We start from the raw sequence: 144,179 nt of genomic DNA on the forward strand, positions 1-144,179 counted from the left end.
TAGTGCTATACTGGGGCTGTCAACTAAGCCATACAGATGGGGGACCCAACTGAGATTTATTATTTTATCCATAGCAGGTACCAAGTGAAGCTTTCCTAGTACATAAAGACCTTCTACTTAGATAATGTGCACCAGAGCTGGAGATTGAAATTGGGCCGCTATATATCACTCACAATATATTATGATTAAATACAAGGTAGCAGTTGGATTTTTCTAGGGGGAAGGGCTAGTGTGAAGGGGGACATCCTTGTCGTCTATTATTTATTCCATTGCTCAAAACCTATCATGTTACTTTACACAGTACATATCCAAAAGGGAACATAGATGCCATACTGCCTATTAACATAGACATATGTAGAGAGAAGGTAAGGCTCCGAAGAGTGAATCAGTTTGATGAATTATTTGGAAAAACCAGTATTATCTTATCATTGGCAAAAAATGGGAGATCTTAGCTAGAGCTACTGTCATCAGGAGAAAGTTAACCAGGACAATCCACAAGGAACTGGCTAGGAGAAATGGTAATGGAATTGTATTGGGGGGAGGGAAGGAACTGATAGATACAATCTTTTTTTTTTCCTCATTGCTTTATTGTGCTACTGGTCTAGCTCTCTTTGTGTATCCATTCAATGAACTGTCCAGATGAAATGAAGTAGTAACTTAGCAATTAGCACATTCGGACAGATAGTTTTACTGTTGCAATCACATTTTATAGTCATTAGGTAGACTTGAGCTGGGCACAGGCCGATTACGCCATTGCAAGCTGAGCTCAAATATTTCTGCTGAAACAATTTCCTTCTCTTGTCAGAATCAAGCATCTCTATCCCTGATGATACTCTGGATGCACCATCTTCCTTCTGGCTCAGATCTCTTTTGTTAGCTGATTAAAAACCAATTACAGCTTAGAATGCTGTAATTCCAAAACGTATTTTCAGGTTTTTCAAGAAGCGTCTTCACTACTTGACATGTGACGCCTTTTATTTTGTTATGTTTTATTTTTACTCTGATGCTACTTGCCATTGCTATCATTTTCAAGAAATAGCCTGAATGTTTATCTTGTATTTATGTGCAGTTATTAATGACGGGAGCTTTGAAAACAGGTTGCTACGAGAGCAGGACGGGGCAACTCAGACAGGTTTGCACATTACAGCACACAAGAGACCATAACATGTTTACTCCTCAGCCTTAGTTTTAATTAAAAAAATATAGGGAAAAAAAAAATAATCACACGATGCAATGACAACTTCATTAAGAAACTAGAATGACAAGCATTCATACACTGTTATCAGTTTTGAGAATAAACCAGAAACAATACACTTTGACTAATGTCTTTACTGAAAAAAAGTGACTCACGCAGCAAGGCAGTTCCAGCACATGGGCAACCCTTGACCATCATGAATCACACAGGACATCAGAAGTCATATTTGTCTTCATTACATTTATTAAACTCAGAGATACAGTGCAAAAAAGCAGCCCAGGGCAGGACACTTAAGACAGTTGACTTTAGGATCAGTTTCAGTTGTAACCAAACTGGTTAGATTGCAGCTGAAATTAAGTTTAACTCTAATTGGCCAACGCATAACCAGCTAGATTTAAAATAGCTGCACCTAGATTTGGCCAGCTAAATTATCTGGCTAGCACTGAAAATCTGAGCTAGCCAGCTAACTTCTTTCCCTTGAACCAGTCCCATCCCCAAGACTGACCTTTTTTTTTTTAGCGGTTATATTTAGCTACTCTGCGGGGGGAAATTTCCACCCAGTAGGATCCAGCCCCCTAACTCTATGGTTTGGTGGCTGGACGGCCCCCTTTCAATTCTGACCCCAAAGAGCGTAGGGCATTGCATGTTATCATTGTGACTACTGTACTAGAGACCGGCACCTTCACCATAAACATGTGCTTTATTTCCAAGAAGATTTTAATGAAGAGGAAATGTCCAGGATGATTTGTGGAGGTCAAACATTGTCCATGTGTTGCTAATGTTCAATGGTACAGAGTCCCTTTTTTTTTTTTTTATTCACGTGGACACTGATGCAAGGTAAATCACCAGAAATGCAGGGATGCAGCCATCACACTGGCATTGAAGGATGCATGGTATTAAGATTCTGATTAATATTACATTTTTAACACAATGACACAGGGTAACTGACAATTTTCTAGAATGCTCTGCACAGCATTCTGACCCATCACAGCAATCGGAGTTAAAAGCCAGTCTGTGAGATTGAGCTCTCTAGGCTTCTCGCATGGATTGATCTACTACAGCATGATCATTTTGTTCTTTTTACTGGATAGAAAACCACCTTTCTTGCCTGTGCAGTTGCTACCCCAGGAAGCAACTTAGAGGGTTTGCTTCAGGAACTGGCATCCTAAGGCCTGCTGATGTGGTCTCATAAAATCAGTCAGCCTGAGACTGGCAGCCATTCAATCATAGACACCTTACTGCACTAGAAGGCCACATTAAAGGAAAGTCATTCTTTCCGAGTAGTCATGGAGGACAATGGGATAATTTTCAAAGCCATTTACATGCAAACTCAGTTTCATATGTAAATAGCTAAAACAGCCCGGGGCTCCGTGTCCATAAAAGTATGCGTGTATCCCTATTATGTGTGTACTTTTACACAAATTGCAGCTAGGCGTTCTGGAGTGGGGGGAGAAAAGAGTTGGGGGTGGAGTTGAGACTCGCATGCACACTCTTTGATTTTCAAAAGTATGCATGCAAGTTAACCCGCATAAATTATGCCGTCCAAAGAGGAAATGCAACTTAATGTGAGTTAATCTGTATGCAGACTCGGGCACTGGAGCAAATTTTGAAAACAAATATATGTGCATTTGTTTGCTTAGAAAGTCTGCACATAAAAGGGTCTGCATAGACTTTACTCCACCATGCACAGTTATAAAATTACCCTCCTTGTGACAAATTTTCACTTAGTGTGTGTCACTGTACGTATAGAGCTAGTAGATTTATGGTCATTTCAGTTTTGCAGAAGGCTTGGTGACCTTGTCAAAAAATTAATAAAAAATGAACCTATAGAACTTAGCAAATTTTAAATTTTATGGTGTTCATTGCCACCATAATTATCAATAACATCACCACCTAAGGTACAAGAAGACAGAGTTTCCCATAGAATGACAAGCTGAAGGACAAGGACTCATTATATAAAATAGAAGGGACCGAGGCACAGAAGGAATGTGAGTCACCTGGGTGTCCACTGAGAGGATGACAGACACCCGGAGAAGGCCTTGAGCAGTGTGGCAGGAGCTTAAGCTGTGACAGTAGTCAAGCAAGTGAAAGACTACTCAACACACAGAGAGAGGGAGAGTGGCAGGGGTCAGTGGTGGTCAAGTAGGAGCTATGGCAGCGCAGTAGATAGGTAAACATAGATGGACCACTTGGTCCACCCAGTCTATTTCTTTCTGACACTGTGTCTGTTTCTATCTTGTTCCAACAAAGCATTCCAATTTGTGAAAAAAAAACACAGGTAATTGGGAAAGCTTGTAAGAGCAATAGTTGCATGATCATCTTGACTCTCAAGTGTATTGCTGTGTTTGGTTATGTCAATCTTTACTGGCTAATGTTCATGCACTTCACTTGTCTGCAGAATCACCCACATTTTCTACTTTTGTGGAATTTTCGGAGGCTGTTGTCTGTAGGGAGGACTCTGGATGGTTGGAGTTAGTCTTCTCTTCACCTGAAGATACAAGGAAAAAATCCCAAAAGAACAGAAAGAGAAAACAGTTAATAGAAGAAAGAGGTAAGAATACGCTTGGATTAACATTCTGGAAAGACAAAAACCTCCAGAAAATTTCAAGAAGGTGCCATGCAACATGATATAGATAGCATATATGTGGCTAACAATGTTTATTAACTGCTTTCCCAATCCACATCAGATTGCCGAAAGTAGTATACATGACTGAACCAGCGGCATATTAAACATGCATAGACCATAACACCATGTTATTCTGCCTACCAGTGGCATCTCTAGACAGAAATAATTGGGGAGGGGGATGGGCATCAGGGAGGCAAGCAAGGTATGGAGGTTGGCAAGCCATCACACCCAGCCCTACACACAGCCCCTGCCTTTAAACTGGCAATAAAAGACACTACAAAAAAAAAAATCTTAAGAGCCTTCAGTGCAATAAAGAAAGTTCAGTCAGTTTCAATTACCAAATAAAACTACCTGTAGAGAACTCTAGGGGAGCCTACACATACAGATGTGTAGGGGAAAAATTTTTGTTTTCGTTATTTGATTCGTTTTTCGGTTTGTGGATTGCTTGATTTATTTCATTCATGTGAAAAAAATGAATCAAGAGATTAAAAAACAAACAAACTCAAAATGGCCAAAAAACGAAAGCGAAGCCTTCCTCCCACCCTCCCAGAAAAATGCTGGGGCCAGGATCCCCCCACAGCCCCCTCTTACCCAGTCCAATGGGGATTTGCTGGCAAGAACAAGGCAGAAGCCTTGGATTTGCGTAGGCTGAGGCCGCGGAGGTCACCGCGGCCTCGGCTTACTTAATGCTGATGCCGAGGCCTAGGCTTGAGCCCAGTCCCAGGCCAAATGCCGTGACCTAACCTGAAGGCTAGATCCTGATGCTGGGGTCTCAGCCCAGACCCAGGCCCAATGCCACGACCCTCCCTGGAGGACAGGTCCCAACGCCTAGGCCTCGGTCTAGACCAGAGCTTGAGCCCAGGCCCAATGCTGTGACCCAACCCGGAAGTTGGGTCCTGATGCTGAGTCCTAGGCCCATACCCTGGCCCGATGCTGGAGATCTTTCAGAAGGCGAGGTCCCAATGCCTTGGCCTCAGCCTAGGGCTAGGCCCAGAGCTCAAGCCTAGGAGCTTCTCTTCTGGTTCTCTTCTTTCTTCAGCTCTTTAATTCCAAATGATGGCATCCACTGGAATCACGCCAGAGTTATTTAACTCTGGCACATTCGCCCCAATAGATGGCGCCATTTTGATGAACTGCAATGTACAGGTCATGAAGCCCCGGCACCAGGACCTGGCCTTCAGGTTGGGCCTGGGCTCAGGCTCCAGCCTAGGCCGAGGCCCTGGCATTGGGACCCGGCATTCGGATCAGGTCATGGCATTGAGCCTGGGACCAAGGCAAGGCCTCTTCATTGGGACACGACCTTCATTAGATACCCGACGGATCAGGTAAGATTTTTTTTCTATTTTCGAGGATTTTGGCCGAGGCCTTGGCATTAGCCCATGCCTTTGCTGAGACCCTGGCATCACCTTTAGGCCTAGGCCATGGCCCCTGCTTTGGGCCTCAACCTATGTCCTAGGCTCGGCCCCAGCTTCGAACCTAGGTCTAGGCCAGATACATTAGTTTAAAACATAACAAACAAGGTTTATTTCATTTGGGGGGGCCCTAATTCAGTTCAGGACCCCCAATTGAAACAAATTAGCCTTATTCTTCGTCTTTTGCACTTTCATTTTAAACGAATGCACATCCCTATTGTCCCATTTCAACCAGGGGGAACAGAAGTGTTGGGTTTACAGCAGATCTCTCAAGTGGGAGACTGAAATGGTAGGGTTTATAGCAGGGGTCAGGAACCTTTTTGGCTGAGAGAGCCATAAACGCCACATATTTTAAAATGTAATTCCATGAGAGCCATACAATATGTTTAAAACTAAATACAAGTAAATGTGTGCATTTTATGTAAGATCACACTTTTAAAGTACAATAAGTCTCTGAAAATATTACACCAGGCCTTAAGACACCAATACATCTCCTATTAGGAAAACGGACCAAGCCAGGCTGCTATAGAGTCCTACACAGAAACTACACGCCAGCAGAAAACCTCACCTGAATCACGTGCTGTCCCTCACCTAACATAGAATAAAGAGACCAAAACGCATAACAAGAAGCATGCAGAAAAAACTGAATTGGAAACTGCAACAAGCCAGAGTCTCTGTATGCAGTGCAACAAAGGAAAAAAGAAACATCACCCATCCTTATTAAACAAATCAAGAAATATAAAATCATCAGCAGTAAAACTGTACTAACAAAAAGAACATATTTCGAAACAGCTGATGAGTGGAATATCCACTAATTAAAAACTCATAAAAAACATTTCCAGATACCAACAAAATATTTCAAAATAGACACAAAGACCCAGTAATGAAAAATAATAAGGATACAAAATTTTTTTTGCTCTGCATACCTGGGAACGTTTGATATCCAGGTGTCCTGAGATTGTTCTGAATTAGCAGGAGGCGGGGTGGTTTGCTTGGAACTTTCTCCTCTCTCAGTCACATACCAGCGCTCTCTCTCACACTGGCTCTCAATGACACACCTATACACACATGCTCTCAGTACTCACATATACACATGTTTTTCTCTCTCATTTATATAGGCTCTTAATTACACATTTACACACATGCTGTCTATCTTTTCACGCTTACACACACACACAGGCTTTCAATCACATAAATACATGCTGTCTTTTTCTCTCACACACAGACTCTCATTCACATGCTTACAAACATGTCCTCTCTTTCTCTCATTTACACACAGGCTCTCAATCACATACTCACATGCTCCCTCACCTAAATCAGCTCTCAATCACACACAGACACACATGATCTCTCTCTTACTTATACACACAGGCTCTTAATCATACATACACATGATTTCTCTCACACACAAAGGATCTCAATCATACACACATACTCTTTCACCCAAACAGGTTTGCAATCTCAAACTTACACATACAGGTTCCCATGCTCTCTCTCTCTCTCACAGGCAGGCTCTGAATCACAGACATACTCTCTTTCACATGTACAGGCTCTCAATCATTCACATACATGCAATCTCACACACACACACGCACACACACGCCCCCCCCCCCGCGGCCCGGAAGAGGAAGTGGAGAGTATCGGGTGCGTGCGCGGCAAGAAGAGGCCACGCTAGTGCGCTCGGCATCGGCCCGAAGAAAAGAAGACTGCAGCGCGACTTGGAGGAAAATGAAGAGCTTCAACCGCGGCCGATGGGACTCCGCCTCCGCGAGGGCTGAAAATGAAGAGGTTAGCGTTGGGAGAAGGCTGCTGCTGCTGCCGCGAGTTCCCGAGGTGGGGGTGGGGGAGAGAGAGAGTGAATGAGCGAGCAAGCATGTGTGTTTGCTCGCTCATTCACTCTCTCTCTCCCCCACCCCGGGAACTCGTGGCAGCAGCAGCAGCTTTCTCCCAACGCTAACCTCTTCATTTTCAGCCCTCGCGGAGGCGGAGTCCCATCGGCCGCGGTTGAAGCTCTTCATTTTCCTCCGAGTCGCGCTGCAGTCTTCTTTTCTTCGGGCCGATGCCGAGCGCACTAGCGTGGCCTCTTCTTGCCGCGCACGCACCCGATACTCTCCACTTCCTCTTCCGGGCCGCGGGGGGGGGGGGGGGGGGGCGGAAGAAGAGAGCACGCCAGTGCCGCTGACTCCAGCTGTCCTGCCGCGTTCCGCCCGGGCTGACAGCATTTTAAGCCCGGGCGGAGGAGGACCGGGGAGCAGCTGGGTCAGCGGGAAAGTGTGGTGACACTTGTCTGCGAGCCAGATGCAGCCCTCAAAAGAGCCATATCTGGCTCGCGAGCCATGGGTTCCCGACCCCTGGTTTATAGAGTATAAAACCCAGTGCCACCATTTTAGGGTATGAATTATGAGTTAGTCCTTTCAGGACACAGGATATATCTATGCCTGCTTCTGTTTTTTGTTGTTTTCCTGGACTCTTGGGTTGCAGCCTGGGTATGAACAAGAGGAAAGGGTGCCTTTTTCCCTGTTTGAAGAATGTCAATTTTATTCATTTGCATTTGGGGGAAGGAAATTTGTCTACCCTTCCTTCCACCATCTTGGGTTTTCCTGTTTTTCTAAGACTTTTAGTTTTGGAATCTGAGTCCCTTAGGATCCAGGGACTCAGTATGGTAACATCCCGAGAAGTTAGGAGTCTCTCACAGAGAGAGATTCAGTGGACTGTTGGAAGTCCTGCAGGGGACTGAGTCTTCATTCATTCCTGGGGGAGGACAAATGAGAAGAACAGAGGGGACTTTTGGCACCCATTTGGTGTTAACCACGATCACATCATAAGGATACTGATGAAAGGGGTGTGGAGGTACCCTCCAGGTACCAACAGAGGAGTAAGGAGAAGGAGCAATAACCTGGTTCTGAATAACTGGACTAAATGTATGAGATTTTACTTTATGATAACTAACTTGGGAGTAATCATCCTATCCATCAAATTCTGGGAGGAAGCTTTAAAACTACCCCATTAATTGGAAAGGATCAGGAACCAAAGAATGAATTGACATCAGTAACATCATATATTAACTGGAACCTTAAAGTCACAGCTTTATTAGAAACACTAGAGCTGTAAATGGACTGTAGAAAAACAAGAACTTGTTACTGGATATTTTCATTGAATTTCCACCATTAATTAGTAAAAGTTAAATTGGAAACCATCAATTGCTTCTAACTTGACTATTAATGCTGTATACAAGAGATTTTGACTGTGGAATTAACTGCTGAACAATGCTCAGGGTTTAGGAGATATTCTGCCCCCAATAGGGAATCTTGGATTTCAGAGAGGCTTAACATCCGTTAACAACTTAAGCCCATAACTTGGCGTGTGGTCTTTGGGGTCCTGCAAGGGGACATTGGCCTAGGGGGTCACATACCAATAAAATTATTTGATAGAATCACGTGACCCATTCTTCTGGAATCTATACAGAATGGAGTAAAATCTCAATAGAAACCCTGAACCTCCAGTTCTTTAAGACAAATTTGCATCCACAGAAATTTCCCCAGCAATGGTTGCAAAGCGGAGCTGGGACATTTCCCCCTACAACTCACTATGCAAAAAAATATAGTCTAATTCTATTGTGACATCAGTAACAGCAACCCTACATCCCTCCACTGCCAGATACCTTGCAAAGTAAACATAAACCCTGCAAAAGAAAGAGACACTTAGAAGCCAGCCATATGGCAAACCTGCCATACATTAACAGCACTAACTCCCAAACAGCAACAAGCCTGCCTATAGAAAGGCAAAACTGCAAACATTACACCACTCCTTCTATCGGAAAAACAAGTCAGACTACTCTAGATTCCTACACAGAAACGGCATGCAGCACCATCCCTCTCCTCTGACACAGACCAGCCTTTACCTAATACAGAAAAAGGGATCACAAATTAGTAACAAAAACTGAAAAGGAAACCCTGCACGCAGCGTGACACCAGAGAAAGAGAAACGGAAATGCATCTCCTCCTATACTGATCAAAAGACTAAAATACAAGAAATGCACATTCCCGGACTTGACATAGTCCAGTCACTAGAGACTGAACGTTAATTCTTTTTCGTACCCTTGAGCTTTTCATTTTTGTAATTGGGGTGGTCCCAGGCTCCCTTTATCTATTTCTTGTTTTTGGTCTTCTCCTAAGCCCTTTTAAGTTCCTTCCTATATCTCTTCTCATCTCCTGTCTTTTTCCTTTCTTTTCCTATATCCATCTCTTATATTGATCTTTCACGTTCATATGTTTTCCACATTTCTGTCTGACCTGCTTCTCTGTCCTCTTGTAGCTAAATGTCACCTTTTTCCCCCCCTTTTTCCATTTTTGTAGTCCTCAGTCGCCTTCTTTTCACCTCTGGCCTACCATCACTGTCACCCGTGCCCTATCCTTCCATTCCACCTTCTCTCCCCTTGCCTTCCATTGTCCCTAAGCTCCCTATTTCCTCCATCTGTTCTCACCTCTCCCCAGCCCTCATCTACCTTCCTCGGCCTCTCATCTCCTCACCAGTTCCAGCTCCTTCTGCTCTTAACCCTAGCCCAGCCTCTCATTCTCCCTTTACCTCCTCCCCAGGGCCCCCATCTCTGACCCACTTTACAGACCTGGCCCTCTCAATAGAAGCAGTGCCCTGTTAGGTCAGATCAATGGTTCATCGAGCCCAACACCTTATCTCTGACAGTGGACAAACTGAGGGGCCGCTGCAATAAATTTTGCAGAAAACGGGCGCCATGCAAGGGGGGGGCGCCATGCACTATGCAAATTAAGGGGTCGCACTAGCAAGGAGGTGCTAGGGTCACCTGTGCGACCTTAGCGACCCAGCGGCGGCTGCCGGTTACGAAGATCGACGCCGGTAAACTCGGCATCGGTTTTCATAACTGGCCGTCTGCCAGTAATGAAAACGGATGCTGATAAACTCAGTTTTTTCTGCTTTTCTGTACTTCTTCTACGTGCGCTTAGCTGGTAACGCCTGCTCCAGGCAAGCGTTAATATCTGAGTGATAAATGTGCGTCTGAGACGCACATTTATTTTTTTGAATGCGGAGTGAATGAGTAATAGCCTCATTCACGTGCATTTGCATGTGATGAGCGCTAACTCATTCACTCCGCATTGGACGTGCATTAAATAGGCACTAATTCCCCTATTGCATTAGGGGGTGGATTAGCGCCTATTTAATCCGCATCTGACTGCAGGTTATACAGTGCGCTCGTGTGAGCACACTGTATTACAATGGCCCCTGGGTCACTTGGAAAGGCCAGAAAAATCACTTCCCTCTTGCTCATTCACAGATTCCCTTTGTATCTCATTCCCTTCACAGGCCCCTCAAATCCTTCCCCCCTACTCCAGGTCTTTCACATCATCTCTCCTCCTCTCCTCACCATTCTTAACCCTGTCTCAGAGCCCTAGCCCATCTAACACACCCCTACTCATACCTCCCACCAAATCACCCGGTCCCTGCTTTGCATTCCTCAGTACTTCATCCAATCCTTGAGTCCCCACTCTCCTAATTCCCGAGTCTTTGTTTTTATGCTTTCTCACCCAATCCCTTTTTAATTTAGTTTATTAAATTTGATTATATTGCCTTTCATACAATATGTCAAAGTGATTTACAATTAAAATTTAAAACATTGGTGGGGTAGGGTTTGTGTGTGTGAGTGAGTGTGAGTGAGTGTGTGTGTGTGTGCATGTGTGTGTGTGAGTGTGTGTGTGTCTATGGGGCATATTCTATCCTCTTTGCACTCTCCCCTCCCACATTTTCTCCCCTCTCTCACCCGTTCTCCGTTTTCTCCTCTTCCCCTTTCCTTCCATCCTTCCCTTCCCTCCCACTTTCTTTCTTCTCCCTCTCTCCTCTGCCCTTCTTTCCTTCTTCCCTCGGCTACTAGCATCTCTTCCTTCTCTTCGGCTGGTGGGACCCCTCCAGCCCTGTCGCTCAGTTTCTCTGGCACTAAGATCTTCTCGACTGATGGGGCCTGGGGTTCTTGCCAGCCCCATTGCTCACTTTCCCCAGTGCCATGCCCTCTTTGGCTAACGGGTCACACACTAGGGGTGTGTCTGGCAGATTTTTGTTATTTCATTTATGTTTTTTCATTTATTTGCTTTGTTATGATTTTTTTTTTTTTAAAAGAATGAAACAAACAAAATAAAAAAAAATGGTGTAGGGTCCGGGATTTTGTTTTCTTCCCCTACTAACAAAAAATATAATATTAAAAAAAAGAGCTTCTCTCCTCCCACCAGTCTGTCTTGCAGCAGGGCAGGAACAACTCTGGATCACTCCCTAGTGTCCTAAATTATCTGTTGGCTCCAAACAGGTTGGGAGTGATCCCGAATTGCTCCTGCCCTGCTGCAAGCTTTCAAAATGGCGTTGGTGATCCGAGGCCAGCGCCATTTTTCTGTCCGATGGGTGTACATTGAAATGGCACCAGCCTTGAGTCGCCGGCACCATTTTGGAAAACAGCAGCAGTGTGAATCTCTCCTGTCTCATTTGGAGCCCATGGATGGGGTCAGATCCTTGGGATGGGAGTCCCGAGTAGTGGTAGAGAGATGGCAGGGATATAATTTTTTTTTACGAAATGAAAAGAACATAATTTAGTTTACTTTTCTTTCCTTTCATTTTCAAAATGAAAGAAAACAAAACGGGACATTTAACCGAGATCGGTTTCAATTCCAGCGAAAGCCCATCCCTACTAGCAGTCAGCATTGCTGCTCAGTTCTACTCTGGCTCCCGCGCTTACGTTTCTGTTCTGCCTGCCTGCCCCGCTGGTCCCACTGTCAGTCTCGCAGATGCAGGGGCGCACAGACAGAAAAAGAAAACATAAGAGTATTATTACATTTGCCAAACCAACGACCCCTAATTTCATCAAATAAGCCCACTATCGTATTGTTCCGTTAAAAGTATAAAAGAAAGCCAAGGGTACTTTACTTGAAATGTGCACATTATCATTGTCCTCTTGAACAGAATTTAAGGGAATATTTGCATCCTCGGAGGATTTGTGGTACAGGTCAAAGGAATATCTCTGCAATGGAAACACAGATGAGTTAATAATGAAGATCAGGTTCTTTACAGCGCTTTTCAGCATATATTAAACGCGCTTAGGGTCTGGTTTAATCTGGCTGTGTCTGTCTGGAGGCATGATTACTTTCAATAACCTGCACCAATCAGGTTCAGACTTGGGCGGGACAGAAGGGGATGGTCCGCCATGGTTCTACACAATACCCTATTGAATAGGACCAGAAACTGACAAAGTTCAGGTCATTTTTAATAGGGTCACACTGGAAGCAAGAACATTTCTGCGGATGTGTGATTTTATCTTTCTTCTTTGGCTTTTCTTTGTTTTATTCAGTTTAGAATCTTGTGGCAATATGCAAACAATGTTGGAAATCACCAAGAGCGCAACGTATCCCCTGAATGCATTACATCAGTGGTGGGCAACCCCAGTCCTCAAGGATTTTCAGGAGAGCCCTAATGAATATGCATGGCATCGATTTGCATACAATTGAGGCAGTGTACTTGCAGACCTATCTCATGCATATTTATTAGGGATCCCCTGAAAACCCGACCGGTAAGGGGCCCTTGAGGACTGGCGTTGCACACCTCTGCATTACTTTAGGTCTCCAACGTGGTCTTCGTTCTTTGTTAACCCTAAATTGCCTGACAATATCAGTTCTAATGTCATGTCTGTCTCTGTGGCATGCCATCGGTACCTCAACCTATGGTAACTTAGAATATAGGACTTATATTTTTTCCTGTGTTTTCCAAATTACAGTGCAGAAGGTAGAGAAAGTAAATGATGGATCAGACCATGGAGCATCTCATGGCTCATGTTTGACTTGAACTGCCTGCAAACGTACCTTTCTATTTGCTGTCTTATAGAAGACAGATGGAGTTAGAAATATGTCAATAAATTGTCAGTGAAAGTGAATCCCGTTAAAAATGTAAGCTTTTCACCTTGGAGTGACATTTGCATAGAAAGTCTGCTTCAGCAAATTTTTCCACCCTAAATTTGATGCTACATTTTGGACAGAAAAGGGAAACCTTTTAAACCACAAACTGGGCACAGAGTATGGCCGGTTGGTTGCAGACTGCTACAAGTCTGACGCGTTTCACAGTGGTTTGCACTTCATGTCAATTTTTAATTCAGAAATCGCTGAGCTTTGCAGACTGTTTGCAAGGGTGTTCTTGAGCTGAAAATTTTAGGCCTTAAACAAACTGACCGAGCTATTACAAGGGTGCATCTCATTGTGGAGGTACAGAACCCCTGTAGAAGAAAATTCAGTTCTTTTGGTCTTGGTCGTAGAAGCAGTCTTGGGCAAACTTTAGGGAAAAAGCACAGGACAGCTTCTACTGCCAAATCCAAAAGCAAAGCAAGTTCAAGCAGCACTGTCTGAATGATCAAGAAGGCTGCTCACCCTGTAAAAAAGGTTGGTAGCAGCAACTTTGTTATGGGTTTAACAGTTGCTTAGTTTTGATTGCAAATGTTATTACTCTCAACATAAGGCTTGGGGGTAACCAGCACGGAGCAGCAGTTACTGAACGTAACAGAACCATGGGGGTAACCTGCAGGGAACAGCAGTCACTACCATAAGGAACTTGCTGGGCAGATTGAATGGACTATTTGGTCTTTTTCTGCCATCATTACTACATTACTTAGCTTTCTACTGAAGCGGAAGGATACAGTAGGCGCTTCCTCCTGTGAGAGGGAAGGGCAGGAATCTGCTGTTTCTCAAGTGGAGGAAAAACGGAGCTTGCGGCTCTCTCTTGGACTGTGATAGAGCCTTACCCGGTTATAATCTTTTCAGGAGGGACACAGTAGGCAGAAAAGGGAGAGAAGTGGCACTTTATATACAAATGCTATTAAAGCAACAGAAATTCAAAGGATATAGGGAAAGGAGGAGGTGCTGTGGGTTGCCTTGGAAAGGAGTGATGGCAATTCCATCTATCATAGGAGTGACCTGCGTACATCCAGCACAAGCAGAAGACCTGGATAGCAATCTAGTCAAAGACATACAATACCTACGATTGCAATGCAGGGCTGGTGTTTCCATTAGGCAAACTAGGCAGTTGCTTAGCACGCCAACATTTTGGGGGTGGCAAAATCCAGCCAGTATGAGGCCCAGAGGGTGCTGGGTCAGCGCCAATATTGCCAAAAAAGGGAGCTCTGTGCTGGAGCCACTCTTGCCGGTAGAAAAGAGTGCTACGCTGGAGCTGCCACCTATAGGTAAGTTGGGAGAACAGGGTGCATGAACGAAGGTTCGCCTAGGGTGCCAAATATTCTTGCAGTGGCCCTTTTGTAATGAAGAGGTTGCTACTGCTGGTGAGATAATTTAATCTGCCAGATGTGCACTGGAGAATCGTATCTGTGAAATCAGTTAGAAGAAAAGAAATCCTGAACTCCCCTCAAGAGGCTTTCGTCACACCCATGGTAATGGAACCCATGATGGAAAGAGGCAATACTTGACCTGATGCTTGTAAACAAGGAAAATGTTTCTAATCTTCATAGAAAAGTCAAAGTTATGGACTTCAAAAGCACCAACTTTGTTACAATAGAAGAGTACCTTAAAGAAGCGCTGGCAGAGTGGAAGGTTCATTGTGAAAAAGGTCAATAGTGGACTGAATGAAAAGCAGCTATAGCAAGTGCAACTAATCTTTATGATACTACGGTAAATAAAAGTAAGAGAAAAAAAAGAGATTGGTTTGGTATGTCAAAGAGGTGGCTGAAAACGTAAGGGCAAAAAGAACAATGTTTCAGAAAAACAAGCGAACTCAAACTAGAGCAGCACAGAAGAGAACATCTGGTAAAGCTGAAAGAAGAAGCGAAGATAGGTTGGCAAAGGCGTGAATGAAAGAAAAGATAGTTTAAGCAGTTATGCAAGATGAAAAGACTTTTTCAGGTATGTCAATAAGGGGAGGATGTAAAGTGGTGGGATTTAGGATTGCCAACTGGCTCCAGATTTTCAAGACAAGCTGATCCAGTCCTGGTTTTACCCCAGTTGGCAACCCTGGTGGGATTATAAAACTGAGATGAGAAAAGAAATGTGTGGAGGGTGTGGTGAGGTAACACCGACCTCCCTGCCCCCTCCCCTCCATTAAAAGGGAGAGTACACCAAGACAGAAGAACCTCAGAGCAATCCAAATAGAGCCAAGGACTACCTTTCCGGGTTCCTTGAGGAAAAGTGCAAACCAATGGGGCTCTGAGACAGGAGTCCCTGAGTGCAGGGAGGGCATGGAATTCTGATCTCCGTAGCAACCCAGGTGCACTAGAACCTGCAGTCTAGACAGGAGCCCCGCCCAGGACTCGAAGTATGGGAGCCAGAGGTGGAGGAGACGCAAGTCAAAGTTCCTTCCCTCGAGGAACAGGACATGACGATGGAGGTGGACTGAAACAGCAAGTGGAAAAGTCTTTTCTGTTTTTTGCTGCAAACAGTGGAATTTAAAAGAAAGGTTCAATATTTTCCCGTTTTGTTTCTCTGCGCTCCCGATGACTTTAAGAGTTTGGGACTAGGGCAGGGAGAGAGCAAAATTCAGTGGGGAGAAAGGGCGTGAATTCTGTCTGCCCAGTTTCCTTGGTTGGGATTGCTAATACTGGAGAAACTGTATTCTTTTAGTTGATTTTTTTCTGATTGATAAGTGTACCTTGGACCATTGGCTTATTTTTCTCTCTCTCCTGATTTAGAAGGAGAACTGTATTATCATATGACCTGTAGTTTTTTTCCCTGAGTGAGACCCTACCTCTGCACAAACTGAATTATTGTTTTTTTTTCTTTCTCCCTTGGGATGTTTTGAAAATAAATTTATATTGCTGCATAAAGTTTATTGGGATTTTAAAAGGTTTTTTTTTTTTAAACTGGGGTCACCTGTCGGGGCACTGGCTAGGTGGCCAGAGTAGCAGCACACCTGACGTATTTTATTTCAAAACCTGATTTTAGGTTGGTTGGGCAAGCAATGCTGTTACCTGTAATTGATTACAGTAATTCTTTATATTTGGCTGCTCCTAAATCTCTTTACCAAACATTACATGAATGCAGTCATTAGGTTAATTAAAAGTACTAATGGTTGGGATAATAATATATCTCCCAAACTAATGGAACTTGATTGGCTGGCAGTGCAGCAATGCATTTTATTTAAGGTGTAGGCACTGATTCAGATCTTTCACTTGCTTGGTTAATTTGATTAGGTTTTATGTACTTACAGAAAAACAGCTCTCAGCTGGTGGTTCCCTTTGATATGGTATGTAAGATGACAGAAAATGCTTTCCAGATCATGCTCAGTCGCTGCCCTGTTTTTATGGAATTCTCTCCCTGTGAACTTTCGGGTTGAGCCTTATTATTTGGCTTTTGAAAATTGATAAAGACAGTGCTATTTAGGCAGGCATTCTTTTAGATGTTTGTTTATTTATTTATTTATTTATTTATTTATTTATAACTTTTATATACCAACATTCAAATGAATATCACATCGGTTCACATACAACTGGGAAACAAAAAAACTAGTAGTGAGAAAGGAAGGATAAAGTTACAATTAACAGGGGATCATAAGGAACGGGGAGAGAATGCGGAACGGTTTAAGGGACCCAGTGAGAGTAATAGCAGGAAGGATACAGCAAACTTACAACTTTGTTGAGATAGCAACTATATTACATAATATATTTACAAAAACTGTATGACGGTCAAAAGGCCTAGTGGTTGCAGCAAATTGTTATGACAATGTATAATGTTTGGGTTTACCAGAGAATAGCTATAGGAATGTTAGGAGGATAAAGGTTAAATGGATGGAGAAATGGAAAATAGTAGGGGTGCAGAGACTGGGATGGGATTAAGTGAATGCTTGGTTGAATAACCAGGTTTTTAACTAGGGATCCTAGTTGCCTCTTACTTTTAATTGTTGGATTGCTGCTTTCAATTGTTTTGCTTGCCAATGTACGTGATTATTTACAGCTGTAATATTGTAATCTGCATTGGACATTTGTTTAGGGTTTTGCAGAATATAAGTATGCTAAATAAACTAAATAAATTGCATAGGGAGAAAAAATAGAAGTTATAATGCTTTCGGACATGGAATATTGTCTGCGGTTCTGAATGATGCACCTCCAAAAGTATATAGCCAGGCTAAAGATAGTCCAGAGTCAACACTAAAAGCCATATGAGATGAGACTTGAGAATCTAACTATGTATCCCACAGAGCAGGGGAACGATGGAACTATGTGATACAGACATTCAAAGACCTCCAAGCTATAAATGACACACAAGAGGAAAGGATGAAGCCATGGTATGATACTCCAAGGAGGTAAGCTCAGAAGAAACATCAGAAAATAGTTTCTTCACAGAGTTGTGAATGCTTTCCAGTGCAGGTGGTGGAGACAAACATACGGGCCGATACAGTAAAAATCGCAGGAGAGCAGGTGAGCGCCCTCTCTCCCAGTGCGTGCACAGGCCACTCTCCTGTGCGCGCGATTCAGTAAGTTAATTTATTTAAATTAGGGCCCGCGGTAAAAAGAGGTGCTAGGGACACTAGCGCGTCCCTAGAGCTTCTTTTTGGACAGGAGCGGCGGCTGTCAGCGAGTTTGACAGCTAACGCTCAATTTTGCCGGCGTTGGTTCTCAAACCCGCTGATAGCCACGGGCTCGGAAACTGGACGCCGGCAAAATTGAGCGTCCGGTTTTCAACCCGCAAGCCGCGGGCCCATTTTAAATTTAACATTTTTTTATTTTTAACTTTTCTTAACTTTTGGGACCTCTGACTTAATATCACCATGATATTAAGTCGGAGGGTGCACAAGTACACTTTCCCGGCACCGGCAGAAATTAACGCCTACCTTTGGGTAGGCGCTAATTTCTTAAAGTAAAATGTGAGGCTTGGCTGCACATTTTACTTACTGTATCATGCAGGAATACCTAATAGGGCCATCAACATGCATTTACATGTTGCGGGCGCTATTCGTCTCGGGGAGGTTGGACACACGTTTTCGACACGCTATTGCCTCTTACTGAATAAGGGGTAAGGGGTAAGTGCATTTGCACACGTAAAACACAATTTTAAGCATGTAAATGTTTTTGAAACTTCGACGGCAGAGAAACACTATAAGGCCCGTCTAGTCTGCCTGATTTTATTTCTGGTGCAATGCACAGGAGAGTGGCTTTTTTCTCTCACTTCTTCACAACTAGGGATCCTCTATACTTATCCCATGCTTTCTTGAATTCTGTTACTGACACTATCAGGTCGATACAGTACAGACATTTGGACACGGGTTTTCGACGCGCTATAAGGGGTAAAGCTAGCACCAATTGGCTAGCGCATCGAAAATGCCGGTTAACTGTAATGTATCGGCCTGATAGTGTCAGTAACAGAATTCAAGAAAGCATGGGATAAGTACAGAGGATCCCTAGTTGTGAAGAAGTGAGAGCAAGAAGCCAGAGATAAACTGAAGTCTGTGCATTGCACCAGAAATAAAATCAGGCAGACTAGATGGGCCTTATGGTGTTTCTCTGCCGTCGAAGTTTCAAAAACATTTACCTGCTTAAAATTGTGTTTTACATGTGTAAATGTACTTTACCTGCATTTAGTGGCTGTTGAAAATTGCAACAATCTATGCCAGAGTTTCTCAAGCTGGTCCTCGGGGCACACCTAGCCAGTCAGGTTTTCAGGGTATCCACAATGATTATGCATGAGACATCCTGAAAACCTGATTGGCTAGATGTGCCTTGAGGACTGGGTTGAGAAGCACTGCTATATGCTATTGAATTGTCCATAGGTTTTACCCATGTTTAAGTGCACTGAAGACATGTAAATGACTTTTGAATATTGCTATGATAGTGTATTATATTTATATGTCTAACTCCTTTAAAAGTTCACCTGTATGTTTCTATGAGTATCTGGTATTCCACATACTAACTCGCTGAACGTAGACTCTCTAAGCAGATACATGGGAAACATGTTCTATAGTAGTTGGCAGGTGCATTCTGACAGGGTTTATTAAAAAAAAAGATTGATCATAGTTAGAGACCTTCATTTTCAGTTTTTATTTTTTTAATTTTTCCTGGGAATTTATCAGGGTTTATGACAAAAAAAATGAAAAATAGGAGAAAATCAGTGGGAAAATGTGACTCATTATTTTACTGGGTATATATCAGGGTGTTTATTTTGGTGGTCAGAAGCCAGGACAATGAGACAATATTAAGCAGATTTTCCCACTCATCCACTCACCAGAATCCCTATCTCTACTCCAATCCCCTAGCATGTCCCTCACTCTCTCACATCCCTGAGAAACTCTGTCTTCCTCCCCCAATTCTAACAGCATTCCTGCTTCCTAGTGGTGGCTCTAAGTTTATCCTCTATCCTTGGCAGCTTGCTTACTGAGGCTCCCATGCTCTGCGGCGCTGCACTTCTGCTTTTGTGCGGGGCCTGCTGGGAAGTGCTTCTGGTAGGCATGGGCCTGTTTCAAACGCTGCATTGGCAGCACTCTGGCTTGGAGGGCGGGGGGAGGCAGACTCTCACTCTCCAGTGCCACGTCAGCGACACTAGAGAACTAGCGCTTTCATTCGTGGGGGGCGCGGTTGCTGGAGGCCTTGAGGCTCTGCCTTCTGTAGCTCTGGAGCTGCTCTTTATTCAGTCCAAAATTAGGGTGACAATTGGTTTAAACAGATTATCACTTTTGGAAAAATCCAGGAATTTATGGGTGAAAATCAGTTTGAACTGAAAATGAAGGACCCTAATCATAGTGTTATGCTTTAGTGACTTTCTTTATAATCTCATTGAACTGCTGCCCTTATTAAGTTAGCAATGCTGGAGAACTTAGAAAGGGCAGATTTATTTTACACAATGAAAAACAAACCAAGATATAGGTTTGCTCCCGAAATATAACATTTTACGCTTACTTTTGACTTTTTGCGCAGGCACCAATAGAGCAAGACGATGACAAGAATGGCCAAGAGAAAGGCGAAAACAATGGTTACTGTAAGTGCTGTGGGAGAGAAAACAACAGAGCAGTTGGTGTGCAGTTGATGACGAAATACTTCAGAAATAATAAGAACATTAATTCAATACAAATAACATTTCTTTCCGTCCCCTTTACCCTTTTGATTACCCTTCTCTGCATGTTTTCAAGTTCTGCTATATCTTCTTTGCAATGGGACGACCAAAATTGCACACATTACTTAAGGTGCGGTTACACCATGGATTGATACAGAGGCATTATGATAGCTTCTGTTTATTTTCCATTCCTTTCCTTATAATTCTTAACAATCTATTTGCTTTTTTGACCACCGCTGCTCCTGGGTGGTGACATCTAAGTCATTTAACAGAGAACCCAGCATCATGTAATTATAGTTTTGATTATTCTTTCCTATATTATTCTTCACTATAGAAACATAGAAATGACGGCAGAAGAAGACCAAATGGCCCATCCAGTCTGCCCAGGAAGCTATGCACTTTTTTTTTCCCTCTTACTTGTTACGCTTGGCTCTTAATACCTTTTAGTTCTATTTCCCTTCCACCCCACCATTAATGTAGCGAGCAGTGTTGGAACTGTATCTAATTGAATATGTAGCTTAGTTAGGGGTAGTAACCGCCTCAATAAGCAAGCTACACCCATGCTTTTGTTTACTCGACTATGTAATTCAGTCCTTGTTGGTTGTTGTCTATATTTTATTATTTATTTATTTAAAATTTTTATATACCGGCATTCATGTTGCAAACACATCATGCCGGTTTACATATAACAGGGGTGTACAGTAAACAATTCAATAACCTATTTGTGTAGAAGGAAGCAGTTACAAATAACAAGGTAATAGAACTGGGAGGAGAGAAGAAAAGAAAGAGAATAACATTAGGTATAGGTATTTACATTAGTAATAACATTTTTACATGTGGAAGTGGTAGAATCTGGCTGAATAGAATTAATCGGTGTCCGGGAAAGCTTTTTTAAACAGCCAGGTCTTAAGTCTCTTCCTGAAGGTTGGGAGGCTGGGCTCCTGTCTAAGGTCCGGTGGGATGGAGTTCCATAGAAGGGGGCCGGCTGTTGAAAAGGCCCGATCTCTCAAGGTAATGTGTTTGGTAGTTTTGGCTGGGGGCACTTGAAGAGATCCTCTGAGTGTGTCTCTTGTTGGTCTGGAGGAGTTATAAATTTGGAATGGGACTTGTAAGTCGAGTGGGGTGTGTTGATGGATGGTTTTGTATATTATGGAAAGAGATTTGTAGAGGATTCTAAAGTGAACAGGCAACCAGTGGAGATCTTTTAGGATTGGAGATATATGGTCCCTCCTCCTGGAGTTTGTCAGTAATCTTGCCGCAGCGTTTTGTAACATCTGGAGGGGTCTAGTATAGGAGGAAGGTAGGCCCAGAAGGATAGAGTTACAGTAATCGATCTTAGAAAAAATGATAGCTTGTAGAATGGTTCTGAAGTCCTGAGTGTGGAAGAGTGGTCTAATTCTTTTCAGAACTTGGAGTTTGTGGAAACAGTCCTTGGTGGTTCTGTTGATGTAAGCTTTAAGGTTCATCCGGTTATCAATTAATACTCCTAGATCTCTCACCTGTGTAGTAGTTGGGATAGTTGGAGGATTAGAGATGGCATTATTATCTGGGGAGATGAGAAGCAGTTCTGTTTTAGAGGAGTTTAAAACTAGGTTTAGGTTAGCCAGGAGATGTTTAATTTCGAAGAGACAGTTTTCCCAGTGAACCAATGTTTTTGAGTAAGATTCTTTAATGGGTATCACGATCTGGATGTCGTCGGCGTAGAGGAAATGTTTGAGGTTAAGGTTGGAGAGGAGTTGGCAGATAGGTAAAAGATAAATGTTAAAGAGTGTAGGTGACAGTGAGGAGCCCTGGGGGACACCTATGGATGCGTCCATTCGTGAAGATTCTTTGTTCTGTATCTTAACCTTGAAGCCTCTGTTGGAGAGAAAAGATTTAAACCATGAGAGAGCTGTGCCTGAGATACCTATAGAAGCCAGAATGGAAGTGAGAATGGAATGATTGACCGTATCAAAGGCGGCTGATAGGTCCAGTAGAATTAAGAGGAAGGATTGGCCTTTGTCAAGGCCTTTGTCAAGGCCCATTAATCAAGGCCTTGATTAATGATAAAAAAGATCCTCTTTTCTACATTGCCCCTGCCATTGAAGCAGAGAACTATGCTGGCTATGCATTGAAAGGTGAAGTATCAGACTTTCTCCCCTGCCGTTGAAGCAGAGAGCTATGCTGGCTAAGCGTTGGAAATGAAGTATCAGACTTTCTCCCCTGCCGTTGAAGCAGAGAGCTATGCTAGATATGCATTGAAAGTAAAGTATCAGGCTTATTTGGTTTGGGGGTAGTAACTGCCGTAACAAGCAAGCTACACCCCACTTTTTTGTGAATGCAAATCCTTTTTTTTTCCACATTTCCTCTTACCGTTGAAGCTTAGAGCAATGTTGGAGTCGCATTAACCATGTGTATGTATATTGAATAAGGGTATTATCTCCAGGTAGTAGCCTTCATTCCCGTGAGCCACCCCCTCTTCATTCACCTCCTCTAGACTTGATGGATCCACAGTGTTTATCCCACGCCCCTTTGAAGTCCTTCACAGTTCTGGTCTTCACCACTTCCTCCGGAAGGGCATTCCAGGCATCCACCACCCTCTCCGTGAAGAAATACTTCCTGACATTGGTTCTGAGTCTTCCTCCCTGGAGCTTCAGCTCGTGACCCCTGGTTCTGCTGATTTTTTTCTGACGGAAAAGGTTTGTCATTGTCTTTGGATCGTTAAAACCTTTCAAGTATCTGAAAGTTTGAATCATATCACCCCTGCTCCTCCTTTCTTCCAGGCTGTACATATTTAGATTCTTCAATCTCTCCTCATAAGTCATTCGATGAAGACCCTCCACCTTTCTGGTCGTCCTTCTCTGTACCGCTTCCATCTTGTCTCTGTCTCCTTGTAGATACGGTCTCCAGAATTGAACACAGTACTCCAGGTGAGGCCTCACCAAGGACCTGTACAAGGGGATACTCACTTCCCTTTTCTTACTCGATATTCCTCTCTCTATGCAGCCCAGCATTCTTCTGGCTTTTGCTATCGCCTTGACACATTGTTTCTCAGACTTCAGACCATTAGGCACTATCACCCCAAGGTCTCTCTCCTGCTCCGTGCACATCAGCCTTTCCCCCCCCCCCATCGAATACAGTTCATTTGGATTTCCACTCCCCATATGCATGACTTTGCACTTCTTGGCATTGAATCTCAGCTGCCATATTTTCAACCACTCTTCCAGCTTCCTTAAATCCCGTCTCATTCTCTCCACTCCTTCCGGCGTGTCCACTCTGTTGCAGATCTTAGTGTCGTCTGCAAATAGACAAACCTTACCTTCTATCCCATCCACAATGTCGCTCACAAAGATATTGAACAGGACCGGTCCCAACACCGATCCTTGCGGTACACCGCTTAAAACCGCTCTCTCTTCAGAGAGAGTTACATTTACCATCACACGTTGTCTTCTGTCCGTCAACCAGTTTGCAATCCAGGCCACCACCTCGGCACTCACTCCTAAGCTTCTCATTTTATTCACCAGTCTCCTGTGCGGAACTGTATCAAAAGCTTTGCTGATATCCAAGTAGATGACATTGAGCGCTCTTCCTTGATCCAATTCCTTGGTTACCCAGTCAAAAAAGTCAATCAGATTTGTCTGACAGGATCTTCCCCTGGTGAATCCATGCTGCCTCTGGTCCAGCAATTTTCCGGACTGTAGATAGTTCACTATTCTCTCTTTCAACAGTGACTCCATTACTTTTCCCACCACTGAAGTGAGGTGGTGGCAAAATGGCGCTGGCGCTACTTTTGCCCTCACTATGTCAGTGAGGGCAAAAGTAGCACCGGCACCATTTTGACTTTTGCCCTCACTATGTCGACATAGTGAGGGCAAAAGTAGCGCCGGCACCATTTTGAATATTGGCAATACGGCCCGCGTGCAGGAGGTCGCTCCCGGACCCCCGCTGGACTTTTGGCAAGTCTTGTGGGGGTCAGGAGGCCCCCCCAAGCTGGCCAAAAGTCCCTGGGGGTCCAGTGGGGGTCCGGGAGCGATCTCCTGCACTCGTGACGTCGGGTGACAGGAACCAAAATGGCGCCGGCGCTACCTTTGCCCTGTCATATGGTAAGGGCAAAGGGCCACCGGCACCATTTCTATTAACGCAGCCGTGGCCCGAGAGCGAGAGATTGCGCCAGGACCCCCCCACTGGACCCCAGGTAATTTAATACAGTTTGGGGGGTTTCGGGAGGGTGGGGGATTTGTTTGAAAGGGTCGGGGTGGGTTTTAGGGTTGATTTGGTGTGCCGGTTTTCCCGCCCTCCCCCGATTTACGATTTTTAACGATTTTTAAAAAACAAACAAACCATGACGATCAGATTTCCCTCCCCCCCCAGCCAAAATCGATCGTTAAGACGATCGATCACACGATTCACATCCCTACTCGGCACCATTCCCGTTTCTAGGGATCTATTGAACAGGTCACACAGTGGACCCACCAGCACATCTCTGAGCTCCCTCAGTATCCTGGGATGAACCTCATCAGGCCCCATGGCTTTGTCCACTTTCAGATTCTTCAGCTCTTCCCATACATTTTCTACTGTAAATGGATTTTCATCTACTCCACTCCCCTCCAGTTTCATGTTAAGTAGAGATGGTCCTTCTCCAGGGTCTTCTTTAGTGAACACAGAACTGAAGTATTCATTTAATATTTCTGCCATTTCTTCGTCACTCTCCACACATTGATCCTTTCTACCTTTCAATTTCACTGTACCACTTTGAACTTTTCTCTGATGTATCTGAAAAATGTTTTGTCACCATTCTTTATCTCCTTGGCAATCCTCTCTTCCGCTTGACTTTTTGCTGTCTTGATTAATTTCTTTGTCTCCCTCAGTTCAATCAAATATTCTTCTTTGTGCTCCTCCCTTTGGGATCTTTTATATTTCTTGAATGCTGTTCTTTTGGCCTTTATTTTGTCAGCCACCTCCTTTGAGAACCAGATAGGTTTCATTTTTCTTTTGCTTTTCTTTACTTTTCTAGCATATAAAGTAGTTGCCTTGGTAATTGCTCCTTTTAGATTGGTCCACTGCTGATCCAATTCTCTTTCGTTCTCCCAGCCTTTTAGTTCTTCCTCCAGGTACTTCCCCATTTCCTCAAAGTCCATGTTTTTGAACTGCAAAACTTGGGTCTTTGTGTTTCTTTTTCGTATCCTTTTTGTGATATTAAACCATACCGTTTGATGATCACTGGTGCTGAGGTGGGCGCCCACTTGGACATCAGAGACATTATCTCCATTAGTGAGCACTAAGTCGAGTATAGCTCCTTCTCTCGTGGGTTCCATTACCATTTGTTTGAACAAAGCTACTTGCAGGGCATCCACTATCGCTCTACTAATTTTAGATTCTGCAGATGGGATTTTCCAGTCTACATCTGGCATATTAAAGTCTCCAATGATCACCACTTCTCCCTTCTTTCCTATCTTTTGGATGTCTTCAACCAGATCTCTGTCCAGCTCTTCCTTTTGGTTTGGAGGCCTGTAAACCACTCCAATATAAATGGACGCCAATCATCTTTTTTTAGGTCGGCCCATAGTGCTTCTTCATTGCCCCATCTTCCTTGCAGCTCAGATGCTTGGATATTGTTTCTGACATAAAGAGCCACACCTCCCCATTTTCTATCCACTCTGTCCTTCCTTAACAAGTTATAGCCAGGTATTGCCGTATCCCAATCATGAGATTCTGTGAACCATGTCTCTGTGATAGCAACAACGTTCAAGTCTGCCTCCACCATTAGGGCTTGCAGATCTCGGATTTTATTTCCCAAACTATGAGCATTTGTGGTCATAGCTTTCCAGGTTTTCTCGTTAAGGTTACTGTGATTGGTTATAATAGTGATTTGGTTTTGGAATATAATATTAGTTTTAGTGATGTTCTAATTTCCTACATATTTTTAGCATTATTACATCATATTAGAGTTAATTTCCCCCAAACTCTTCACATGTAACTCGAGGATAATCTTCTTTGCTGCCAACCACTGTAACTATGGCCTTTGTTAGGAGGCCCTATTCTGTGCTGGCCATGGGGGTGTCAGATAAAAGTGGGTGAGGAAGTCATAGCTGACAGGGTGCTGCTGCTTATGCTAATGGCACTGTTGGGTTGTCCACCTTTTCCTATTCTGCATCCCCACTGTCTCCTCTGCCTCTGGCACTCCAGTTCCTATGCCCTGTTGCATTTGGCGGTCCATGAGGAGGACCCATAAACCACCGCACTTACCCCTTGGGTCGGGTCTTTGTTGCGTCCCCTGGTGCTGCCGGGCTGTCTCTCTCTCCAATTCGGTGGAATGCCATCACCAACTCCTGTGGCAGGAAGCCACCCACAGTCGCATAGCCCTGCTCTTCCTAGGGTGCATGCACGCTCGACCTTTCCACTTTTAAAGGGACAGCAGCAGGAAAAGCCTGGAGGTGCCCTTTGATGACATCACTTGTCAGGCCTTTAAAAGGCCTCTGCAGTCACCCCTCCTGTGCCACAGCAACAGGTCTCACTACCACCTGTGTAGAGTGAGTTGCCTCGGCATTCTCAAGTTCCTGATTTCCTCTCTGTCTTCAGTTCCTAGTCTTTGTCTGGTCTTCAGTTCCTGGTGTTCATTTGGTTTTTAGTTCCTGATCTTCACCTTGTCTTCAGTTTCAGTGGTCCTTGGTTCATCTTCAGTTCATCCTCAGGTCTTGTGGTCAGTTCTTCAGTACTCCTCTTCATCTCGTCTTACTACTTCTCACTTCCCTGTCCTGCCTATCTGTCCCACTTTCCCTTGGATGGATTCCTGGTTTTGACCTTGGCCTGCCTTTTGGACTCATCCTGATTGCCACTGACCACAGCCTGTTACTGGACACTCTTGATTGCAGCTTGCCTCTGGCCTCTGCCTGTTACTAGATCTTCTTGAATGCTGCCTGCCCTGACCCTAGCCTGTCTCCAACTGCTCCTGTTCATCTCAACTTCATTCTTGGGGTTTCTGTAGCCACTTAGCGCCCAAGGAGAGACTTCACCACAGGCAATTAGGCTTGAGCCTGTATTATGAGGGCAAGGGTCACCTACTGGCCCAAGCCCACTGAAACTGAGAAATGCCAGAGCCTAGGATCTGGTATAGAGAGATGATCCTAGGCTTTACCACACCAGCTCCCCAACTACTGCTCCTGGTGACCTTAAAGATGGGTTCCCTAAGCTTTCCTACCCAAGCTCTTGTGGACTTAAGAGTCCAGATGGAACTTCATTATGAAGGAACACGTGGACCAACAACAAATTTCCATCATCCACAGGACATTGCCATTTATGATCTCTTCCATCTATGGAGATCCCCTTCCAACTGCACCCCTGTCACTACAGATTGGCCTCCTTCAACAGGAACCAATAAGCTTCCACATCATTGTCAGAGCTAGCCATCCTGGGATTACCCTGACTCCAGAAACATTGTCCTCAAATTGATTGGGCCACCCTGCAGCTTATCTGTTGGGACCAACAATGTCAGGACACTTTTATGGCGTAGGTGGAACCTCTGTGGAATTTGAGTAAAAAAATACCTTTTTCTGGGTTCTTAAAGCTCTCTATATTTGATGGATTGACTATATGGAGAAGCACAGTGGATACATAAAAATAAAAAAACATTTTAGATTTTGTAGAGCTTAGCATGCATGTGTTGCTGTTATCTGAGTTGCTGTTATCCCAAGAAGAAAATGTACTGTTAGACTTTGGGCACATTGTAGTCAAAATATGGAGTGGGCTACGTGCTGATTTGAAAAATGGGTTGTGCAATATTGCATTAGACTTTGCAACTGACACCTATCATGATATAATTGATGACACCTACTATGTAAGAAAAATGGGTATGGTTTCAGTATTTGGACTTGATTACAGTGGAACAATAAATGATTGGCAGCAGACTCTAAATTAGGTCTGTGATTGGACCAGTTATGTGACAATAAGAATAATGATGTGATATAAGGATGCTTGTGATCAGGGAATGAAGCATTGATTGGCTACATGCCCTGTTAATGAAAAATATTAGAGATGAGCCCCAGGGGTTAAAAGTTCAGATTGGATGAATAGACAATTGTGCCATAGCCATGTAGAATTTTATCTCTAATAAAGACAATAAAAAATGAAGTGTTGCGTATCATTTTTTCTCCTCTGAAATGGAAACTAAAATTTACTTGTTGGAGATGTTTAAACAGCCAGGTCCTCTAGCAGCTGTGATTAGGCTGGGAATTTATTATTTTTTTGTTTGGATCATAAATTCGACATCTCTGCTTCACCTGACTATGGTCACAACCTTCCAGGACTCCCTCCATAGTATGCTGACTTTGAGGACGTCTTCTCAAAGAGGAAAGCCAAAATTCTACCACCCAACTGATCGTATGACTGTGGGATCAAACTTCTCCTAGACACCAAATCCGCTCGGGGAAGGGTCTCTCCCTAGCCATGTTGGAATATATCTGGGAGAATGTGAAGCAGAGCTTTATCTGGCAGTCCTCATCCCTGGCGGAGGCCGGGTTCTTCTTCATGACAAGGAAGGACGGCTCGCTCAGGCCATGTATTCACTACCATGGGTTAAACGCCATCACCAAAAAGGACCTCTTCCCACTACCTAATTTCATAACTCTTTGACCGCCTCCAAGGCGTAAGAATATTTACCAAATTGGACCTCAGGGGAACTTACAACTTGGTCCAAATTAAAGCTGGTGATGAGTGAAAAACTGCTTTTAATACTGCATTACGAGTATTTAGTTATATCCTTTGGCCTGTGTAATGCACCAGCAGACTTCCAAAAAATGATTCTTGAAATTTTTCAAGAGGCGGTGTGGCGCTTTATGTCCGGGATGGCATAGAGTCCAACAGGATAAACATTCTGCATGAGACTAAATACAAAATTGAATCTTTATGGGTAGAAATCCCTTGTGTGTCGGGGAAGACTATAGTGATAGGAGTATACAACCATCCACCTGGTCAAGATGATGAGACGGACAGTGAAATGCTAAGAGAAATTAGGGAAGCTAACCAAATTGGTAGTGTGGTAATAATGGGAGTCTTCAATTACCCCAGTATTGACTGGGTAAATGTATCATCGGGACACGCTAGAGAGATAACGTTCCTGGATGGAATAAATGATAGCTTTATGGAGCAATTGGTTCAGGAACCGACGAGAGAGGGAGCAATTTTAGACCTAATTCTCAGTGGAACACAGGACTTAGTGAGAGAGGTAAAGGTGGTGGGGCCGCTTGGCAATAGTGATCATAATATGATCAAATTTGATTTAATGACTGGAAGAGGAACAGTGTGCAAATCCATGGCTCTTGTGCTAAACTTTCAAAAGGGAAACTTTGATAAAATGAGAAAAATTGTTAGACAAAAACTGAAAGGAGCAGCTACAAGAGTAAAAAATGTCCAAGAGGCGTGGTCATTGTTAAAAAATACCATTCTAGAAGCACAGTCCAGATGTATTCCACACATTAAGAAAGGTGGAAAGAAGGCAAAACGATTACTGGCATGGTTAAAAGGGGAGGTGAAAGAAGCTATTTTAGCCAAAAGATCTTCATTCAAAAATTGAAAGAAGGATCCAACAGAAGAAAATAGGATAAAGCATAAACGTTGGCAAGATAAATGTAAGACATTGATAAGACAGGCTAAGAGAGAATTTGAAAAGAAGTTGGCCTTAGAGGCAAAAACTCACAGCAAAAACTTTTTTAAATATATCCGAAGCAGAAAGCCTGTGAGGGAGTCAGTTGGACCGTTAGATGATCGAGGGGTTAAAGGGGCACTTAGAGAAGATAAGGCCATCGCGGAAAGATTAAATGATTTCTTTGCTTCTGTGTTTACTGAAGAGGATGTTGGGGAGGTACCCGTACCAGAGAAGGTTTTCATGGGAAATGATTCAGATGGACTGAATCAAATCACGGTGAACCTAGAAGATGTGGTAGACCTGATTGACAAACTGAAGAGTAGTAAATAACCTGGAAAGGATGGTATATACCCCAGAGTTCTGAAGGAACTAAAAAATGAAATTTCAGACCTATTAGTAAAAATTTGTAACCTATCATTAAAATCATCCATTGTACCTGAAGACTGGAGGATAGCAAATGGAACCCCAATATTTAAAAAGGGCTCCAGGGGCGATCCGGGAAACTACAGACTGGTTAGCCTGACTTCAGTGCCAGGAAAAATAGTGGAAAGTGTTCTAAACATCAAAAACACAGAACATATAGAAAGACATGGTTTAATGGAACAAAGTCAACATGGCTTTACCCAAGGCAAGTCTTGCCTCACAAATCTGCTAACCTTTTTGAAGTAGTTAATAAAAATGTGGATAAAGGTGAACCGGTAGATGTAGTATATTTGGATTTTCAGAAGGCGTTTGACAAAGTTCCTCATGAGAGGCTTCTAGGAAAAGTAAAAAGTCATGGGATAGGTGGCGATGTCCTTTCGTGGATTGCAAACTGGCTAAAAGACAGGAAACAGAGAGTAGGATTAAATGGACAATTTTCTCAGTGGAAGGGAGTGGGCAGTGGAGTGCCTCAGGGATCTGTATTGGGACCCTTACTTTTCAATATATTTATAAATGATCTGGAAAGAAATATGACGCGTGAGATAATCAAATTTGCAGATGACACAAAATTGTTCAGAGCAGTTAAATCACAAGCAGATTGTGATAATTTGCAGGAAGACCTTGTGAGACTAGAAAATTGGGCATCCAAAATGGCAGATGAAATTTAATGTAGATAAGTGCAAGGGGATGCATATAGGGAAAAATAACCCATGCTATAGTTATACAATGTTGGGTTCCATATTAGGTACTACAACCCAAGAAAGAGATCTAGGCGTCATAGTGGATAACACATTGAAATCGTCGGTTCAGTGTGCTGCGGCAGTCAAAAAAGCAAACAGAATGTTGGGAATTATTAGAAAGGGAATGGTGAATAAAACTGAAAATATCATAATGCCTCTGTATCGCTCCATGGTGAGACCGCACCTTGAATACTGTGTACAATTCTGGTCGCCGCATCTCAAAAAAGATATAATTGCAATGGAGAAGGTACACAGAAGGGCTACCAAAATGATAAGGGGAATGGAACAGCTCCCCTATGAGGAAAGACTAAAGAAGTTAGGACTTTTCAGCTTGGAGAAGAGATGGCTGAGGGGGGATATGATAAAGGTGTTTAAAATCATGAGAGGTCTAGAACGGGTAGATGTGAATTGGCTATTTACTCTTTCGGATAATAGAAAGACTAGGGGGCACTCCATGAAGTTAGCATGTGGCACATTTAAAACTAATCGGAGGAAGTTCTTTTTTAGTCAATGCACAATTAAACTCTGGAATTTGTTGCCAGAGGATGTGGTTAGTGCAGTTAGTATAGCTGTGTTTAAAAAAGGATTGGATAAGTTCTTGGAGGAGAAGTTCATTACCTGCTATTAAGTTCACTTAGAGAATAGCCACTGCCATTAGCAACGGTAACATGGAATAGACTTAGTTTTTGGGTATTTGCCAGGTTCTTATGGCCTGGATTGGCCAGTGTTGGAGACAGGATGCTGGGCTTGATGGACTCTTGGTCTGACCCAGTATGGCATGTTCTTATGTTCTTATGTCTGTGTAGTTGTGTACCTAGACAACATACTAATCTTGTCTCAGGATCTATCATTGGGATTAAATACAGTCTTACAATGCCTGCAAGAAAACAACTTATTCGTCAAGCTGGAACAATGCCTGTTTGAAAATGAGAAACTGCCTTTCCTGGGTTACATTGTTTCATGGGATGGATTCCATATGGATCCTGAGAAGGTAAAGGCCATCCAAGACTGGCCTCTGCCAGGGATGAGGACTGCTGGATAAAGTCCCAGTGGGACTCCGAGCAGTGCAGAGATTTTTGGGATTCGCTAACTATTTTCACCAATTTATTCTGAATTATTCCTTTGTAGCAGTACACATTATAGCTCTCACCCTAAAGGGTTCCAATACTAAAGACTGGCCTCCCAAAGTCATGAGAGCATTCCAGGAAATCAAGGATACTTTCCTGAAAAATCCTTGTCACCATCACCTGGATTCCAAGCATCCATTCATCCTTGAAGTAGATGCCTCCATGCTAGAGGTAGGCACAATTCTAAGTCAGCACTCGCCTAAAGGAGTCCTTCACCCCTTTTCATTTTTTTCAAAGAAATGTTCTCCTTCGGAGTGCAATTATGGCATTGGTGACCGGGATCTCTTAGCCATCAAACTGGCATTTGAAGAGTGGTGCCACTTACTCGAGGGAGCTCATCACCAAATCACGATTTATACAGATCACAAAAATCTTGAACACCTTCATGCTCATTAATTAAATGCAAGGCAGACTCAATGGTCCCTATTTGCCTGCTTTGATTTTGAACTGCAGTATTGCCCAACTCTCAACATTCTATGGGCAGATGCTCTCTCCTGCTCCTTTCAGACCAAGGATATCCTCGAGACTCCTAGACATATTATTGACCTCGCTAAGATTCTACTGGATGCTTCCATGACCATCCCTCAAGGGAAGACAGTTGTACCTACATGAAAAGGTATTAAAATGGGCCCTTGACTCCTGTGTCACAAGTCACCCTGGATGGGCTTGAACCCTTGCATTGCTTCAGCAATACTACCAATGGCCTTAAATGAAGCAAGACATCAAAGTCTATGTTGACTCATGCCCTACCTGTGCACAGCAAAAGATGCTATATGGCCCATCCTTGGGGCTGTTACAGCATTGCCAGCCCCCAGGGAACCTTGGATCCACTTGTCCACAAATTTCATTGTGGACCTCCCTGACTCAGATGGTGCCTGATTCACTTTGTACTGCTTTCAGGCCTCCCTTTAGCCCCAGAATTAGCATGATTTTTCAAGCTCCATATATTTTGCCTATACGGCTTGCCAAGCATATCCTGTCGGGACGAGGGGTGCAATTTACTGCAAAATACTGGCACTCACTTTGTAGAAAATGTGGCATCACACTGGATTTCACAACAGCTTTTAAAAAAGCTCTAAAAACATGGCTTTTCAAACAGGCTTATATTGATTATCTTGAAAAAAAGGACTAATTGGTTTAAAGAAACAGTATTTTTACTTTTGTTTTATGTTCTTTTATTAATAATTGATTAACAATTTTATTTTCTATCATATTTTACTATACCTTTTAGATATTTTAGTATGATTTTATGATTTTGTAACATGTGAACCGTTGTGATGTATATTATGAACAACGGTATACAAGAATCTATAAATAAATAAAACAGCATACCACCCTCAAGAAATGGACAGGCCAAGTGCACGAATCACACATTCAAAACCTTCCTCCGTGCCTCTGTCAATGAACACCAGGGCAATTGAAAACTCTCTTGCCTTGGGCCGAGTTCTCACACAGTATCCATGTTGATGCTGCCACCTGGATTTCCCCATATCAACTAGTCTATGAGAAACAGCCATTACCTCCTCTGCCTTTCCCCGTGGCAGTATCTTCTCCAGCAACCCAATTATCTGCCCAGGAGCTACAAGAGCTTTGGATATGAACCAACGCTCACAATTCAGAAGGCTGCAGACAGGGCCAAAAGAACTACTGATGCCCACAGAAGATCAGCCCCTCAATTCCGAGTGGGTGAGCGGATGTAGCTGAGCACTCAACATATATGGTTGAGAGTGCCTTCCATGCATCTGGCTCCCCACTACATTGGTCCCTTTTCAATACTTCGCCAAGTGGGATCCATGATGTATTAGCCACCAACACCTTCCATGTGTCTTTACTGAAATCCCTGCTACTCACCTGGCCCTCTAGGGCACCTCCAGAGCCACAAGAAATAATCAGCGATGATAATACCATCTATGAAGTTAAAGAAGTTAAAATTTGAGTATCTCCTTTCTTGGAAGGGATACGGCCTAGAGGAAAACTCTTGGTTCGCAACCTGTTAAAGGACTTTCACTCAGACCATCCTAAGAAACTATGAGCCTCAGGAAGGGAGCATAAGGAGGAGGGTACTGTTGCATTTGGTTTTCCATGGGAAGGACCCGAGAGCTGCCACACTTACCACTTGGATCGGGCCTCCATTGCTGTCCCCTGGGGCTGCCAGGCTGTCTCTCTCCCCATCACGGTAGGATGCCACACTGCAATGTGGCAGGAAATCAATGCCCATGCCACTTGGCCCTGCTCCTCCTAGGGCATGCACACACCTGACCTCTCCAGTTTGAAAGGGCCAGCAGCGGGAAAGGCATGGAGGCACCCTTTGACATCACTTGTCAGGTCTATAAAAGGCCTCTGCAGTCACCCCTCCAGTGCCTCAGCATCAGATCTCCCTACCACCTGTGGAAAGTGAGTTGCTTCAGCGTTGTCAAGTTTCTGATCTCCTTCATATCTCCAGTTCCTGGTCTTCATCTGGTCTCCAGTCCTTGGTCTTCGTTTGCTCTTCAGTTCCTGATCTGTGACTTATCTTCAGTTTCAGTGGTCCTTGGTTTGTCTTCAGTTCATCCTCAGGTCTTGTGATCAATTCTTTGGTGTTCCTATTCATCTTGTCTGCTCTCCTGTGCTACACCTCACTTCCCTGTCCTGCCTATCCATCCCTCCTTCCCTTGGATGGATTCCTGGTATTGACCTTGGCCTGCATTCTGGACTCTTCTTGATTACTGCCTGCCACTGACCAATTCCTGCTCTGAGCCGAGTATGTCTACAACCGCTCCTGTTTGCCTCAACTTCATTCCTGGATCTTCTGTCTTTCAGCAGAGGCCCCTCACCTGAGACCTTATGGCTCAACCTAAAGGGAATGTGGGATGGTATAAGTGAAGCTCCAGTTGGGCCTCTGTCTCATTGAACTCTGCCAGCTGATGGTTGGGACCTGCAGGGTTGTGTCAACTCCACCTCGGTCCAAGGGTCCATGCCTGTAACACACTCTAGCCATCAGCATCTCTTTACAGTGAGTTAGACTTTGAACTGAAGTGTCACATAGCATGGCTATCATGTAAGTATCCTTTTCGGTGATGGGTTTCAGCCTATCTTGCACCTGCTGCTGCAATGAATCCACAAACAGCAATATTTTTGGTGCTAGTCTCTGTTCCTGCCAGAAACCCTCTAATTTCTTCTCCAGAATATTGACTATGGGGATGACCTCACCTAGGGTGGTTCTCGTTGAACTCGGATCCTCCATGGCATCCTTGAAAAGCTTCAGGACTTATATCATCTGCATCATGTATAGCAAATCATGATGCTCTAGGGGGTGAACTATATCTATCTTGCTTTCCGGAGATATATCATGAAGGGCTGTCAATTGCTCCGCCAATCTCTGCAGTATTAGATAAGTAGAATTCTACATGTGCCTATGTCCTGAATCAGATGGTGTACAGACACCCCCAATTCTTCTAGTTTATCATAAAGTTGCTGCCCACCCTTCACACTCCAGCAAAAATGCCTTGCTATTTTCCTGCCCCTAACAGTTCTTTCAAGATTAAGTTGCTGTATTCCTCCTTCACCCCCAGGCTGTCCTTTGCTGCCAGGCGTAGAAAGTTTTCAAAGTAAAGGATCCCCTCATAGTCCCCATCTTCCACTGCCTTTTTCATCTTAACTCCACTGTCTGAAGCAGACAAAAACAGGAACGATAGTTCTGTCTCTCCGGTCTGGCTGCCAGTCATCCACCATCTTCCTTATTTCTCCTAATATATTGATCAAGGTATGGCTGATATCCATAACCTTGGTGTGCAGCACAGTTCACCTGTACTGTGCTGTTGTACCCCCACTAGAGCGGCTGCCTTCACCTGCCTCAGACAATTTACATCAGTGCGCTAGAAAGGTAGGCATATGAACTGTTCAGGCTTCGTCCAGATGTTGAATAAAAACAGGCAAAAGGCAGTCAACACCAATTGGTCATCTATTAGAAACATAGAAATGACATAGAAATGATGGCAGAAGAAGACCAAACGGCCCATCCATTCTGCCCAGCAAGCTTCACACATTTTTTCTCTCATACTTATCTGTTTCTCTTAGCTCTTGGTTCTATTTACCTTCCACCCCCACCATTGAAATATCTAGCTTGATTAGTTAGGGGTAGTAGGGGTAGTAACCGCCGCAATAAGCAAGCTACACCCATGCTTATTTGTTTTACCCAGACTATGTTATACAGTCCTTATTGGTTGTTTTTCTTCTCCCCTGCTGTTGAAGCAGGGAGCTATGCTGGAAATGCGTGATGTATCAGTCTTCTGAGACCACCCCCGGCTTCTCTTTCACTTACTCTTCAATAGTTGGTTAGGTTCAGTAAATTCAGTCATGGGATTTTGTTGCCTATCTAGAGAAAACCATCAAGAACCAATCTAGACAAAATTAATTGTCTGTAGAGGGGTCACATGAGATCCACCTGATTTATGGATTCAAGGGGTGGTGATGGCGGATGTGGGGGCTGGAGGTGTACAAGCGCCCGTGTGTGTGTGTGTGCCTTCTGTTTTGTCCAGTTAGTTAAGAAACTTCAGGGGTTTGTTTACCATGACTTTCAGGAAACTACTACTAAAGTGTTAATGTTATTAACTACATGAAACATGTTCATGATCACAGAATAATTAAAATGATTTATAGACACGTTTCATTTTTAAATTTCTCCTTTAACATGAATATTTTTTTCTTCATAATTTTGATCAGTCTTAAACAGTTTCTGTTTATTGCAGCTTTTATATAATTGCAGTGTTAAAAGTCAATGAGAACTGGAAATAGAGCTTGCTTTCATCAAATGAATACAGTAATATCACTTTTTACTTACTGGGTGTTCTCTTTGTTTCTGCACCTGAAACAAATTTTGATCCTGAATTAGAGCAAACTCATCAATTGTTAAAATATTTTAGAAATACCTTAAAGGCTGACTAGTTACGAAGTTTTATTGCAGTAAGATTTTCCTGATATCCACAGTTTCATGGTAGTACAGAAGATATTTGAACATATAAAAATTCTTACCTGTACAAGTCTGAAAAAAAAGCTACAATGCTTAAAGGGGGGGCAAATCTCAAAGCCATTTACTGCCAACCTCCAGTTTATTTATCAGAGCCACTATCTGGACCTCAAGGAGGTGAGTCTTCCGGTTCACCTCATAAATTACTTGTCTTTGTAATGCTAGATTTGATCTAACTCTGCAGTCAATGTAAAGTTGGTGGTAAAGGTGGGAAGGAAGGGGATAGGATAGTTATTGGGTCCTGTCTGTATGTGTTGATTGTCTTTAAATAGAGGTGCATTTGGTACAATATACAGTAAATGTGTTGATCTGACCTATTTTGTGACTGAAATGTATTTCCTTGCTCTTGTTTTGGAGCCAGCATCCACCTGGACAATAGGGAGTCCAGTGTTCTGACCAGAATTTCTCTTTGCCTTCTCTTTTGGAAGTCACAAGAACAAAATCACAGATTTTAAAGAAAAACAAATTGCTGTAAACAAGTGCTTCCATAGTATTAGTTTTGGATGTTTTCACACTTTTTAATGGAAGGAAAGACTTCCAAATGAAGTGTAACTCTAACCACTACAGTTACTTGCAAACATTTTGGCACCCCTGGACAAAATGTATGACACAGCCTCTTCATGGTACAAAGTTAAATACATGTATACAAGAGAGGTTGCAAAACTTTATTAACAATACTATGTCCAAATCACATAAAATGTGTCATGTTACACACTACTCAAACACTCATACACATTCACTCATTAAAATCAAATTAACAGTAATGGGACAGGCACAAATAACCGTTTGTAGCACAATGTCACATATATATCTACTAGCAACTCCTCCCATTCTACGCCCAGGCGGCGAGCCTTTTTATTGGCACATCTGCTCTTGTTTTGAGCAGAATTTCCCTAGAAATTCAGTGTAAGAGTGTCCCTTCCACATACACACACCCTCATACAGGCTCCCTCACTCTCTGGCACACACAAACACATCCCCTCATATAGGCTCCCTCTCTGAAACCCACACTCAAGCATCCCGCGCACTCCCCCTCTTACCATAGCAGCAGAGACCCCGGCATGCCGTGAATGGAGCACGTCCCGCGGCACACGCTCCGTTCGCAGCATGCCAGGGTCTCCTCTGCTATCTTCTGCCTGTCCTGCGATGGCCACTCTCCTTCATACCTGTTGTAGCTGGTGTTGTCACATGGCCGCTGTATGGCTTGTTTGAGCCATTCTAGCGCCATCTATCGGCGGGCTGCGGAACTTCCGCGAGCATTGACGGACACACAAGTCCGATATATTATGGATAATCCCTGTGGCATTATACGCCACGTACAACCCTTAAAGTGACAATATATAGCTATCAATTGAAAAACATTTTTTCTAGCATAATACAAAAGTTTGTTAATCCTTTAAGCCACAACGGCTTCTATCAGTATCACATGTATATTTCTATTATGCAGCCTCAATTTGTTCACGTACCCATATCACCCTTTCCTCTTTCTTCAATTTAAATCCCACTGATGTATATCTTCTTTCTCAGAATCTAGGCCAAACAATCGCCTTTTACGCTGGTATTACCCCTACGTGAACAAATTGTTACATTGTGCTACAAAACGTTATTTGTGCCTGTCCCATTACTGTTAGTTTGATTTTAATGAGTGAATGTGTATGAGTAGTGTGTAACTTGACACAACCTCTCTTATATACATGTGTACATTACGATATTGTTGAGAAGGTGGATAAATATCACCCAACGTGTGTACAAAGTTAATTACAACATTTCTCTTCAGATTATAAGGCATAATTATTGTTTGCAGTTTTGGTTTTTTTTTACAGATTCAAAATAAGTAAACAGTGAATATGGCACATGTGAAAGTTTGTGCGTCCTTTAAGTAAAGGATTTTAGAGATTCCTCTCCCCTCCAGTCTCCATGCTCAGGGTGCCGACCCGACATCTATTCCTGCCTTTGGGGGAACTTGGGGACTTTGTAACAGAACTAACAGCTTCCAGACATTTCCTGTAGCCATTTGGCCGATGCTGTACTCGGCCGGGTCGGGCTGAGCTCAGGTAAAAAGAATTAGGAAAAAGAAAAGAGGTAAGGAATTTTAGGGATTCCTCTCCCCTCCGGTCTCTGTGCTTGTCATGCTGATCCAATGTCCGTTCCCACCTCCAGAGGAGCTTGGGGACTTGGGCAGCTTGGCAGGTTGAGCAACCTTCTGGTCTAGGCCACGCTTTAAGGCTTGGATTGTTTGCTGCGTGGTAGGCTGTGGCGGCGTTCATGTGCTTTTTCTCTTTGCAAAAGGCTGCCCTCTTAGGTACGTCGGTTCAAGCTTACGTGTCCAGTTGTACGTCTAGTTGGGCGCCTAGCTGAGTGCTCAGTTGGGAACATAGGAACATCTACCTGGGTGCTCAGTTCTGCATGTAGGGGTGCCTAGGTGGACGCACAAGGGTGCTCTTAAGTAGAGATGTACATTAATTTTAAATGAATAAGACAAGTTCAATGAAATTGTCTAATTCATCATGGCTCAGGAGCGCTCTGAAATGAAGGAAATTTTTCCAAAATTTCGGAAAAATTTGTATTTCGTGTTAGTGCATGCTAACGGGAGTTAGCGCGCACTAACTTTAAAATGTTAGTGCGCACTAAATATGGTTAGCGTGCACAAATGGGAGTTAGTGTGCTAACTTCCATTGGTGTGCACTAACACGAGATTTGGGAACCATGAAAAATCAAAATTACCCACGGGGGTGTTGCGGTCCCGACCGCCTCCACCCCCGTCGGGCTCGGGGCCTCTTACCTTCCCGGGGGCCACGGAGGGGGATGCCCTTGCTTCTGGACTACCGGACCGTGTGGTCCCTGTGCTTCCTCGTGAGGACTCCCCGTTCGGCCCTGGTCTTGCTCCACTCAAGCCCGGGATCTCTTGCCTTCCTCTTGTCCATGGAGAGGGATGCCTTGGCTCGCCCAGGTCCAGCCACATGGCTCCGGCCTTGCCTCACGAAAACACCGCGGAAGCCTCTCCGGACTCCGCCCACCTCGCCGGCCTTGCGCGAGGGCTGGTTACTTAAGCCTCAGTACCCGGAAGTGCTGCTCCGCCCCCGAGGTGATGTCACTCATCGGCAAGCGTATATAAGCAGACACTAGACTTCCTCACTTTGCCTTGCAATGAGGTTCACACAGTTCCTCTGTACCATGAGTTGCTGCTGATACTCCAGTTCTGCTGCTGATTCTTGGTTTTCGACTCCGGCTTGTTCCTGACGCTCCTGCCCCGACCTCGGTTTGGTTACTGATTTTGGACTCCAGTCTTGCTGCTGATTCCTGGGTTTCGACCCCGGATTGCTCCTGATTTTTCTGCTGGCCTTCGGCCCCTACCTTGAGCCTGCTGGACCTTGAGTTCTAGGCTTGGCACGCTCGCCTGCCTCCGTTGCCAACCTGGGCCCGATTCTCCATCCGGCCCCTGGCCCTGCTCGTAGACTACCATAGACTCTGAACTCCAGTTGCTGGTTGTCCTTTGCTCTTGTTCCAGTTTGTACCAGCCACTCCTGAACTTCTCACGCCTTAGTCCCCGTGGTCGGTCCCTACGGGCGCCTCCTGGGGGGTACCGCACCGCGTGGGTGAAGTCTTCTGCTACTCCTCCCCAGCTCCGCCTCCCGGCCTCCCTTTTAACAACCTCCAGGCCGGCCCAAGGGTCCACAGCTCCACTTGTACGCAACAGGGGGACCAGAACCGAACCACAAAACAAAAAAAAACCCCAAAAACAATATATCTCTCTACTCTTAATGTCTCCTAGGCGGGCTCTGAAGTTGCATACGGAGTGAGCACTCGGGTAGGCGTTCAGTTGAGCATCTACCTGAATGATGTATTAGGTGCTAATTTTTGCACCCCTAATTTTTGAGCACCTATTTTTTCAAGTGCCTGTTGTGAGCACAGCTGGGTGCACAGTTCTCAGATGCTTGTTGGAGCTTACTGAAAACTGTGGTACTGATGGTAAAGAAGTCTAAGCAACTTAACCTTTGTGCTACTTGCCATATTATGGCATCTCAACCTTCTAACTTATGTCAGCACTGTTTGGAGGCTCAGGGAGAATTGTCTCCATCTGATTTTGCTAAGCCTGGTCCTTCCCAGCATGATGTGGGAATGGCTAAAAAAAAAAAAAAAAAGCTGCCAGAGGTTTTGCCTGTATTTTGGGGTTCCCCTAATTGGTTCATCAGTGGAGGAAGGTAGTTCAGTGGGAGCAGGACCGACGCCCCCTTGTTTTAACATGGACCCCTCTTGTCTTTTCTTGGGTGGAATTTTTCTTGGGCTGCAGTTGTTTCTTCAGGCACAGTTGAGGACCCCGACCAATCTTAACAGATCAGGATAGCAGGCTACGGTTTTCCACTTGCCTGGTGCTGTGGGTAAGCATTGGAGAATGTCTAGACCTGCTGTGGGTCACGTTGATAAGGGACCAGATAGCATGAATGTTGAAGCTGATCTTTACTTCCTGGAGGAGGGAGAAAATTCCTTCGGGGCTGAAGTCGTATAGAACAATGTTACGTTTCTTTCATAGAGATGAGTTGCCGGCTCTGAATCCCTGACATTGAAGTTACTGGGCATGCCAGGGGCTGATTCCATTTCTGAGCCAAAGAAAAATCCTATTTTGATTTATTGTCGTAAAGCCTCATGTTTCTTCCCTATTATGGAGGCTATACAAGAATTGATTGATCTTGAATGGGATGCCCCAGAAATTAATTTTAAAGGGGAACAAGCCTTGAAAGCGCTCTACTCCCTGGATCTGGCTGCAGGAGAGCAAGTGCCCTTCTGAAAGTGGATGCACTTGTGTGTATCATCACCAAGCGGATGACTGTCCCCACAGGCCATCCTTAAGCAGGCCTTGAAGTGGTGGCAATGAATTTGCAGATAGCTTCTTTTGTTCCCTGGTGGCTCGCTCTTGCTTCAGGAAGTTGATGAATTTGGTGTGAATTCCAGGGCAGAGATGAAACTGGCAGACATCTTTTTGGGGTTGGCCAATATAATCTCGAAGTCTAATCTTATGAAATTGCCCTTTAAGGAATCACTCTTGATTTTGAGTGAGAAAAGAAATGGCCAATAAGTGGGGTGAGTCCCAGGTTCCTCTGTTACCAGAAGATAAGTGTTGTGTCCGTCGGTTGCAGACAGTTGCGACTGCTCTGCCTTACCTCTTTTCTTCCATTCTCCTCCTCCTGGGGCAGGATGGCTGCCTCTGGTGCCGAGTGCCTCGGCATCTCCAGAGTAGCATGGGAGTTCCAGTCCGCCATGCTCACTCCCTTGGCCTCCTAGTGTGCGTGCACGCGCACATCTTCTACACTCAAATACACGTCATGGCGGGAACCTCGGGGGCATCCCCACCACATGACGTCAATACCTCCGGGTATTTAACACCTCTGTTTCGCTACCACCTTTGAGTTAGCAAGGACTTCAGTTTAAGCTACTTTGACCACTCTAAGCTGCACACTTAGATGCCGCTCTACACTCCAAGGACCTCGCTCCTTTAGAAGCTCAAGACACCTGCTCCTCGGGGGTCTCTTGCTTCCATCACCCTTGGGGGCCTCTACTAACCGAGACAACTGCTCCTCGGGGATCTCACTCTCTTATTCTTTTCAGGATCTCTGGACTATCAGGTATTCACTCCTCGAGGGCCTATCTGTTTCTGTATCTTCTACCACGGACCTTTGGTCTCACCATCTCTACCAGGAAGATGCCTACACGTCTGTGAGTACCTCTACGATCCGGTACAACAACTCCATCCACCAGCCTCGGCGTTGCCCGCACTGCGAATTTCCAGCTCTCTTGAACATCTGGGTGAGATTCTACATCTGAGACTGTTGAACGTATTGGCACCTCGCGAACCTCAGTGCCTTACCTTCCTGCTTCATACCATCTATCTACAGCAGTACAATAAAGCCTTCCATTCATTCCGTGTCTGCTATCTGAGTTTAGCCTATCGCTGTGGTTCGTGGGCGGAGACATCTCCACAGTGACCAATGGTCCACAATGCCACAAACACAACAGATTGCTAACTCCATGGACTCGGCTCAACTCGCGGCCCTGAAGGCCATCCCTGGCCTAGCCTAGTGGATCACAGAACAACAGAAGTCTTTGAAGAGCCTAGCTACTGCCTTCAATCAGTTACATGCTCAACTGAATTCTTCAGCTCCTCCTGTGAAGGAATTGCTGTCCCTAGTGCTAACCCTCAAAACTACTGTAGCTTTAGCCACACCTACCCACTTTACGGGTGAAGCCAAGATGTGCAGAGGGTTTGTTAATCAATGTAGCATGCATTTTTCATTACAGCCTACCCTCTTTCCCACTGAAGCTTCCAAGATCACTTACATTTATTTATTTATTTATTTATTTATTTAGAGATTTTTATATACCGCAGTACGTAAAGATATACATCACCGTGGTTTACAATTAACAATAAATTAGCAACAAGGCTTTACATCCTATCGTTCCTAGAAGGATGAGCCCTGGCCTGGGCTTCACCGTTATGGGAACGTGAAGATCCTATCCTGAATGACTTACCAGGATTCCTAAAACATTTTAAGTCTGTTTTTGATGACCCGGCTCACCAGACTGTAGCTGGATCTGCTTTGCTCAATCTTCAGCAAGGTAACAAGCCGCTTGCAGACTTTGCAATTGAATTTAAGACTTTAGCATCCAAATTACATTGGGACCCTGGATGCTTACGTGCCATATTCATGGAGGGCCTCAACTCTCGCTTAAATGATGAGTTAGTGGCTCGTGATTTGCCTGATACCCTTGAGTTTCTGATGGAATTGGCTGGGAGAGTTGACCACTGCATCCGTGACCGAACTCTGGAGGCAAAGAGTCCACGAAAGTCTATGGTGGGGGCTAACCATCCTAAACCTGTGCCGATTGCTTCTAGCTTACAGTCTGCATCCTTAGAGGAAGAAGAGCCTATGCAGTTAGGCCGTAGCCACTTGACTTCCAAGGAAAGACGTTTCCGCAAGCGCATGGGGTTATACATGTATTGTGGCCAATCAGTCCACGCAGTCCAAATCTGTCCCATCTGTCCAGGAAACTGACGGGCCTAGGATCTGCAGGAGGATTTCTCCTGGGCCTCACCTCTCCTACTCTTCCATTATCCTTACCAGTATCGCTGCTTTGCGAAGGTCTTGAATTTCAGACTCTCGCTCTCATTGACTCCGGTGCAGGAGGTAATTTTATTCTGAAGCATCTAGTTGAACATCTATGGATTCTTACCACACCAATAGCTAAGCCTCTGCTATTGTCCTCTATCCATGAAGAACCACTTCCTGGAGAAGTTTCATTGACCACCCAGGCCATTGTCCTGCGCACTGAAGCTCTACATTCAGAATCCATTTCATTTCTAGTATTGGAAAAAGCCATGCATCCGGTGGTATTGGGGCTGCCGTGGCTTCAAGACCATATGCCACAATTTAATTGGGCCACGTTGGAACAGTCCCGGTGGGGACCAGACTGTCATGGTTGCTGTCTTGCGGAAGTTTCACCGCTCATTTGCATGCCCACCACTCCATCGTTACCTGGCTTACCTCCACAATACGTCTCCTTCCAGGATGTTTTCTCAAAACAAGCAGCTGACGTTCTTCCACCGCACAGAGTGTTTGACTGAGCCATAAATCTGAAACCTAATTCAGAACCTCCCAAAGGAAGAGTTTATCCTCTGTCAGTAGCTGAAACTAAAGCGATGTCTACCTACATACAAGAAAATCTATAAAAGGGATTCATCAGACCCTCCAAATCTCTTGCCGGTGCAGGCTTCTTTTTCATAGGGAAGAAAGATGGCACCTTACGCCCCTGCATAGACTACAGGGGTCTGAATGAGATTACCATAAAGGACAGGTATCCCCTGCCCTTAATTTCTGAACTGTTCGATAGGCTCCAAGGAGCCAAAATATTCTCCAAATTAGACCTTAAGGGAGCTTACAACTTGGTGCGTATTCTAGAAGGAGAAGAATGGAAGACTGCTTTTAACACCTATGATGGACACTTTTAATATCTCGTCATGCCCTTCGGTTTAAGTAACGCACCTGCCCTGCAAACTCATCAGGAGGATGTCAGGAAAGGCCTAAGATGCCTGCAAAGCTTGAAAAGTGTGACTTCCACAAAGAGTCTGTACCCTTCCTGGAATACATTGTTTCTAAGAACGGTTTTCAAATGGACCCTAAGAAATTAGAAAGTATCTAGGACTGGCGTCAACCTACAGGCCTGAAGGCATTGCATTGCTTCTTGGGCTTCACCTATTACTACCGGTCCTTCATTAAAAACTACTCATCATTGACAGTCCTCCTAACCGCTATGACCAAGAAGGGAGCCAACCCTGCCAGTTGGTCTCCAGAAGCCATATCAGCCTTTCTGACACTCAAAGAGGCTTTTCAGAAGAAGCCGTGTCTTTGCCATCCTGACCCACACCATCCTTTCATCGTGGAGGTCGACGCATCAGACGTTGGTGTGGGGGTGATTCTAAGTCAGTACAGCGAATCCAATGTGCTCCATCCTTGCTCCTTCTTCTCAAGGCGATTCTCGCCTGCTGAGAGAAATTATGGGATAGGAGACAAGGAGTTACTCGCAATCAAGCTGGCTTTTGAAGAATGGCATCCTTGGCTAGAAGGCGCACAACACCAAATTGTAGTGTACACCGATCACAAGAATCTGGAGTACCTTTGACATTTTCAATGACTCATTCACCGTCAAGTAAGATGGTCTCTGTTTTTCAACAGATTTGACTTCCTTCTGAAGTATCGACCAGGAGAGAAGAACACTCGGGCTGATGCCCTTTCACAATCCTTCTCCCTTCAGGATGTGCCGGATGATCCCCGTCATATCATTGATTCCGAAAGAATGGTCCTCACAGTCACTTACACGGTACCCACCAGGAAGATGGTGGTCGCCAGAAATTTAAGGAAAAAGCTGTTGAAGTAGGCACACGATTCCCGCCTGGCAGGCCATCCAGGACAGAGTCGTACCCTAGCTATGTTACAAAGATACTATTGGTGGCCAACCATGAAAAAGGACGTACAAGCCTATGTGTGTTCTTGCGCTGTTTGTGCCAGGCAAAAACCACCACCCGGCATCCTTGAGGCCTATTACAGCCTCTACCATCATCGGATGAACCATGGATGCATATAGCAACCGATTTTGTTGTGTACCTTTCGTCATCCAATGGAAATAACACCTTTTGGATCATGGCTGACCGCTTCTCCAAAATGGCACATTTTGTAGCACTACCAGGATTGCCCTCTGCTACAGAGTTAGCAAAACTCTTCATTAAACACATCTTCCGCCTTCATGGGATGCCTAAGCATATCCTATCTGACAGAGGAGTACAATTTACTGCAAAGTTTTGGAGAGCATTATGTCAATAATTTGACATCGCCTTGGATTTAACCTCTGCCTACCATCCTCAGTCTAACGGTCAGACAGAGAGGATGAAACAATTTCTGTGGTCCTATGTCAATTCTAGACAGAACGACTGGGCTGAATTACTGCCTTGGGCAGAATTTGCCATTAATTCGCATCCTGCTACTGCGACGGGGGTCGTCCCCCTTCCAGCTTGTCTATGGAAGACAACCATTACCTCCTCTGCCAATTCCATTGACAGTGACCTCACCTGCTGCCCAGTTCTACTGCAGCAGAATTATCCCAACTATGGAGACAAACAAAGGAGCTTCTCCTCAAAGCAGGACAAAGGGCAAAAAGAACCTATGATGCTCATATTCAAAAGGCACCACAGTTGCAGCCCGGAGACAAAGTCTGGTTAAGCACCAAGTACCTTCGACTTAAGCTTCCTTCCGCAAGATTTGCACCTCGCTATGTGGGACTCTTTGCCATCCTTCGGTGATTAGAGAATCTGACGAACAGTCTAAAACTGCCTCCATCAATGAAGATTCATAATGCATTTCATGTATCTCTATTAAAGCCAGTGATGCTCTCCAAATTCTCCAGGAAAACCCCAGAACCTTCAAGTCTGGATACTGAAGATGACATTCAATATGCTATAGATGACATCCTTGATGTACATAAAAGAGGCAAGACATGGGAATATCTCATCTCATGGGAGAACAATGGCCCAGAAGAGAACTCCTGGGAACCACTGACCAACATTACAGACAAAGAGCAGGTACGTCAATTCATCTGGCACACCCACGAAAACCCAGACCACCTGGAAGAGGTCTTGGAGGGGGCCCTTTGAAGGGAGGGTACTGTTGTGTCTGTCGGTCGCAGATGGCTGCAAGCGCTCTGCCTTACTTCTTTTCTTCCATTCTCCTCCTCCTTGGGCAGGATGGCTGCCTCCGGTGCCGAGGGCCTTGGCGTCTCCAGCGTAGCATGGGCATTCCAGTCCACCATGCTCACTCCTGTGGCCTCCTAGGGTGCGCGCGCGCACATCTCCTACGCTCAAATATTTTTATTTTTATTTTATTTTAACTTTTATTAAGTTAATGTTCTGTTTCAATCTCTGTTTTAATGTTATGAATTCAAATGTAACTGGTTCATTGTAATGTAAACCGGAGTGAAGGCATTGTCAGCTGACCCTCGGTATATAAACAAATGCTAAATAAAAATAAATAAATAAATAAATAAATACACGTCATGGTGGGAACCTCGGGGGCGTCCCCACCGCCTGCCATCAATACCTCCAGGTATTTAAAGCCTCCACTTCGCTATCACCTTTGAGTTAGCAAGGACTTCGGTTTAAGCTACTCTGATCGCTCTAAGCTGCATGCTTAGATGCCACTCTACACCCCAAGGGCCTTGCTCCTTTAGAAGCTCAAGACACCTGCTCCTCGGGGTTTCTCGCGACCATCCCCCTTCGGGGCCTCTACTAACTGAACAGCCACTCCTTGGGGGTCTCACTCTCTTATTCTTTTCAAGATCTCCGAACTATCAGGTACTCGCTCCTCGAGGGCCTATCTGTCTCCGTATCATGTACCACGGACCTTCGGTCCCACCATCTCTACCAGGAAGACACCTACACTTCTATGAGTACCTCTACGATCCGGTACTCCAACTCCACCCACCAGGCTCTGCATTGCCCACACTACGGATTCCCACTTCTCTTGAACATCTGGGTGAGATTCTACATCTGAGACTGTTGAACATATTGGCACTTCGCGGACCTCAGTGCCTTACCTTCTTGCTTCATACCATCTATGTAGAGCAGTAAAATAAAGCCTTCCATTCATTCCGTGTCTGCTATCTGAATTTAGCCTATCACTGTGGTTCCCCACGGGGCCCCTCCCCGTGGGCGGAGTTATCTCCACAGCGACTAAGGGTCCACAATGCATAAACACAACAATAAGAAGCAGGTTGTGCTAGGGGTTTCAGATGCTTTTGACCCTACAGAGGAGCGGCTTCTCAGAGGACTTGGCCTTTGGACTGGTCTCAGTCCTTTTGTCCCAGGTAGCACAGAAGGGGCGTAGGCTCAGGTAGTGGTGTCCCCCGAGCCTCTCAATGTAGGTGTGCTACCCACTGCCAGGAATAGTAGATAGGGGTCGCCTGGCTCTTTTTTTTTATCAAAGGTGGGCCGAGATCACGTCAGTCCAGTGAGTTCTGCAGGTGATAAGAGATGGCTACGCTCTGGAGTTTCTCAATGTCTCTCAGGACATTTTCATGTTGTCTCCCTGCAACTCTTCGCAGAATAGTCAAGCAGTGGAATATATGCTGACAAGGCTCTGCAGTCTGTGGCTGTAGTTTCAGTGCCCATGTCACAAGAAAATATTGAGCGGTAAGAGAGATATGGATGAATATCGCCTGTTACGGTCCTTGAATGTCAAGAGGCATATCTTGAGGTATTTAGAGGTTTCTGAACATCTCAGGAAGGCTGACTGGCTGTTTATATTCCATGATGGGAGTAAACAGGGTGAGTTGGTGTCACGGGCTACAATAGCCCACTAGATTAAGGAGGTAGACATGGCCGTGTACTTGGATGCTGAACAGCCATTGCCTAGTCATGTTAGGACTCAATCCATTAGGACTAAGGCAGTGTCATGGGCAGAGATTAGATTGCTGTGTCCTGTTGAGATTTGCCGAGCTGCGAAGTGGTCCTCCTTACATACCTTTTCCAGGCGTTACTGACTGGATGTGCAGGTCCGGGAGAACACAGACTTTGCACATGCAGTATTGATCGGACTGCGGGCAGCCTCCCACCCTATGTAGGAGTAGCTTTGGTACATCCCACTGGTTCTGGATCCACCTATCCGAATGCTAAGAAAGAAGACATTACTACTTACCTGATAATTTCCTTTTCTTTAATAAGGATAAGTGGATCCATCTTCCCGCTCTCGTCTGCCAGATGTTTGTGCTTTTGTCCTCCTGCATGGCTGCGTTGTTCCGGGTATTATTGGTAAATGTCATCCAGTCCCTAGTCTAGTGTTATTACACACATTGGGGTATATTTTTTAAAAATACGCGCATGCATCCATATGCGCGTGCTACCTAGTGCTTATACATGGACGTGCAATTTTATTACATGTGTGCGCTGGTTTGCGCATGTTGTAAAATCCCAGGCGGTGCACGCAAGGGGGGGCTAGAATTTAACTAATTCACTCAGCGACGAGATTGGGGCTCCCCCAGTCCGCTCCAATTAAGGAGCGGACTGGGAGTGAACTTCCCTACCCGCCCCCTATCACTATCCTAGGTACCCCTATTTTTTAAATTTATCTTTTGCACCTCCAAAGGAGCAGTAGCGGGTTGCATGCGCCAGCACCCTGGCAAATGGCCCTGTTCCGGCCGCCTCCAGTCCCACCCTGCCCCCCTTCCCGCCCCTTTGCTGAGGCCTGGCTCTTGTGCACATAATAGGGGTTATGCCCACGGCCGGGCTCCTTTTAAAATGCACGCATAACCCGTTTTTTACATGCGTGGGCCATTTCAAATCGGGTCGATAGTCTGAGCTCAGTGATTCCTGTTAGCTGAGTGCTTGAGTGGTTGTCTGTTAATAATCAGGTTTTGTTAGTTTGTCCACAGTTGACTTTTGCAGAGAGTTCTGGTGAGCTGATGTCAGTACAGGGGTTTATATACCATGATGTCAGCTTTGCTCCATCTCCATCTGCTGGTACTGGATCCACTTATCTTGATTAAAGAAAAGGAAATTATCAGGTAAGTAGTAATTTCTCCATAATGAATGGACTGGAAAGTTGTCCTAACTTTTGCATATTCCATATTCACATGTTTATTATTTTTAATCAGTTAAAATCAGTAAATAAATAGTAATTTTGCATTAAATATTACAGAAAGATGTTGTATTTGTGTACTAGGGATGTGTATTTGTTTAAAATGAATGTGCAAAACAGTATGGATGACCCTATTTTTGGTTCTTTCCAAATGGAATGATTCAAAATTGGCCTCATGAAAATACCGGACAATTTTCAGGTATTTTCACTTTCATGTCAATAAATAAAAGGGCCTTTCAATTTTCTGGGCCCTGCCTCCAACCCACTCTCTTGCCCAATAAAAATCAAGGCTGGGGCCTGGATCTACCCAGCTGGGCCTTCCCATTCCCCTCCAGCCCTCACTTCTGTCCTGTCCATCATTTCTGGTGCCGGCTCCAACTTACCCCCATCTATACGGCTGCAAAATCCAAAGGGCAGGAGCGATGCTCATTCACTCACTCCTGCCCTGCCTTCCGTAGATTTAAAAATGGCACCAGTGGCCTGGATGTCTGCACCATATGATGCTACATGTAATCGTATAACTTTAAGCAGGTATATTATTCAGCTATATAAACATCCCGCTGAATATACTAGACTAAAATTATCTGGTTATAGGTAGTTGAATAACTTAAAAACCTAACCAGCTATGTTTGAATATAGCCATTTAGATTTTTCAGTTATCAGGCCTTGTGTGGCCCAATCATAAGATATCGGGGTTAGTAGCATAATAAAAATGTTTAAAAAGGTCATTTATGGGCCAGTGGCCCAATATCCACCCCTACCCCATTATGTGTACATTAGCTTCAACGGGTCGAGCAGAGCAAACCCCCTCCAAAAAGTAAAATGTGTCAGGGGAGGGGGGAATCTCAAATTGCCCCGACCTCCTGCTACACTTTTGGTCACTATTGTAATAAAAGGCTCCCTGTCCGCCCCTCCATCCCACTGCCCCAGACCAACCGCACCCCCGGCACTTCCAGCGCTGTTCTGCTATACCAGGTGCTGAAAGCCACTGTTTGTGATGCTTTGCCCCTCACATGGTGCCTTGGGCTATTTATGCAACTTTTGGTGGCACTTTTCTCTACTCTTGATTTCTTGGAGAACTGTTCCCTCTGCATACTGATGCCTGCCTGCAAGTTTCAATAAAATTGGATACAAAACTCCAATGTTAAGAGTCCAAAATAGGATGCATAGCTTCCACCATTAATTATAATGGAAACAGATGAAATGACATAACTAATGAAACCAATAAACTTGGATCCAAAACAAATTTTAAAAATGGCAATCAAACCAAAAATTATTTTCTGTGCACAACCTTAATATATGTATGTAGGCAAAGTTGTACTCTTGGCTTCCAGTGGTTTAGCTTACATGCGAACAAAAGTACGCGATCGCGCAATTTTTTAAAATCTACCCCATAAAGCCCAGGGAAGCGTGTAAGACCCGGAGTGGCCATTGCTGCTCTGTCAGAGTATTGCGTGTCGGCAGCCTGCCGGTGCATGCAACTTGCGCCTGCCTAGAGGCAGGCACAAAAGGTAAAACAAAGGACAGGGAGGGGGTTAGAGCAGGGCTAGGGGGGGAAGGTTAAGGGAAGGGGTGGGAAAGTCAGGTTAGGGGGAAGGGAACGGGGGAAGGCAGTGCGGCTCGGCGTGCGCAAGATGCATAATTGTGCACCCCCTTGCATGCACCGACCCCCGATTTTATAACATGCGCGTGCCTGCGCGCGCATGTTATAAAATCGGGCGTACATGTGCGTGCGCCAGGTAGCTCGTGCAAATGGTAGGCCATGCGCGCTTCTTTTAAAATCTACCCCTTATTGTAGCAATTTTTCATGGCCAAGACTTTTTTTGCATCCAGTGTCTCAGCTGGAAAGGAAAATGAACCTTAGGAAAAAAATCATTGCGTCTAGAAATTCAACATCCTAAAAGATTTCCACTTTGCTATTCGAGAGAGTGAGAGAGAGAGAAAAAAAAGACATTTTAATGAAATAGAGCTCATTACTTGTTGTGAATGAGGCCTGGTTGGCAGTTAACGAGGGAGTGGTTCCCAAAGAGGAAACGGGGGGTAGACGTGAATGTAAAACGTGTGCGCCTGAGGTTGTGGCATCCACTTTTGTAGAATTACTGCCCTGAGCAGGTGTTTCGTTAGATAAGTTGGTGTCTGGATGTGTTGCATTTGCTACAGAGCTCTCATCACCATGTTCGGAGCCATTGCTCTTTCCACTAAGTGTTGTATCAGGCACGGCAGACGTTGCGTCTGGGCTTTTTGTTGTATGTGCATCCGGTAGCTTTGGGGTGTTCACGATATCCGGACTCTCTTTTCCAGACACAGAGCTGCTGGTGGTGGTTTCCTCATTATTTGGATTTATTTCACTTTCGCTGGCAGAGCATCTGATATTCTTTATTCCAATCAAGCAACCTAAAAAGGAAATAAAAAAAAAAATCAAACTGAAAAGAAGGAAAGTAATAGTTACAGCTGATTGTGGTTGTATTCAGATGTAATCCATTGCATAGATGTTTTTTTTACTTGTACATTGCCTCATTGTATCTTTGTTAGGAAAAGGAAAAGGCAAGAGATTCATTAAATTATTATGGTTACCTAAATGTCGCTGTCTTACAATAATGGAATGTGTCTGGATCCGACAGGATTTAGTTCTGCAAAATTCCTGAGCTGTGTAAATGGTCAAATGTCTCTGGAGAATGTAGCATTTTTTTTTTTTATCATGCCACACAGAAATGAATCTGGTACAGCTTAGGAGATATTTGGTTCTGTCCTGCGGTGATGCATTTCCCTACATTGTTCAATATAGTTCCTGTGCATGGCAATAATCATTTTTAAACCAGTTGCCCAGAGTCCACAAGTTCTCTTAGATCTCCCACTGGCCCTGCTGTGTGAACAGATCGAGCTGTATAACGGCCCATCCATGACAGAGCCTCATTGTACATTGTCTTGTTTCCTAGCTGGCTTATGGATGTGTCTTCAGCATTCCTTAGTAGTGTGCATGTGCATGTCACGTCACCACCAGCAGCGGGCTGAGAAACCTCTTACAGATGTTACTTAAGACTAAGGGTTGGTTTTTTTTTTTTTAAGAAGAAACATTTGAGTTGCTACAGAACAGTCATCTGCCTAGAAAAGCAAAGGAAAAAGCTGCTAGGAGAATACACTAAAATAATGAAGGGACCTATTATTAGCTTTGCTTAGTGATACATAATTTCTAATAGATAATGCTAAGGAACACTAAGAGCAAATTGATTTTCAGTTTAACATTAGCACTGCACCAATAATAGAAACTCTTCAGCATTAGGAGACTACGGGACAGATTAGCTTTACTCTCTTTTACAGCCTTCACTGTTGTGCCACCTGTGACAGGGCAGTTTCATGCACATTTGTCCATTAGATGAAATGCTCCAACCATCCCATGATCTTTCTTCTTCTTAAAACCATCATGCTTCCTTCACAATACACACATGGGTATGGAAATCTGCATAAAATAATCAAAATTTAACAGTCTGAATATTGAGACAAGAGAAGCAGGCTCTGGGAGTGATGCTGGAGCTGGGTTTTCCTTGTCACAACCTGCAGATGTTCATTACGCTCAGCCCAGATGTGGGGTCAACCAGCTGGTTCCATTCTTTCAGGTCAGGCTGATCCAGTTCTGGGTTGGCTTCCTCCTCTCGGACTCCCCCACACCCCTGCCATATATATTTTCCAATGCGATTTACTCCACTACACTTAAAAGCAAATGTACAATCCAATTTAAAAAAATAACTAGCCTACAGGGCCCAGTAGATTGTGGCCATTAACAGTCAACCATGTTGATCTGCTAGCCTCTCTGTATTGCTAAGATTTATTCCTGTTCATCTGGTGCAGAAAGGTGGTTCTTATTCACTATGTGCAATTGAGAGATGCCTGGTAAGCTGGGGTAGACAATATTCAGTCCCTGTGGACATCAATCTGCATGTATTCTCAGGACATTCCTAATGAATATGCGTCAGATAAATTTGTATACTGTGCATGCAAATCTATTTCATGCATATTCATCATGGATTACATTATATTACATTACATTTTCAATTTATATCTAATCCTCCTCCAGAAAAGGTCTGAAGGAAGCTTATATTATGGGGTAATTTTGTAGGAGCCTGCAAAAATCAGATGGGAAATTCATGCAAAAGTTATACCAATTTTGAAAAAAGAAAGTATACACATATGCATATGTGCACGAGTATACTTTCCCTTTTGAAGATTATCCCATTGAAACTACCGACACACCTGCTAAATTTTGCAAAAAAAAAAAAAAAATGTGCAGTGAATGCAAAATGTAAAAGTATGTACAAAATTGCAAATCCCTCCTTAATCCCTCTCCCGGGACCATCTCAGCTTAGTCCAGGTAAACTTCCATGTAAAACATGATGTGCGTGCATAGGTTTACTGGCATATTGGGTAGACAATTTTATAACAGCCATTTCCTCAGGAAAAGAACTGCTTTTCTCACTAAAATGCCTTTGAAAATTACCCTCAGTATCATCAAAATACAAAAACATGTACATCAGATGCCATATACATCAAACAGCGAAAAGCATCCTGAGAGGATTGGGGTCCATGAAGACTGGAAGTTGCCTATCCTTGCCAGTAAGTGCAATTTTGGCCCACTACATGTGCTTCCTATTTTAGCACAGTACAGGCCACAAAATTATATATATATATAGATAGATATAGATATAGATATATATATATAGAGAGAGAGAGAGAGATGCAATCTATTACCTCTGTATCACATCACAAAATGACAGAAGTGCATGGATTGTTCATCTGAAAATCTAGTAATGTAGTGGGTGTGCCTGCTCCAGTGTAAGAAATATCCTATGACGTGATTTGTGAGGGAGACTAAACAGGTCCTCCATACAAGAATGAATTACCGCAATACACCAGTAACAACGACTGCATGCGCACCCACATGAGCACATATGAGAGCGTGAGTGCCCCTGCACTAGCATTTTATATCATCTGTGCTTGTTATAAAATACACCCCAGCGTGCACGTGTGCTCCTACTTTTAAGTACTTGTACGAGCATCTGCTTAACACACATTTTCCTTAGGAAATGGCTTGTACATTCGCATGTGGGGCAATTTTCTTACATATGCAAATGCAGGAGTAAGCCAGTTTTACAAATGAGTCCACCAGTTTTCCCAGTCAATCTCTAGGTCATCAAAACCCCTCTGGTTATTCAGCCTGCACTCGCCCCAGTTTACCCAGACCCTTCACTCAGGCAAAAATTGGCAATAAAGAGTGTTAGTTTGACTTACTCAGGAGTAAATGGGCGCAGGTATCAGCCGTATGCACGTGGCTTGTGCTGGTTATTAAATTGGAAGATATGCACGTAAATGCTGATCCCACCCCAGAAAGCTCAGGCCCCGCCCCTTTTTCAAGCGTGCATATTCGCATGATACCAGTACCCGTGCGTGTAAGTGCGAGGTTTATAAAGTAGGTCGGCCACGCACAAGTGATAGATGTACGCACATCTGCACTTTTTAGGGTGTGCATCGGTTTTAAAATTCACCCCTAAGAGGATAAGTTTCAAAGAGCTGTGCATGAGCCCATATATGGCCGCGCAGATCTACAACTTGGGTTCTAAAATATGTGTACATCTAGTCTACAACATTTGTGCAAATGTAAAGATAGGCACGAATATAGAAATATGTTTGCTAGATAAGTCTCATCAAGTGCTACCTGTCCAGTTAAGAAAGATAGTCAAATAAGTCTCGCAGAGTGCTCATTTATCTGAATAAGTAGCACTTTGTGAGACTTGTTCGGCTAAGTGGTGCTGAACTACTGTATTTATTTACTTATTTATTTTATTTTAAAATGTTATATTCTGCAAATCCAAATTGTAGTGCAATAAACGTGTATTTTTGCCTTCTATTTTGACATTGCAGGCATGGAGATTTTACCTGTGAAATTTAAGAAGGACTTAACTGAGCAAATCCCTATTTACGTGTGTAAGTCAGCAAATTTTCTAATGTGTGCGCGGAATAAATTAACTCGTTTTCTGATTCCTCCACCAGTATGCCCGGCCCATCGAGACCCTACTGGTTCTTCAGTCTGAGCTGCTCCCAGTTGACCCAGACCTCACACCCAGTCAGTACATCACAATAAACATGTTCAATATCACTTACACCAGATAACGAGCAGGTATAAATATATATGAATAATTTGCCAAATCTACACGTGTAATTCTCTTATAAAATAGCAACTTGCACACACAAATGTGGGCCCTACCCTGGAATGCTCCTTTTTATATCTGAACCCTTATTTACACATGTATGTTTTGAAGTTTATAAAATAGCATATATGCTATGTAGTCATTTTTCCACCTTTTGAAAATTCACTTTTAAGGTGGCAATTTCTAAAACTATGTGACTTGTGGCAAAGTCTGTGCATATTTGTGCCCATGGATTTTGCACCAGTTCTCTAAAGAAAAATACATGTGTACGTTGCATCTGAAAATTCCCATGGGAAAAGGTGCATGTAAGAGATTTGTACCTGCTTTTTCTGCGAAACAGCACACGTTGGCTTGAAAATGCAAAGCTACCCTCCCCTGGCTTAACCCTACCCCTCACAAAAAAGTATTTAAAATATTTGTTACACAACATATTGCTAAAGGTGTTTAGGGTATAAGACTACACAATTCACAACAACACTGAATGACATACAAAGACAAATTAATCATGAATCGAAATAACACAGCAAGAAAAATTAGGCATCAAAACCTAATCTAATAAGAAGCTAACGATTCGGTAAGGATCACCATTACATCAGAAATGAAATGTCAAGCAATGGAGATAATCCAATATCATAACATTTATTTATGTATTAATTAAATAAAGAAATTATCTGATTTATACTCCGCTTATTACTGGAAAACCGTTTGAAATGCAAAATACAAAATATTAAAGTGAAAATATTTTAAAAATCCCAAACAGTTCATGATAAAAATAAGACAATCAATTAAAAAAATAAAAAAAAAGTAACATAAGGAACTGTCGACCCATGCTAGAGCACTATGGCTCTGTTCTAGGCCAAGCCCACCCTATACCTACACACAAGAAAGACACTAATTACATTCAGTTCCGAAATCAAAGCCATAAAATATAGTGAACTTATTAGTCTGATAGTACATACCGTAGGACACAGCACTACAGACAGAAAAAAACAAACCTGGCCTGTCAAAAACAGCCTAATCCCTCCCTTAGTTCAATGGTAAAAAGTCAGGGCTAAGATTTCTTGGTCGAAGGCTGATGAAAAGAGCCATGCTTTAAGCTGCTTACAAAAATGAAGGTAATCGTCAATAAGGCCTACCTCTGAGGGACGTTTATTCCAGGGGAGAGGAGTAAGGTAGGAGACAGATCTCCTGCATGCACAGTTTTACCTGCATACAGGGTGATCACTTTTCAAACTGCTCTTTTACTTGGGCAAATAGCCATATAAAAGGTAAATTGTGCTTGAAAATTTCCATTTATACATCTGACCTCTCCACCAACACACCCATAGGACTGCAGTTTGCCGAATCAGGACGCTCATGTTCTGACCTATCTATCAATCATTAAGGACAACTTAAAAATTTCAACCAATATTTATTTATTTAAAATCTTTTCTATACCGTCATTAAGTTATTTACCATCATAACGGTTTACAGAGAAGGACATGGGACTGAAAACATTAATTTACTTAAATGAAAAAATAATGGACTGAATCAATACATTGGATTCAAGACTCATTTGATAAGTTATAGCACTTTCTGTTCACAGTTCTGATGAGGGGTTATTCACTAGGGGTGTGCATTTGTTTTCGACGTATTGGCAATCCACAACGTATATGTCCCTATTCGTTGTATTCGTGGGGTCACGAAACGTATAGCGAACCCCCATGAATACAATGTATCTAACGAATAAACCCCCCACCCTCCTGACCCCCCCCTAGACTTACAAAAAGTCCCTGGTGGGCTAGCGGGGGTCCTGGAGTGATCTCCTGCACTCGGGCTGTCGGCTGCCGGTATTCAAAATGGCGCCGATAGCCTTTGCCCTCACTATGTCACAGGGGCTACCGGTGCCATTGGTCGGCCCCTGTCACATGGTAGGAGCACAAGATGGCGCCGGCCGTCCATTGCTCCTACCATGTGACAGGGGCTGACCAATGGCACCAGTAGCCCCTGTGACATAGTGAGGGCAAAGGCTATCGGCACCATTTTGAATACCGGCAGGCGACAGCCCGAGTGCAGGAGATCGCGCCAGGACCCCCACTGGACCACCAGGGACTTTTGGTAAGTCTTGGGGGGGGGTCAGGAGGATGGGGGGTTGTAGTTAATTAAATTTAAAGGGTTGGGACGGGGTTTTTTTTTTGGGAAATGAATACATACGTAACTAATAAACGGATCTGGGTCCCCCGAGAACGGATGCAACGGATTTTGCTCCCCACGAATAAGAATACCAAATGGGACAAATCCATCCCTGCTGCACATCTCTATTATTCACCTCTTCCTTTTCCTTCCCTTATTCACAATCAAGTACATTTTCAAAGGCCTGTGCACAAATACTGGGATTTACGAGCGTGGTCGGGTCTTGCGTGCGCTGCACGCATTATATAATGGGTCCAGACTCATGCATAAACCCCAGTATGCACACAAGTGCCGGGTTTCTCCAAAGGGGCTGGCCAGGGGGCCGCGAAGTGCCATTCAATGCTGTCCCGGGGAAGCGCATGCTGCCAGCTGGCCAACGCGTGGAGATTACTGCTGCTCTAGAGGAGCAGTAAGTAATAAAATAAAACATTTGGACCAGACCGGGAGGGAATTGACGGAGGTCTGATTGCATCACTGCGCATATTTAGTGAAAATTCAACCCCTGCATGCACTGCCCGCACATGCGCTCGTGGCCGTCAGATTTTATAATATGCATGTGCCCACGCGCGCATGTTATAAAATTGGCGCGTCCGCGTGTGCGTTCCTAGAACCGCGCGCACATAGACAGCCACGCGCTTCTTTGAAAATTGACCCCAAAATTTCTAGCACCCCCAGTGACTAAGTTTAGCAACTGATTAGGATCAGCTCCTACCATGGCTCAGGGATTCTCTACTAACCGGGTCTTACAGATGAGGCAGTGAATCTCAGGTGCTTAACTCACTGTTTAGAATTCTTTTCCCCTCTAAGATTTAGTCATTTACCCACACAATTAAACTCAAGATAGCAGCAGCCTGCCAAGAGTGAGGTTCAAAAACTGATGTTATTTTCTTAACTTCATTCCCAGATTTAAGGTTCATAAACATACAGTGAGATTTTCCAACTCTTCCAAATAAATGCATACAGGGATGGTAACTTTCAGAGGGACGGGCGGGTACACATAGACTCATGTGCATTGGTGCACGCCCCAGGGCACAGCAATCTTGTAACATATGTGCACATACGCACGTAAGTTATAAAATAGCCTGGGCGCGCATATGGGTGCACCATATTTTGCAACTGGGTGCGCACAGTCGTAGATCTTGGGGTTTGAGCTGTGCAAGTGGAATTCGTCCACCAGTTTGCCCAGTCTAGAGCTGGGTCCTCTTTAGCCTGTACTCCCTCCACTTACCCCAGATCACTTAAACCACGGAAGGATGCCAGTTGTTTTTTCTTAAACTTACACCTCTTCCACAGCAGAAGGAAAGCTACGCGGCACTGGACCTGCACATGTGCCCAGTCATATATTTGTGTGCATTTTTTGGGCCCTGCCCTGGAACGCCCATTCCTTGCCCACACCACGCCCCTTTTTTGTTCCAAGTGAGACATTGGCATATTGAGAGATGTGTGCGCAAGTAGGCGGTTTTTAAAATTGGGTGGACATGAGCATGTCCTATCTGCATGCATATTTCCCCATATAGACACACACCCGGCTTTTAAAATTCACCTTTTTAGTATTGAACTGCTTAATGTCTCTTATGCAGATGACAGGACTCACGGGCACTTTTTTCTGGTACCCAGTTCTCTTCTATTTTCTTATGTTAATATAAATTTATTAAGCGTTCAATACTTTGAAATCCTAAGCTTGATTTGCAGCTGCAGTCAAAAAAGCAAACAGAATGTTAGGAATTATTAGGAAGGAAATGGAGAATAAAATGGAGGATACCATACTGTCTCTGCATTGCTCCATGGTGAGGCAACTCCTGGAGTACTGTATGCAGTTCTGATAGCTGCATCGCAATAAAGAGATATTTGCTTTGCAGAAGGTACAGAGAAGTGCAACCAACATGATGAAGGGAATGGAATGACTAAGAGGTTAGGGGCAGATTTTAAAAGGTATGCGATTTCGGAGCGGCCTCGGAGAGAACTTTCCTTTCCGCCTCCCCCACCTTCCCCTCCCTTTCCCTACCTGTCCCGCCCCCAGCCCGTAAAAAACCAACCCCGTACTTTATTTCACAAGTTACGCCTGCCAGAGGCAGGCGTAACTTGCGCGCGCTGGCCAACTGCCGGCATGCGATCCCCCGGCCCAGCGGCAGTGACCCCTCAGTCTGACCCAGGAAGGCAATTCTTATGTTCTTATATTCCTATGATTTCTAAACATTTACACACGGTGCCCTTCTTGCTGCAGTTTTGCCAGCAAACATCAAATGACCCAATGCGCATGTTTTTCAATTTCAGTAGGGTTTAGTACCATCTACATGTCAATTTAAAGCCATTCTCTTGGGAATTATTGCTAATAGAATTATCCTGCCGTAGCCCATTAAAACTCCTGAACAATCCTTGTCTTAATTTGACTCTAATATAATTTTCCCAAGTTTTCTTGAATTTCTCCTCATCCTTAAAGGAGTTAGCCACCAGGATGGAGTAAAGCTTGGAAGTCTTGCCTTTATTAAATACTTCTGACAGATTTAGATGATCAAACTCTGTAAATGGTATGCTACATAAAGTTTTATAAGGGAGTTTAATGAGCGTATCAACTTTTTCCAGTACAGGCCACAAATTTTCATCTTGGGAGGGATTTTTTTTCCCCCCATTTCTCTTTGTTTCTGTGTTTGGAAATGTGTGCGTGCAATCGTTGTGGTTTATTTATTTAGACATTTTATATACCGTCATTCCACATCAAGATCAATGGTTTACAAAATTAACATACATAATTGTAGAACAAGATTAATACATATCAACTGAGAAGCTGTAGTGCAAGTGCGACCACTTACTAAAAAACAAATAAATGATACATAAAACTGATATATCCACGTTAAATTTTATCTGCCATTTGGAAGCCCAGTCTTCCATTCTCACAAGACCCTCCTGCAATACATCACAATATGCTTGAGATTTAATTACTCTGCATAATTTTATCACCTCACTCATTGTACCCCTATCCAGATCATTTATAAATGTATTAAAAAGCACCTGTCCAAGTACAGATCCCTGAGGCATTCCAATGTTTACCTTTTTCCACTGTAAAAATTGACCATTTAATCCTACTCTCTGTTTCCTGTCTTTTAATCAACTTGCAATCCACAAAAGGACATCACCTTCTACCCATGACTTTGTAGTTTTCTCAGAAGCCTTTCATGTGGGTCTTTTTTTTCGAACGACTTCTGAAAATCCAAATACACCACATCTATCAGTTCACCTATGTCCATATGTTTATTCACCCCTTCAAAAAAAGCAGGAGATTTATGAGGCAAGACTTCCCTTGGGTAAATCCATGCTGGCTGTGTCCCATCAAACCATGTCTATCTAAATGCTTTGTGATTTTATTCTATATAACAGTTTCCACGATTTTTCCCAGCACTAAAGTCAGGCTCACTGGTCTATAGTTTCCCGGATCACCCCTGGATCCCTTTTTAAATATTGGGGTTATGTTGGCCATCTTCCAATCTTCAGGAACATCAGATACTTTTAATGATAGGGTACAAATTTTTACTAATAGTTCTGAAATTTCAGTTTTTAGTTTTTTCAGAGCCCTGTGGTGTATACCATCTTGCCCAGGTGATTCACTACTCTTCAGTTTGCCAATCAGACCTACCACATCATCCAGGTTCACCATGATTTGGCTCAGTTGATCTGAATCATCACCCATAAAACCTTCTCCAGAACAGGTATCTCTCCCATAAGAACAGGTATCTCTCCCATATCTTCTGTCCTCAACCTCCATCTGTCCTGATGCACATGCTGTTCCCAAGCAGTAGGTCTGAAAGGGCTTTCAAGTGGCTGGATGGCTACCCCAGAGACCAACATTGCATTGCCAGGTCTCTCTCCTGTGCATGCAGGTTCAGTGGAGGCTCCAAATGTTCCTAGTCTGATTGTCCCAAGTCTCCAAGTGCTTCTAAGCTTCTGTCTAGCCCACGCCTGGATATGCTCACCTCCTGTAGCACATTCCTTGGAGCCTTGCCTTGGGGTTGTGCCATGGTTCAAGGGCTCAAGCTCTCCTCGGCAATCAGGTCCCAACCCAGATTGCAACAGAACAAGGGCTATGATTTAAAATCTTAAGGTGATGGGATTTAATTGAGAAAAGGAACCGCTTTATCTAATTGGGTAAAGCTTCAAGAAATCAGATTGGTGTCCTACAAAACTATGTATCCATGTAAGAAAAGCAATAGATGGGGTGGGTGAGTGGGTGAAGGGAAGGTAGAGTAATATTCCAAGTAGGACCAATGTTTTCTCTATCCTTCCAAGCAAGTCTTTAAACAATATGCAAATTCACATAAGGGCTGCAAACAATTTATTATTTATTTCCACAATTTCTATTCCGCTGATCCACCAAGCTCAGCGGATTACAGTCAAATACAAGAAAGCATAATAAAACCTTATGCAACACAAAACATAAACATGCCAAAACATCTAAAAAGCAACATTGCTATACATTTCTTGGAGAAACAAAATATATAGCTTAACAAGATCGAGCAATACTCAATCTGGGAAGGTTAGAGAAAAGAGATATATCTTTAAGTTCTTCCTAAACCAAGAAAGATCACTCTCTACTCCAATAGCTGCAGGAAGGCTGCCCCAGAGAGTGGGGCCTGCAATACAAAAGATCCACTTGTGAGAGATTGCTAATCGGGCAAGGGAGAGTGATGGAATCTCAACCAAATCTGTGATGAGGAGCAGAGGCAGTGGGTGGGGCGGTGTCTGATTGTAGAAGACATAATGGCTGGAGGGGCAAGATTGTGGAGAGCTTTAAACATCAAAAGGAGGACTCTATACTTCACCAAACAGGCTATCAGAAGCCAGTGAAGGCTAGCTAGAGTCTGGGAAATATGATCACGCATTCTGGTACTCGAAATGAGATGCACTGCAGAATTCTGTAAAACTTTCCACCAAACTGAGGCACACAAATTATTATATATATTATTCTAGCATCGATAACATTTTAAAGAAAACCCCAAAGCAATCATTAGCAAAGTTGGCTCATCTGGAAACAGAGAGTCAGAACAACCAGGTTCTAAGAATGCATATTCATTTGAAATGAAATAGGAAATGTCATCAAACATAAGGCTAGCATTCAGAACAGAAAGAGGTTCAGGAGGAGGGCAGGCAACATTACCAGGAGGGAAACATGAGGAGGGAAGTGAAGCTCAGCATGGTCCTTCTTACTAGGCTTGTGACAGAAGGCGCTTCTATAGAAATAGTTGGTGTGGAAGGAAAGAAGGAACACTGTGGCCTGAAATGGAACGAGGACCAACAAAGTCCCAACATGACTTGATAAGAAAGAAGGATTCTCTGAACTCTACCACCCCTCATCCCAATGATACCACTCCTCTACTCTCAAAGTTACTCCACCCTTCATCCTCCATACAGGCCTCTGCTATTCCACCTTCCCACCTTACTGTCACTCTTCCTCCATGCTCGCTCCCACAGGCCTCAGTACTTCACATCTACTATTTTTCTCTACAGGCCACTACTCCCCACATCCACAGGCTGTTGATGTTCCACTCTTCTTCCTCCCATTGCTCACTATTCTTCCACCTCCTGCTTATCCTTCACCCCTTTCTTCCTTGCAGGCTGCTGTTCCTCCACAATCCACTTTCTGAGTCTACCTGTTCTCTACTTCTGCACCCCCTTCCACTGTTATCCACTGCTTATGCTACACAATCATTATCATTTCTCTTCCAACCTCTAAATCTGTGTTTCCCAACCCTCTCCTACAAACACACTTAGCCAGTCGGGTTTTCAGGGTTAACACAATGAATATTCATGAGACAGATTTGCATACCTTGGGTCTCCAAGTGAAGTGAGGGTGAGGAGAGTAGGAGAAAGCAGTGTTTCTGAGGAGGAGAGGAGGAGAGGAGGGAAGAGAGTGTGAGGGATGTGAATGTGAGGGGGAAAGGAGTGTCAGTGAGGAGAGGAGGAAAGGAGGGGAGGGGGTGAGAGGATTGAGAAGAAAAGAGGGAGAGAAAGGGAAGTAGAGAGGAAGTTTGCATGGGCTATGTCTGTGATAGGAGAGAGTGTGCCACAAATGCAGCATCCTGCCACTAGCCTCTTCCACCACTCTCCCAGGAGACCAATGCAGATGCTAAAGAAGGAGAGAGGCAGATGGTAGGGTTCCTTGAAGTGTAGCAGGGTTGTCAGCTTCCTAGAAATATTTTTACTAACAGTCTATCTGCCATAACTCGGTGAGAGCCCTATCCCCTTTCACGGCATTTCAAATCACTGAAAGGACCCAACTCCACAGGGAACCCCCTCCGCTGTCCACCAACTTCCTCTCTCACCCATACTCAACAAAACCCCAAGGGGGATTCCCCCCTCCTGACCTCTCAGTGATTTGAAATGTCACATGTGGCCATTCATATAAAACGTTTGGGGACCTCTGCTCTACTTCATCCCTTGACAATCCTTCATCTTTTGTCCCTTCTTCAGAATTAGTGGAGAAAAAGCCCCTGCAAACCAGTAGGGAAGGATATGACCGTGAACTTTGTTGTCATTCTTTTTTGGCAAAGGATAGAAGTAGATCATGCTGCAGTAAGGCAGGGAAGGTGGAAACAGCGTGGCCCCTCATGAGAGCAGAACTTGCAGAGCCCCCACACAGCCAACTGAGGATGGAAGAGCCATTAAGCTCCACCATTACCCATCTTCCAGCTTCTGCTGATCTGCCTTTGCTCTCCCACTTTTCATCTCCCTCCTTCTGTCCTCCACTCCTCTACTCCCATCCCACTGCTGGAAGTTCACCATTGCCCAGCTGCTTTGTAGACCAACAGTTCTCCTCCTCCTCTTCCCTCTAGAGCACTGCCCCTTTCATCCCTCTATTCCAAAGGCTGTTGATCCTCCACCCCCTTCCTATTCACCACTTCCCCCCAGGCTGTCATCACTTCCACTCTTAGGCTACCGGCCCAGTCCTCCACCTTTGCAACCCCAAAATGTGCCTTGTCTGTGATGAGTACTTTCTGTGCGTGTTAATACAGATTCTTCCCTAATGGTGCCACTTTAGCACAGTAAGAGGACAGACTAAAAATATAGCTGTAAATTTCTCCCTCACTGCCTGTGTTCCTTGCTACGGTTATCTACACATCACTAGATACTGGACACGCCACACCTCTTACCCTGCTGAAACCTGGCTTGCTGAATTCATTGCCTTCATTTCTAAGGCTTTTTTCCTTTACAATGACTGTAAAAAGTGTATTCTTCTGTGACTCCTTCACCCTTCTGGCTCTGCTGCAGACACTGGGCACAGTTAATGTGTCAGGAGAAGGATGAGACTCCCTTTCACTGCTTCATTGAAAGCAAATTCCATGGGCAGCACAAAAAAAAAAAAGATGAACAAATCATAAAGCAATGGTCACATTGGTCATGGATCCAGGATTACCATTTCCTTCGTATGATGTAATAAACTCGCCATCTTTTTAAACTGAAGACTACCAGCTTGCACAACATTAAAGGCAATCTACACAAAAAAAAAAGCATGCAGAGCAGTAAGAGGAAAATGGTATCGCATTTGTGCACATGTCTGCTGGTGGCGTGGGTTAAAGAGGCAGGTTTGTGAAGATAACGGTTTTCGGGCTCTTGTCTGATCTTTTCTCCTCACCCTGCCTGCTGCTGTCTTAAGGCTGCGGCAGTCACTGATCCAAGTACTGGACAAGGGCTGCCAACTCTTTTCAAATGTTTCCATCACCTCATCTGTAATTGTCGTCAATAATCTGGTCAGAGGTTATCTCAGGAGCTAAATCATTAAAAACTGCCTCCTGAAGTGAGTTTTAAATAAACTCCAAGTGACTGAACAAAACAATCTAGTGAGTTTTTTTTGCTGGAATATACGCATGCTACATCTGGAAGTGTTAAGGGTAATAACTGCCACTCTGTACAGGTTACCCCATTCTTCTGTTAAGGGTAGTAACTGCTGTTCTGTGAGGTTACCCCTATGCCTTCTGTTAAAGGTTGTAACTGCCACTCTGTACAGGTTACCCCATTCTTCTGTTAAGGGTAGTAACTGCTGTTCTGTGAGGTTACCCCTATGCCTTCTGTTAAAGGTTGTAACTGCCACTCTGTACAGGTTACCCCCATTCTTCTGTTAAAGGTTGTAACTGCCGCTCTGTGAGGTTACCCCTATGCCTTCTGTTAAAGGTTGTAACTGCCACTCTGTACAGGTTACCCCCATTCTTCTGTTAAAGGTTGTAACTGCCGCTCTGTACAGGTTACCACCATGCCTTCTGTTAAAGGTTGTAACTGCCACTCTGTACAGGTTACCCCATTCTTCTGTTAAAGGTTGTAACTGCCGCTCTGTGAGGTTACCCCTATGCCTTCTGTTAAAGGTTGTAACTGCCACTCTGTACAGGTTACCCCATTCTTCTGTTAAGGGTAGTAACTGCTGTTCTGTGAGGTTACCCCTATGCCTTCTGTTAAAGGTTGTAACTGCCACTCTGTACAGGTTACCCCCATTCTTCTGTTAAAAGTAGTAACTGCTGCTCTGTGCAGGTTACCACCATGCCTTCTGTTAAGGGTAATGTAAGCCTTTTTTTGTGGAGGTGTTATATTCCAAAGGGCCATAAAACCAGTCATTACCCATATTCCTGTCCCAAGGGATGGGTTCTTGTCTAGTTGGGGGAAGGTAAAAGGAGTCAAATTTCAGTTGTGTTTTACTCTGGCTTTTTGGGACAGATACTGGACAAAACAGGCCAGACTCAATTTGATGGGTGTTCAAAATAAAGTTTAGTAATGATTGTTTGAAAAAGAATTAAGATAAATAAATAAAGCAGTGTCCAGTCACATCTAGGTTCTTCAGCCAGAGGAGAGTACAGATGTAAAATGTTTATCATCCATGGGGGTGGAATAAATATCTGTGCCAAGGTGGCTGGCCCATGACGGGCATTCCCTTTCCCACAGTACCTGAGGTCCAACTGGTACTCCTGAGCTGCAACCTGACCGAGTCCTGCTCTCCCGGGGTGGAAACTCCGTTGGGGGCCTCCAGATGACCTCCCTCAAATTCCTTTTCATTTCCATATTCAGCCCTCCAGGAAAAAAAAGGTTTCTAGCTGGATACAGTTCTTAACGCTTCCAGTCCTGGGTAAGGAAGGGGCAGAAAAAAAAAAATCTTCCTTCCCAATTCAAGTGAACTAAAATCGGCTTGGGACACAAAACAATCTTCTCCCTTCCCTCTGATGGTTACTGTGACCTCCTCTTGGACTGGGTGAAGAGGTAAACATCTCCCTTCTGCACTCCTAGAGAGGGGATTTCAACCTCCCAGAAGGCACAGGTCTCAAAAGACAAAATCTCACAAAAGTTTAGCCAAATGGACCAAAACTCTCTCTCTGTGTTTCTAGTCCTTCCAGCCTCTAGTGAAGACCTAGCAGGGCCGTGTCTCACCCTCCCTTATCTAGGCAGGGGGGGGGGGGGGGGGGGGGGGCAAAACTTAGAACCAACACCAAAACCACTCCCTTCTTATTTCTTTATTTATATATACTACTTTATTTTCTGCCACAATCCAGATATCTGCTCTAGGAAGATTACAGCACAGCACACATAATAAAAACGCAGTTATTACCTAAAGCAGTAAACGAAAACATTAACATCAACAACATCTTAGTCACCCTCGAAACAGATGGGCCTTAACCTGTTTCCTGAAACCTTTATAATCAATTTAACCGACGTATCTTCTCCGGGAAATTATTCTATAAGGCACCCAGGAAAAAAGCCTCTTTTTTTTTTTTTCTTCCAAAATCAAACCTACACTGCCACACACTACCCTAGGTTACCCCTCCACCCCTTCTGGATTGGGATTCTACCAACCTCAGCCATCCTCAGGGGGAGGTGCCGTAGAGATGGCATCTCCACATCAAAGCTGACTAACTCAAGGACAGGAACCTAGGGCCAACCAGTGGAGATCCAAAGGGGCTCTACAGTAGTAACTGCCACTCCCTGCCTTCTGTTAAAGGTAGTAATCCCATGCCTTCTGTTACCCCGGTGCACCTTTTTCTTCATTTCTAACCTCTAGGGATCCGCAGTGTTTATCCCATGCCTTTTTTTAATTCATTTACTGTTTTTCTGCTCATCATCTCTTCCGGAAGGGCATGCCAGGCATCCACCACCCTCTCCATGAAGAAATAGTTCCTATTGCTGGTTCTGAGTCATTCCCACTGGAGTTTCATATCACGACAGGTTCCTTTCAAACAGAAAAAGTTTGAAGTTCGTGCACTATTAAAATGTTTGAGGTATCTGAAGGTCTGTATCATATCTCCCCTCCAACCTCCTTTCTTCCCAGGTATACATATTTATATCCGTTCAGGCTCTCCTCATACAGACCTCACACCATTTTGATTGCCCTTCTTTGGACCGCCTCCATCCTGTCTCTATCCTTTTTGAGATACGGTCTCCAGAACTGAACACAGTTCTCCGGGCGAGGCCTCCCCAAGCACCCGTACAAGGGCATCATGGTCATCATCTCCCTTTTCTTATCGGTTATTCCTCTCTCTAGGGAGCTCAGCATTCTTCTGGCTTTAGCTATCACCTTGTCACATTGCTTCACTGCATTCAGATCACTAAACTTAAGGAGGTCATACTTAGGGGGGTCATTTACCCTCCAATAAAAAAAAATTAGGGGATCATTTACTAAGGCACAGTAATGCTTTACTGTATGGGAAACATTGTATCTATAGCTGAAAAAGCCAGCACAACATGGGCATGCAGATGAGCTGACATACATGCAAATCACCTCATTAATAAGTAAAACAAATAGCTTGGCTTGTGGCAAGTCAGCAATTTGATTGAAAAGTTTGCTACACACACACACACACACCTTGGGAGCATGGGAATGCTAGTGCACATCACAATGCTGCTGGAGCCTTTCCTTTAAGGGAGCCATGTGGTCCTGGATCTCAGCCCCCGGCCGTGGTGTCCAAATCTGTGGGATCTAATGAAACTCTGTCTCCAACCCCCCCATGTCACATCCGGAGGTAGCTCATATAGTGGCTGAAAGGCGCTGCTCAGATAAGCTTCTGGAGTTTAAAGTCACACTTATTTTAACTTGGCCAAATATTGCTCGCTTTGTATTGCTGATAAGAGTCTGCCTAGTTTGGGTTTCTTTCTGTTCAGAATTTAAGAATCCTTTCTGAGCCATTTATTTTAACTTTGTGGCATAGGTGCAACCAAAGGTGCACTGGTTCTGTATTTTTTATTGGGCTCCATGCTTAAATGGATCCATTCTGTGCAGTGCTTGAAAGTTTAAAAGTAGGAAAGTGCAGGATTATCGGATTATCAAATGGGAAGGTTGTGGTCTGGGCAAGCCTGAGCAAAGGATGTTGGCGGGAAGATACTTTGGGGGTAAGCCCCTTCCTCCAATGGGATGTTCAGAATGTGTTTTATTTTATTTTATTTTTTTTTTTTATTCTGTTTCTTCAACTGGGAAAATTCCAGATAGTGTTCCAGGACAGCCCCAGGGGAAGTGTGTGCTGTGTGTGAGCGGAAAACATGAAAATGGACCAATGGCTGAAGTTTTACTCCTGGAATAATAATACGTTTGGCCTGTGAAAGGGGCCAGTCAATGAGGAAAGAGCCGATGGGTGGAAAGACTCTCTGGAGGGTCCAGGCCAGTAGTGGGAGGAAGGACACATCTGCTGCTTTGGCCAGAAGCACTACTATGAGTGGGACTGAGGAACAGAAGTGTGGAGTGAAAGATCTTCAGAGAGTTCAGTTAGCTCTCTTGGACTTGAGAAGTGCTGCAGAGGTCAAGAATTACTGGAAGAAAGAGACGAGGTTTTGTGCTTAGAGATTTTTCTGAGGGGGGGGGAAGGGTTGGCTGGGCGTAGGCGAAAGCTAGGGGTTTTTTGCTGCCCCTGTGCGAAAAATTACCGTGCTGCCATCCCCTCCTCCCCGATTCATTCAGTGTCTGTCCCGAGTCCATCAAATAAAGCCCAGCTGCGTCCTGAAATCGATGTTTTTTAAAACTGACTCCCCCCCCCCCATGGATAGGGAAGGGTATTAGGCACACTTGGCAATCCTTACAGCCTTGCACACACATCACCCCACCCCCACATCCTTTACAGACGCACACAATTAAATTAGGCATTTATAATAAATTTTACATTTATTTATTTATTTAAATTTAAATTTATTTATTTATTTCCGATTTTTATATACCGGCATTCGAGACAGCAGTCACATCAATAAAGAACATGACAAAGAACATTCAAAAGTACAGTCTGCTGAGGCAGAAATAACACAACATGCTTATTATATTTACATGCACTCCTGTTACCACAAAACTCTGCAAAAAAAGACACTTGGAACTCCTATGGAATTAGACTTTTTGTAATGTGTATTGGGTGTGAGCTTGGCACTCAGAAAGCCATGAATAAACAGAATTTCCATTACAATATAGTAAACCTCCCTTACCAAAACAACCCTAACAATCTTATCTATGAAAAGGCAACACTGCACATATTACACCAGGCCCTAGAACACCAATATAACTTTTATTAGGAAACCAGGCTGCTATAGATCCCTACATAGAAATTACATACCAGCAAAATACCTCACCTCAGTCACATATGCAGAACACAGAGAGACCCTGACCAAATCCAGAATAAAGAGATCAGAAAGTATAAACCGAAACGGACTAAGAAGACCTGAAGTGGAACCCACAACAAGCCATATGTAGAGCAATAATGGAAAAACAGAAACATTATCATTCTTCATAAAAACATTAAATAATAAAATCAAGAAATATAAAAACATCAATCATAATAGTAAAATCATATTCATAAAAAGAATACATATTTCAGTTAATGAAGAGAAAATACAAAATTTTCCAAACAGCAAGAAAATTTCAAAATATCTGATGAATAAAAAATACAATAATTAAAAAAAGTTCTATTCCTCCCAAAAAATTAAATATTTCAAAAGAGCATAATTATTAAATTACACCCAATAATAAAAACTAATATGGATTAAAAAATCTGCTTTCCATTCCTGAGATCTTCTGATTTCCAGTCATCCTGAGATTGTCATGGATTGAGGGAGATAGGGACACCCACATTTTATCTTCTCTCTAATGCATGCGTACAATAACACATTCATTCTCTCACATACTCCTTCTCTCTAACATACACAGGCTCCCTCTCCCTCAGATACATTATGTGTGTGTGTGTGTGTGTGTGTGTGCCTGTGAGAGTCTATATGTGACACATGGGTTCTCACCGGCACACAAACATACACACAGGTTCTCACACAGACACATGCATAGGTTCTCGCACAGACACACATACATGCACAAACACATAGGTTCTGACACACACATGGCCTCCTGTTGTCTTTGGGCTGTGGTGGGATGAGCTCCACCATGGCCCCAGGCCTGCGGGGCTAGTCTTTGGACTAGCCCCGCAGGCCTTCCTGTTTGGGGGGGGGGGGGAGTGGAAGCTGTGTGTGTGCGCGGGTGCGTGCGCACACGCAACTGGAAGACGGACCTTTCCGACGGCCACCAGTGGCTTAAGCGCCAGCATCTTGCAGCCTCTCTACTTTTTCGGCTGCTGGCGGCCCCGCGGTCTCTCCTGCTGCCGTCAGCTTGCCACCTTCCCCGGGTGTACTGCCCCGTGCAAATTCACGGTATGCACACCCGGTCGTGCCAGGCCTGGGCAAAAGATACAAGCCAGCTGTTTCATCACAGGATTCAAGGCTAGCACTGGCTCCAACAGACAAAGGGGTGCCCCGTCTCTGGAGCTGCTCTGGAAAGGAAGCGTCTTAACTACAAACAGCTCCAAATCATTGGAGACTTCTGTGCTAGAAGGAGACATCTATCTAGGACCTCCTTGGGTGCTAAATTTGAGAAAGAGAGACTATGATCAAGCAAATAAAGAGAATGGTGTATGTGATTGGGTCTCGTCTGGGAAAAAAGTGAGAAATAATAGAAGTTGTGTATAGTTTAACCAGGACTTGTGTGTGTTGGGAGTAACCTCTACAAAAGCTGACTACAGGGGAGCTGAACTGAGGTTTTCAAAGACTTGGGGAGTAGCCTTACAGCTCAAGGAGTAGCTCTGAAAAAGTTTAGGATTTTTTTTTTTTTTTTTGTGATCTGAACAAGATGACAAGCTATGTGTCTAGGAAAATGGACTGAGATTTAAACATGATGATTAGGCTATTGTTATTTTGGTGTGTTACAATAAATGTCTCTCTTTTTTTGGAGCACAAGTGAATTGTGGACATTGCTATTTATGGATTGTGTTTGGAAGTATCTTGAGCTGGTTTGCCCTTACAGGTGACACTACCCCCTGAGAGACAGTATACCCCACCCTGGGTGAGTACATCCAACGTTCCCCAGGCCTGGGAAAGTGGCCTCTTGGTAGAGAGCTTTCAACTTTGCCAAAGTGTAAACTTGCCTTTCTTTTGCTGATATTCTGCCTAAATTCTGCTTGGGTATTTTGAAGTGACTTCTTTACTTCTGTCTGTTTAGAGTAGAACATAAGAATCTTTTGCTAGCTTTATTTTTAAATGTGTTGCTTTTAATGGGAGTTTTTTTTTTGTTTTTTTTAAGAGTGTAGATATAAGAGCTGTTAGTTTTTTCCGTCCCTGCCCCTCATCCACACACCCCTAGGTTCTTTTCTTCTTATATAATTCTTCTAAGGGCTTACCATATATGCTCGTGTACAAGTCGATCTCATGTATAAGTCAAGGGTACTTTCTGGGCCCCAAAATCAAGATTTATCTGTCACCCCTGGATAAGTCGAGGGTAAAACCTAGGGGGCCTATGAAATGGTGAAATTACACTAAGAAACAAACCGATAACTTAAGAAAATCACTTTTATTTATTTTTTAAAAGCAGAATAAAGTGTCTCATAAGAAACATTATCATCTAACAACTTAAGAAAATGTCCCTGCTGTATGAATCCTTCCCTCCCTCTCCCATGGCTGCCCCTCCTGTTTGAATCCTTCCCCCTCCCGAGTCCTTAACTCAGCCGCTGCTATCTGGACAAGATGGCACTTGCATTTGCTCAGAAACGTCCTTCCTCCTCCCCCACGGTGTCCCAGTGTAGCAGTAGGACAGTTTCTCTCCCCAAAACTCCTCCGGATCCCTTAACTCTAACGCTCACTGCTGCTATGAGGATGAGAGCGGCACTTGTGGTCGCTCGGGAGTGTCCTCCTCCCCCCCCCGTGGGATCCCAGTGGTGCATTTTGAATCACATGGTACTAAGTGAGCCAATCAGACCCTGGCTTGGGAGGAGGGAGGACGTGCCTGCGCAACCTCAAGTCCCGTCTTTGTTCTGATAGTAGTGAGCGAGTTAAGGAATAGGGAGAGGGTGCAGAGGAGAAGCTGTCCGAATGCCTCAATGGAACACCACTTAGCAACTGCAAGTGCCGTCGTTGTCCTCATAGCAGCGGGTTAGTTAAGGGATTGAGAGGAAGAGCGAGTGAACGATTCAATCATGCAGCTTGAATTACTGTCCCGGTATTAATGTGGATTGACCCGTGGATAAGATGACAGCGATTTTAAGTATCGATTTTTGGGGTAAAAGTATATATGGAGTATATATGGTAGGAGTACCAGTCTAACAACTCATAAATTAAACAAGAGAACACAATACAAGTCATCCTCACTGACACTTATGAGCAGAATGTCTTTTATTCAGTATAACAGTTGTGGTGTTTATGTCCCAAGGCATACAATTTGGAGGCTTAAGGGTTGTCCAATTTGCTTTCAGCTATCTGCTCTGAAAAAAGAGCTTCCCCATAATTTTATTTATATCTGCTTTGTAACACTTCAAAGCAGATTACAATCAGGTACCGTCAGTATTTCACTATCCCCAGAGGGCTTACAACCTAACAGACAGGAGACAGACTTTTGGTGTGGAAGGCTCTGGTACAGGGGAAGCGTTCTATTTTGCCTCATTGGAGGAAGAATGATCCACCGTCTTTTTAGCAAAAGAGCAATGCATTGTATGATATGATGTTTATGGAATCTATGTCCTTTACCTATAAAAAGAATTTCCTGTATGCCTGGGATAAATATATTCAGATTCTCCCTAGCAGAGCTAGGAGCTTTATTTTAAATAGTCTATAGACAATATAAGTTATGCTATACAGCTACTTGATACAGAAGATACTGACCTGTAAATTCTGTAAGTAATTGGGGAGATGGAGAGTTGGGTTGAAGGGTTGAGCTGGGGAGAGTGGGAGGACAGGAGTTCCCATATTGGAGTTCCTGATGACAAGCTTGCCTGGTTGGGCCAGGCTAAGCCATCCAGGTCGAGTTGTGAAGATACCAGCATTGTGAACAACAGGAGCCAATATGGAGGGGAGGGGTGAAATTAAGGACAAAACTGAAAATTTAATCTTTGAATTGTAATATGGCAAACACACAATCAGTGAATTGTCATGATGAATATTGGCAGTTTCATTCTTTTGCTTTTTAGGTTTTATTAAGTGATGTCTTTGTTTTCTTCTGCATGTAGACAGTTACTGACATGATGTTTTGCTTTGTGTTGTTTGTACTCAGATCTTTAATATAGATATTTAAACTGAAAGTTACCATCTTAGACCTGGATTCATCATTTTGCCCTAAATATAGCGAAAATATTGCCCATGATTAAAAAAAGTGTCATGGTTAGGCTAATTTTCCTGATAGTGCATGCTGAGAGAGAGAGCGAAAAAAGAAAAAGAGAGAGGGAGGGAGGGAGGAAACCTCTGTAGAGGCTCACAAAAAAGTGAGCCTCTACAGAGGTGGCACTAGTAACTCGGCGTGAGGTTTGTGGAGTAGTTTTACATGCACAGTCATATGTACGATATCTGTGTAAATGGAATCATCATATAACCAATCTCGTACTATCATTAATAGACTTGCCAAATTATACATCTCCATATCAAGAAGGAGAAGCCCTCCCTGCTTCCAATCCCTTTTCAATTTCTGAATCACTATTCTAGGTTTTTTACCCGCCCAGATAAATTCCAATAATAACTTATCCAAGGAGTTACTATTTTTTTTATGTTAGTGAATTGGTAAAATCTGCAATACGTACAGCCACAGTTGACCCAGCCTACCAGAGACAACTGTAACAATTGCCATACTCTCATTTTATCTTTAGTGAATTTAAGTAAGGGAGATATATTAATCAGATACAATCAGCTCAAGCCCAAAGTGCTCAGAGCCCATTTCAGAGGAAACACCCTCCGTCAGTCTGACCTAATAGTGTCTGGATATACAATGACTTCTGATTTATTTTTATTAAGTTTAAATTCTGAGAACACCCCAAAATGATCAATTATTTGTAATAAATTTGCAAGGGAAGTAACAGGTTCAGACCGAAACACCAGTAGATCATCAGCAAATGCTGCATTAAAGAGGGCCATCCCCATGTGGAACCTTCCAACCCATGACTCTTGTATGGCCACTAGTAGTGCCAAAAGAAATAGCAATGGGGATATTGGACAACCCTGTTGCATTTCTCTGCGAATGGGAAATACAGATGAGCAGCTCCCATTAGCCATGACTTCTGCCATCGGGTCCATGTACAATAATCTTATCTCTTTCCAGGAAAAAACCCTCCAGCTTCATCTGAGTTAATAGTTCAAACAAGTAATTCCATTCTACCCTATGAAATGTTTTCTCAGCATCAAAACTAACCACCATGAAGGGAGTGTTGGCTTTTGCACACATGGTGATAGCAGCTAGTAACTTATGCACTTTCACTGTGGCATATCTATCACTGACAAAACTTACCAGCCCCGGACCAATTAGATCTGGTAGAACCAAGGCTAACTGGTCCACCATAATCTTAGCCAATAACTTTTGGTCAAACTTTAGCAAAGATATTAGTCGAAATGAAGATAGAAAAGCTGGATCCTGTCCAGGTTTAGGAATCACTGAAATCACTGCTTTGTTCACATGAGGAGGATAATGACCCTTTGTAATCAAAGCCACAAATGTGGAACAAAGCAGAGGTGTTATTTGTTCTATTAAGATCTTATAAAACTGACTAGAAAAACCATCAAGTCCAGGGGCTTTGAACAATTTGGCCGCATGAATACCAAATGAAATTTCCTCGGGGCTAAGAACATAAGAAGTTGCCATACTGGGTCAGACCAAGGGTCCATCAAGCCCAGCAACTTGTTTCCAACAGTGGCCAATCCAGGTTACAAGTACCTGGCAAGTACCCAAATATTAAGTAGATCCCATGCTACTAATGCCAATAATAATAGTGGCTTTTCCTTAAGTCAACTTGATTAATAGCAATTAATAGACTTCTCCAAGAACTCATCCAAACCTTTTTTTAAACCCAGCTAATAAGTCTCTTCAACTTTTGCAACTGACATTCATTAAACGAACATAAGTGTAGATTCTGTAAAAGTTCTTGAATACTTAAATCTATCGAATTCTTCAGAAGAGTACAAATTGGTATAATATTCCTCAAAAGATTTCAATATATCTGTATTAGTATTCAAAACTCTCCCTTCCCACATTTTTAAGTGTGATATAACTTGGGACCCAGAAGCTGTTTTAATCAGATTGGACATTGTTTCCCAGCTTTGTTACTGTGCTGATACAATTTAAACTTATAATATGCTCTTTTCTTGCCCGCTGGTGTAGCAAGGTGTTCAATGCAATTTGCACCAAGAAATACACTTCTCTATTAGCGGCAGTACTTGTTGTGGCCAAATTGGCCTTCAACTTTCACAAACTGGATTCCAAAGCTAAGATTTGTTTATTCAAATCTCGCGTCTTTTTATGAGAAAAGATATAATATCTCTTCTGAGTGCAGCTTTCGCTGCACACCAGAACAAAACCTGGTCTTCCTCTTGGTGAACAACATTATTTTCTGAATATTCTATCCACTTCAATTTTATGTATATTTGGAAAGAAGTATTGGTGGCTAAATAGTAAGGAAATTTCTAGCTCAGACTAGTGACCCTTCCTCCCAGGTTACTCAGCATTATCCATATTGAGGCATGATCAGAAATCTTGATCTCCCCAATACCTGCCTCCTCAATCTTTGTAAAGTTGCTCAATGAAGTTAGAAAATTATCTATTCTTGAGAATGTAGAGTGAGCTCTGGATAAATGGGAGTAATTACGCTCCATTGAATTAATTACTCACCAAGTATCCATGAGATTTAATTCTGATTGCAGAAGAGAGATTTCCTTGTGACTATTATCAGCCTTCCCCCTAGGTGACTAAGATTTGTCTAAAGAAGGATCTACAACCAGATTAAGATCCCCCCCCCGCCAAATAATAAAATCATCTATCTTAGGGAACAGTTTATGTATCAAATTTGTGAAAAAAAAGCATGATCATACTTGTTGGGGGTGTACACATTACTCATAGTAATAACATAATGCTCTTGGGAATCATTGATTTCCTTCACAATCTTCAAGGAAGAATTCTTATGAATCAGTGTTGCCACACTAGCTGTTCTAATGTTGGTTGAAGCATAACTAATTTGCCCCACCCATCATCACTTAAGTTTTTGATGCTTGATATCACTCAGCTGTGTCTTTTGTAAAAATACTATATCTGCAGACATTTTTTTAAAGCTGTATCTTTGTTCTTTTAATTGGTGTACGGATACCACGTACATTCCAGGAAACTATCTTTAAAGTAGATCTAGTCATCAAGGAACCTTAAGAACATCTGACATTGAAAGAACTTGACAAAAAAGACAAGCGCCTCCCCGGTTAAGGCCCTCATCCATTTCCTACTCCCATCATAAGGAAGTCTTAGAACTTTGCCCAGTGATTCTCTCCTACCCCATACTGTTAACAGATCTAACCAACCCATTTCCATTAGCCCTCCTCCCTTACATTCCCATTCCTGCCCATCCACCAAAGCAAACATACAGATCACAATTATCTCCATAACCTCCCTCTTCATCATGCATCCACCCCCATCCATTTTTCTTGTAAACAGTAGCAGAAACTTAACGATTACAGGATGTAATTCCTGTATTCACAAGGTGTGGTTGAATGAAAATCCCTGCGTACCAGCAAGGCTTTTTTGGCCAACTGTGTTCAAGCACTTGAGAAACCAAACAAAACATTAATGGCACATTGCAGCTACTCTTTCAAATCCTTCATAGCAATTCGGCTATGAATAGAATATTTTGTTCCCAAGAAGGCATAATAGGAGCTCCAGAGAAATGCATAACAGTACTTCATGGTGCCAGAAAAAAATCCCACACAAGGTAAAACTGAAGAGGAGACATTTTAGGACTAAACTCAAAGTGGAAATTATCTTGGGCCTCCCTTTTCCCAAAAGTATTTCTGTTTTCCCGGTACAAAGATTCCTCAAGAGTTTTCAATAAATCGCTGTGGATCTGTGCTGTCTAGATTTGTGTCTTGATCAATCGTCCACAATGAGAAATATTACTCAGAACCAGCATAAAGACATTTTCATACTTTGGATGCTGGACTTTCATAGTAGCATCATGGCAATTAAAGTGGAGAGTGCACTCTCTATCAAAACCAATGAATAGTGAGAAAACACTTCAGCACCTGCCGATGAGAACCAGAAGTAAAGGACTACTTATCCTTTGCTCAGACACAGGAACATTGTCCAGACTTCAAAACTTATTTTACGTAGAACTCCCCTTGTATCCACAGCATGCCCACATTGCTTGTTTCTTTATGTTCATCAGTTAGATTAGACAAAGGTTAGCTAAAGTCGCTAAAGCTCATGTGATCTCTGATATCTTGGCTGCCTCCATTTTGTCGGTCAGCTTCCCTGCCTCCACTGCTGAATGAAACTATTTCACGCCTTCAGGAAGGGAAATCCTCAATTTCACCAGATACATTAAGGCAAATCTGATCCCCCAGTGCATATAGATGTTTACATGCGGACGCAAATTCTCTTCTCTGCGCAGATAATTTGAGCGAGTAGTCTTGAAACACCGGAATCTTTGTATTGTTGTGAGTCAGCGCTTTGCCAGCTCATATTGCTTGCAAAATTTTCACTTTATCTGCAAAATCGAAGATTTTTTGCGATCACCATTCTCGGTTTTCTAAGATTGTCTCTCCAGCCTCCTAATTGGTGGGCCCGTTCTATACTAAGAGATCCCCCGTGACAAAGTTAGGCTGAGCTCACTCGCCAGCCAGCTCTCCAGAAATGGGAGCAATGCTTTGTCACTCAAGGACTCAGGTAATCCGACGGATCTTAAATTATTACGGTGAAAGTGATTTTCTAGCTCTTCAAGCTGTTCTTCCTGTTGTGAGACCTGGGTTCTCATACTTCATATTTTGTCATTCTTTCTTTGTGATAGCATCCTGATTGTCGACATTTGCTTCTCGAGCTCTCCACATCTTTTTTCATATGTGGACATGCGAGTGGTAACTTCTTCCAACTTATCTACTAACTTTTTAAATTCATGGGCTAGTGCTTCAATTGCTGCCGCTTTGATGTTTGTAATCACCGGCTCCTGCAGCACCACAGTTTTGTCTGCTGCAGCACATCCACCATTTTGCCATTCCCCGGCCTAGATTTTTCTCTCTCTTTATCCTTTTCTTTCTTCACCAGTCTAGCTGACATTCCTTTATTACTGTTTGGGAGAACCATATGAGCCACAATAGCCTGCTTGACAGTTAAAAATTGGCCCAAAACTAAGGATGGAGATGGATGCTGTGGAAAAGGAGATCAGAACCAACCAAGTTACGTCCTACCCGATCAAGGTATCATGTGATCTCAAGATGGTAACTTTTAAACAGCTGCATGTGTGTACATATGTGGCTCGCCCTAATGGACACAGCCATTTTATAACATTCATGTGTATATGTGCACATGATATAAAATCGGCTGTACGTCCCTACATGTGCATGCAATTTTATATGGACCATCAAATGTATGCGCAAATGGCAGCTCTACTGTGCAAGTGGGGGGATTTTATTAGATATGTACGCCGATGCAAATACAGGTTCCCCAATCTGTTCCCAGTTCACCTAGGAAAAAGATAGGACTTCCTAACCCTCCTAGTTAATTTGCCTCCCTTTTACTCTTTTAGCCCCATCCCTTAAAACCCTGCTAACTAGCCTTGTTTTTTTGTTTCAATACTTACAAGCCATCAACAGTAAACTTATACGGTAGGGGTCCTTGGTGCTTGCTTGTGCATGTAAACATGCGCATATTTTAGGTCAACTTCCCAGAATGCCCATGTTCCGCCCAGACCACGCCCTGCACCTTTTTTATCTTTTTGATTTGAGCGCGTACCAGGAGATATGTGCATGCTTGCATGCTTTTTAAAATCTGTGTGGCCCAAGAGATGCATGGATCTCCCGGCTTTGGTGCGCGCCGAGCTTTTAAAATTCACCATTAAGTTTGTACCTGAGGCAAGAGAAGGTGAAACGACTTGCCCAAAATCACAAGGAACAGCAGTGGGATCTGAACCCTGGCTTGCCGGGTTCATAACCCGCTGCTCTTAACACTAGGCTACTCCTCCAGTCCTGCTGATTCATCTAAAAGAGGAATTATCTAAGTTTCAACCCATCCAACCCCTACTATACTTCAATGGTCAGAAAATCTCTTCCAACACCCACAGAAAATTCAGAAACTCAGGAATAAACAAATGACAGTGGGTTCTGGTAAAACAAGATCTATGACAACAAACACCCATTCTCTTGTACTGTGAAGCATCCAGGATTTTATCTGACCCCACTCCAACAGAGGAGTCAGAAACCCAGGAATACATGGATTACAGTGGGCTCAGGTAGAATAAGGCCTGTGAAGAAGTGATAGGCCTCTCTCCCCAATGATTAAACAATGCCTTTTCAGCACTGGAAAATGAAGATGCTCCAACAAATGAAAATGAAGTGGTGTTTGAAAGGGAAGAAAATCTTCAGAGGGACAGCTGGGGGTGGGGGTGGAAGGGAATTGGAACCAAAAAGTTACCAATAAGGGCCCTGACCTCAGCGGTCAGAGTAACAGATTATGAAAACAAATAGGTGTGAAAGCTTGCTGGGCAGACTGGATGGGCCGTTTGGTCTTCTGCCGTCACTTCTATGTTTCTATGTATAAATTAATACTATCTATAGGAGGTGCCATTTGAAGACTTGAAAAGCCAGGTTTTTAAACTCTTTTTGAATAGTTTAAAATCTCTCTGTAGTCTAATTTCTAAGGGCATGGTGTTCCACAGTAGTGGTCCACCTAAGGATAGAGCCCGTTCCCTAACTTGGGTCAGTCTAGCTGTTTTAACTGAAGGGATGGTTAGGAGTGCTTTGTTAGCAGATCTGACGTTTCTATGTGGGACATGAACATGTAATGCAGTGTTCAGCTATTCTGCTTTTTCGTCATGTATTAATTTATGTATTGTGCAAAGTGTTTTGTATTGAACTCTGTATTCGATGGGTAGCCAGTGTAGTTCTGCTAGCGTTTCAGTAATGTGATCATTTTTTCGTTTACCAGTAAGTATTCTTGCGGCAGAAGTTTGCAGTATTTGGAGTGGTCTTATTGTTGTGTATGGTAATTCAAAGGGAAGGGCATTACAGTAGTCGGTGCTAGCAAATATTAGTGCTTGTAAAACTGTTCTGAAGTTTGTTAATGTTAGTAAAGTTTTTAATTTCCTGAGAACCATAAGTCTGGCGTAACCTTCTTTGACTTTTAGTGATATGTGTTGTTTGAGGCTAAGTTCCGTGTCAATTATTACACCGAGGTTTCATACTTTTTCCGTTAATTCTATTTTCGGATTATTTTTGAGCAGTATCGGGGTCTGGCTCTGACCAGCCCAGATCACAAAGGAATTATGCATTTGCCCATGTTATTTGCAATATATGAGGGCACATGCAAAGCATGTGCACTGAAAGCAGCTGTGCTTTATGTGCTAAAAGAAAAGGTAAAACATGTGCACTAACAGCAGCTGCAAAGCATGTGTGCCAAAAGCATCAATAAAGCAGCTGTAAAGTGTTTACTAAAAGCATCTGAAAACGTAAGCTAAAAGTATCTGTAACGCATGTACACTATAAGCAGATGCTAAGCGTGTGCGCGAAAACCTTTAAAGTGAATGCTCTAAAAGCAGCTGTAAAGCACATAACTTAAAAGCAGCTGCAACACATGTGCTAAAATCAGATGCAAAGTGCACCAAAAGCAGTTGCAAAGTATGTGTACATGTAGCTGGGTTGAAAAGATAAGTTCCCTGGGTGCGTCTTTATGCAGGGGAGAGAAACAGCACACATGCGGGTCATTTTCAAAAGCACACACGCATTATAACTTTATGGCTGCTTTTAGTGCCCATGCTTTGCAGATACTTTTAACACACAAGCTTTACAGCAGCTCTTAATGCATGTGCTTTGCAGCTTTTGTTACCACACACAGGGGCGGATTTTAAAAGGGTTACGTGTGTAATATACGCACGTAACCCTTTTAAACCCCTCCTGCACATGCCGAACCTATTTTGCATAGGCTCGGCGACGAGCGCAAGCCCCAGGACACACGTGTATTCCGGGGCTCGAAAAAAGGGGCGGGACATGGGCGGAGCGGGGCCAGAGGCCTCCGAAGGCCCGCTAGGCCGGGGGATTGCCCGCTGGCACTTGGCCGGCACGCGCAACTTACGCCTGGCGCAACTTAAATAATAAAGGTGGGGGGGGGGGGGGATTTAGGTAGGGCTGGGGGGCGGGTTAGATAGGGGAAGGGAGGGGAAGGTGGGGGAAGCGAAAGGAAAGTTCCGTCCGAGGCCGCTCAGATTTCACGATGATTTTCCGATTTCGGAGCGGCCTAGGAGGGAACGGGGAAAGCCATCGGGGCTCCCCTAGGGCTCGGCGCGCGCAAGGTGCACAAGTGTGCACCCCTTGCGTGCGCCAACCCTGGATTTTATAACATGCGCGCACCTGCGCGCGCATGTTATAAAATCGGGCGTACATTTGTGCGTGCCGGGTTGCGCGCACAAATCTACGCCCGGGCATAGGTTAGAAAATCTGGCCCATTATGTGAAAACCTGTGTATCTTTTAGCCAGACACAGGAGGGGTAATTTTCAGCCAAGCCGTTTTACCTAGGTATCTGACTGTTCACCTGGGTAAATAGCTCTGAAGTTTGTACGCTATACTGCTGGGATTTTACTTTTTCACCAACATGTTTCATCACTTATTAGCTTTTCACAAGAAAGTTTCCCTTCAAAAATCCTAAAACAAAAGATTTTTTTTTTTTTTTAGAGAAAAATGATTAATACCAAAATCTTGTGTTATTTTAGCTTTTTACTCATACGTAGGTTTTAGATATAGATTAGGGGAGCCGTTTTACCTAGATATTGTAAATCCCCCATTTGGTAAGATTTTCAGGGCAAGGAAGACCTCGCTGGGGTTTGATTAGTTATCTCTAAGCAGCATTCACATGGATTGCATTATACAGATGTTAGAGTACAACACCACACAATGCAAAGCTTACAGAGCCATGGGTTTAATAAGCATGGCCAATCAGCCACTTCCTGCCACTGACACCCCTCGTGACCAATGGTGTTACGGCAGTTTGCCACAGCAAAAGCCAAGAACAATGTTGGACTAGTTTAGCAGAAAGATTACAAAGTGAACCGGCATCAAACATTTAAAGATATTTAAAGTCCCTAAAAGGAGTTACTCTCTGTACAGCAATAAAAGTTCTACCACCTTGCATGATAGGGGCGGATTCAAACCGACTGTTTAGATACTGAGAAGGGCTTTATGTTCCAGTCAAAGATCAAATTTGTCCTGATTCAGGCACTCTCATGGCACACGCTTTCCCCCCACTGTGCGGCTGATATATAAAAGGCCTGATCACTCAGAAGACTCAGAAGGGGACAATTTTCAATGGGTTAACAGGTGTTTACCCGCAGAAAAAAAAAACAAAACAACTCTTTGAAAATCACTGATCTTCCTTTCCACCCACTTCTGAGGGAAGGTTCGGGTTTAAGGCAGGTCAGGAATTTAATTTTGAAAGCTCTGTGCCTGCTTTAGACTACTTTACCCTCTGTAGTACCTTGCACCTGCGCAGTTTGCAGAGAAAAGATTCTTGGTGACACTGGCCAGTCAGTGGATTTTTAAAGGGAAAGTCCAGGAGGAGTTTCCCTATGAAAATTGTCTTGCAGGCCTGGGGGGAGCGTAAAGTACCGGCAGGCCTGCAAGCCCCTCAGCCACTGTAAAAGCTTGTCTCTGAATGGGGAAATGCCTTATTGAATCTAGCTCAGAGTTTAAAATAGGGCAAAGGACCTCTCCCCTCCCATTTCCTCTCTATCACAAGAAACCTCTGTGAACAAGGAAAATAATACGTACTCTTGATTTGTGTTCTGTTCGCACAGCTCAGAAAGCATATCGTTCCATAAAAGAAGTTGACGAGGGACTCCTGGAAGTCCCCAGGGAAATCCCACCAGCACGAAACTGACCACAAGCATACTAAGTTAAACATTCTTCAGGGCTGAGAATCATAGGGTGCCGCCAACTAAAATAATGAAAAGGAAAGCTCCCCCATACACACACACACACACACATTGATTTTACAGGAAAATTCTCTTGTACACTTTCACTCTCCGGTAAAAGTGTTACAGGTTGGCAGGTACAGTACTATGTACGTGGGCACGGGAAAGCAGAAATGCAAACGCTTTCTGTCATCCCACAGAGCTTCATGCAGTCCCCAAGAAATGCGTGCAAACAACCGTTTAATCGGTATCACCTTGGAATGGGGAAATCCATCACTCGGGTACGTCTACTTGTACCTGTGCCGGGAGCACAGTTAAGAAGGCAATTTTATAACTCTCCATGCAGAGTGCAAAGCCTGAGGATGCTGTTCCCCTGCGGACTTTCCACTAATTTTCAGAGTGTTCCCTGGTGTCACCCTGGTGAAAAGCTACCCACTTGCATTCATGCCTGTTCGTTTGTGCGGGTGCTTCTCGTGAGAAAAATGGCATGCGTGCTTTTTGAAAATTCACCCCAACTCTTACCACGAGTAAAAGTAGGCCCATGGTGGATCTACGCATGTACCTTTACCCGCATGCATGTCGGGCAAGTTTAGAAAACCCCATTTCTGTAGCTAAAGCACGGTTTTAACCATGGAACTGGCTTTCAAAATTACCTTCTTTGTGTAAGTATGTACTACAAACAAGATGGTCACACACACACATATGCACGTGGATTTTGTAGTGCTTTTCAATTTCTCACTGTTCAGGTATTGTTGAATTTCACTAGGGTGAATGTCCCAGTGCCTTTACATGAAGTCTGAACCTGAACAGTCCACGTCAACAAAAATGAGCATGCCTCCAAATGGAGGGACGGAACTGCTGCCAGTGATCCCCCCTAAGCTGTGTACGTGTGCGTGCATGCCCACAGATCATGTGAAACAAGCGTGCGCAGGAAAATCTAGCACGCACAAGCAAAAGAAAATAGCATGAAGCTTCAAAGAACACTGCACACTAGTTTTTACACATGAGACCTGAGAAGGAACATTGCATAAATGCTTTTCGGACATATTGAAAAGCATTACAACTATAACGCCGGCGTAAAACGTAGCAGCAGAGGAACACACAAAACGATGGCAGTGAAAGACTGCAAGGCTTATCTAGTCTGCCCATTCCTGATGCAGTACCACAGAGATGACCCCCATCTTAGACCTCCCCCATCACAGGCTCCCAAGGGCCGTCTGCACTGATCCCAGCCTGACTCTGAATTATGGTCCAGTTCTTCCCTCCACCACCTTCCCTGGGAGGTGTCTCCATGAAGAATTATTTCCTTAGGTCGCTCCTACGTCTATTCCCCTTTAGCATCACTTTGTTCTAAAATGTTCTTTTCACTGATAAAAGCATTTTCTCATGCATGAATCCCTTTAAAGCAGTTTGCATTGTATACGATAGCTAGCAACTGTTAAAACATGTGCAAGACACATGTTTTAACAGCAATCCCTGAACAAAAATGAGTATATCTATTTTATGTATGTAACGGACGCAAGGAAGACAGTTTTGCTTTATTGTTGACTCAATCAAATTTCACGGTAGGGGTGCACGCAGACATTCAAGTTTTGGCAAAAAAAAAAAAGTATTTTCTAAAGTCAATATGTGGCTTGTTAATGGAGATTAATTGTAGCCTTGAATACTTTAAACACACTAAGCAGGGCCCCCTGTCTGCCACATACACCATTATCTGCCATAATTAAAAACAGAAGCCAGAAGCAACTTTTACTTACCTGAAAAGAGCATCAAAGCACAAGAAACTGTTGTTTTATACATCCTCGGTCCTGGCTGTGTTTTTAAATACGGTTAAAAAACCCCCAAACCTCCCAAACTCAGCAGAAGCCACAATAATTCCTCCGGCAAGCAGTGAGCCTGTGAGGGCTACCCCACCTTTCAGCAGCCTTATCATTGCACACACTTCCTGCCCTTTTCAGCAGCCAATCATGACCCCACCCCAGTACTTGCTGCACATAATAAATCAAGCAAATTAAAAAAAAAAACAAACCCCAAAACAAAACGGTTTATTTAACCGCACCAGAAGGATGTTGCACAGCAGAAAGTTTGGGTTTATCAAATATTCTGAATCTTATACACAAAACATACTAATACTGTGCTGCACTTAGTAGGTTAATGGGAAAACAGAAACAAGTGTCTTAATTGCTTGAATATTTTCATAGAGAAAGTCCCAGGGAGCAGAAATACCTGTCAGACAGGGGTCCCCAAACTACGGTCCACTAGCCACATCTGGCCTGCAAAGCAACCTTTTGTAGTCTGCCAAACTTTCACTACCTGTGGCTAAATAGGCCTGGAGAGCAAGGTTTATCTTTTGGTTTGGTTTTTTTTTTTGCTCGCATGGTGCTGATTCAGGTTTTGAATGCAGGTGGGGTTTTCAACCTTCACCAATATAAAAAGTCCCCAGTCCTGCATGGCAAAAGCTGCAATGCTGGTGGGGTCTGCACTTCCTGCCAGCATAAGAGGAAGCCTCAGCAAATTAAGGGAAAGGAGTGGGAGACAGAAGAGAAGTGGGTAGAGGAGGGAGGAGTATTTGTGAGAAGGTGGAGAAGAAGAGACATAAGAACATAAGATATGCCATACTGGGTCAGACCATGGGTCCTTCAAGCCCAGTATCCTCTCTCCAACTGTGACCAATCCGTCTCAAGTACTTGGCAAGTACCCAAGCATTAAGTAGATCCCATGCTATGAATGCTAGTAATAAGCATTGGCTATTCCCTATTGATTAATAGCAGTTTACAGACTTATCCAAATGTTTTTTAAACCCAACTACACTAGCTACCTGAACCACAACCTCTGGCAATAAATTCCGGAGCTTAATTGTGCGTTGAGTGAAAAATAATTTTCTCCAGTTTGTTTTATATGTGCTACTTGTTAACTTCAGGGAATGCCCCCTAGTCCTTCTATTATTATAAAGAGTAAATAACCTGGGACGAGACTAGGAACAAGCAGGAACAGGTACAAGCGCAGAGGCAATCTTAGAACAAACCGACCCGATTGCCAAGGCAAGGAAGCAGAGACAGGAACTTCCTTATATCGAGGGATCAATCAGGGTACAGCGCGGAGCTAGGACCCGCCCTTGGCCTTACATGAGTCCGGGCAGTCCACGTGCACGCTTATGGGCGTGGTTAACATGGCCGTGGACGCCAAGCCTTGGCGTGAGGCCTGGCGCGCGGTGGAAGGCCCAGTGACTGTTGCTGCAAAAGGTCGTCCCGGGACCCACTATGGAACCGTGAAGGTGAGCAGGTCCGTGCGCGGGACGGCCGCGGGTGGGGCGCGTAACACACACACTTGCCCTCTTGGTCACAAACATGCACATTCATTCACTTTACTTTGCTCACTGAAATGGATAATGGTAAGTATCTCTCTGTCACCATCTTCTTTCTGCTGAAGTTATTTGTACCTTACTACCATACAGGCCGATACAGTACTGTAGCCTGCTCTTGGATGCGCGTTTTCCCTTACCCCTTATTCAGTAAGGGGCGGAAAACACGTGTCCAACCCGCGTGTCCAACCCGCGTGTCCAACCCGTGGCACCTAATAGCGCCCTCAACATGCAAATGCATATTGATGGCCCTATTAGGTATGCCCACGCGATACAGAAAGTAAAATGTGCAGCCAAGCCGGACATTTTACTTTAAGAAATTAGCGTCTACCCAAAGGTAGGTACTAGTTTCTGCCGGCACCGGGAAAGTGCACAGAAAAGCAGTAAAAACTGCTTTTCTGTGCACCCTCCGACTTAATATCATGGCGCTATTAAGTTGGAGGTCCCGGAGAGTAAAAAAAGTAAAAAAGAAAAACATTTTTTAAATGGGCCGGTAGCTGTCAGGCCGAAAACCGGATGCTCAATTTTGCTGGCGTCCGGTTTTCGAGCCCGTGGCTGTCAGCGGGCTTGAGAACCGACGCCGGCAAAATTGAGCGTCGGCTCTCAAACCCGCTGACAGCCGCCGCTCCAGGTCAAAAGGAGGCGCTAGGGACGCGCTAGTATCCCTAGTGCCTCCTTTTGCCCGTTTCTACCGCACCACCTAATTTACATACTGAATCGCACGCAACGGCGAGTGGCCGGTGCGTGCACCGGGAGAGCGGGCATTTGTCTGCTCTCCTGCGTTTTTACTGAATCGGCCTGACAGTAAGTCACAATTTCAAGCTCAGTCCTTATTCTATTTCTCTTCACTGCCAATTGTAAACTCTCATCGGTGTCTTCAAGGATTTTCTTAAAGAAACATTCTCAGTTTCATACTGTAATGTAATACTGAGGGGTATCTTAAATCCCATAATCCTATAAGATATTTCTTCCTGACATAAATTTAACCTGAAAAGCTATGCTGATTACTTTCAAAATGAAGTCAACTTTTCAGTTTAAAGCCCAAAGCTGTTACATCTTAGTTTAATATATTATTCATATCTTAGAAATAGTTATGTCTGATCACAGTTACCATCAGAAATCAATTTGAATGCTCTGTTTATCTGGGCTAAGGAATTAATCTCTGAAAAAGGTGTTTTACCTTCACAGAGAGTTGTTTCCCTTATTTAACATTTATTTGTTCTTTTGCAGGGAAAAATATATGTTCCTTTCACCCTTAGCTGTCATATATTTAAATCAGGGTTACTTCTCGGTTTCACCCTAGTGAGAATGGGAGCTTAGTGAATATGATACGTTTCACTCACACTTTCTCTCACTCGGTCTGAATTCTATAAAGATTGACATCTATTCATGCATGTTAATCATCATTTAGAAATGTCCTATCCTGAGCCTAAACCTTAGCTTTGGTTCAAGTCTCTATACACGCTTTCACTAAATCACTCACATTCATTCTGTCTCTCTCATATAATCGTGTGCCTGTCCTCTCTGTGCTTTATGGGCACCTTAGAGCAGTCTCAGAATAGAGATCAGGTATGACACCTTCTGCTCTCTCACTTACTGGATTCTAACTGACACAACTGTTCTGTCAGTTTAGCATGAAGCACTTGAGTTACCATGGATACTGTACACTGATAGGTACCAGAGCTCTTAGGTTCCAGAATGGGCTATGACGGCACCAATCAACTGCCATTCCACAGCAGCACTCCCCCTCTCCAGGAGCCCAGGTAAGTATTATATATATTTTAAAAAATTATTTCCTTCCCCTTCTTTATTGTAACTACTGGGTTACAGAAGAGAGTGAGAAGGAGAGGAAAGGAAAGGGAGTGAGGAGGGGAAAGAGGAGAGAAAGAGTGTGAGTGAGTGGAGTAGGAGAGAGAAGAAAACAGAGAGGGGGATGGAGGAAAGGGTTGAGAGAGGGGGGAAGTATTGAGAACAAGAATGTATGGAGGGTGTGTGAGTGGGAGAAATTGTGCCACAAACACCACCTGCCATTCACCATCCAGTTGCTGAGGAGAGGGGAGGCAGATGGTAGTGTTTTCCAGGGTGTGACAGTGTTGCCAACTTGCAAAAAATATTTTTACTGAGACCCTTTCTTCCAGAGCTCTGTGGAAATCCTGGCTTCATGTCCATCCTTCTGCATTATATCAAATTACTGCAAGGGCCAGACTCCAAGGTGAAACACCTTACTCCCCCCCTCCCCCCCCCCCCACACTCCTCAAAACTCTAAGGGGGACCCTCCATACTGGCCCTCTTAGTGATTTAAAATGTTGTATGTAGCCCTTTGCTTAAAACATTAGAGGACCCCTGTGTTAGAGGGACACATAGACTTTCCAGAGCCCTATAACAAAGTTAGGAACTGTGACCCAAAATCCCCAGACCAGTCCCTCACTCACATCATATAAAGTCTTTCTCCAATCCAGGCTTCTGAGAAACAGTGGTACTGGAGTGGGGTGTAGTACATTTTCATACCTTTCCTGTCTTCCTTGATGGTTGACTTCAGAAGTTACCACATCCCATCTGGGCTGGGCTGCTTCCACCCTGCACTCTTTGAGTAGTCAGCTACTCACTGGAGAGAGTGTAGTATATCTGCATACCTTTTCCAGAGTCCTCAGTGGTTGCCTTTGGAAGTCACAACAACTCACTTTGGGCCTACATTGCTGCCACCCTACGTTCCTCGAGCAGCCATCCAGGTACTGGGAAGGCTGCAGTATATCTGCATACTTATTTTATTTTATTTATTTAATCGTTTTTATATACCGAAGTTTAGCTAGGTGCCTTCACTCTGGTTTACAATTGGAACAACGCAATACATTTGAAGAAAACATAGAAACGCAATACGATAAACTGGCAGAGCCGGGAGTTATATATGACGATATTGTATAGAACGAGATTTAACAAGGTATAATATGGTTAAATATAACAATATAAACAAGAAAACTGGCAGATCAGCGATTAGAATATAACAGGTGCAAGGAAGAGAATTTTAGGTTTGTTAGGGACTGGGCATCATTTTGGGGAAGGGGTGGTCTTTTCCAAAAAGATGGGTTCTCTCTGAACCAGAGAGACACCAGGCTACTGGCACTAATGTTTAAAAAGGAGATAGAGCAGCTTTTAAACTAGATGATGGAGGAAAGCCGATAGTCGCTCAGAAGCACATGGTTTGGAATGATGTATTTTTGAAGGATACTAAGAGAACAGGGAATTTAGGGCATTCCAGTAGAGAGGTTGCAATAAATGCTAAAGTAGATGAGGAGCCTTTAAGAAAAGAGCAGATAGAGCAGAAAGATTTCAAATTACTCCTGTTAACTGATAAGCAGGTTGCTAATACAAACAAAAAACATACTTTGACATGCCTGTATACAAATGCTAGAAGTCTAAAAAATAAGATGGGACAGTTAGAGTGTACAGAACTGGATTAAAAGGCTGATATAATTGGCATCTCAGATGCCCCCGAGCGCAACAGAATTATTAGAAAGGGAATTATTAGAAAGGGAATGGTGAATAAAACAGAAAATATCATAACGTTCTATTGCGAGACCACACCTTGAATACTGTGGACAATTCTGGTCGCCGCAGCTCAAAAAAGATATAGTTGCGATGGAGAAGATACAGAGAAGGGTGACCAAAATGATAAAGGGGACGGAACAGCTCCCCTATGAGGAAAGACTAAAGAGGTTAGGACTTGGAGAAGAGACAGCTGAGGGGGGATATGATAGAGGTGTTTAAAATCATGAGAGGTCTAGAACGGGTAAATGTGAATCGGTTATTTACTCTTTCGGATAATAGAAGGACTAGGGGGCTCTCCATGAAGTTAGCATGTGCCACATTTAAAACTAATTGGAGAAAGCTCTTTTTCACGTAATGCACAATTAAACTTTGGAATTTGTTGCCAGGGGATGTGGTTAGTGCAGTTAGTGTAGCTGGGTTTAAAAAAGGATTGGATAGTTCTTGGAGGAGAAGTCCATTACCTGCTATTAATTAAGTTGACTTAGAAAATAACCACTGCTATTACTAGCAACAGTAACATGGGATAGACTTAGTTTTTGGGTACTTGCCAGGTTCTTATGGCCTGGATTGGCCACTGTTAGAGACAGGATGCTGGCTTGATGGACCCTTGGTGTTGTGACCGGGGGCTTCGGATCCTGATGCAGGCGCGGCCTACGGCTGGTAATGAGGACACGGAGGCACGGTCGCTAGCTCATGGGAGAGCGTGAGCCCCTAAACCAGTGCACGACCCAAGGAGGAACCCCAAAGCACACCGTGGGAGGTGAGAGCATGCAAGCATGGGAGGAGCAGGAACAAGCAGGATTGAAACTGAGGCAAGGAACCCGGAACAGGAACCAGGCAGGATCAGCCCTCTGCTGGACCTACACGCACCTGTGAGACCCAGCAATGCAATGCTGGTCCCAGGAGTAGCCCTTCGGCCACTCAAAAGCCCTTCCGGGCCCGCCACTTGGAAATGACGAGTGCGTTAGGCCAGACGGAGGCTGAGGGGAGGAACAAGATGAGGACTTGGAACTTGGAAGGACTCAGACGAGGACTTGGAACTTGGAAGAACTTGGAACTTGGAAGGACTCAGACAAGGACTTGGAAGGAGTAGATGGGCACTGTCCCTCAGGGCGTCCTACACAGCCCGCCATGGGCTGGTCCCGGACCACCCTGTCTGCTTGCTACACAACCTAGGAAGGCTGGTCGCAGACTACGCGGGAACAAGACAAGCGCCAGAAGGGGATCCAACCAAACAAGGCTCCAATGTCTGGAAACAGGAACCAGATCTATATGGATTTAACCTTGCGGTGGCCATCTGGAGGACTCGAAGAGCTGGAAGACTTGGAACTTGGACGACTCGGAATTTGGAAGACTCGGAACATCAGGACTTCAGAACGACAGGTCATCTGGAACTAGGACATCTGGAACATCAGGACTAGGCAACGAAGGAGCTCTGATGAGGGACGAGGAACGAGACCAGGAATATCAAGACACAGAACAAAGAACCATCTTGGAAACATGAAGACCACGGAGGACCTGGACCAGCAAGGAAGAACATGGACAACCATGAAGTCCGATCCGAAGGCCTTGAGGAACTGGAAGCAAGCCCTTAAATAGGGCTGAAGGAGGAAATGAAGCAGCTGAGGACTTCCAGTGGGGCCTTGGGCCTTTCCCACTGCTGGCCCCTTAAATACATAAGAAGAGGCATGTGCCGGCGCCTAGAGGACCTGAGAGCAGGACCAAGGACAGCAGCGGCCATGCCGTGTGGATTAAGGAGCAGGCAGGCATTGGGCGCGGCCTCCAGGCCACAAGATGGTGTCGGCAGCAGCAGCAGCGGCTTCCCTTGCCGCTCAAGGAGAAGGAGCCAGGTGGCCTCCCACCGCGAAGGAGGAAAAAAGTGGCGGTGGCACCATGCCGCACAGGTGAGAGTGTCCTGGGCGGTTCTAGGCCTCAAAAATGCACACCAGTGGCAGCTCCTGCTGCTTGAATGTCCCAGCATCGTCTGAAGCAGCGGCACTAGGCCGCGCAGGGAAGCGGTGGCAGTGTCAGTGGCAGCGGCACAATGCCGAGCAGGTGAGGGCGTTCTGGGGTGGCACTTCTTGCCGAGGAAGGTGGCGGCGAGTGGAGACCTGCGAGCAGGATGGTGTCCGCGAGCAGGATTGTAACACTTGGTCTGACTCAGTATGGCATGTTCTTACGTTCGAAACAAAGTGGAATGTTGAAACTTTATGGATAGACATTCCAGGTGAAAAGGGGAATAAAATAGTAGAGGGGGTGTATTACTGTCCACCTGGTCAGAATGAACAAAATAAATTAGAGACGCTAACAAAATCAGCAGCACAGTAATAATGGGTGATTTAAATTAACCCAGTATTGACTGGGTGATTGTCACATCAAGACATGCTAGAGAGGTAAAGTTCCTAGATGAATTAAGTGACTGTTTCATGGAGCAGCTGGTATAAAAACAAACAAGAGGGGAAAATATTCTAGACCTAATCCTTATTAGAACACAGGATTTGGTATGAGATGTAACAGTGTTGGAGCCACTTTGCAATAGTGATCACAACATGACCAAATATAACTTAATAACTGGAGGGAGGACACTAAAGAATTCTACTGTGGCAGAATTTAACTTACAGAAGGATGACTATGATAGAATGAGGAAATTGTTTTAGAAAAAAAGTTAAAACAGCAACTGCAAAAGTTAAGAATTTACATCAGGCATGTACCTTGTTTTACAATATCATCTAGGACGCCCAGACCAGATGTATTGTACACATTAGAAAAGGTGGAAGGATGGCTAAATGACTACTGGCATGGTTAAAATATGAGGTAAGAGAAGCTATATTAGTTAAAAGAACATCTTTCAGGAAATGGAAAAGAGATCCAAAGAAAACAGTATAAGCTATTAAGATTTTCATTTTGTTTTATATGTTTTTAAATTTAATATAAATATTTAATTTAAATATCTTTATCTAATGTTATCCTCTCCCTTTCTTCTCTACTCCCAATTCTAGTACCTTGTTATTTGTAACTGCTTCCTCCTCACTAATAGGTTACTCATTTGTTCTTTGTACACCCCTGTTCTATGTAAACCGGCATGATGTGATTGTATCATGAATGCCGGTATATAAAAATTTTAAATAAATAAATAAATAAAATAATGTGATATTATTTTGTATTTGATTTAACTATGTAAATCATTAGTGAGATATGTGTTTTATGGGTTATGGATTTTTGTGAATTTTGCTACTGCAAATTCTAATATTGTTAACCGCCTTGATATTAACTTGAAAGTCGGTATACAAAGTTAAATAAATAAATAAATAAATACGCACTAACAAGTTAGACGGAACGTATTGATAAGGAAGGCAAAGAGAGAATATGAAAAGAAGCTTGCCATGGAAGGAAAAACTCAAAATAAATAGGGATGTGAATCATTTTTTGATTATTTAAAATATCGTCCGATATTTTTTAAATCGTCATTAATCGTTAAAGAGTGCGATACAATAGAAATTCCACCGATTTATCGTGAAAAAATCGTTAATCGGGTTAGTGCACACTAACGGGAATTAGGACACAACCTAAAAACCCACCCCGACCCTTTAAAACCGCTCCCTTAGCCTCCACCGTCTGGCCCGTGCCATTTTTAAAGATGGTGCCGGCCGTCCAGTGCTCCTACCATGTGACAGGGGTCGGCCAATGGCACAGTTACCCTGTCACATGGTAAGGGCAAAGGGCCATCGGTGCCATTTTTATTAGTGGCAGCCGATGGCCTGAGAGCGGGAGATCGCTCCCGGGGCCCACTGGACCACCTGGTAATTTTAAAACTTTTTTGGGGGGGGGGTCAGGAGGGTGGTGGAGGCTAAGGGAGCAGTTTTAAAGGGTCGGGATGGGTTTTTTGTTTATCGGCCGACAGCCTGAGCGCGAGAGAATGCTCCCGGGACCCCTGCTGGACCACCAGGTAATTTTAAGTCATTTTGGGGGGGGGGGGGGTCGGGAGGGTGGTGAAGGCTAAGGGAGCGGTTTTAAAGGGTAGGGGTGGGTTTTTTGTTTATCGGATCGGGCGCAGCCGAAAAAAAAAAACCGATCGTTGGGCCGGACGAAAAAAAATGCACGATTTGAATCGAAACCGGAACCGAACCGATTCCGGTTCCGATTGACATCTCTAATAATAAACCCTTTTTCATGTTCATTCAATGTAAAAAGCCTTTGAGGGAATCAGTTGGTCCATTAGATGATCAAGGGGTAAAAAAGGCACTTAGGGATGATAAAGCCATAGCAGACAGACTAAATGAATTCTTTGTTTCGGTCTTCATGAGGAAGATGTAAGAGAAATAATGCAATCTGTCCTAAATTCAGCTGCACGACTTATCTTTCACCAAAGTTGCTATGCTCACTAACCCCTCTTCTGAAGTCACTGCATTGGCTCCCTATCCACTGCCACATACAGTTCAAGCTCCTTTTTCTCACATACAAATGCCTTCACTCTGTAGCACCTCACTACATTTCCTCTCTTATCGTTCTCTACACACCTCTTATCGCTCTCTACACCCCTCCTCATGCATTCTGCTCATTGGATAAGTCACTCCTATCTGTGCCCTTCTCCTCTACTGCCAATTCCAGACTCCATGCTTTCCACCTGGCTTTGCCATATGCTTGGATTTATCTTCCTGAACTGGCACGTCATGCTCCCTTTCTTGCCAAGTTTAAATCCCATCTAAAGACCCACCTTTTTGAAATTTTTAAATCTTATGCCCGATTGTCTGCTTTTACTCTTGTAAACTAACTTTCTTTTCTTTTTAACCATTGTCTTGTATTATGAAATACTCCAAGTCTCTTGCACTGTATGTTTGTCTTATTAGATTGTAAGCTCTATTGAGCAGGGACTGTATGTTTGTACAGTGCTGTGTATATCATGTAGCACTATATAAATGTTAAGCAGGAGCAGTAGTAGATACCCATGCCAGAAATTATATTCAAATTTCATGATTCAGCAGTGCTAAAACAAATCTCCTGTGGGCGGAGTAATCTCTCCCTCGATCCAGGGTTCACAACCATACATAAAACATCCGTGTTTTATTATCCAGGCAGCTAAACTTTCCCTCCAATCAGTCTTCAAGACAAAGATTCTGTAAGCTTGAAATTATTTATTGTACAAGTAAATTCTACTCACAATTGTTGCATCTCAAACACAAACCTCAGGCAAGAATCTTTGGTATCTGGAGATGAGGTGGGAGAAGGGAGAATGACGTTTCTTGTGTTGCAAGGGTGAGAAGGTAAGAGGATTCTGAGGCTGATTTAGTCCTTAGAAAAAGGCGATAAAGGGAAGGTAAAACCTGATCCGTTTCAGGGGGTATCACAGAGTGCTGCTATTCGGAAGCAAGCATGGAGCAAAACTGAACTCTCGTCGAGAGCTGCTAAAGGAAACGCCTCCACAAGCTAGAGGCAGGGGTCAGGGTCCAATGGCAGCGAGCCTAAGAACTATGTAACACAGGGGGAGCATGAAGGGCAGTCCTTTGAACCTATAAGGCACCCAGGAAAACTTAAGTTAGATTGAGTGGGATTCAAGTTCTCCCAATGGTGAGAGAAAGTGAAGGGGAGAGGGAGCTTCTCTTAAAGGCAAAGGCTCACAGATTTTTATCATAGGTTACAAAAATGCTTCAGAATTAAGAATCCTCAGAAGGGAGAACTGCACTAAACACAGTTAAATTACTATTTATTTATTTATTTATTTAGTATTTTTCTATACCGGCATTCACGGAGTTTGTATCATGTCGGTTTACATAAAACAAGGGGTGAGAAATACATTATAACGTAAATAACTAATAACATAAGAGTATACATTAAAAGTAAAACAAGTGCATGGAAGAAAAAGTTACAATAAAACAGGGGTCATTCTAACTGGGATTAGAGTTAGAGGAAAGATAAAAAGTTTAACAAGAAGTAAAACATTGTAATGATTGGTAGATAGTGACTGTTTCAGTTTAATAGGAAATGTTCAGTAATGCTGCATTTGATACAAGCATGTACCAACTGCTGGGGACAGAACATAACACTTGTGTTTGGAAGTCTCAGGGATCAGCAAGGCCCTGGCCTCAGCCAAGTGTACAAAATAATTGTAAACACCCTCCGGCACCAAACTCTCTCAAACACTGTCACGTGAGTAGCCAGATGGTAAGGCTATTGGGGTTTCCACTTTTAAAGATGGCATGGAGATAGTTTGTACACCCAGGGAATCTTCACCAGAAAATAAATCAAAATAGAAAAATGATTTCAGAAGCACGTTTATAATTAAATTAAAGGATTTTATTTTGCTGGTAAATGGATAATTTTCTAGGTTCTTCACTTCTAGAAACAAGTGTAATTATTGAACAAACAACCCTTTAAATAATGTCAATAATTTCAATGAAAAATAATTTACTTCTGGTACACAAAAACAATTTTTCATATGTGACTTTCACTCTAATTCTTAACACAGTTTGGAATTGAAACCTGTTCCTGTACATGGATTACTTCTTACCAAGATACTATCAGATAAGTATTTTCTCAGTTAGCTACTTCTTAATAAGAACACATTTTGAATTTCAACTTTAATTTAAGAAATCTGATTCTTTGTGTTAAATTTTTATTACAGGTTCTTCAGGCAATTCTGGAATTCTCCTGGTAAGTATTAACAACTTTTATCTTTAATCTGTTTTAACTCAATGACTTTGACTTCTTGAATGTCCATGTGTGCTGCACTAGTGCAATTTACTAAAATTGTGTCACAGTTCATTGGTGCGCACTTATCTTTGATTGCTGGGTAATCATTTTTTAGAGCGCTGCTTCTGAACGCTAGTAGAGAGAGTTGACCCAGGAAGGATGTGAAGCTTTAGTGGCTTGTAATCGAGGAATAGCTCAAGCTGCTTGATAGTGCAGACTGGACCTAATCTACCACTTTTGATCACGAAGTCTCAGGATACAGTGGTTCACCTACTATGCTATCTCAAACCAAATCCATAAACTGCTATTACAGTAATTAATAAGCAATTGTAGCTTGTGATTTATCTAATGTTTAGGTGCTTGCCAGGTACTTGTGACTTGGATTGGCCACTGTTGGAAACAGGAAACTGGGCTTGATGGACCCTTGGTCTGACCCAGTATGGCATTTCTTATGTTCTTATGTTCTTATGTTCTACAACATTGTAGACTGCGGAAGATTAGCAGTGTGAGGCACTCAGTCTTTATTATTGATTGGTTTGAGATCTGAATCATCACTCATGAAAATCTTCTCCAGAATGGGTATCTCTCCAACATCCTCTTCAGTAAACACCAAAACAAAGAAATTGTTTAATCTTTCCACAGTGGCTTAATCTTCTCTTAAGTGCCCTTTTAACCCCCTGATCATTTAAAAGTCCAACCAACTCCCTCACAGGCTTTCTGCTTCAGATATATTTAAAAAAAACTTTTTATTGTGAGTTTTTGCCTCTATGGCTAACTTCTTTTCAAATTCTCTTAGCCTGTCTTATCAATGTATTACATTTAACTTGCCAATGCTTATGTAGTGAGCATGTATGTGGGGTTTCTGGTCACCTGCTTTTCCAAGGACCTTATCTCTCTCTCTCACTCTTCCTGTTGAAAGCCCTCCAACTTTTCTAGCAAGGGGTTTACCACATCTCCCAAGGTGGTACTTGTAGCACTCAGCTCCTCTGGGGCATCCTTAAAGGGCTTCATCATTTTCACAAGCTGTGTCAAGACTGACCAGTCATGATGCCCTAGGGGAGCCTGCACACCTATCTCCATTTTCCAAGACAGGTCATGCAGGGATGTCTGGTGCCTCTATCTGCATCCTTTGGAGTGGACGATGCGGCTGGCAGTGAAGTGGGGGTGGTCACAGATGGAGCCTGAGGAACCGCAACCAAGGATTCACTCATCCTCTCTTCCTGCACTGTCAGTGTGGCCTGCTCTTCCTCACTAAAATGTCCTCCTGCCTCTCTCTCCTCTGTCAGTGAAGTGGAAGCTAGCACAGCACTGGCTAAACCTCCTAATACAGGATCTTCAGCTAATGCCTCTCCCATCTCTGCCTCAGGAAATCTTTTGAAGGGAGATTCATCAAGCTCTGAATCAAAAGAAGATGACAAAACTGGTCTTATAGCCTCTACTGCACCAAGGGTTTGTGCTGTTCATTTTGGTTTCACCACTTGTACTTGTACTTCTAAAGACACCAGTGTTTGTACTCTGCTGCTACTAGTACTACTAGTGCCTTCCCTTTCCATCGTCTCTGAGTTGGCAGGATCTGGCTGAGAGACTGATGGAACAACTGGCATATCCTCCCCAGTTCTCAGCTTCTTGCAGTGTGACATGCCTGTCTCTCCTGCTGTCATTTGGGATTTCAAAAAAAATCCCTTTTTATCTTACTTGGGGGACTCACTGTTGTCTGTCTAGCAAAGGATGTAGGAAGCCAACAACTGTGGGCTTCCCACATCCTTTATCTGACATGATGCATTTTCTTTTTCCACTTCAGTGCTGGACAAAAGGTGTTGTCAGTTTTTATTTCTGAAAATTTGGTGGTTAGTCACACAGATGACACTAGTATGACTAGCTACTACAATGATCCTCCTTGTGTAAGGTTCAACAATACACAGAGAGAATACACTACAGTGGAACAACAATCTTAGTATTTTGTCTGCTCACTACAGTGCATGCAGATGCACACAATACACACAGAAAAAGCAAAGAACGATATACTGCTATACTATGAGGTAGATCTTTAAAATGTACGCCGGATTTTATAAGATACGCGCATAGCCACGCGTATATTATAAAATCCAGGCTCGGCGCGTGCAAGGCTGCGCAAAATTGGCAGCCTGCGCCGAAATCGGAGCGGCCTCGGAGGGAACTTTCCTTCTGCGTCCCCCCACCTTCCCCTCCCTTCCCCTACCTAACCTAACCTAACCCCCGGCCCTACCTAAATCTCCCCATCTCAAGATGTTCAACCTATCTGATGTCTTCATTTCAGTGTTATCTCTGCTTCAGGCATCTCTCATGCATTTCAGACTTCCAAATATGGGGATATCATGCTTCTGTGGTCTGCTTCAATCTCTTCTCCTTACATTTTGCTTAAACAACATATTCTAATGCCAAGTTTCAACTTTCAATGCTAACGTAAAAATTGGATGTACTTTCACTGCGTCCTTCATCCTTGTCTGCCTATAACATTGCTTTTTGGAAAAACACACACATGCTGTTCCTAAATTGCAATTTTCTTGTTAGTTTGTATTGCTATGAAAAATTCTTTGTTAGGATCAGGTACAGGGAAGGATGTGGGAGGAAATACAGCCTTACACATGCCTTTCCTTGTCTGTAACTATATGTGCCAGCCTAAGCATATTGTTTTTCGGGAAGGGGGTGGGGGGGGGGGGGGGCTGGCTAGGTTTTGCTGCTAGGCCTTCTAACAGCTTCTGACAATAGAAGTTTCTCTACTTAACTTTACCAGAAATTAGAATATAAGAGAATAAAGAAATACAATTGTATTTCTATATTGTATTACCCTCTGTAATAGCAACATTAGTGAACCCTTGCTCACACTAGTAATTTAAATGCAGTAACAAAATAAATTAATCCACAAATTGGCTTGTTGTACGTGTGGTAACTGGCACAGACCTACTGCACTCTTTATGGATGCACTGATGTATCTAACAGACACAGATCCAGACAGAGTTAAGCCCTTTCAGGAAGAGCAAACACAATGCAATAAGCTCACTGACGAATATATTCAGGGTGGACCGGAAAGGGGTTAAAGCAGCCTCTCTATGTGGGATATTGTGGCAGAGTTCAGCTACAGCCCTGGTACTAGTTAGCATCAGGATTAAAATTTAATATATCACTGCAAAAAGCCTGCAGTATCTGTCCCCTGCAGGGGAGAAGGGAATGATGGAAAACACTGACTTTCCTCTATGCCAATGGCAGTGACAGCAGTGAGATGTAAAAAAAAAAAATTGGTGAAAATTAACACAGTGTGACAGCAGCTAACAACTAACAGGTTTAGAAGAGATGGAATGTTTCTAATCTTGAAACAAAGCACTGTTGAAACAGAAGATTGTAGTAATACATAATTCAAAGACAAGAGCAAAGCAGGATGTATCCTCTATGAGTGAGAGAATCCAATCCAACTGTAAGCTGAAACAGTCAGGGAATGCAATAAGAAGGGTAGAAAGTTCAGTGATTCGCTGATTTAGAAAAATGCTTCCCTCTGATATGTTCTCTTGCTTTGTCAGTCTGGTTTCCATGACAACAGATCCCGGTTCTCCTCTGACCTCACACGAGACATAGGCATGAGGGCTGGTTGCTATGGAAACTCTCATATGACCAGCCCAGCCTCAGACTCTTATCTTTTTAATGCAGCCAATGCATTTCAATAGGGAAACTTAAAGGAATGAAACAAATGACATATGTTTCATTCATGGGACTTGCTCATACGTTTTCAGGGGCAAACAAATCAAACAAATATAGTATATTTGTTTTAAACAAATGCACATCCCTAAGGTCTAGTAGAAATTATTTAGAGTGCCCTTCGAAGACGAATATCAAACAATTTGTGAGAAAAGTGTAACATAAAGTTAACAAGCATGAATATTGCTATATTATTTGATTTATAAGAAATTAATATAGTATTAACTTGTTCTATAGCAGGTATAATAACATCTGTATAAATCCATGGTGCAATCACATATTACATATTGTGTGCAGTTTAGGAGACAAGCAAAACTGCAGGTTTGTTTTTTTTTTTACTGAAGACAAGCCAGAAAGAATGGTGCCAGGATGGGAAGAGACAGGGAAGGAGGAAGATTAATCAGGATCAAGGACTTTTTCAACCAGCCTATCTCAGTGGGCAGCTGCATAGATTATTAATGTATTCCTCATTTTTTAAACCTGAAATTAAAAGGAACTTTACAGTTTTTAGTCTAATTCGGGCAATTGAAAATTATCCTCTTTCAGGATAAAGTGAAATCCTACTATATGTAGAACAGATAGGATTCACTGGGTAGTTTCTTCTAAGAAAGGGAAGCATTCAGTAGAGAATGAGTCAGACAATCCTTCCCTGGGTAAACTGGGGAGAAACCACATGTTTTAAAATCCTGAATCTTGACTCTGAATAGCATATTTGAAGTTTGAGAAAAATGTACAGTATCAATGTCTTGTTTATTGGATTGAGATTCATGATCTCAAAGCTCTAAGTTAAACACATACTAGATGAAATTGATGTTTGGCAGTCCACGACTCCTCCCGCAAAACGCCACACTTACCTCTCGGGCCAGGCCTTCTCTCTCATCCCAAGACATTGCCAGACTACGTCTCCTTCTAGTGCGGTGGGACCCCGCAGGACATGCCATGCCACCGACACTGCCGGGCACTGCTCCTCCTAGGGCGTACACGTGCCTGACACCCGTGGCAGGAAAATCCAGCAGGTGCCATCTGATGACATCACCCTCTCTGGCCTATATGAGGCCACTGCAAGCATCTCTCCAATGCCTCAGCAACAGGTCTCCCTACTGCCTTAGTAGTGTGAATTGCTTCAGTGATCCTATTTCTACACTCTCGAGTTCCTGCATCTTCAGTTCCAGTTCCTCATCTTTATCTTCAGTTCCAGTATCCCTCATCCTTGTTCTTTAGTTCCAGTGGTTGTTGTCCTTGTTCTTCAGTTCTCGTGGTCAGTTCTTCAATGTTCCACATCTTCTTGTCTGCCTGCCTGTTCTGCAACTTGCCTTCCTGCCCTGTCTGTCTGTCCCATTATCTCTTCAGATGGATACTCAGTATTTACCTCAGCTTGCCTCCTGGACTTCCTTGAATGCTGCCTGGCACTGACTACAGCCTGCTTACTAGACCTCTTGAAATTTGCCTACCATTGACCCGGCCTGCTTCCAGATTTGTTTGTGCCATATTTGCTGTATCCTCAATGGATCTCCATCCCATCAGCAGAGGCCCCCACCTAAGAGACCGGCTGGCACCATCACACAAAGGCTCAACCTGGGGAAATGTGAGCTGGTATAGGCGAAGCTCCAGTTGGACCTCTGCCTCATCTGGATCCTTCTGCTGACAGTGGGGACCTGCAGGGCTAGCAGGTTGCATCAACTCTATCTCGGCCCAAAGATCCATGAATCCAACAGAAATGGTTTCAAGAAAGAAAGCAATTTGTTGAAATCTGTTAAATGGGGTATTGAAATGGAACTCCTATGCTCAGCACAGATCCTTAAATCATGTGTACACTCAAATTGTGCCCATAAATAAAGTCAGACTACTTTAAACACAGCTGTTGGAGTTATTCAAGGCTTGAAATGACTTCAAAGTGCTGCCACAGAGAGAATGTGATTACCCTTGCTTTTGAATACTTTCAACCATGGTCAACTACACCATCTCATTGAGACTATCAGGAATTGACCTCCCTAAGCAAATGGATACAGATTTATTGAGCCCTATGTTTGCTAGAACATAAGTCCACTTCATCAGATATGACTTCATCAGAATGATTTCCTTATGAAGAAAGGCTTAACAGGTTAAGGCTCTTCAGCTTGGAGAAAAGATGACTGAGAGGGGTTATGATAGAGGTTTATAGAATCATGAATGGTGTTGAACTAGTTAATATTACCATCATTTATTTATATCATGCCTTTCCAAAAATATAAAGTTCAAAGTGTGTTACAACATTTAATGTCTACAACAGATACACAAATATGGACAATAGATACAAGCAATTATGACTAGTACATGAGTAGTGCCGTAATCAGGAGAAGTGATTTACACTTTCAAATTGTACTAGGAGAAGGGGAAACTCCCTGAAATTAATTGATAGCAGTAAAGGAGTGATGCCATCAACATCCACAGATAATAACAAAGCTCAGGATCCCTTCACTACAAAGGAGAAGCGAGTGGCAATCAGTATTCCTGTAATCTGTACCCACATTCACACACAGGAAAACATAGTATATACTAGAGATGTGAATCGTGTGCCCGATCGTCTTAACGATCGGGTTCGGCTAGAGGGGGGAAAAAATCTGATCGTGGGTGATGTGGGTGATGTGAATCGGAATTGGTTCCGATTCACATCGTTATTTTTTTTTTTTAGTTAGGCCTGACCCTTTAAAATTAACCCCTTACCTTCCCCCACCCTCCCGAACCCCCCCAAAACTTTTTACGATTACCTGGTGGTCCAGTGGGGGCGCGGGGACCGATCTCCCGCTCTCGGGCCATCGGCGCTATTTTGGCTGCCACTCAAAAATGGCGCCAATGGCCCGATAAAAAAAAAACCCACCCGACCCTTTAAAAATGACCCCTTAACTTCCCCAACCCTTCCGAGCCCCCCAAAACATTTTAAAATTACCTGGTGGTCTAGTGGTGGTCCCGGGAGCGATCTCCCGTTTTCGGGCTGTCGGCTGCCACTCATAAAGATGGCGCCGATGGCCCTTTGCCCTTACCATGTGACAGGGTATCCGTGCCATTGGTCGGCTCCTGTCACATGGTAGGAGCACTGGATGGCCGGCGCCATCTTTACGACGGCGGCGGCGGCCATCTTTAAATACGGTGGCGGCCATCTTTAAAGATGGCGGTGGCCATCTTTAAAGATGGCGCCGGCCAGCCAGTGCTCCTACCATGTGACAGGGGCCGGCCAATGGCACGGATACCCTGTCATATGGTAAGGGCTAAAATTGAATTAACTATAACACCCCCACCCTCCTGACCCCCCCCAAGACTTACGAAAACTCCCTGGTGGTCCAGCGGGGGTCCGGGAGCCATCTCCTGCACTCACGCCGTCAGCTGCTGGTATTCAAAATGGCACCGATAGCCTTTGCCCTTACTATGTCACAGGGGCTACTGGCAGCCGACAGCCCGAGTGCAGGATATGGCTCCCGGACCCCCGCTGGACCACCAGGGAGTTTTGGTAAGTCTTAGGGGGGTCAGGAGGGTGGGGGGGGGGTTTGTTTAAATTCGCTCCTTTAGACGGCTGAATAATTCGGTGAAGATTCGTTGTATTCGTGGGGAATCGCGATACATTTTGCTTCCCCACAAATATAACGAATATGGCCCTATACATTGCAGATTACCAATAAGTTGCAAATGAATGCACACCCCTATCTCACACTGCCAAGCCTGTCACAGGTGCTTGTCACATTCAGGGAGTGAAGGTGCTCACTGGTCTTCAGTCCTGGAATGGGAGTCCCAGTGTGGTTCCGGAAAAAGTTCATCTTACTGCAACTAAAAACAGAGGGTCCCTCTGGCAAGGAGTGCACAGTGAAAGACCTCTTCAAAAAGCAAGAACCTAAAAAGGCAGGGAGGCCTCACCAGGGAGGAGAATCCAGACAACCTTCCTATTCTGTGTCTAACCAAAACTAACCACCATCCCAAAACCAAAATGGCTGGGTTATAAAGGCAAAGGCAACCAATCCCAGCTATCCAAGTCAGATGGCAGATGAAATTTAATGTGGATAAGTGCAAGGTGATGCATATAGGGAAAAATAACCCTTGCGGTAGTTACAAGATGTTAGGTTCCATATTAGGAACTACCACCCAAGAAAGAGATCTAGGCGTCATAGTGGATGACACATTGAAATTGTTGGTTCAGTGTGCTGCGGCAGTCAAAAAAGCAAACAGAATGTTGGAAATTATTAGAAAGGGAATGGTGAATAAAACAGAAAATGTCATAATGCCTCTGTATCGCTCCATGGTGAGACCGCACCTTGAATATTGTGTACAATTCTGGTTGCCGCATCTCAAGAAAGATATAATTGCGATGGAGAAGGTACAGAGAAGGGCTACCAAAATGATAAAGGGAATGGAACAGCTCCCCTATGAGGAAAGACTAAAGAGGTTAGGACTTTTCAGCTTGGAGAAGAGACGGCTGAGGGGGATATGATAGAGGTGTTTAAAATCATGAGAGGTCTAGAACGGGTAGATGTGAATCGGTTTTTTACTCTTTCAGATAATAGAAAGATTAGGGGGCACTCCATGAAGTTAGCATGTGGCACATTTAAAATTAATCGGAGAAAGTTTTTTTTCACTCAACGCACAATTAAACTCTGGAATTTGTTGCCAGAGGATGTGGTTAGTGCAGTTAGTATGGCTGTGTTTAAAAAGGATTGGATAAGTTCTTAGACGAGAAGTCCATTACCTGCTTTAATTAAGTTGACTTATATAATAACCACTGCTATTATTAGCAACAGTAACATGGACTAGACTTAGTTTTTGGGTACTTGCCAGGTTCTTATGGCCTGGATTGGCCACTGTTGGAAACAGGATGCTGGGCTTGATGGACCCTTGGTCTGACCCAGTATGGCATGTTCTTATGTTCTTTTGTTCTTAAGTTGGGAGGAGGCAGAGTGGGATGGATGGCTCAAAGAGTTGAAATATCTAACTGGGACCTAGGAACATCTAGTGGCAGACCGGACGGTCTGGCCATAGGAAAATAGAATGATGCTTCCAAAAATACTGCACACAACTGTGTACAGCATGAAGGCACTCAGACCAGTTGAAGCTTCAAAATGCATGTTTGTAAGGGGCAGAGGCTATTTGTTGAGGGTCAAAAAAAAAAAGAGCTCTCCCACAGACATCCATCATCACCAATATTCCCTTTAATTTTTTTGTGGGCTGTGCTAGACCTTGCCTGCATGTCATGTCAGTGTAGTGTCAATATGCATAGAAGGAGTGCCACTCACCTTTGGGAGGAATGTTATGAGAGCATAAAGCCCCTGCTCCCACTTCAAGCAGGGGGCATAGCAAGAGGTTTTTGTAGCGATCTCTTCTCAGATGGGCACCGTAGAGCCCATCTCTTCACAGGGAAGGCTCAGAGGAATATTGAGGAGATGGATCACAGCAATTAAGTTCTTGGAGGTCCAGATGGTGTAACAATGTAACCAGAGGATTAAAACAAGTTAAAATAAAAATTCAAAAATAAAATAAAGTTTACCTGGGCTGCTGGGCTATAACAGCAGTGGCTGGACAGGCAAAAGCAGCATGCTGTTTATTTATTTATTTATTTTTTAGCTGTTTGCAGTGTAGGTGGAGGCAGGAGAGCTGAGGAAGGGTGGGGGGTAAATCAGCTGTTTGAACCCTGTGTCTCCCACGATGCAGGCAGCCCAGTTGGTATATCAGCTGTTTTGAAAAACAGCTGAGAGGAAGGCTGCTTCTCCCGCAATCATGGGAAGCTGCTGCTGCTTTGAGGAGGACAGAGGAGGCAGACTGCAGTGTGGAGGGCTCTGAGAAAGTCCCCGGTGCTCAGAGGAAGTCAGGCCATGCTGCTCTGGGGTCCTGATGATGTTACTTTGGGTTCTGGGGGCTTGGCTTAATCGGGGCTGGAATAAAATTTAAAAAATAGACAAAGTAAGCAGAATAAAATTAAACAAACTCCCAAATTCAGGTGGGGGAGGTCTGCTGAGGCTCTCTCACAATTTTTAAAGCCCCGAATTCAAGATGGCAGACACGATATAAAAGTTGCCTAATACATTAAAAATAGCCCTAAATCAACTGAAATAAGTTGGGGTTTCATGTAGGGGGGGCATTGTTTACCCCTAGGCTGCCCTTGGATGGAGGTTTTGAGTGGTTTTAAAAGGCCAGAAACACCCTTATTTTCCAGCTCTTTTAAAGTGCATTATAAGTAATAAAAAATGGGAAAACTGCCTAAAAGAGGCACCGAGACCCTGAAAATAAAGAATGTGATTTGGTCCAAATACAATGTTAATCTATACTTTTATTGAAAATTGTGATTATGACTTAATTAAGGTTATTCAAAGTTGCTCCAATGGTTTAGACAGTGTCAAAAATTATTGTTCCTGCTAGCTAAGAGAAACATGACAGCAGAAAAAGTCTGTATGGGCCATCCAGTCTGCACATCCATCCAATTAATTTAGCATTATAATTCTCATCACTTCCTTGGAGATCCCCTGCATTTATCCCATGCTTTCTTGAATTCAGAAACTGTTTTTGTCTACACCACTTCCACTGAGAGGCTGTTCCACACATCCACCACCCTCTCGATAAAAGAAATATTTCCTGATTCTACCCCCTTTCAACCTCATCTCATGAGCCCCTCGTTCTTGAGCCTCCTTTCCATTGAAAAAGGCTCACCTCCTGTGCATAAAAACCTTTGAGATATTTGAATGGCTCCATCATATCCTCCATCTCGCCTTTCCTCCAGGGTTTACATGCTTAGATCTTTAAATCTATCCCCCTATGCTTTATAACAAAGACCACCGACCATTTTACTAACCACCCTCTGGACTGACTCCATCCTTTGAAGGTATGATCTCCAGAATCATACACAGTATTCCAAGTGAGGTCTCACTAGGGGCTTATACAGGGGCAATATCACCTCCCTTTTTCTGCTGACCAATCCTCTCCCTATGCAGCCAAGCATCTTTTTGGCTTTTATCATCAATGTATCCGTCTGTTTGGCCAGCTTAAGATCATCAGATACAATTACTCCCAGATCCTGCTATTCTTTTGTAAATTCTGGTCAGAAAAAAAGGGTCTGGTTGAAACATGCTTTGGGAAGAAGCAGATCAGCAGCCGAAGGACACAGAAGGCAAACTGAAGAAGAGCCGAGTAGAGGAAAAGAGCAAAAGAAAGCAAAGGAAAAGCAGCTGGCACAGGATAGAGGTATAAGCATCGCTCCTGTCATTCCACAGGATCTGCTTTGGTGCCTAATGAAGATATTATGAAAGTATAAGAATATTGGACCTATTGATGTGTGTAAGAAAGAGAAAAGCAAGAGCTAGTTAATGGTAATCAAACAATGGAAGACGTGCTTTCTTTAATTCAGCTTATTGAGCTCAGGAAAGTTTAAGGAATATTGCTGAAAGAATTTGAAAGTGAACATATATCTGGTACCAATTGTTCTGCTGAATGACTGAAAGCTTATCTGTGAAAGTACTTCTGACTAAATCTAAGAATTTACCTCTGAGACTGTGCAAAATCCTAAAATATTGAGTGAGTTCTACCACAGCAAGTTCATTGCAAAGGCTGCAGTTATCTGTTACTGCAAGAAACTGTTAAACTTAAAGACAACAGTTGGATTTGTTAATCCCTATCAAAAAGGCCGATACAGTACAGTGCGCTCCGGTGGACGCGCTAGCTTTACCCCTTATTCAGTAAGGGGTAATAGTGCGTCAAAAACGAGCATCCAACCCCCACCGAAACTAATAGAGCCCGCAACATGCAAATGTATTTATTTATTTTATTTTGTGTTTTTCTATACCAGCATTCGCGAAAGGTATTACATCATGCCGGTTTACAAATAACAAGGGGTGTAAGATACAATAAGAACATTAACAGGTGCGGATCGAAAACGTTGCAGTTACAATAAAACAGGGAAATACACAACTGGGAGCAGTGAAAAGTCGATAGGAAATTAACAGAAAGAACAAATTTACAAATTTATGGTATTTATTTACTAAGTAATGGAGTTTCTCAATGATAATGATTATCATGTTAAGGTAGGGTCTGAAAGTGAGTTAAGGTTCAGTTGCATGTTGATGGCCCTATTAGTTATTCCCGTGCGATTCAGTAAGTAAAATGTGCAGCCAAGCCGCATATCTTACTTTCAGAAATTAGCGCCTACCCAAAGGTAGGCGCTAATTTCTGCCGGCACCAGGAAAGTGTACAGAAAAGCAGTAAATACTGCTTTTCTGTACCCCCTCCGACTTAAAATCATGGCGATATTAAGTCAGAGGTCCCAAAAGTAAAAAATAATTACAAATAAAAAAAAAAATAAATTTAAAATCAGCCCGCGGCTCGCGGGTTGAAAACCGGACGCTCGATTTTGCCGGCATCCGGTTTCCAAACCCGTGGCTGTCAGCGGGTTTGAGAACCAATGCCGGCAAAATTGAGCGTCGGCTGTCAAACTCGCTGACAGCTGCCACTCCTGTCAAAAAAAAGGCACTAGGTACGCGCTAGTGTCCCTAGCGCCTCTTTTTACCGCGGGCCCTCATTTGAATACTAAATTGCGCGCACAGGAAAGCAGGCGCTCGCCCGCTCTACCGCAACTTTTACTGTATCGGCTTGATAGGAAATTAACTAAAATATCAACCAAGCCACACCTGATTCACAATTACTGTGCCAGAGAAGGAAGCTGCTGCAGATACAGAAATTGGGAGCGTTGAACAGTGTGACTGCTAAAGTCAGTGCAACTGCTGCAAAAAGAAATGAATCTATCTTATTCTTTCTGCACACTGAGAATAGGGAAAATTTGCTTATCATTTTATTTTTCCCTTTTGACAAAGATACAATGCCAATAGGTCTTCGTGACTTTGAAGGTTGTCGTGAAGCGTGTGGTTAGTCCCTTCCTATTTTATTTAGTTAAAGCCTAGGTAACACACTGAAGAAGAAAGAAGAAAAGAAGATCTACAGATCCAGCATCCACACCAGCTGTGGGACCTGGAAAGGAAACCAGCTATAGGACCGAGCTACGGACCTTGAGCTAAGTATCCTTGCACCGCAGTCTACAGTATAGCTAGACCAGCTCACAGGAAAGGCAAAAGTTCAAACAACAAAAAGTGTATCATTTACACAGAAAAAGACAGAGACTTAAGGCAACTCTGAGTAGAGAAAACAAGTTGTTTGATAAAGGAAAATACAAACAACTAGACAAAACTACAGTTTTAAGTAGAGATACTTACTTTTTTGCCTTCTGCCTGGAAGCAGGAACAGGAACACCTGCAAAAGTGACAGTAAGTACAAAGCATCAAATTCTTGAATCTAATGTTCATATGTTGGTTAATACTTATAATACCTTAAATAATAAGAGTACTGCTGCATGAAATTATTATCTACAGAATACATATCTGACATTTGTTCTTGAAATATCATTCTTGATTGAAGGACAGTGAACATACTGCTATCTGAGGAGTAGTTACATCCTAAGGGGTCAATTTTTAAAGGGTTGCACGTGCTGAAAAGCCCATATATGTGAGTAACTGGGCCGTGCATGAGCAGCATGTATTTTAAAAGCTGTAAATTACTTGCGTATATACATGTGCACAAGTAAAAGCTGGTAATTACATGCATATATTCGCGTGCATGAATTTAAAAAAAGAGGCGGAGTTGGGGGCGGACTTGGGCACTCCGGAATGATGTCAGCAATTGCACACATAATCCCGTATTTTAAACAGGCTGCTGCACCAGGCGGCAGCCTGTTAGCCACATATATTTACTGCTGCTCCTGATGAGGTGCAAGTCTATAGAAATATCTGTTTAGGCCTAACACACCGGGGGTAGGGCTCTGGGTTAACTTGGGGGCGTGAGGCTGAAGAACCAGAGAGGTCTGGATGACCTCGAGACAGACTGGGACCAACTGGAAAAACTGGAAAAGTCCTTCATGCGAGTATGTCTTAAAATCCACCTGCCCGAGTGAGTTTCTTAAGGTAGATACGTGAAGAACATTAAAATTAGGATGTATTTTAAATCTTACGTGCGTAAATACGTGCATGGTTTAAAATTCCAGTGTGTGTTTGCTTGCAAGCCTGTACGTGCATGTATGGTTGCCTACACGCGTGTTCTAAACCTACCGTGTAAGTGCATATCAAGACATCTGTATTGTACGTAAAGAAAATTCATTCTCGGTGCCATCGTTTGTGGTTATTTGTATCTCGTTATTGTTTCGGCTAATAAGCCTTTATTATTATACAGCAGAAGAAATCCAGTCATTCAGTGCTCTCCCTCCCTACCTGCGGGAGACGATTTTGAGTGGGGTCCAGTTCCCTCACTTGCAGCATCCAATCGGAGCAGAGGGCTTCTGAGAGTGTCCCCCGCCAGCTCCATTGTAAGTCTGCGCCTTACACCAGACCGGAAGAGGTTTCCCCTTTCAGGGCAGTTCACAATAGGGAAAGAGTTCTGAAGAGTGCCAGATCTTGAGGAGTCCTAGGGGGAGAAGAGGATTCCCTGCAGGCTGGGGCTGTGTATACTAGGAGGTGCCAGAGGAGAGGCTGCCTGCCTGGGAAGGTCTACCAGAGTCAAATTCTGATTCAGCAGCAATCAACCAGAGACTCAAGAGAGAGACGAGGAGAAAAGGAACCCTTAAGGAAAATATTTCAAATATTAATCAGGTATTAGGAAGGCCCAGGATGAAAGGGATACCCAGCTTGTAGAGCTGACCTGTGTTGGGAAGGAGAGTGAGAAAAGACTGATTATTTTTGTGCTGTGGATTGTATTGCAGTACTGGAGCATTGCTCTGAAGTGTGCCACCGATTTTGGACTTTGTTTCAACCCTGCCATCAGATCATTAAAGATTTTTTTGTTTTGAACAGCACTGGTGTGGAGAGTGTCTTTTTGGAATGCTTGACTGGTGAGCATGAAGAGCCCCTGTGTGAGAAAAACCCCAAGGGCCTTGAAAAGACTCTGCTTTTCCCCAGTGTGCCAGAAGTCAGGAGGTCAAGGGTCTTGTATAGTTCTTGGCCCTTCCCATGTTCCCCTGTGCCCAGCACCAGAACGGGACAGAGACTACAGACGTTTAGAGGAAGCAAGATGTGGCAGAAGCACACGGAAGGAGTGGGTACAGAAAAGAGAGAAAAGGTGACACTTGCGGTTTGTGGTCCTCTGAAGCTTAGGCATCCACCTGTGTTTCCTTTTAGATAGCACTGGCCCTGTTTGACCTGACTCCAAGAAATACACATAGGAAGGAGCTGGTGGTTCAGACAATATGTGCAGCTCTCTCTGAGAATGGAACGGGCCTGGGTAATGTGAAACTAATTTCCTATCTCAAGCATGCACCAAAACCTGTTCCCTAGAGAGAAACAGGGTCTCTCAGATTTCCTGACTATCTCATTGGTGATAAACCACCATCCAGACCTGGTCTGATAAACATGTACCTGATACATTCCCACCCTTGAGGTGTGATCTAACTTAAATGATTGTGTGGGCACTACCAGACTCAAATTCTCTCTCTCTCTCTTTGACCTTTGCATGACGGTCCAGGTTTCATTAGCTTCATGCTTCTTTTAAGAAGTCAGATGCCTCTGGGGTACGTCACCATAAGAAACCAATCGCAGAGAAACACACAGAGGGTTTAGATTAGTTTATTTATTTCCTTGATTTACCACAAATTCCTGCAAACATCAATACAAAAATCAATAAACAAATATTACAATAAATACTACCGTAATAGAACTTGTGAATAATGTCGCCTGATAGCCAAATAAGTTAGAAGGAAAAAGTGATACTTTGCAAAAGAAAAATAATGAACTAATAACCTTTAAAAATAGCAATCCATTACAAAATAAACATGAAATATATATTTTTAATGTGGATATCATATATATCACAAAGCCCAGCCATTTTTGGTGAGTGCTTTCTGATAGACATGTACCAGTTAAGCTTGCCAACAATTGGACATTGGTGACATCTAGTGGAGGATTTAACAATTGCAACAATGTTAGCCTTTAGCTATACATATAAATATATACATATGCAGCCCCCAGCTATCTTTCGTTCTGAAGGATCCAAAAATACTAAAAACAGGGAAAAATCCTCTTTTTTTTCCTTCCACTCCTCTCGAGCAGGAAGGACGAATAAAAAAAAAAAACTTCCTCCCAGAAAAAGAGACCCCTTTTGCTTACCGTTGGATATGGGTTAGCAAACATCTCTGTGCTTTCTGAACCACTCAGCAAAAGTATTGAGCCAAGAACAGGGGAACTACAAAAAAAAACCAAAAAAACCTCTTGCTTCAGTCTCCAAACAAAAAAGCTACACTGAACCTTGGTGTTAGCTGTTAATACGCAGGCAGGAAACTACCGTTGCAGCAGGTGCTGTGGCCAGATGGTACATTCCTCATCTGTACACTGCTTAGTCCTGACTACTAGGCCAAACTCCCTCCTGGAGATCCCAGCTTCTCTCTCCCTTGAAAGAGGTAAAGGATTCTTCTGGGAATCGTACAACTTATTGCCGGGGAAAGCCCCACTCAGTATCAGATCTGAGTCCAAGACTGACTCTCTCAAACCCTGGCATGAATCCCTCAGTGAATGGAAAGGCTTAAATTCCAAGGTCCAAGGCGCTTGAATGGGGGGCAGCCCCAATCAGACACCGCACTCAGTACTTTAGTGGTCCAAGTTACTAAGGTCTGTAGCCAACAGTTCAAGTTAAACAGCTGGAAATGACGCATTCTTTCAGTACTGAAAATTCTCTGAGCAGGGATTGAGACATCACAAGGGAATTTCTTACCTTGGCTCATGCACCTTTCTGGGGTCTCCCCTTTTCTGCTCTATGGGTTTAAGGCTTCTTTGGATAGATTCTGGGTTTGCTGCCTCTCAGAGACCCACCCTTTGCTACCTGAATTTCCAATGCTTCGGCCTTTCTCCCTGCACACCTTTCTCCTCTCTTCCGGACTCCTGGATCTCACTGGATTGGAGCAACGGCTAAGGCAGCTTTCTTCTTTGCTCCTTCTAAGGTAAAAATATCACTTACATTATATTTACATGCACTGCTGGGATGCAACTAGAATTCCCTGCAAAAAAGACACCTGGAACCCATATGGTATTAAGCTTATTGTGATGGTGTTGGGTGTGGGCTTGACCCTCTGAAAGCCTGAATGCACTAATACACTTCCTATTAGAAAAATGCCTCACTTCAGTCACACATGCAGAACATAAACAGACCCGCACCAAATACAGAATCGAGCAACCATAAAGTAGAAATACAAACACACGGATAAAAATTGAACTGGAAACCACAAGAAGCCAGTCTCTCTATGCAGTACAATAATGAAAAACAGAACCATCACCGTTCCTCAAATATCAAACAATAAAATCAAGAAATAAAATAAATACATAATTATAATACTAAACATACTAATAATATTATTTAAAACTGATGAATAAAAGATCAAATAATTAAAAACTCATATACAAGTGTTAGGATTTGTGGGTTTGTGGGCCCTGGGCCGAGGTGAGAGATCGTACCGCCCACAGGGAGGAGGCCCATGAGTCTCACCGTCGGGAGGCGAGGTCTCAGCTGCTGGGTGGGCAGGACAGCAGGTACTGGAGAGAGAGAGAGACACTGCCTGCGGAGCGGGGAGTGTAGCAAGAAAGTCACACAGGCACAGATGTGCCACAGGGTCTGTGGAGTGGGGTATACCCAAGAGAGGATTCCTCAGTAGAGATGATACTGCAATGGTCCACAGAGCGGGGTACACCGATGAGGGTTCCACAGTAGAGAGAATAGGGTAATGGTCCGCAAGCGAAGTACTCACAGTGGAAGTAGTGATGGTTCCAGAGGAAGCCCCAGGGAACGGGACAGGCAGCGGTCCTAGGCGCAAGGCCCTCTGAGGAGCGGATAGCCAGAGATGAGGAAAGGGACCCCGAGGAGCAGGTACACAGGGCATCTCAAGCCGAGGAAGCAGGAGCTGGAACGGAAGGTCCGTAGTGAGCAAAGCGGATTCAGCAATGAGGGAATTCGTTGCCAAGTCGTAGGCAGACAGGGCCAGCGGCTTAAGAGTCCATGGAGAATGACGTCATCCGGGGGGGACGCCCCCGAGGTTCCCGCCATGACGTGCATAATAGTGGCCCGGAACCACACGCGCGCACCTAAGGAGCTCCGAGGGTAAGACAGCGGTTGGCAGCGTCCACACCATCCAGGGATGCCCGGGAACAGGGGCGGGCAAGCCGGCGATAGCTGACGGAGGCTGCAAGTCTTCCCAATGGAGTCAGTGCAGTGAGGCAAGAGGTGAGCAACAGCGGTTGCAGCCGTTTGTGACCGACAGGCGTAACAGTACCCCCTTCTTAGGGCCCCTCCCTGGGAATTTGGGTTTTCTTGGGTGAAAGACATGGAACTGCTTGATCAGTTCTTTGTCAAAATTATTGACAGCCAGTTCCCAGCTGTTTTCTTCTGGGTGAAATCCTTCCCACGAGATCAAATATTGACATGACTGGCATCAAAGGAGGACATGTAATGTCCTCCTTTGAAGGCAGAGGTTGTAGCTCAGGAGGTTTCTTGGAGAATTCGGACAAGATGAGAGGTTTTAATAGTGAGATGTGGAAGGCATTATGAATCTTGAGCAATGTCGATAGGTGGAGACTGTATGTGACCAGGCCCAGCCGGCGAAGTACAGCAAAAGACCCGATGTATCTGGGATCGAAGTGGGCTGAAGGCAGTTTTAAGTGAAGAAAGCAAATGCTGAGCCACACTTTGTCTCCAGGGTTAAATTGAGGAGCTGCCTGATGATGGGCATCGTAGAACTACTTTGACTTCTGGGCGGCTTGCTGTAGAAGTTGTTTGGCGTGCTCCCAAAGTTGATGTAACTCTAGTGCAGAAGCCTGCGCTGCTGGAGAAATACAGACAGAGGAGGCAGAGGCTGGCGTCCATATAGTATTTGAAAGGGAGATAACCCATTTAGATGCAGACTGGTGGGAGTTTAAGGCAAACTCGGCCCAGGGTAGTAAGTCGGACCAGTCATTCTGCCGAGTTTTATAATTAGTGATGTTTGGGTGGACCCTTGGAGAAACACAAACACAGAGATTGATCTTTTATTAGACAAAGTGATGAAGCCACCAGAGGTGGCAGTAGTGAGCAGTAGAAGTAGCTCGGCTGGGCTAGTGTCCCTCAGGCACTGGAACAGCGACTCCTCCCGTAGCAGTGCTGTAATGGAAAGAACTGAGAATAATGAGTACAGTGGAATATGCACAAAGCCCCAGTACGGAGAACCCCAAGATAGGGAGAGCAGGCCCTTGAGGAGCGAGTACCTGATCCCTGAGAGCTGAGAGGCTTGAAGGTAATGTACTCACACAGCGGTTCCACGTAGGAGATGGCACCAGAGCTGGAATGGAGGCAGGCCCTCTAGCAGCGAGTACCTGGTTCCAGGGAACAGCTTTGAGGTGAAGATGGTCGTACTCACTGGTGTTGAAGATAGCGAATCCTTCCAGGCAGAAGATAAGGTAGGAGCAGGAAGCGAGTCAGGGAACATGGGCTCTCGAGGAGCGAGTACCGGTTTCCTGATAGTGACCTGAAAAGCAAGTGAGGCCCCCGAGGAGGAAATTGGAGAGGCAGAGTAGATGGGTACGGAGAGCGAAACCCATTTGTAAGATTCCCCCCCCTTGCTAACTCAAAGGCTAGCAAACATTGTAGGATTTAAATATCTGGGCAGCGTGACATCATCACAGGGGGACGTCCCTGAGGTTCGCACCAAGTAGGAAATAAGAGTGAGGGCCGCGCGGCACGCGCGCCCTAAGGTACCAACTGAGCATGGCAGGCCGCAGCACCCAAGCCAGTCCAGGGACGCCGGAGAGGGTGGCAGGCAGACACCGTGGAAGCCAGGCATCCATCCATAGCGAGAGGAGGTGCAAAGAAAGAAAGGTAGACGGCGTGAAGCCTTCGGGAAGGGACGGTTGCAAAGGGCAGTCTCCTCTGCGGGTACTAGGTTTTGGTTTCCAAGGATGCGAGAGATGAAACTGATGGAGCATCTCTTTGTCAAGGATATTAGCCCGAGTCTTGCTACAGTTTCTGCCTGGTTCCAGAACCCGAGCCCAGTTACAGTATTGCTACTGTCCTAGTCTGGTTCCAGTTACCTGTCCTGATCCACTACTCTCCTAAGTCCCAGCGGCCGGGCCCCAACGGGCTCCTCCCGGGGGGGCTTCGGCTTCCAAGGGTGAAGCCACATAAGTCCCAGCGGTTGGGCTCCTATGGGCTCCTCCCGGGGGAGTGCCAGCTTCTAGGGTGAAGAGCATCTACGTCCTGCCTGAACATCTGCCTCCCGGCCTGCTGTTCATTAGAGACATTGTCCTCCTTTTCCAGAATCCAGCAGGTCGGCCCAAGGGTCCACTAAACAGAGACTCCCATAACACAATCTACAAAGAGTTGGTGAGATATGTTCAGTCTGTTTCGTATGAGAAACCAGCCGGGCAGCAGTATTTAATAAAAGTTGCAAAGGATGCAACGTGGTCTTAGGTAACCCTACAAGTGGACTGTTGCAGTAATCTAGATGTGAAAAGATTACAGCACGAACTACAGTCAGAAAGTCATGGTCATAGAGAAGGTGCCTTAAACCGGCCATCAATCGAAGCTTGAAAAAAACAGTTTTAATGACTGCTCTAACCTGTGGTTTAAAGGACAAGGACGCATCAAGCAAGATTCCCAGACTCCTTAAGGGCCTGGTAATAGGAAATGAGATGTTAGCAATAACAATAGACTCTTAATAAGATTTAATATGCGGGGAATGAATTAACAGTATCTCAGTTTTCTTAGTATTTAAAGCTAAATTGTTTTGTTTTAGCCAACGCTTTATAGAATCAATACACAATTGAAGTAGATCTACAGTTTCCTGCCAAGACTTCTGCACCTTGATATAAAACTGTATGTCGTCGGCATACAGTTTATATCCATCCGTGATGACAGACAACAGCTTTGTGATAGGGGCAAGATAAACATTAAACAATGTGGCTGACAACACTGACCCCTGTGGAACCCCTGTTTTTAACTGCTCTGGGGCGGATGATTGTTGATTCAACCTAAATACTTGATAACGATCAGACAAATAATTCTCAAACCACGAGAGAACTGTCCCTGTTATGCCGCATTCTCGAAGGCGGTATAATAAAATCTCATGATCAATAGAGTCAAAGGCAGAAGAAATATCTAATGATACCAGAAGAAACTGTTGTCCCTGATCAAAACTATGTTTAATAGAATCGACCAATGAAATAAGAAGAAGCTCACTAGTACTCAAGCCTCGTCGAAAGCCAGATTGGTTAGGATTTAATACCTCATATGTCTTCTAGCTGTGGAAAAAGTAGGTGGGCTCAGAGGCAGGGTTAGGTCAGAGGAGGTAACAACTCACACATATTTTCAATTTCAAAGCTATGCACAATGTTTTTTCAGGGGAAAAGAATCTGTAGAAAAAGCAGGTGCAGATATCTGCAGGTACATTTTCCCCCAGGGCAATTGTAATACCACTCACCTCTATTCTGAAGCGCCTCTGGCATCATGCTGCCTCTAAAGAACATGGCTGTACTTCCTGTAGCTCTGGATTCTTTTATAGGTCCTCCAGCTGGGATTTCCTGTGGCTCTGGCTGATGACATCACATCCTGCATGAGTATATAAGGAAGTTCCTTGCAACCAGCCAGAGGTTCAGCAACAGGTCCTTCTGCCTTGCCTGCAGTGCGTGTTGCTCCTTCTCTTCCTTGTTGTGCTTCCTGACTTGCTCTTTTTTTCTCACCTTATCTCTAGCCCAGTTCCTCACCTGGCCTTGTCTGCCTTCAGTCTTGCTCTCTGTCTTGCCTTGCCCCATTTCTGCTCCTTGCCTTACCTTGTTCTTGTCCGTGTTGTGCCTGTCCTAGCCTCATTTGTCCTAGAACATGTCTTGCCTGTTCTTGCCCTTGCCTTCCTTGCCTGTAGCTCTCTGACTGATTCTGGTACCTGATCCTGGCCTGGATTCTTACGTTGCATGATCTCAACCTGCCCTAACCTTGGCCTGTTATCTGACTCTGCCTGAATGCTGCCTGTCTTGATGCCCACCTGCCTGCCCACCACCTGCCTGCCCGCCGCCTGCCTTGACTCCTGCGGGGATCATGACTTTTGCCTGCACGCTGCCTGCCCTGACCATTCGCCTTTTCCTGTACTTCCTTTACTTATTGGGACCTCGCCTAAGTCCTGTCGGCTCCCGAACCCTAGGGCTGAACCTGCAGGAAAAGGAGTTGGTAAAGGTGAAACCCAGACCTAGTCTCTGAGCACATCCACCTGCTGAAGGTGTGGGCTTAGTGGGTTCGCCCGCTAGGCTGCATCAATCATGCCTCAGTCCCAAGGACTCACCGAACATAATAGCAATTTTCAAAGGGAAAGTAGGCATGGAGATACAAAAACACAGCAAATGGCAGCAGATAAGGACCAAAGGTGCATTCAGACTGCCCGTTCATGATGCAACACTGCAGTGCCTACCTGATTTCAAGCTTTCCTCTCACTTCTCCACATCCAAGGATCCTCTGTGCTTTTCCCATGCTTTCCCGAATTCTGTTCCTAGTTTATCTTCCTTCCACCACCTCCCCTGGGAAGCTGCTCTGTGTGCATTCTGTGAAGAAATATTTCCTTATGTTACTCTAGAGTCTACCCTGCCTTTTAAGATCACATCAATCAAATGGGTGGCTTAATTAAATAAAACAATAAAAGACAGTACAGTCTATTTGTAAGAAAAACTCTACACAGCCAGCTCCTTAAATCAAATTTCACTTCATTATGAAAATTACTTCTGGACTGTGAACAGAAAGTTGAACCCTGAGACAACTTCTCCTATGTCTGAATCACTAATTGGCAGCAATTTTGTTTTTATATTGTTTTGATTTCATTAGCAAACGTAAGTCTCTTAGAGAATATATTTTTTGTTGAGATTTTCATTTTATGAGATACAAAGCTGACACTTTTCGCTGTGATTTGTTCTTTCTAAACAAATCTAATTAGTGTTTTTGATATCAACGGGCACATGTGCTATAAATCTTACTGTGGCAGAAGTCGACCATGTTTTTGCGGCATGTGCAAAGAATTAAGGATGCAAAATTATGACAACTAAAAGAGAAATTTGGGTACATGCTGTAATTTACAAACTACAGCAAATGATTTAATTTTTTAAGATTTTCTAGGCCCTCCTGCTAGAGAGGGTTAGGCTAATTGGAGGGACCTGAGAGCACTCCTGACCCTCCTGCCGGTTGATCAAGGCACCTGCAATCCTTATGCACATGTGTGGGGCAAAGGAACATATAAGGTTATGCAGCACCAATTTGGTTGTTGGATTGTTGTTGTCATCATGCCAGGAGGTAATGGGGCAATCTCCTGTCTCCCCGCCACCCCCCCCCCCCCCACAAATAATCAACTAGGCCTTCTCTACATCTTGGGTTTTGGCCCAACTCTTGGAACCCCTGATGAGAGACTGTGTTATACATGACAGGGGCACAACTGGGTCTTGAAACTATTTATAAATGGGTATTCCTATGATGTATCCCAATTCTGCCTTAATTGCAAATTCTGATTTGACTGTAAGTTGTACCAATGCCTCGGTTCATTTAAATTCATTTTAATCCGCCTTGAAACCAACGTTGGGAAAAGGTGGAATATCAGATGTTCTTTTAAAAAATAAAATAAATAAAAATTAGGGAGAGGGGTGAGCGAGGGTCCAGAAGTGAGAGGAGCACTCAGAGTCCTAGATTTTCCTGCTGGGGGAATGCTCAGATGTCACTGAATTTTAGTTTTGGGAGGGTTAGAAGGAGGAGGTACAGGGCATGGAGGACGTTTGTTGCGAGCGACGTGAGCTGGAGCCCCTCTTGCCGTGGCGTAATCGATGCAACCTCGTGGGCAGAGCCCTGTGGTCTGCGCCATCAGTGGGTGAATGAGTCTTTGCAGGAGCCAGGCTATGACAAGCCCAGGAGGCTGCGGCTACGGTCAGATCTGAAGGGCCGGACAAGGCTAGAGACTAGGCCAGGCTGAAGCTGAAGACAGACGTGTGGAGCAAGGCTGAGGCTAAAGCTGAAATGTCAGAAGAGCCCTTTTATAGGGTGCAAAGCATGACGTCATCCAAGGGCGCCGTGGGGTTTTTCCTGCCACGGGCCCTGTAAAAGAACAGGCTTCAGGCGCGTGCACGCCTAAGGGACAGTCCGGCGGCGGTGATCCTGGTGGCGTCTCATCGCGGCACGGCCTGCCAGCCGGGAGGTGAGTGCGGCCACTTGCCGCCCGCGAGCGGTAGAACGTAACAACTTTGTTTTTTTTTGTTGGAGGCTGCGGTTCAACCTTTGCGTTCAAAGTAAGTGGTCCAGCAGAAAGAATGCACACACACACCGCTTAATCCTACGCTTCAAAAACAGTTTAGGTATTTACTGGAGAAACAAAACATTTATGCAAACAAGAATGCCTGCTCTCATCAGAAATTGCAGCACAGATGCAGGGCAGATCAGATGAAACCTGAAAGCAGCAGACAGGAAGAGAGAGAGAAGCAAGTTGCTTCTTACAACATCAGCTGGAAAGGTATTCCTGAACTTTCTTCAGATGCTGGGAGGCTGATACCTCCTGCAGGATGAAACCTGTTACCTCTTTGCCCTGAGGATTACATAAACATATTCTTCTCAGCCACCTGTGACTCACTTCACAATCTGTTCTACCAACTATACTAAGAACTCACATCGCTATTTCAGGAACCCTAGAACTCTAAAACTACCGCCATTAAAAACAGCATTTAGCAAGCTTTAAAACGAAGTAGAGTAGGGTAAGATTAACCACAATTCATTTAAAAAAATAATTTTTACATAGAACATAGAAATTTAAACTTTTCAAGAAGCAGAGAGTGTGAAAGCTAAATGTCCTTTGTTCACCCTCTGCTTTCATCTCTCTTTCTTCCTGATTCCTTTCAATTTCACCTTTCCTTAAGGTCTCTGCTCCTTATTTGGTCAATTTTACCTCACATGCCTTGGTCTTTCTCTTTGAAATATTTCTATTGTCATTTGTCTCCATCTCTCTTTTTCATCTCTTATTATCCCTTCGTTACCACGTCTTTAACTCTCTTCCTCTCTCCTCTCCTTAGCTTTCCCTCAACCTCTCCCTTACCCTATATCACTCTCTCTTTTTCTCGCTTCTACCTTCCCCTCCTTCAATCCTCTTTCCTCTCTCACTCCAACTCTCTTTCCATCACTTTTCCCACCCTTTCGATCTCTCACCTACTTCCCACCCTTTTCGAATCATTCACCTCCCCCTCTCTACACCATCTTCTATTTTAAAACTGTGCTAGAAAACTGACTTTCAGGCCTTTTGCACAATTTTTTGATGGAACCTTATGTCTGTCCCAAGTGTAATGGATGAGATTCCACTAGGACAGGGGTGGCCAACTCTGGTCCCCAAGACCCCCAAGCAGGCCTGCTTTGCAGGATATCCTTCCATAATGAACATGCATGAGATAGGTTTGCACACAATGAAGGCAGTACATGTGTCATGCATATTGATTGTGGATATCCTGAAAACCTGGCTTATCTGTGGCTCTTAAGGACCGGAGTTGGCAATCTTGCATTAGCAGTTACATATCTAATGCTACTACAGCATTCTAGTAGCCTTTCCAGACAAGAGGAAAACATGTTTTTGTGAAATCTAGAAAACTGTTCTAAAATAAACAGATTTAAGACTTCAGACGTATTTATAAAACCGACGTATTTATAAAACCAAAGCTGTCATCATTCTGGGAACATTTTTCTTAAGAGACCTGCCTCCATAGTTTTCAAAGCTTGGATTTCCATCACTTGGAGGGGGAGTACATGCGAGCTGATGAGTGTTTTCTCTTGACAATTGGAGCATTCAGTGATTTAATAGTTTCCAAATATTGTGTTTGTGTTGGACCACCCCTGGTTTTAGTAAGGAATCATTTATGAAAATCCAAGTTTTTATCATGGCTCAGTAATAAGAAATAGGCTCCGTCAGGTTTCTGTCTATTATTTAACTTTATCACATCATGAGTTGTTTAATTAGTCTGCAAGACACAAGGGGCTGGTATGCTTCTGAATTATGGCAGTACTTCACTTAAGGGAACACTAGTCTGTGCCAACTGTAGTATTAGCTCACATTATTATTATCTTAACTCCATTTAAATTTCCCTTTGCTAATACAACATTCTTACTTAGTACTGTAGTGTTGCTAATTTTATAAGTAAATAAAAAATTAGAACTTTATTTTCACTGCAGCAGTAGGATGGCCTCCCTTCTAGGGTTGTTAGTTCCCCCTAGCCATGTAAGGCCCAGTAGTACATGAACTGTAAGTAAAAGCACTAAGGACCATATTCAAAAGCATTTAGTCAGCTAACTTAGAAGTTAGCTGGCTAAATTAATATTTGGGGACATATCTGGCTAAATTCTGTCCAGTTAATAAGTTAGGGAGCTAGAATTACCCTGATAAGTTAGGGGCATTCCAGGGGTGTAACTGGGAGGAGTTGAGTTAGTCGGCTAAGGACCTGATTCACTAAGGGTTTTTCCCATAGACTCAAAATGGGAGAAAAGCCTTAATAAATATGGCCCTAATTTTGCTCATTAGCCGGCTATAGTTATCTGGATAACTTTAAGATAGCTGCCTATATTCAATAGTGTGACTACACTATTGAATATGCCTACAAAGTTAGCTGAATACGTTTATCCGGCTAATTTTGCTATCCGGACTGTCTGAATATGGACCTCATTGTGATCTGTTATGCCCATCGATCGCAGACGGCTGTGACCGCACCTACTTACATCCTGCACTGTTCTACAGCCCTCCCCGGGTCTGCTTACGGCACAGGCCAATCTCTACTGCCATGTTCCCTATGGCTCCTCGTGGCAGCCGAGACGCCGCCGCCATCTACGTTGTCTCCGGGCCTTCCTAGGCATACGCACGCGCCATCGGGCCCTCCTTTGACGCCTCTTTGGCGGGAACCTCAGGGGCGTCCCTGTTTGATGATGTTATCGGATCAAGGTACTTAAGCTCCACCTTCGCCCTCAGCTAGCCGACTTGGCAACAAGTTCCGTTCGCCTCTACTAGCTCCTGCTCCGTGTTCCTGTGGCTACGCTAATGGATTCCGCTGGAATTTGGACTCTGTCAGGTTCCCTCTCTTCGAGGCCCTCTACGGGGACCTTGTCTCCTGGCTTTCCCCGCTCCTCGAGCTGGCCCTGTGCTTCCTGAACTCCTACTCTGCAAGGCTCCTCGCTCCTCAGGGCTGCCCCCTGGAACAACTTTACTACTCGGGAGTTTACTCTAATGCTTCCCTGCTCCTCGGGGTTGCGCTTATGTGTTGTATTTGACTGTCAGCGCTTCCCCGCTCCTCTGGCTGCATCCTTGTACTTTACAAGAGACTCTCAGCACCGTTCCGCTCCTCGGGGCAGTGTCCTTGTTCTTCACTGCGACTGTCTGTGCCTCCCCGCTCCTTGGGATTGTGCTTACGTGCTACTAGACTGCTAGCACTTCCCCGCTCCTCGAGGCTGTGTTTCTCTATAATACAAAGACTGTCTGTGCTTCCCGCTCCTCGGGTTTCTATCTACGTCATCATCGGAGACCTGACTTCCCTACTCCGCGGGTTGGCCTACATCACTACAGCTGCACCTCCCCCACTCTGCAGCTCCGCCCCTTGGTGGTGTCTCTCCAGTATACCTCCTGCATGCCAGTCTCAAGCCTTCCCACTCTGCGGCCTGCCTGGTGCCTTCCCCCTCGGGGGTCTCAGTCCAGGTATTGTCTTCAGCCTGCTTGTCTACTGGGGAATTCCTCCTGACTCCTCAGGACCTCTCCACAGTCTCACCCAGAGCTCCCTGCCATGCCCGACCTCACATCCCTATGGTGTGGGCCTGTGGGACTCCTCCCCACACCTGGAAACAACTCATACCTCGGGCCAAGAGTCCACATACCCACAAACCATAACAGATTGCCAAGTCCATGGACCCGGCAGAAGTCTCGGCCCTCCAGGCCATTCCTGGCCTGGCACAAAGGATCAGCGAACAACAGAAATTCTTGGAGTCTCTGGCAGTTGCATTAGACAACCTGAGCTCTCATCTAGGTGCTACTGTGACAGCTATTACGACATCTATCAAGCTCAATACCTCCACCTCTGCACCGACTCCTCAGCTGACTGTGCCCTTGCGGTGCCTCCACACTTTTCAGGAAACCCTCTCCTGTGCAGGGGTTTCTTGAATCAGTGCAATATGCTCTTCTATCTGCAACCAGCTTACTTCCCAGATTTGATCACCAAGACTACATATATTTTGGCCCTTTTGGATGGTAAGGCCTTGGCCTGGGCGTCACCTCTCTGGGAGCGAGCAGACACGGTCCTCTGCAACCTTCCGGGGTTCCTGGCCCTGTTTTGGTCCGTTTTCGAAGACCTGGGTCGACAAGCCGTTTCCGGGTCATCTCTTAGTTTTTGGGTACTTGCCAGGTTCATATGGCTTGGATTGGCCACTGTTGGAAACAGGATGCTGGGCTTGATGGACCCTTGGTCTGACCCAGTATGGCATGTTCTTATGTTCTTCTTCATCTCCAACAAGGCTCTCGCCCTCTAACGGACTATGTTATTGAATTCCAAACCCTCGCCTCAGAATTACACTGGGACTCCGACTGTCTACGTTCCATCTTTCTCGAAGGTTTGAGTCCTCGGATTAAAGACGAGTTGGCGGCTCGTGAATTGCCCTCATCTTTGGACTCCTTGATTGACCTCACTGGGCGTATCGACCATCGACTACAAGAACGCTCTCTTGAGCCCAGAGCAGCCCAGAAGTCTGCCCCAGGCCCGTCTCGAGCCCGGCGTTCTTCTTCTCCACGAGTAAGCACACCACCAAATCCAGCAGAGGAGGAACCCATGCAGATGGGTAGGAGTAGACTTTCTCCTAAGGAACAACGCCGTCGACAGCAATCCGGCCTCTGTCTATACTGCGGACAGCCCGGACGTGCCATTGCCTCATGCCCAGTCTGTCCGGGAAACTCCCGGGCCTAGGTTCTGCTGGAGGACTCCTCCTAGGCCTGACTTCACCCTCTCCTCCACTGTCTGTTCCCGTGTCCATCAAATTAGACAACCAGGAGTTTCACACCTTAACACTGGTGGACTCCAGGGCTGGTAGGAACTTCATATTAAAGCAACTCACTGAACACCTATGGATCCCCACCATCCACTCTCTGGTGCCCTTACTACTCTAGTCTATTCATGGGGAACTTCTTCCTGTGAGGTCACCCAAACCACAGCTCCCATCCAGCTACGCACCGGGACTTTGCACGTGGAAACCATCTCATTCCACATATTGGACAAGGCCATCCATCCCGTAGTATTGGGACTTCCCTGGTTCCAGCAGCACACTCCACAGTTCGATTGGGTCACCTTACAACTTTCTCGTTGGGGCTCTGCTTGCCATAAGATCTGCTTGGAACCCGTCTCTCCACTGCCTTGTCTGACTACAGCGCCTTCTCTACTGGGCCTTCCACCACAATAAGCATCCTTCTCCGATGTGTTCTCAAAGAAGGCTGCGGACACGTTACCTCCTCATTGCTCCTATGACTGCGCAATAAATTTACTGCCCAACACGGAGCATCCTCGGGGTAGGATCTACCCTCTCTCGCAGATTGAGACCCAAGCCATGTCAAAATACATTCGTGAGAACTTGGCCAAAGGGTTCATAAGAACATAAGAACATAAGAAAATGCCATACTGGGTCAAACCAAGGGTCCATCAAGCCCAGCATCCTGTTTCCAACAGTGGCCAATCCAGGCCATAAGAACCTGGCAAGTATCCAAAAACTAAGTCTATTCCATGTAACCATTGCTAATGGCAGTGGCTATTCTCTAAGTGAACTTAATAGCAGGTAATGGACTTCTCCTCCAAGAACTTATCCAATCCTGTTTTAAACACAGCTATACTAACTGCACGAACCACATTCTCTGGCAACAAATTCCAGAGTTTAATTGTGCGTTGAGTAAAAAAGAACTTTCTCCGATTAGTTTTAAATGTGCCCCATGCTAACTTCATGGAGTGCCCCCTAGTCTTTCTACTATCCGAAAGAGTAAATAACCGATTCACATCTACCTGTTCTAGACCTCTCATGATTTTAAACACCTCTATCACATTCCCCCTCAGTCGTCTCTTTTCCAAGCTGAAAAGTCCTAACCTCTTTAGTCTTTCCTCATAGGGGAGTTGTTCCATTCTCCTTATCATTTTGGTAGCCCTTCTCTGTACCTTCTCCATCGCAATTATATCTTTTTTGAGATGCGGCGACCAGAATTGTACACAGTATTCAAGGTGCGGTCTCACCATGGAGCGATACAGAGGCATTATGACATTTTCCGCTTTATTCATCATTCCTTTTCTAATAATTCCCAACATTCTGTTTGCTTTTTTGACTGCCGCAGCACACTGCACCGACGATTTCAATGTGTTATCCACTATTTATTTATTTATTATTTATTTATTTTTTATTTTTATATACCGAAAGTTCCTGTATAAAATACATATCACTCCGGTTCACAGGTAACTGAAATAACTACCGCCAAGTGACGGTTTACAAGGAACATATCAAACGATTTATATGGAATTACATGAAACATATTAAACGATTTATATGACTATGACACCTAGATCTCTTTCTTGGGTTGTAGCACCTAATATGGAACCCAACATTGTGTAATTATAGCCCTCCAAGACCCCTGCAGGAGCAGGGTTTTTCTTCGTAGGGAAAAAAGGTGGCTCCCTCTGTCCCTGCTTCGACTACTGTAGCCTAAATGAAATTACTCTCAAGGATCGCTACCCACTGCCACTCATCTCTGAGCTTTTCGACAGACTTCAAGGGCTAAGATCTTTTCAAAATTAGATCTTCGTGGAGCCTATAATTTGGTCTGGATCCACGAGGGCGACGAGTGGAAGACCGCCTTTAACACAGACTTTGAATACCTCGTGATCCCATTCGGGCTTTGCAATGCACCCATGGTATTTCAAAACCTGATGAACGAGGTTTTCAGAGATATGCTTTACCAGTGCGTAGTTGTATACCTCGACAATATTCTCATCTTCTCTCAAGACATGCCTAGCCATTGCCAGGACATCTCTCGTGTCCTCCAGCGGATGCGAGATAATCAACTTTTCGCCAAGCTTGAAAAGTGCTCTTTCGAACAAGAGATCGTTCCTTTCCTGGGCTTCGTGGTATCCAGTCAGAAGTTTCGAATGGATCCTCAAAAATTAAAGAGCATTCGTGATTGGCCTCAACCCACAGGCCTCAAGGCTCTCCAGAGATTCCTTGGCTTCGCCAATTACTATCGCTCTTTTATCTACCATTATTCCATGCTGACCACACTACTCATGGCCTTGACTCGCAAGGGGGCCAACCCCTCCCAGGGGTCGCCCAAAGCTATGACCATCTTTCAGGTCTTCAAGTCTGTGTTCCTGAAGGAACCTTGTCTTTGCCATCTGGATCCTATGCACCCATTTGTGGTTGAGGTCGACGCCTCCGATGTTGGAGTAGGAGCCTTACTGAGTCAATACTCCACTACTCATACTCTGCACCCGTGTTCTTTATTTTCCCGATGCTTCTTACCGGCGGAATACACTTACGCCATTGGGGATAAAGAATTGTTGACCATCAAGCTGGCCTTTGAAGAATGGCGACCCTGGCTCGAAGGTGCACAATATCATATTACCCTATACATGGATCATAAAAATCTCAAGTATCTACATCATGCCCAGCTTTTAAACCATTGCTAGGTCCGCTGGTCCCTCTCGATTCAATTTCATACTGTGTTATCACCCAGCCAATAAGAATAGACATGCCAACACCCTCTCCAGGTCGTTTGTCGCTGAGGATGTTCCAGATACCCCTCGATATATAATAGACCCTGCTAAGGTCATTTTGTCTGCCACCTTCCCAGTACCACCGGGGAAGACAGTGGTCCCTTGCCCGCTAAGATGAAAGGTTTTGCAATGGGCTCACGACTCTTTGACCTCCGGACATCCAGGTCAGTCCAGGACTCTCTCCACTCTGCAGCCTACAATTCGGAAGGATCCCCAAGCTTACATAAAATCTTGTCCTACATGTGCCCGTCATAAGCCTCCAGCAGGAAGACCATGGGGACTCTTACTGCCACTTCCTATTCCGAGCGAACTCTGGACCCATATCGCTACGGACTTTATTGTGGATTTACCCATTTCCAAAGGGAATAACACCATATTGGGCACTGTCGATCGCTTCTCTAAGATGGCGCTTTTGTGGCTCTGCCCAGTCTTCCTACGGTGCCCCAGCTGGCCAAATTGTTGTTTCAGTATATTTTCCTGCTCCACGGTCTTCCCAAGCATATTCTCTCAGACCGTGAGGTCTCTTGGACCATGGGGTGCAATTCACCACAAGCTTCTGGAAATCTCTTTGCAAGAAGTTTAATATTTCCTTAGACTTCACCTCGGCATACCACCCTCAAGCCAATGGCCAAACAGAGAGGACAATAGAACTCTAAAGCAATTCTTGCAGGCCTACGTGAGTTTGTGGCAGGACGACTGGGCCAACCTCCTTCCTTGGGCAGAGTTTGTATTAAATTCCCATCTGTCCACTTCCACTGCTTCATTGCCCTTCCAGGCGGTCTATGGGTGCCAACCTTTGCCTCCACTCCCGCTCCCGCTCCTGCTCTCAGTGGCTTCCCCAGCAGTGGAAGCTATGGCCCAAGAATTGCATCAACTGTGGCAAAATACCCAATAGCTGCTTAAGCAAGCTGCCCAGAGATCGAAGAAGGCCTTTGATGCCCATCATCGTGCAGCACCCCAGTTCCAGCCTGGGAATAAGGTATGGCTCAATACCAAATTTATTCGGCTCAAGCTGCCTTCTGCCCACCTTGCTCTTAGGTACAGTGGCCCCTTTCTGGTGCTCCACTGTCTGGGTCCCGTTACCTACTGACTACAACTGCCTTCATCGCTCAAGATTCACAATGCCTTTCACGTTTCTCTAGTCAAGCCTCTGATTCTCTCAGGATTTTCTAAGAAACCACCAGATCCCTTACCGCTATCTTCAGAAGCAGATGTCACCTATCGGGTCCGAGATGTCCTAGACATTAGGAAACAGGGAAGAAAATGGGAATACCTCCTCTCATGGGAGGGCTTTGGGCCTGAGGAGAACAGCTGAGAACCCATGGTCAATATCCTGGACAAAAATCTCCTTCGGAAGTTTCACACTAAGCATCCTCGCAAACCCAAACCCCAGGGGAGAGGCCTTAAGGGGGGGGGGGGGGGGGCGGTACCGTTATGCCTGTTGGTCGCAGATGGCTGCAACCGCACCTACTCACATCCTGCACCATTCTCCAGCCCTCCCCGGGTCTGCTCGCGGCACAGACCAATCTCTACTGCTGCGTACCCCATTGCTCCTCGTGGCGGCCGAGACACCGCTGCCATCTACGTCATCTCCGAGCTTTCCTAGGTGCGCGTGCGTGCCACTGGGCCCTCATTTGAAGCCTCTTTGGCGGGAACTTCAGGGGCATCCCTGTTTGATGATGTCATTGGATCAAGGTACTTAAGCTCCACCTTCGCCCTCAGCTAGCCGACTTGGCAACAAGTTCCGTATGTCTCTACTAGCTCCTGCTCCATGATCCTGTGGCTATGCTATTGGACTCCGTTGGAATTTGGACTTTGTCTGGTTGCTCTCTTCGTGGGTCAGTAGGCGCTCTCTATGGGCCTTGTCTCCTGGCCTCTCCCGCTCCTCAGGCTGGCCCTGCGCTTCCTGAAGTCCTACTCTGCAAGTCTCCCCACTCCTCGGGGCTGCCCCCTGGAACACCTTTACCACTCAGGAGTTTACTTTAGTGCTTTCCTGCTCCTTGGGGTTGTGCCTACGTGCTATGTTTGACTGTCAGCGCTTCCCCGCTCCTCAGGGCTGCATCCTTGTACTTTACAAGAGACTCTCAGCACCGTCCCGCTCCTCGGGGCGGTGTCCTTGTGCTTTACTGCGACTGTCTGCGCCTCCCTGCTCCTCGGGGTCACGCTTACATGCTACTAGACTGCCAGCACTTCCCCGCTTCTCGGTGCTGTGCTTTTATATCATACAGAGACTGTCTGTGCTGCTTGCTCCGCGGGTTTTTACCTACATCATCATCGGAGACCTGACTCGGGCTTTCCTACTCCACGGGTTGTCCTACATCACTACAGCTGCACCTCCCCCACTCCGCAGCTCCACCCCTCAGGGGTGTCTCTCCAGTATACCTCCTGCACACCAGTCTCAAGCCTTCCCTGCGGCCTGCCTGGGACCTCTCCACAGTCTCACCCAGAGCTCTCTGCCATGCCCAACCTCACCTCCTGACGGTGTGGGCCAGTGGGGCTCCTCTCCACAGCTGGTAACAACTCATATCTCAGGCCAAGGGTTCACATACCCACAAACCATAACATGATCTGTGCACGTCAGAGATTTTACTTATAATATCTTAGTGGTTCCCAAACCTGTTCTCAAGTGCCCCAGCCAGTTGGTTTTTCAGGATATTCACAGAGAATACACATGAGATATATTTGCTAAGGATGTACCGTCTGATGATCCAAAAATAAAATACATGGTGAATAAGTCAATTTTTGGTTTGATTTGGGTTAACCAAACAGAATGGGTGCAGTTCCCCATAAAATCTGAATCATTTTCATCTCATTTGCCCCTAGTTTTATCATTTTGCTATGAAATTGCGAAAAATAGCTTGAGAGAGAGAGAGAGAGAGAGAGAGAGAGAGAGAGAGAGAGAGAGAGAAAGAACCTTTATAAAGCTTTCATATAAGTAAACTATTTATACCACTGTAAGAGGGCAACTAGTAACTCATGGTGAGATTTTGATGGTGGGCTAGGCTTTGGAGGGCAGTTTTATATGTACAGTCAGAGCTAGGAACAGATTTTACATGATTTGGAGTGAGAACAGGTACACAAAGATGAGATTTGTTCAGTGTGCTCTCGACCTAGCTTGTTAGGTGGTTTGGTCTCATTAAAGTATATGAGGGGAACAAAGGCAAACAGAATGGAGCTGGCAGTGTTATGGATTGACCATCAGTTTTTTTTAAAGTAAACTTGACCTTAGGGGCACTTTGAGCAGCTGGTGGCCATTTTGTTCACAATCATTCCTCTGTTGAATCTCAGCGAAGGAAAGCAGAGATTTTTGAAAGCCCTTGTTTCAGAGTTCCAGTGTTAAAAAAAAATTTGAAAAAAGCTTTAAATATGGAGGAGAAAACAAGGTGTGCTCTCACAGTCACTGCCATTGTGTCTTAGCTGTGCTGCTAATGCAGAAGGAGAAACTGTACATTGTCAGAGGGTAACACAGCTGTATATCAGCAGAGTAAGAAAACACTTCTCTTCTGCAATAGGCAGGCATTATGTGTTAGTATCTATAAGAACATAAGAACATAAGAAATTGCCATGCTGGGTCAGATCAAGGGTCCACCAAGCCCAGCATCCTGTTTCCAACAGAGGCCAAACCAGGCCACAAGAACCCAAACACTAAGAAGATCCCATGCTACTGATGCAATTAATAGCAGTGGCTATTCCCCAAGTAAAATTGATTAATAGCCATTAATGGACTTCTCCTCCAAGAACTTATCCAAACCTTTTTTGAATCCAGATACACTAACTGCACTAAGAAGTATAAGAAATATACAGAGACAGAGGCTGCAGCATGTGTAGAATGGCTAGCACTGTGACCGGGGGGGGGGCAGTTGTGATCTTGCACAGATTCTGTGTGTAACTCCTGCGCTAAGTTCTTAGTGATCAATATCACCAAGGATGTGTTGTGGTAGTGACGCCAGTGTGCTGTCTGCCATAACCTTCACTCTGTGCCCTCTCACAGTGGCTTGTGCTATTCATGCCACTGTTGGTGCCTTTTGCCTCTCTTTTGATGCCATGGGGGGCTCATGCCACTTTTGGTGTCTGGGGGTGCTTTTGCTTCTGCTGCTTATGACTACCAGCAAGTTTTATAAAACTTGGATGGAAAACCCCAACATTAGAGTCAAAAATAGGATGCATTGCTTTCCCCATTGACTTTACTGGAAACTAATGGAACGAATGACTCAAATAAAATGAATGAGCTTTTGATTCAAACCAAATGAAACAGGAAATCTAAAGGAAAATTCCAAACCAAACCAAACTTTTTTTTCCATGCACACCTTAATATTTGTCTACAGTTGAGGAGGTTCATGCAAATATATCTCATGCATATTCATTGTGAATATCCTGAAATTCTGACTGGTTGGTGGTTCATGAAGGCAGGTTTGGGAACTACTGCCTATCTCTAGTTCTCCTTTTAGTACCATCTGATTTAATTGAAAAGGTTTCTGTGCAGTGAGTCTGTACTACCTAGCCCAGAAGTTTTTAAAATAATTTGTTGTTCGTACTGCTTCTTCACAGCTTGAATTATGGGCTATGCTATCTCAGGTCCTAGATGAGGAAGAGCACTAAGAATGACAAACTTACAAGACGGAACCTAGAGCTGCAAATACACTCTTTCCAAGTGTAGTACAACACTGGGTGAAAAAAAAAATAAGAATGCAGATGTTTTGTCCTGAAAAAGCGAGGAGGGTTATAGCAGGGTGGTAAATCTAACAGAATATACCAATGGACACACTGTAAGAGGCCAAGTGTGGAATGGAGTGTACATGCCCATCCATAAAATAGTTCAGGATAAACCGATGAAAAGGATTAAAAAAATAAGGTATTTTGAGTAGGGAAATGATAAAGAAATCAAAGAGAGCAGCATAAGGTCATGAGAACATAAGAATTTGCCATTCTGGGCCAGACTGAGGGTCCATCGAGCCAAGCATCCTGTTTCCAACAGTGGCCAGGTCACAAATACCTGGCAGGATCCCAAACAGTAAATAGATCCCATGCTGCTATTGCCCAGTGATAAGTAGTGGCTATTTCTTAAGTCTACTTGGTAAATAACAGTTTATGGACTTCATAAACTGTTCAATATATTTATAAATGATCTGGAAAGAAATACGACGAGTGAGATCATCAAATTTGCAGATGACACAAAATTGTTCAGAGTAGTTAAATCACAAGCAGATTGTGATAAATTGCAGGAAGACCTTGTGAGACTTGTGAGACTGGAAAACTGGGCATCCAAATGGCAGATGAAATTTAATGTGGATAAGTACAAGGTGATGCATATAGGGAAAAATAACCCATGCTATAATTACACAATGTTGGGTTCCATATTAGGTGCTACAACACAAGAAAGAGATCTAGGTGTCATAGTGGATAACACATTGAAATCATCAGTTCAGTGTGCTGCGGCAGTCAAAAAAGCAAATAGAATGTTAGGAATTATTAGAAAAGGAATGGTGAATAAAACGGAAAATGTCATAATGCCTCTGTATCGCTCCATGGTGAGACCGCACCTTGAATACTGTGTACAATTCTGGTCGCCGCATCTCAAAAAAGATATAATTGCGATGGAGAAGGTACAGAGAAGGGCTACCAAAATGATAAGGGGAATGGAACAACTCCCCTATGAGGAAAGACTAAAGAGGTTAGGACTTTTCAGCTTGGAAAAGAGACGACTGAGGGGGGATATGATAGAGGTGTTTAAAATCATGAGAGGTCTAGAACGGGTAGATGTGAATCGGTTATTTACTCTTTCGGATAGTAGAAAGACTAGGGGGCACTCCATGAAGTTAGCATGGGGCACATTTAAAACTAATCGGAGAAAGTTCTTTTTTACTCAACGCACAATTAAACTCTGGAATTTGTTGCCAGAGAATGTGGTTAGTGCAGTTAGTATAGCTGTGTTTAAAAAAGGATTGGATAAGTTCTTGGAGGAGAAGTCCATTACCTGCTATTAAGTTCACTTAGAGAATAGCCACTGCCATTAGCAATGGTTACATGGAATAGACTTAGTTTTTGGGTACTTGCCAGGTTTTTATGGCCTGGATTGGCCACTGTTGGAAACAGGATGCTGGGCTTGATGGACCCTTGGTCTGACCCAGTATGGCATTTTCTTATGTTCTTATAAGAAGTTGTATGCTAGAAGGCTCCCCGGAGTAAAGCAAACCTCCACACTTACCCACAGACCAGTACCTCACATACTTGATAAGAGAGCACAAAAATGGTCTGAGTTTGGGGAAGCAGATCAATGTCAGCCTCAGGAGGATGCATGCAGCACTACAGACTGGAATAAAGAGTCCTGCTGCTGGATGTTATAAGCTGAAGTGTGTTGTACGTGTTAAAGTTGCTGAATGTCTTGTGTAGGCACTTCCTGGCACCCCAGCTCCTCCTCTCCCACATGATGGCCTGTCCTTTCAAAGCAGTGACCTGGGTTCACATTCTCTGGTCATTCTTACAAGAAGCTGAAACTTCTCAATTATGTTTTTCAGTGTTCATTAAAAAAAAACAACGCAGGGGGGGGGGGCTAATTTTTAAACCTATATATGGTTCAGCCTTTGTGTGCTGAAGTAGATGTGCAGAGATTTTTTTCTGGTTTACAATTTCTAGAATACTATCTAGTTCTGCTCTGAAAGTACCCTCGTGTATTTCAGTATGCGCAAATGTTTCCAATGAATATGCAATGAAAAGGCTTGATTTCTCTACCTACTGTATAAACATACATGCCTATAAGATGTGAAAAAAATATCATGCACGAGTAATAACCCCAATTTCTATGTGGAGGCAGGTATTTTATAAAGTATGCACATATACAGATTTGAAAATAGTTGTATGCCTACTTGAAATAACCAGTTCTCCAATACTGATGCCAGTTCACCCAGTATATATCCAGATCACCTAGTCCTAGACCCTCTAGCATTTCACCCTGCACCCCCACCAGTTCACCCAGGACTCCCATCTAAATATTGCAGACATCAGAAGAGTCTGCTGTCATTTGTGCTAGTCAATTAGCAGGCTTAAAACTATGCAAATAAGTTTGATAAGTTATACACTTATATCTCTTATAAAAGAGCAGCTTCCAGGCGTACTTCTTGACCACTTCCCAGAACACCGCCTTGACTGCTCCACTGAACAAATGCATGTACTTTCAATGTATAACATGCATGCTTGCAAATGCAAGCTATTTATATGCACGTTAATGCTATTTTTCTGCATGGAACTTCTTTGAAAATGTACTTGATACTGTATATTACCTCCCAACTCATAGACTAGAACATGAAAGCAGCTGCCTCTTCACCCCAGCCCCATGTGTTTTATTTCCATTTCCTACTGGGTCAGTCATCAGTCCATATACAGTTCTCCACCTTTATACAAATAATCCACCAATTAAAAATAGATAAGAGGAGACCAGTAAAAAACAGTTCACAGAAATATAATGAACTACATGATCTGCTTTAAACCAAAAGGGTTAGTGTAAAAATTAATTCAGCTCTTTCTTTGATAAAGCTTTATACCAATCACCTCCTCCAAGTCAGTTATATACACATTCAACAGTCAAAAAAGGATCCTTTTGGGGGAGAGATTTTCAATGATCTGTGTTAACTGCAATGTACATGGGCACTTTTAGCCTTACATCAAAATGGCTCCCTCCAGTGCATTCCTAAAGAAAGAAGATCAAAATAGAAGACCTATCTTTTGTTTAATATGCATCCTGTTATACCTTTTTTCACAATTGTTAAGAGAATTACAATTTGAATCTTGTAAACCGTTGTGATGGCTTCACTGAATGACGGTATATAAAACTCAACAAATAAATATGAAGACCACCTCTGGGGTCTGGGCTCCGGGCCTGGGCCTGACCATGGGCCAAGACCCAGGCATTGGCACTCAGCCTTCAGGCCGGGTCCCGGCATTGGGCATTGGTCTGGGCCAAGGCCCAGATGTTGGGTCCAGGCCTCCAAGCCTGGGCCTTGTATAGGGTCTTGGTCAAAGTCACGGCAACCCACCACGACCTTGCCTACGCAAGACTGAAGCTTTGGCCTGGGCCTAGGCATCGGGATGAAACTGAAGCCCTGGCCTTGCATAGGCCTAGGCCCAGTAGGTTCAGGCTTCTGCCTGTGCCTAGACCTTGTCTGCAGATCCCTCCCTGGAGCGGGTAAGTGGGAGCTGAGGAAGATCCTGGCCCTGGCATTTTTCCGGGTCGGGGGGCACAGGAGGCCTTGGGATCTCCATTTTTTTTCTCTTTATTTTTTTTAAAAAACTAAATAAATGAAATAAACATTTCACACAATGAAATTTGTGGGAACCCCCCCCCCCCAAAATGAAATGAAAAATGAAACAAAATGTTTGTCTTCCAACCTGTATAAAGACTGATCTGGCTAAGTGGCAGCTTTGCTGCTACTTGGATGGATAAATCGGAACTTGTCCGGATAACTGCCACTACTTGTTTGGATAATTGCCACTACTTAGCCGTATAAATTGAACTCATCTGGATAAGTGCAACACATATTCACACAATTTTTTTACATGTGTGCACATGTTGCACAATACATTTACACTTATTTTATAACCTGTGCATTTCATATATTTAGCTGTTTTAAAAGATCTAACCACTCAGCCCCCGCAAAAGATCTCACTACCTATCAATCCTTCAGTTAACTGGGCTACATTTGAGACAGTCTCTTCTTTAGAAATTGTTAATTTAATTAAAAAGATGAAACCAGCTAAGCATCTGGTAGACAAGATGCCTATTAACTATCTTAAGTTGGTTCAAGACATTATCGCCAAACCTTTGGCTGACATTGTGAATTTGTCTCTAGAAGAAGGCAGTTTCCCCGATGGTTTGAAATGCGCTTTAGTGAAACCTATTTTGAAAAAAGCCCAACTAGATCCTGAAATTCTGGCTAACTATCGACCAATTTCAATTCTTCCTTTTTTGGCCAAACTAATTGAAAAAGTTGTGAATCGTCAGCTTATGGACCATTTAGAAGATCACCATCTTCTTTTTCCATCTCAGTATGGTTTTAGGAAAGCCCATAATACTGAAACTCTTTTAATGTCATTATGTGATACTATTCAAAGAGGCTTTGACCAAAATACCTCATATCTGTTAATTTTATTGGATATAACAGCGGCATTTGATACCGTAAGCCACGAATCATTAATTTTAAGAATGCAGGAGATTGGCCTTTCAGACAAAACATTGAGTTGGTTCGAATCTTTTCTTTCTAACAGATCCTATGTAGTAAAATGGGGTACAGCTGAATCTGAAACAGTGGATCTCCATGCCGGAGTACCACAGGGTTCATCCCTTTCACCAACCTTGTTTAATATTTACATGGCACCTCTTTGTAGATTTTTAGCTGGGCTAGGACTGGTGCATTATCTGTTTGCTGATGACATACAGATTTTGTTACCTATTACAGATTCTTTATCGGCTGCACTGAAATTATGGGACATGTATTTCAAGGCTATCAAACAGCTCCTGACGCATATGTCTCTTTCTTTGAATGACTCGAAAACTGAAATACTATTCATTAGCAACAAGATTACAGAGAAAATAGAGGCTGATTTAGTAGCACATTCCCTATCTCATAAGATTGTACGTGAAGTAAGAGATCTGGGTTTCATTCTTGATTCTGAGTTAACTATGAAATCTTCAATAAAGTCTACTATAAAAGATGGCTTCCACAAGCTAAGAGTGATAAGAAAATTGAAGCCTCTGTTGCATTTAAATGATTTTCGAATAGTCTTGCAGGCCCTAATTTTACCAAAATTAGATTACTGCAATGCGCTACTGCTGGGGGTTCCTTTGTCAACTATTCGTCCCCTACAATTACTGCAGAATGCGGCCGCGCGATTGCTGTCTAATATAAAAAGGTATGACCACGTTTCCCCAGCATTGATGAAGTTACATTGGTTGCCAGTCCAGTCCCGCATTCATTATAAATGTCTTACCTTAATCCACAAAACCATATATGGGAGTAATACGGAATGGCTTAATGCTTCATTGCGTATTCATGTTCCAGCTCGCAATCTAAGGTCACTCGGGCAAGCTCTACTACCAATTCCCTCCCCAAATTGGCCCATTTGGGCTCCGTGAGAGAAAGAGCATTATCCTTGGCTGGACCTGGGTTGTGGAACTCCCTCCCGGTTGAAATCTGCCTTGAGGAGAATATTAATAGTTTTAAAAAACTGATAAAGACCTGGCTTTTTCAACAGGCTTTTAACTAGGCCATCTGATTCTTCTCTTTCTCTTTATTTTACTTAAAGGATAATCAGGAGACATAAAAAGTCGCAAGGGTTTAGAGGAGCCGAAAAGTCTAAAAAATGACAGAATAAGGGAGGTATAGGTCAGGATAAAGAACGGGGATGAAGTCTGGAGGGTTTTAATTTTGAAAAATGTTTTAACTATTAAGATCTTATCTTGTTTTTATGTTTTTTTTTCTAAATTTAATGAGATATTATTTTGTATTTGATTTTACTATGTAAACTATTAGCGAGATATATGTGTTTTGGGTAATGGATTTTTGTGAATTTTGCTACTGCGAATTCAAATATTGTTAACCGCCTTGATATTAACTTGAAAGTCAGTATACAAAGTTAAATAAATAAATAAATAAATATATGCGTAGGTTATAAATACAGGAATGGATTTTAACCCACCCATAGATGCGCGTATTTGGGGGTGTGCACATGTTATAAAATAGCCGCATCCATGTGCGCGTATCGGGAACCACGTGCATATGGACGCACGCACAGACTTTTGAAAATTGACCCCTAAATGAATTATGGCAGATAGATAATTAACACCTTAATTAATTAATCAAAAACATGACCTCTCTGTGGCCTGACAGAATCCCTGCACTAGGACTTCTCCCACAATTCTGAAATTCTCATAACATGATATACAAGGTTGCTTTCTCTGTCAGTATGACTGTTTTCACAATATCATAAGAACATGCCATACTGGGTCAGACCAAAGATCCATCAAGCCCAGTATCCCGTTTCCAATAGTGGCCAATCCAGGTCACAAGTACCTGGCAGGATCCCAAGGGGTAGAAAGATTCCAAGCTGCTTATCCCAAGAATAAGCAGTGGATTTCTGCAAGTCTCACTTCATAATTATTAATGGACTTTTCCTCCAGGAACTTGTTCAAACTTTTTTTTTTTTAATAAATGCAACTACACTACTAGCTTTCACCACATCTGCTGGCAATGAATTCCAGAACTTAAGAGAAAATATTTTTTACTCTGCATAAGTATTAGTTTTAAAAGTATAACCTAGTAACTTCATTGTGTCCCATAGTCGCTGAACTCTGAAAGAGTAAACAACCGATTCATGTTCACTTGTTCCACACCACTCATTTTATAGACCTCTATCCTATCTCCCCTCAGCCGTCTCCTCTCCAAGCTGAACAGCCCTAACCTCTTTAGCCTTTCTTCATAGGGATTGTTCCATCCCGTTTATCATTTTGGTTGCCCTTCTCTGTACCTTTTCTAATTCTGCTATGTCTCTCTTGAGATGTGGTGACCAGAACTGCACACAATATTCAAGACGAGGTTGCACCATGGAGCAATGACAGAATATCATGCCTCTGTTTTATTCTCCATTCCCTTATTTCTTGAATTCTGATCAGTCCTCATCTCCACCAGCCTTTCTGTAAAGAAAGATTCTCTTACATTACTCCTCCTTTTTACCCTCTTATCCTATCAGCCCTCAATTCAGAGCCTCCTTTCCGTTAAGAGGCCCACCTCAGATATCAATGCATATCTCCCCTTTCCTCCAGCGTGTATAGATTTACATCTTTAAGTCTCTTCCCCATATCCTTTATAATGAAGACCACAGCACTAGTCATCTTAGTAGCTGCCCTAACACCTAAGTTTAGAGAATTGTATGGAGAACTCCAAATGAGGCCTTAGTAGAGAGACATATACAAGCAATAATAGTGTTCTTTTTCCTGTTGGTTATTGATCTGCCATAAGAACATAAAAAATTGCCATGCTGGGTCAGACCAAGGTCCATCAAGTTGTAAATAAATAAATAGGTTAGGTGTGAATATATCAACAATAAGGGTAAACTGAATAATCTGCTCTCATAGGTAATTATGAGTGCGGAGGCTCCGACTTTCATAAATCATAAGAACACTAATTTGCTCTTTGCGAGAGTAGAAGGAGCACAGGACTACAGATCCGGAAGCAGAGCATTGGCTTAAGACCACCCCAGCCCCAATCACAGAGGCATCTACCTCAACCAGAAAGGGGCGGTTAGGATCTCCATGGTGAAGACAGGATCCAGTTAAGAAGGCCTCTTTGAGGTGATGAAAAGCTATAATGGCTTCTGGGGTCCAGTTTCGGGTGTCTTGGCCCTTACGGGTCAATGCAGTAAGAGGAGCCGCCAGTGCGGAGTAATGTGGTATAAAGTGGCGGTAATAATTCGTGAATCCTAGAAATCATTGAGGCGCTTTAAGGCCCTCAGGCTGTGGCCAATCTTGGATTCCTTTGAGTTTCACAGGATCCATCGAAAATCCCCGTTGGGAAATTATGTACCCAAGAAAGGGCAGACTGGACTTTCCAAACAAGCACTTATCCAGTTTTGCGAACAGATGATTCTCATGAAGACATTGTAGAACAGTACAGACATCGGTGCCGTGGAAAAGACAAGGATGTCATCCAGATAAGCCACAACTTTACCATATAACAGATCTCTGAAGATTTCATTAATCATTTGTTGGAATACTATGGGTGCATTACAGAGGTCGAAGGGCATCACTAAATATTCGTAATGTCCGTCTCTGGTGTTGAAAGCTGTTTTCCAGATGTCATCAGGATGAATACGCACCAAGTTGTAAGCCCCGTGTAGATCCAACTTGGTGAAAATAGAAGCTCCATGTAGTCGATCAAATAGTTCAGAGATCAAGGGCAAAGGATATTGTTTTTGCGGGTAATCGCATTTAAGCCACAGTAATCAATACATAGCCATCTTTCTTCATAACAAAGAAGAATCCTGTACCGGCAGGAGATGTAGAGGGACGAATGAACCCTTTTGCAAGGTTCTCTTGGATGTACTCCATCATGGCCTTGATCTCAGGAAGAGACAGAGGATAAGTATGCCCTCGGGGAGGCGTGGTTCCAGGCAGAAGGTCGATGGGGCAATCAAACCTCCGAAGAGGTGGTAGGAGGTCCACCTTTTGCTTTGAGAACACATCTTCAAAGTCTGCATAGGGGGCTGGTATGCCGGAGGAGGTGGTCACCAGAGAAACTATGGGTGGTGGCACCACTTTAAACAGATAAGTCTGATGGCAGGTGGAACTCCATTCCACCAGCTGCAGCGATCCCAGTCAAATTGGGGGGAGTGATGTTGGAGCCAAGGTAGTCCTACAACTACCGGGTGAATGGATTTCTCTAGTACCAATAGTTCGATTTCCTCAGAGTGAAGGGTGCCAGTACATAGTTGAACTGGCTCTGTGGTCAAGGAAATTCGACTGGGTAATGGTTCTCCATAGATAGAAGCAATGCACAAGGAAGTCTCTAAAGGACGGGTATTTATACCCAGGAGTTGAACTAGATCCTTGAGGATAAAATTGCCTCCTGCTCCAGAATCTACCAGAGCAAGAACTAGAAAGGACCGGGAGTCCCATATTAAGGTAACAGGCACAGATAACTGAGGGGCCGGAGATGTTGTGCCCAAGTTCAGGACCCCAACTGAACTTAAGCTGGGAAGTTTCCCGGATGGACTGGGCAGGTCTGTAGATGATGGCCAGGTGCTACGCAATACAGACAGAGGCCTGTTTGTCTCCGCTGGAGGCACTCTTCCGGGGACAGCCGCCCACAGCCCAACTGCATGGGTTCATCCGTTTTGGCCACAATAGCGGTCCTACCAGTGGCAGGGTTGGTAGCTGGTGGCG

General features: G+C 44.0%; 1 protein-coding gene and 1 long non-coding RNA gene across 2 annotated transcripts; both read right to left on the reverse strand.

Annotated features, from left to right (window-relative positions):
* Positions 1-1,880: 1,880 nt before the first annotated feature.
* On the reverse strand, positions 1,881-87,041 carry LOC115090581. Its single transcript, XM_029599908.1, has 6 exons — positions 86,869-87,041; positions 52,341-52,757; positions 37,003-37,026; positions 20,121-20,206; positions 12,173-12,266; positions 1,881-3,683 (listed from the first exon to the last, which is right to left on the reverse strand). Exons 1-6 carry the CDS (start codon positions 86,909-86,911, stop codon positions 3,580-3,582), a joined length of 768 nt encoding a protein of 255 aa, XP_029455768.1. The 5' UTR covers positions 86,912-87,041; the 3' UTR covers positions 1,881-3,579.
* Positions 87,042-107,650: 20,609 nt separating this feature from the next.
* Positions 107,651-121,007, reverse strand: LOC115079862. Its single transcript, XR_003853419.1, has 4 exons — positions 120,886-121,007; positions 119,908-120,035; positions 111,647-111,683; positions 107,651-108,325 (listed from the first exon to the last, which is right to left on the reverse strand). It is a non-coding gene; the product is annotated as an uncharacterized LOC115079862 (long non-coding RNA).
* Positions 121,008-144,179: the final 23,172 nt, after the last annotated feature.

This window comes from Rhinatrema bivittatum, chromosome 1, assembly GCF_901001135.1.
Source record: "Rhinatrema bivittatum chromosome 1, aRhiBiv1.1, whole genome shotgun sequence".
Taxonomy (NCBI): domain Eukaryota; kingdom Metazoa; phylum Chordata; class Amphibia; order Gymnophiona; family Rhinatrematidae; genus Rhinatrema; species Rhinatrema bivittatum.

Excerpts from the sequence above, each read along its gene's own strand:
- LOC115090581 (XM_029599908.1), bottom strand. The coding sequence starts at position 86,911 with ATGTATAAAACAACAGTTTCTTGTGCTTTGATGCTCTTTTCAG. Across the intron at positions 20,207-37,002 it reads AGAAACAAAGAGAACACCCA|CACTTACAGTAACCATTGTT; the intron begins GTAAGTAAAAAG and ends TCTCTCCCACAG. Across the intron at positions 3,684-12,172 it reads TGATAATGTGCACATTTCAA|GTGAAGAGAAGACTAACTCC; the intron begins GTAAAGTACCCT and ends TTGTATCTTCAG.